The sequence below is a fragment of the Coregonus lavaretus genome, assembly GCF_964263955.1.
Source record: "Coregonus lavaretus genome assembly, chromosome: 8".
NCBI lineage: Eukaryota > Metazoa > Chordata > Actinopteri > Salmoniformes > Salmonidae > Coregonus > Coregonus lavaretus.
This window is the reverse complement of record NC_139995.1, coordinates 12,263,036-12,407,214: the sequence shown is the minus strand read 5'-3', so window position 1 is coordinate 12,407,214 and position 144,179 is coordinate 12,263,036. Positions and strand designations below refer to the sequence as shown.

Here is a 144,179-nt window from a genome sequence, read left to right as displayed (position 1 = left end):
ATAGCCGCATCATGCAGCCTTAGAAAGTTATAAAAATCAAACATATAGCCCAATGTTTGTATCACAACTAAATTAGCATAAATAGCTCTAAATTAAGCATATAGGAGGACCTGTTTCTTTGTTAACCGCTCAACACAGAATAGCCGCATGTGCAAACTCCTTCAAAAATCATTTGGAGAAAATATCCTTTCTATTTTATTCAGCTATATTCAATTGTATTCTTCATACTATAAAATACTATAAAATAATGCCACGGAATTCTAAGCAAATCTTGTCTGCTAAATGAACTAGTGTAGCCCACAACCATATGGCATAGCCAGATCAGGGCCTAACATTGTCACACTGTCACGACTTCCTCCAAAGCTGCCTCCTCTCCTGGTTCGGGCAGGCTTCGGTATTCGTCGTCACCGGCCTTCTAGCCACTGCTGCTCCTCATCTCATCATTCCATTTGTTTTGTCTTGTTTATTACACCAACCTGGTTCATATCCCCTCATCAGTACCTGTATAAGTGTTCCCTCCGCCCCCTTGTCTTTGTGTGTGATTGTTTATTGTGAGGAGAGTGAAGCTCGGTTGAGCTCCTTGTATTTTGTATTTCCGGGTTATTTTCCCCGTGTGCCTTGTTGGTTCCAGTGCGCCTGTTTTGCGCACTGGACTGTTTTGACTCATTACTGCGTAACTCTGTATTCCGGAATAAATCCTGTTATTCTGGGATTTACCCTCCTGCGCCTGACTCCTTCAAATCACCCATCACAGACCAAAAATGGAGTCAGCAAGAGAGGAGCACATGCCTGGAGTCGTGGCACGGGTCTGGGAGCATTCGACGATGCTAGCCAGCTTGGGAACTCGGGACCAGCTGGGCGACCGGATCCAGCCACCCACACCCCAGCACCCAGAGGGATCCATATATCCCGACCACGGGATTTCGACGGGACAGCTGCTCTCTGCCAGGGATTCCTCCTCCAACTGGAGCTATTCTATTCAAGCATCAGCCCGGCCCCATCGGAGCGGGAGAAGGTGTCCGCCCTCGTCTCCTGCCTCTCGGGGAAAGCCCTGTAGTGGGCCAAGGCGGTCTGGAATGAAGGAGGAGCCACGTTGGACAACTAAGGATAGTTTGCTTGCCTCTTTTGGGCTGTCTTCGATCACCCGCCCGAGGGTAGAGAGGCGGGCGAGCGGCTGGTCCACCTGAGGCAGGGGACGAGGACCACGCAGGACTTCAACCTGGAGTTCCAGACTCTAGCAGCTGGGTCCGGGTGGAAGGAGTGGGCCCTCATCGACCACTTCCGGTGTTATCTATGGAAGGACGTCCGAAGGGAGCTAGCCTGCCTGGACACCATGTTGTCCTTCACTCAACTGGTGGACATGGCCATCCGGTTGGACAACCTGCTGGCTGGCGGCCAGAGGACGCCCCCCCCCCCCCCCCCCAACCTGGATCACGAGCTGATGGAGCTGGGTGGAGCGGCGATCCGGGAGAGCGGAGGACAACAGCGCCAGTGTCACTCTGATGGCACGAGAGGACATTTCACTGCACAATGTCGTCAGCGTTCTTTTGGGTCTGGAGGCGGCAGGCAGGGCACTCTCACGTCACCCCAGGTATCGAACACCCACACTCGTTCAGAGCCCTCTGCTGCGCACTGTACCCTACCCATCCACTTTCCTGATTACATTGTAGTTCCCCAGTGTAAGGCGCTGGTCGATTCAGGCGCAGCTGGGACCTTTATGGCCAGGTCATTTTCACATTATCTAGGCATTACATTGGTTCCCCTATCCATTCCACTCCCCATCAGAGCACTTGACAGTCGACCATTAGGGTCCGGGTTCATTTGGGAGGTTACAGCACCAGTCACTATGGTTACACACAAGACACTTTTTTATTATTATTGAGTCTCCTGATTTCCCTGTTGTATTAGGTCTTCCCTGGTTAGCACTCCACAACCCCACCTTTTCATGGCCACAGAGGGTTCTCACGGGGTGGTCGCGAGAGTCAGGGTAGGTGTCTAGGTGTTTCCGTTGGTGCAACCACGGTAGAAAGTCCAGACAGTACCTCCACCGTGCGCATTCCCCCTGAATACCTAGATTTGGCGCACGTGTTTCCAAAACGCAGGCAACCAAATTACCACCTCATCGGGCGGGGGATTGCGCAATAAACCTCCGGGTAGACACTGTGCCTCCCAGGAGTCATGTGTATCCCCTGTCACAGGTTGAAACAGAGGCTATGGAGACATACATCTCTGAATCCCTGCACCAGGGGTTTATACGTCCCTCCACTTCGCCCGCCTCCTCAAGTTTCTTTTTTGTGAAGAAGAAAGACGGAGATCTGCGCCCTTGCAATGATTACCGATCACTGAACAAGGGGACGATACGATTTAGTTCTCCTCTACCCCTCATTCCATCTGTGATCGAGTCAATGCATGGGGCGCACTTCTTCACAAAATTAGATCTCCGGAGTGCGTACAACCTGGTGTGTGTCCGAGAGGGGGACGAGTGGAAGACAGCATTCAGCACAACAACGGGGCATTACGAATACCTGGTGATGCCTTACGGTTTGATGAATGCTCCATCCGTCTTCCAGTCCTTTGTGAACGAGGTGTTTCGGGACATGCTTGGTCGCGGTGTAGTGGTCTACATCGATGACATTCTGGTGTATTCTGCTACGCGCGCCAAGCATGTGTCCCTGGTTCGCAAAGTGCTGGCCCGTCACACAGAAAAGTGTCTATTTTTCCAACAGTCCATCTCCTTCCTCGGATACCGCATTACCACCTCAGGTGTGGAGATGGAGGGAGATCGCATTTCAGCCGTGCGTAATTGGCCGACTCCTACCACGGTAAAGGAGGTTAAAGCGTAACTCTGTATTCCAGAATAAATCCTGTTATTCTGTGATTTACCCTCGTGCGCCTGACTACTTCAAATCACCCATCACACACACCCTGATCTTTCACCTGTTTTGTGCTTGTCTCCACCCCCCTCCAGGTGTCACTCATTTCCCCCATTATCCCCTGTGTATTTATACCTGTATTTTCTGTTCTATCTGTTGCCAGTTCGTCTTGTCTCGTCAAGCCTACCAGCGTGTTTTTTCCCGTACTCCGTTTCTCTCTAGTCCCTGTTTTCTAGTTCTCCCAGTTCTGACCCATTCTGCCTGCCCTGACCCCGAGCCTGCCTGCCGTCCTGTACCTATCTGACTCTGACCTGGTTTACAAACTTCTGCCTGTCCTGATCCTGAGCCTGCCTGCCACCCTGTACCTATCAGACTCGGACCTGGTTACAAACCTCTGCCTGTCCTCGACCTGCCCTTTGCCTGCCTCCTGTGGTTTCAATAAACTACTCTGTATATTGAACCTCCGTCTCCTGTGTCTGCATCTGGGTCATATCCTTTGTTGTGTTAAACATAAGGACAACTCAGAGTATGCTATTCTGTTCTTCTGAATTAGACTACATTTTCTTCATATCATGTTTCTTTAGACCTGTCTAACATAAATAATGAATTTATTGTGACGGTGTAGCCTATATTAAATGGATTTATTCAACTTTTTCAAATGTAGATGTTCCAAAGGTCTGCATCAGTGGCTTGTAGGCTATGCGTGGAAGCCAGGAGATGCTAAATGTGCTCATGTTAATTAACGGTCAATTACCGTGAGACTGGCAGTTATTTGCTTTACAATCACCGGCTGACAAAATGTCATGACCGCCACAGCCCTAGTCATGCGTGGTTTAGCACATTCTGCTTTTCACTGTACCCACACACACACACACAGAGCCAGAAACAGAGAGAGAGAGAGAGCGAGAGAGAGCGAGAGAGATACTTGACGTCACTGTGTAATGTCACTGTGCACAGTACATAAAACCCTTGTGGGAGAAAGGAGAGGATACTTAACATTATGGACACTCAATACATCCAGATGAGAGTCATATGTCTTCTGTGTTTTTGGACTATGGGTTTAGCAATGGATCTTCGATGCAATGATATGTATGAGAAAGATGGCAGATGTTGTGGACTTTGTCCACCAGGTTTGTTTTTAGCCTCTAACAACAACTCAGTAGACTAGTGACCATGGGATTAAACAACTGAACATATGATATAAAATAATTATACCAATTTAAATCCTTTTTAAAATTATTATTATTATGAAAAAGTATGTATGTAAATGTTAGTTGGACCCTGCGTGACGATTACTTGATGTATAAGATGATATCTAAAGTAATATTGAATGAGTGTTTCTGTAAATGGTAGTGATTATGATATCCAATCCTGTCTTGGTTCATAGGCACATTTTTGAAGAAGCACTGCACCGCTCAGGCTGAAACCGACTGTGGTGACTGCCCAGCGGGCTCCTACTCTGAGTTCAGTGACCGCCTAGAGAACTGTCAACCATGCCTCAAATGCCAACATGGTAAGGGTTAAGATGAGAGGTGACATAAACAAAACATTATATTGTTCTAGCTCTGAAAAACATTTAGATTGTTGATGGACCCTAAATGGTCAAAACAAGTAATGATCCTATAGGAAAGAAAGAATGACAGGAAAGTGGTGGCTTCTGGGGCTCACACTGTTCATGTCATAGTTTGGAAATCCCTCTACTGATTTATTGAACTCTCATCTATTTGTTTCCTTTCTCTCTTTGCTTTTCTGGGCAGTCTATACAAGAGCATGCAACTTAACCGCTAATGCAAACTGTTCGTGTGACTCTGGTTTCCTGTGCTCAGACTATGTCTGTTCAAAATGTGAAAAAGAAAAGAAATGCCACAAGGGAGAGGAAATGAAGAGGACAGGTAAGACGGTCATATATTTTCCTTCCTCATTACTTGTCACTGACTATTTACAAATGCAGCGAAATGATCAACAGGCATGTCCATACCACTGCTAACCTGAAGTCTGTTTTCCAATGGCAGGTTCCAGGGAATACACTTGGAAATGTGTCCCATGTCCTAATAACACATACTCTGACACTGAACAGGGTCACTGCAAACCATTGACACAGTAAGAACACTGTTTTGAAAAATATCCAAATATCACTTCATCTATCGTATGAAATGTTTTTAGAGGATCCTAAATAACTTGTAATACCTTGTCACCAACAGGTGTGGTACACATGGACTTGTTGTGATCTTCGCTGGGAACAAGACCCATAACTCAAAATGTGGTATACATGGTATGTTGGCGATTACAGTCAAACAATCCATAGGTATTAGAAATGTATTTGGGTTCTAATCATTTTTACTGTTTATCAGCGCTAGGAAACAAAGAGGACGGGGCTTCCATTTGGAACATTGGCTTCTTCTTCTTTGCTATCACCTTCCTGGTGTTCAACACTCTTGCCTGCATCAGGAAAATCAGGCACAAGTCTAAAGCTAGTGAGTACCACAGAGTTGGTTAAGTCATTGATACTGTGTGCCGGTCTATTTGGAATACTTTGGAACACATAGCATAGGATACAATTTATTCTCAAATGAATTACAGTATTCAGATGTAAAGTTCAAGTTCAAGTACTGATGTGTTAAAAAACAGCCTTCAGTGAACTGCCCTGCTACAAGAATTTCCATCACTTCTCCAGATATACATGGTTGCCCGCTGTCAAAGGAGGAGAGTGGAGGCCAACTCATCCAGCAGGCTGAAACCAAGGACAATGCCAGCAAGAATCTGCTGTCCATGGCGAGCATCTCCACTGTGTGATGTCTTACATCTGCTTGCAGGAGTGCTTTTATTTCAGGGTAGCATGGCAGCTAGTCCCGAGTGAACAAATGCTACTTCTACAATTGGTTTTGCAGTTGGCCTGCTATAATCTTTCATCAATACTAAATATTATTTTCTATAGCTTTTCCTACTTTTTTGCACAATTAATATGGTTTTTACTCTTTCTAAAGAATCCCAACATTAACTTAAAATCAATGTAAAATTGCAAGTTCCATTAAAGGGATAGTTCACCCAAATTACAAAATGACACATTGGTTGGCATTTTTCGCACATCATGTTCTAAACATCTATAAATTACTTTGTTGAGTTTCACAATCAATTTTTGATATTTTCAAATTATTTGGACATGATGTGCGAAAAATGCTAATATCGGTCCCATGACTTGAATGGGATTTGTGCCACAAATGCTAAAACGTTAGCATGTGAAAACAGTGCCAGGGAAACTAAAACCAAGCATGGATTGCTGTCATACCTTGTCCATAGACTGCTTACAGGGTAAGGAAACCAATGTGTAATTTTGTAATTTGGGTGAACTATCCCTTTAACAATGTGTAGACTATTGTGTCAAATAACTGTATAAGTGACCTTTTAAAAAGGCTTATAGCCTACATGTAAAGATTATTAAAAGGCTTATACCTGTATTTTCTTTGGGTTTCAGAATTTAAAAAAAACTATATTGTAAGACTATCTGACTCTTTCTGTGATTAGTTTTGTCAAGCAGTGAACTATAGACTGCTGAATATCCTGACAGTGTTGCAAATCTATAAAAATTGGATGGGTAAAAAGAAACCATCAGAATTGAGCACAGGAAAGGGGGCAAAGGAAGGAAGGGTGGACAGACGAAAGGAAGAGAGGATGCATTTATTGAAGTGTCCATGCGGGTCATGTGTAGAAGGGATACAGCTTCAAAAGTAGATTTGTTTAGCATTTAAGCTAACCCTAACTCTTTTCCTAACTTTACCCTAATTCTCCTAACCTGCTATGTTAATTATACTAACCTGCTGCATAAAGTTATCTTAACCTGCTGCGAATAGTATATTTTTTATCCCATCTAGACAAAACCGTCACCCCCCAGTGAAGTGTGATTAGTCCTCTGTTGTTCTCCATTATGATTGATGACGTATTCTCTCAGATGAGATCAGATATTGGGAGGTCATTGTTTGCGGATGACAGGGTGCTGTGGAAGAGAGAGAGAAATATTCCTCATACAGCTGGGAGAGTTTAAGAAGCAATCAGAGAAGTTGAGCAGTGGTCCCTCAGGTGGGGCTTCAAGACAGTTTTTTATTTTGTACTTTTACCCCTTTTTTGTGATATCCAATTGGTAGTTACATTCTTGTCCCATCGCTGCAACTCCCCTACGGACTCAGAAGAGGCGAAGGTCGAGAGCCATGCGTCCTCTGAAACACGACCCTGCCAAGCCGTACTGCTTCTTGACACACTTAACCCGGAAGCCAGCCGACCGAAGTCAGCTTGCAGGCGCCCGGCACGCCACAAGGAGTCACTAGGGACAAGGAAATCCCGGCCGGCCAAACCCTCCACTAACCCGGACGACGCTGTGCCAAATGGAAGTGTTTAGGTTCCTGGGGGTCTGGTTTGACGCTCGGATGACATGGGCGGAACATATTAACAGAGTAGTTATGAAAGTAAAGAAAATATTGAATATTATGTGTTGCCTGTCAGGAATGGAGTGGGGGCGGATAGAAAGGTGTTGAAAATGTTATATATAGCGCTATCAAGGTCATCACTGGACTATGATAGTGTAGCATATGGATCAGAAGCTCCGACATAAAAAATATTTTGCTAGATATAGCAAGGCTCAAGCTCTAAGAATATGTTTTGGAGCAGTCAGGACCTCTTCAGTGGCAGCGCTGCAGGTCGATTTGGGAGAGATGCCGTTAAAGTTGACAAGACAACTAACCATGATATATTAGGTAAATCTTCAAGGACATAAGGTTAAACATCCTACAAAAAAATGTACTGCTAGAGTGCTGGGAGCATGAACGAGATCTGGATACATGTTTTGGGTTTATAGGTAATGGCATGGCGAGAGATGGGACTGTTTGGGAAGGAGTTCATCCCCTCTGTGGTTCTTCCTGCTACCCCACCTTGGTTGCTCTGTCAGCCAATGATAGACCTAGGGTTGCTTGAGAGGGTAAGAGCTCGTGAGGAAGGAGTATTTTTAATTATTTTTTAAATGTATTTATTTAACCTTTATTTAACCAGGAAGGGCTCATTGAGATTTGAAATCAATTTTTCAAGGGCGTCCTGGCCAAGATAGGCAGCACCAAGTCATTACACAATTACAGACAGACAACATGAAAAACTACAAGTAATCTAGAAACATCCATAGAAATCGCAGGAGCAGAACAAAATCATAAAACAGCTATTTAAAAACATTGACAGGTCAAGGAATCAGCCTCAAAATCCTTCACCAATGATTTAAAGACACCAATCGGGACAAGTTCTTCCAGTTTAAATGTATTTTGTAAGGCGTTCCAAGCCGATGGCGCAGAGTACATAAAAGCCCTTTTACCAAATTCAGTTTGGACATTTGGAACAGTTAGCAGGATAAATTCCTGCGAACGAAGGGAGTACCCACCATATTTCTGAAGAATAAAAATGGCCAGATAAAATGGTAGTAAACCCAAAATGGCTTTGTAAAGCCTCTCGCCAAGCAGGCTCTCAAACATCCTAATGTTGACATGGAAATGAAGCCAATGGGTTAATATGAACAGTGGTTAAAACAAATGGCAAGAGTTGTGGAACCGGGAGGGAAAGGGAAGACACCTGTATAAGATCCAGGAAAGGGTGGGGGCAGGGAGGTCCTCAGGTCGAGAGAGAAGGGAGGAAAGTGTAATCACAAGGCTCAAACTGGGACACACAAAGCTCAATCATTTATTTTATTTTAATTTTTACTAGGCAAGTCAGTTAAGAACAAATTCTTATTTACAATGACGGCCTACCAAAAGGCAAAAGGCCTCCTGTGGGGACGGGGGCTAGGATTAAAAATTAAAATAAAAATATAGGACAAAAAAACACATCACGACAAGAGAGACACCACAACACTACATAAAGAGAGACCCAAGACAACACCACATCATGGCAACAACACATGTCAACGTAGCATGGTAGCGACACATGACAACACGGTAGCAACACAACATGGCAGCAAAACAACATGGTAGCAGCACAAAACATGGTACAAACATTATTGGGCAAAGACAACAGCACAAAGGGCAAGAAGGTAGAGACAACAATACATCACGTGAAGCAGCCACAAGTGAATACAATGCAACAAACTACAACCCATATGAAAGACTGTACCACACAGGCCAGTACAATAGCCTACACATGGAGAGGAACCTAAAGGCATACACAGTACCAACCAATACGACAGACAGGGCAGGTGTGGAACAGTGCTTCCTTGGCTGCAGACTTCTGGTTCGCAGTTGCTCCCTTCTTAGCAGCCGCCACCTTGGCATCAGTCAACAAATTAAACTTCAGAGTGGAGCATGCGTTATACACTGAGTATACGAAACATTAGGAACACCCCCCCCTTTCCTTCAGAACAGCCTCAATTTGTTGGGGCATGGACTGTACAAGGTGTTGAATGCGTTCAACAGGGATGCTGGCCACAGGAGGCTGCTGAGGGGAAACGGCTCATGATAATAGCTGGAACGGCGCAAATGGAATGGCATCAAACACCTGGAGACCATGTGTTTGATGTATTTGATACCATTCCACTAATTCCGCTCCAGTCATTATCACGAGCCCATTCTCCCCAATTAAGGTGCCACCAACCTCCTGTGATGCTGGCCATGTTAACTCCAATGCGTCCCACAGTTGTCAAGTTGGCTGGATGTCCTTTGGGTGGTGGACCATTCTTGATACACAAGGGAAACTTTTGAGTGTGAAAAATCCATCAGCATTGCAGTTCTTGACACAAACTGGTGCGCCTGGCACCTACTACCATACCTCGTTCAAAGACACTTAAATATTTTGTCTTGCCCATTCACCCTCTGAATGGCACACATACACAATCCATGTCTCAATTGTCTCAAGGCTTAAAAATCCTTCTTTAACCTGTCTCCTCCCCTTCATCTACACTGATTGAAGTGGATTTAACAAGTGACATCAATAAGGGATCATGGCTTTCACCTGGATTCACCTGGTGAGTCTGTCATGGAAAGGTGTTCTTAATGTGTTGTATACTCAGTGTATATCAATACCATCTAAATGAATCCCCCCTCCCAATTGTACATATAGTACAGAATAATGACTTAAAAGGGTGGACAGCTCCAGATCTGAATGGCAGGAGTGTGTATAAGCTTTTGTTCCAGCCCAGCTCATACTTGACTACAAATCATAGCCTATCGCCGTGATTCGTTATGTTCATTATTTAAGTCAGGTGTTAGAGCTGGGCTGGGACAAAACCCTTCACACACTCCTGCTCTTCAGGACTTCACGTCTGTAGCCATGAAGTGCTTTGAAAGGCTGGTCATGGCTCACATCAACACCATCATCCCAGAAACCCTAGACCCACTCCAATTCGTATACCACCCCCACAGATCCACAGATGACGCAATCTGTATTGCACTCCACACTGCCCTTTCCCACCTGGACAAAAGGAACACCTACAATACGTGTTCATTGACTACAGCTCAGTGTTCAACACCATAGTGCCCTCAAAGCTCATCAGTAAGCTAAGGACCCTGGGACTTAACACCTCCCTCTGCAACTGAATCTTGTACTTCCTGACGGTCTGCCCCCAGGTGGTAAGGATAGGCAACAATACATCTGCCATGCTGATCCTCAACACAGGGGCCCCTCAGGGGTGCATGCTTAGTCCCCTCCTGTACTCCATGTTCACCCACGACTGCGTGGCCAAGCACGACTCCAACACCATCATTCATTTTGCAGATGACTGAACGGTGGTAGGCCTGATCACCGACAACAATGAGGCAGCCTATAGGGTGGAAGTCAGTGAGCTGGAAGTGTGGTGCCAGGACAACAACCTCTCCCTCAACATGATCAAGACAAAGGAGATGATTGTGGACTACGGGAAAAGGAAGGCCGAGCACGGCCCCATTCACATCGACAGGGCTGTAGTGGATCAGGTCGAGAGCTTCAAGTTCCTTGGTGTCCACATCACCAACAAACTATCATGGTCCAAACACACGAAGACAGTCGTGAAGAGGGCACGACAATGCCTATTCCCCCTCAGGAGACTGAAACGATTTGGCATGGGTCCTCAGATCCTCAAAAAGTTCTACAGCTGCACAATCGAGAGCATCCTGACTGGTTGTATCACTGCCTGGTATGGCAACTGCTCGGCTTCCAACAGCAAGGTGCTACAGAGGGTAGTGCGTTCGTCCCAGTACATCACTGGGGCCAAGCTTCCTGCAATCCAGGACCTCTATACCAGGCGGTGTCAGGAAGGACCTACACATTTTCAAAGACTCCAGCCACCCTAGTCATAGACTGTTCTCTCTGTTACCGCATGGCAAGTGGTACCGGAGCGCCAAGTCTAGGTCCAAAAGGCTCCTTAACAGCTTCTACTGCCAAGCCATTTGGTCCTCTGTAGCTCAGCTGGTAGAGCACGGCGCTTGTAATGCCAGGGTAGTGGGTTCGATCCCTGGGACCACCCATACACAAAAAAAAAATGTATGCATGCATGACTATAAGTCGCTTTGGATAAAAGCGTCTGCTAAATGGCATATTATATTATTATTATAAGACTGCTGAACAGTTAACCAAATGACTACCGGGACTATTTGCATTGACCCCACCTTTCTTTTACGCTGCTGCTACTCGCTGTTTATTATCTATGCATAGTCACTTTACGCCTACCTACATGTGCATATTACTTCAATTACCTAGACTAACCTGTACCCCCGCACATTGACTCGGTACCCCCTGTATATAGCCTCATTATTGTTATTTTATTGTTTTACTTTTGGTTTTACTTTAATTTATTTAGTAAATATTTAGTAAACTCTTATTTTTCTTAAAACTGCATTGTTGGTTAAGGGCTTGTAAGTAAGCATTTCACGGTAAGGTTGTATTCGGTGCATGTGACAAATGCAATTTGTGACCAACCGGCTTGATTCGGTCTTATGTAGCAAAATTTGAAATTGTGTTTTTTACATTGGATAAAAGTATAGACTCAGAGCTAGAATATGGTATATCATACACTACATTTGAGGAACAATGTGAAAGTAATTCTGCTTTGAAAGTTGATAAACTTTTGAGAAAATGGCCTTTGAATATTTTGGTACACCTACTGGAGAGCTCTTCTTTGTCTACACCCATTCAGCATCGTTCACACCCTCTTAAGCTTTAGCCCCACCCATCTCATTAAGGGTTGATCCTAGCGTTCTGTCCTAACAACAGCAGTCAAGCACCCAAGCTAACTAGCTAACGTTGGCTAGCTACTTCCAGACACAAATGAGAGAACAGCTCACTGACCATTTCACTCGCCCTAGCAGGTTATCCAGAGCGTTGGTGACTGCAACTGTGCTGCTGGCAACAATTAATGCTTTTTTGCCAACGTTTACTGACACCGGCCATATTCAACGGGTGTTGAGCGTTAGTAAATTTGTCAGTTATTCTGCGCTCTGGCACACTCAGATGAGAGTGCTCTGAAATCGGAGTAGATAGCTAGAGCGAATTTACCAGCTACATCTATCAACAGTAGTCGCAGTGACATTCTATTGAAATGGTTACTTGCATAGTGGCTAGTTAGCTAGGTAAACAATGAATCATAATCCCAACTCATGAATCTGCAGGTAGCTAACGATCCAGGTTCAATGTTAGCTAGCTAACATTAGGCTATAACTAGCAAAGCAAATGGCTCTGAGATACAAATAATATTACTACACAGATTATACACATTACATTAGCTAGCTGACCTAACAACAGCAGTCAAGCACCCAAGCTAACTGGCTAACATTGGCTAGCTTGCTAGCTACTTCCAGACACAAATGAGAGAACAGCTCACTGACCATTTTGCTCGCCCTATTGAAATGGATACTTGCATAGTGGAGTCTTTTGTTACGACATGTAGCTAGCAAGCTAAACAATTAACCATAATCCAAACTCATGACGTTACTACTCTGCATGAATCTGCAGGTAGCTAACCAACCTTGTTCAATGTTAGCTATCTAACATTAGGCTATAACTAGCAAAGCAACTGGTTCTGAGATGCGAATAATATTACTACACAGATCATATAATAAATAATAATATGCCATTTAGCAGACGCTTTTATCCAAAGCGACTTACAGTCATGCGTGCATACATTTTTGTGTATGGGTGGTCCCGGGGATCGAACCCACTACCTTGGCGTTACAAGCGCCGTGCTCTACCAGCTGAGCTACAGAGGACCACAAGTAATCATACACGTAACTGTTAGAAATTGCGTAATTCAAATCTGGTATTGGAATAAGAGAAAACATAATCAAGAGATATTCAATCCAAGCTAAATTTATTATATGCAAAATGTATGTATGATAAGTATGAAGGTTCGTATACGGGCTCACTGAAAAACCACGCAGGGCCGACAGAGAACTAGAATTATTGTTTACAGATTCTTTCTCAAATACTCTGACAGAAAGCCTCCACCTCTTCTGTTGGCCAACCAGAGCAAAGGACTGAGTGTGGTCCAGACTCCATTTCAGCCAATCCGTTGGCGCGGGGGTTGGTCTCAACTCCTTGGCACTCCATTTGTTGCCAGGCATAGTTGCTATGATAATAACCTGCGGAGTCAGCACCGAAAAGACACCATTCCACTGTACCCATGTTCAAGGACAGTTTCACAGACAACAAAGAGAGAGTGTTCTTATCTGTAAGAAATACAAGTCTTATCTGTCCTACCCCTAACGTTCCCCACATGAATAACAGCCTGTTATGTGAAACAATCCATATCAGTACAGTGCTCCTCATTAATGCATTCCTTCCAAGCTATTCATCACATACAGATCCAATTAAAAAATAAAACCCAACAATTCCCCCTTTTGACGCCCTCTAGGGTGTCACTCATTAAAATACAATACAAACAAAAATAAACACTTTTATTAATAGACAATTTGATAATAAAAGTCCTTCAGTCCTTCCATCGACACCCAACTTGCAAACTGTTACCAGTCATCAAAGAAGTTCAAACCATCACATAAGGAAAGACAAACATTCACATGGTTAACTTGATTAATAAAGCATAAAACACAGGATTAATAGAACACAAAACACAAGATTATTAAAACTCTAGGGTGTGATTAAAGATTTTTAAAGGGAAATTTTAGAATTCCCTCTTTTGACACCATTTTATGGTGTCACTCTAAACAGAGTATAATCACCCTTAAGAATAACAGGATATGGAAATTAAATCACAACATTTAATGTTAATAAAAAATAAAAAATAATAATTTAAACCCTCTATTCCTCCCCTACACCTAACATGTACTGAGTTGGCTACCAGCCACCCAGGAATCCTTTACCTTCACATCAGGAAGAATAAACAATCACAGTGGTTAGTAAAAACATAAGGTAATAAATGAGCAAGAACTGAAAATAAATGCGTGTATGTATTTTACTAGGCAAACCATGGATCATCCAGCTTGGTCTCAGAGTCAGTAGCAGAGTCACCCGCATCATCCTGGGCCGGTAACAACAGCATCATACATGATGCCTGCACCACTCCTACCACTGACCTCCTGAGACAGGGGACGATGCAAGCAGCACAACACATTAACAGCAAAAACACAATTACTAGGGTCAGAAATCCAGTAACCACCATAGAAGAGTACTCACCAAACCAGTCACTCAGCCAGGAGAACAGCCCACCACTCTCCACTCCAGCCATGCTCTCCATTTCTGCTGACAACTTCTCCAGGCCAACAAGGGCCTTTGTTATGCTCCCGTCAGGGCTAGTATTGTTAGGAATAAACGTACAGCATTGTTCCCCAAACATCTTACAAACACCCCCCTGGTTAGCAAGCAACATGTCAAGTGCTAGTCTATTTTGCCTAGCCACCCTAGAGGTGGCCTCTAGTTGTTCGGACATTCCAGTCAGGGCAGTGCGTGTGTAGTTAACAAATCGCTGCTGGTTATAATATATGTAATTTATCCAATATCGCTGTTTAGCAGCATCTATGGCAGGACCTATGATTGGCAACAGATGCCACAACCCATCGTTCCTGTTGAGTGCCTGGAACTGTAATGGTACTCCCACAGGCACCCCCAACAGGTTAGAGTGGATTTCCTCTTCTGTTGACCATGGGGCACTACGTCTCCCCCGCCTCATTCTCTCTCTGTCTGGGGTTAGCTGGGCAATCCCCAAAAGTTGGTCTCTGAACAGGGTTTGGTACCCTAGTGGGTTGAAGTTGAGCTGGTCCTGGAGCGGGGGTGTGGTCCAACTGGGTCTGTCTCTCCCCAGCTGCAGGTTTGGGTGTGACTGCGATGGTGAACATACCCATGGTGTCTGGTCCGGATCGTACTGCTGCTAAGGTGTACACACCTGCGTCTGTAAGTTTAATATCTTGAATGGTTAGTAGGATTTCATCACCTTTACATGCACCCCCTTTTGACCCCTGTACACCCCTTATCCTTGAAAACCTAGCTGCTTTAGAAGCATCTCCTAATGCATACGGATAGCCTCTACGCCATTCCCAGAAGGTGCCAACATTTGTGATCATATAGTCCCAATATGGACACCACTTTCCCTCACACAGATAAGTACCTCTCTTTAACACATGGGGATACATTTTGTTACAGTTTTCCTTCTGGTTCCAATTGCAACCAGTGTCCCCAATTCCACTAGCCCTATTCCTCCATGACCAGATCTTACATGGTTCTAGGGACATCACTTGAGATTCCCCTTCCTGTAAGGTAATGACTATGTTATGGTACTGATTGGGAGCTGAGAACACTGTTCCCCATAAGGCGAGCCCCACTCCTAACCACAACATCATCATCACTCCCCTTCTGTTGCCAAGTCCTGTTGTACCTGATCTAGAGTCCTTCCTGGAACTATGTCCTTGGCACAGTGTGTCCTGTGGTACCACACGTCTTTCTTGCTCGTGTTCACCCGCAACGAGTGGCTTGATACCTCTTTTACCCGGAAGGGCCCTTCCCACCTTGGCTCCGTCCACTTTCTGGAATGCACCTTCACTCTCACCCAATCTCCCACCAGGATGTCTCTGTTCTCGTCCGTGGTTTCAACAGCAGGAGTGCGCACTTCCACCACCTGTTTAGACAATCTTTCAACAAGTGAAATTAGCGCTTGCATGTAGTCTGTGTATCTGATTTTTGCAATATCTAGCCTAGGCATACTAAGATTGTCTGCTGGTGGCCCTGGCATTCTGCGTCCTGTCATAAGCTCATGGGGCGTTAAATGGGTGTCAGACCCAGGTGAGTTTCTCATTGACATTAGAGCTAGGGGCAGCGCATGTACCCACTTCAGTTTAGTTCCGGCCATGATTTTGGCCATTTTTCGTTTCAGCGATTGGTTAGCTCTCTCTACGAGTCCCTGCGATTGGGGGTGGTATACTGACCCGAACTTGTGGGTGATTCCTAGGGCCTGCTCTACCTCCCTCAGGTGTTTGTTCTTGAAATGGGTACCGTTGTCGGAACGGACCATTCGCGGGACCCCGAACCTTGGAATGAGGTCCCTCCTCAGCCATTTAATCACAGCCTTTGCATCTTCTCTTGCTGTGGGGATGGCTTCCACCCATCTGGTGAATCTGTCAACCATTACCAACAGGTATCTTTTTCCTTCCACTCTGTTGTCCTGTCCCATGTCCGTGAAATCTATGCAAATGTCTTGAAATGGCGCGTCAGGTATTGGGAAGCTGCCTATCACTGCTCCAAGTGACACTTTGTTGTTGTATTGTTTGCACACTTCACAGCTCTCTGATGTCTCTCTTGCCATGTCCAACATGTGTGGATGCCACCATGCTTTCTCAACTGATTTTGCGAGACTTTTCCATCCTCCATGAGCCTTCTCATGCTCTTCCCTTAAGATTGATCTGAGGAGTTTTGCAGGTCCCACTGTTTTTCCTGTGTGAGATCTCCAAATCCCATGATGGTCTTGTCTTGCTCCCTGTCTGCTCCATACATTCTGTTCGTAGGCGCCTGCTGCTTCTTGCAACTGTCTTACTGTGTCTGTCGTCAACTCCTCCTGTCCTTGAGTGGCTCGTTGCACCATCTGCTGGGCAGTGTATCCTCCTGCATCCTTTGCTGCTTGATCAGCCCGATCATTTCCTTCACGCACTCTGGTGCTTTCTCTGCTATGACCTTTGCACTTCATTATTGCCACTCGTTTGGGAAGCTGGATTGGATCAATTAACTTCTGTACTTCAACCTTGTGTTTGATGGGCTCATTTGAGCTGGTCACAAATCCTCTCCTCATCCACTGTGGTCCATCAATGTGTGCAATCCCATGTGCATAGGCAGAGTCTGTGTAGATGTCCACATTCTTTCCTTCACTTAGTTGTAGAGCTCTCCTCAATGCCCTAAGTTCAGCTAGTTGTGCTGAACTTTCATTGGGATTCAGTCTTTTTGCTTCAACAACTTCGTGTTCTCCTTCCTTGTCTTGCTTTACCACAGCATAGGCAGCAACATTCCCTTCCTTTGGGTCTTTTGACCTATAGCAGCATCCATCTGTGAACAGGGTGGTCTTGTTGCCGTCCAGAGGTGAGTTCTGTAGGTCCATTCGAACCTTGATTTGTTTGGCTGCTCTGTCTTCACATACATGTGGTTCTCCCTGACCCATGCCATCAGTCATGTTGATTGTGGTTGTCACATAGGTAATGTGTTTTGCAGTGATGGCCTTTGTTATGTTGGATTTTCTTTTGCTGGACAACGTGAAAAGTTTAGAGCCAATAAAAGCTGTCACTCCATGGTCTGTGTTGATTTCAAGTGGATGTCTCATTACAATGTGAGCTGTTTTGCCTACAGCTTTAGCAATGGCAGCCATGTGTCTGGCACAGTCAGTTTGTCCTGTCTCAATGTTGTCCAGTTTTGCACTGTAGTAGTGTAAGACTCTTCTCTCCCCCTTTTGTTTCTGATACAGGATGGAATGCACATAACCATCCCTTTCAGAAACATCCAAACAGAATGGCGTGGTGTAATCAGGTAAAGACAGTGCTTCAGCCTGCGCTAGCGTCTGTTTGAGTTGGATAAAAGATGCCTCTGCCTCTGGAGTCCACTTAAGGACAGCTGTGAGGTTTCTGTTTCCTGCTTCTCTCAAGATTGCTCGCAGTGGTTCCACCTTAAGACAGTATTCTGGCACGTGCGTTCTGCTGTATCCAGTAAGGCCAAGAAATGACAAAAGGTGTTGTACAGTAGTGGGTTTGGGATGTTCCAAGATTGATGTCCTCTGGGCCGTAGAGACAGCTTGTCCCTTTCCTGACAGTACTCTCCCCAGGAACTGTACACTTCTCCTACAGCACTGCACTTTCTCTTTCTTCACTTTGTACCCTTTCTTAGCTACCAAGAGGAGAAGGGACTTGGTGGCCTGCAAACAAGACTCAGCAGTTGGTGCTGCCAACAGGAGATCATCGACGTATTGAAGCAGTGTCACCCCTTCTGGTAATGTTAACTCCTCCAAGTGAGTTTTCAGGATAGCGTTGAAGATTCCTGGGGAATCACGATATCCTTGTGGAAGACGAGAATAGGTGAATTGCTGTCCTCTGTAGGTGAATGCAAATAGTGGTTGAGACTCTGGGTGTAACGGAATGCAGAAAAATGCATTAGCAAGGTCCACCACTGTAAACCAGTCTTGGGTAGGTGAGATGTTTTGCAGGGCCAGATATGGGTCTGGTACAGGTCTAACGTCCGGTACAGTTACTTCGTTGATTGGTCTGAAATCCTGCACCATCCTCCATTTTCCAGTGTCACCTTTCTTTACTGGTAAAATTGGAGTGTTCCAGTTGGAGCAGGTTGGATATATTACTTGCCCTTTTTGAAGTCCTGATATTGTAGGCTCAATTCCCCTTGTCTTTTCTTCACTGAGTGGGTATTGGCGCTTGCAAACTGGAATAGTAAGGCCACTGTCTTTTCTAACTGAAACCACCACTGGTTCTACATCAACTAGTCCCACATCCTCTGCAGTTAATGTCCACAGTTGTTCTGGTAACTGGTTGAAGATGTTGACCGTGTCTGGATGGTCAGTCATTTCTCTTCCATGGTAACGAGATCTTCTCACCACTTCAGGTTTTCCAATGTCATCCACGTTTAGTAAGATTCTCCAAACCTGATTTCCATCCATGACTGAGCTTTGTATCTTGTAACAGGCGCTCTTGCTCCACTGCAGGCAACTTGCCTTCTTTACTGCTGGTCCCAATGATCTTGCCTCATAGCCAAACCCTACTAGGAGAGTAACATGTGGCACAGAGTCACCAGGAAGTGCGTACCATTTGTCTGTCAGTACCACATCTCCATCCATTACCATGCAACTGGTTGCCACTCCTTCTTTGAGTATGTACATGTGATTGCTTGTCACACTTGGTCGTCTGTCCTCCATTTCTTCTTCCCATGCTTCATCATATGCTTCATCCAGGTCCCTGGTGTAGTTCATTGTGACGTGTGGAGGGTCCTCAGGAGGGTAGTATGCGTTTAAAGTCTGTATCCATGCCTTCCATAGCTGGAACTCTCTGCATACTCTAGGAGCATCAGGGTCAGTATCCATTAACTTCAGCCAATACACATATGTTTCTTCTTCTTCCTCTTCTTCTGAGTGTGTTCCCATGTACAGCATGCGTGGGGGATCAGAGAGTTCCTTCATGAGTATTGGCATGAGTTCATCAATAGGTGTGATAGAAGCATGCAGTCCCTCTTGGTTACAATAGATGCTGCATCCCAGCTTGGAGAGCAAGTCCCTTCCCATTAACCCCACCGAACACTCTGGATTGTAGAGAAACTGGTGAGTTACTTGCAGGTCATCCCATACAACTTCCAATGGAACTGTATATGGCTTTCTCATAATTGCCCCAGAAACCCCAGAGAAAGCTTGTGTCTTGGTAGTGAGTGGATATGATGCTTGTACAGAAGACCATGTGCATCCTGTATCAATCAACATATTATGTTTTCTTCCTCCAATTAAACATGACACTACCGGTTCTGACCCTGGTGGAAATGAGTAGATGTTGGTGTTGAGGTTATATTGGGTTTCTAGGCAGCTTCATTGGGGGTCCTGGTTGGGGTGTTGCATTCCCATCCATGACATACCTGGTAGCAATGCCGCATTGGGCACTGGTTGTGGCTGCCCATTGTTTCCTCCAGGGTTTTTCTGGGGTGGTGGAAATTGTTGGCCTCCTTGCCAGCTTCCTCGTCCCTGTTGGAACCTTTGCATTCCTCTTCTTTGCTGTCCACCATATCCTCTTCCTTTTTGTTGTCTTGATAGCTGGTGTGAGTGTGGGCAAAATCTTGCCATGTGTCCTTCTTTCCCACAATTAAAACATCCTCTATCTGCGTATCTGCGGGGTGCATAGCCAGGCTGTTGAGGTGGGTCTGGTTCTGTGTACATCCCGACAGTGAAATACCCATTTGGCCCCACAGGAGCCATCATCCGGGGTGCCATCATCCCAGCCATTGCCTGTACTACTGCAGCAGCCGCGGCTGCAGCTGGATCAATACCTGGCACACCCTGTGGATTCGGGGTACTGGTCACAACCATCTGTTTGCCTGGTTTGTCTTCAGCCAGTTGTTTTTTCAAAACTTTCTTCTGTAGCTGCTTCAGTTCGTCTTCCTCCTTCCTCTTGCCTTCCCTCCATCGCTCCACATGATGTTGGGCTATCTCTGTGAACTCTGGGATGGATTTTGCTGTGAGTGCCACAACCTTTTCACACTCTACCCGGGCCTGGTCTGGGAGTCCCCCCAGGCAGTTTGCCAGGAAGAGGTGACTCATTGTATTTTTGGTGGGCTCTTCATTCCATGCTTGTCTCCAGAGGCACTTTGCCCTCTTCATGTAGGCTGGTATGGTTTCATCATCATTCAGCGTCAGTGTTCTCATGAGATCTGGCCTTGCCTGAGTGGGATACTTCCTTCTAACTGCATCCCATATGACAGTTCGGTATCGATCAAAACCAGTTGCTGCTCCTACTATTCCTCTCAGGCCTGCTTGTGTGAGTATCTCTTTGCATTCCTGATCTCCCATGCACCTGTTCATCACTGCCACCATATCCCCTATGGTGAGTTCATCTGCTGCAGTAAGGCTCTCAAAAGCCTTCACCCACCTGTGTCCTGATTCTTCAGGCTGGGGTAAACTGTCAACCAGAGTTTGCACATCCCTGTGTGGCCAGGGTTTGTATACTGAAGCTCTCACTGTTGTTTCTCTCAGAGGGTACTGACCCCCACAGTTACCCCCTCTCCCTTGAGTTTTGGCCCGTGTGCGTTGTGCAGGCCCTTCCTCATCCCAAATATCTCATTGAAAAGCTCCATAGAGCATTTTTGTCTGCTTTACGTCTTCATACTCTTCCTCTTCTTCTCCCAAATCAATACAATGGCCCCCCCTTGGCTCTGGTGTTCTTTGCAGTGATGTGAGTGCCAGCTCCTTTCTGTCTTCTCTCACCTGCTTTTCCAGTACTTTCAGTTCCTTTTTTAATTCGGCATTGTTGTCATAAATGGTTGAACTGGCTGTGCTTCTACCTCCTATTTCCTCATTCTCTCTCTCACTTGCTCCGGTTCGACACAAGTCCCGGTACTCTGTACTTCTCTCTGAGTCTTCTTCCTCTTTATCCAGTCTACTCAGCTGAGAAATCTGTTCTTTCAGTTCTCGTGCAGTTTTCAACATCTGTTCGATATCACCTCTTCGTCTATTCACCTCTTCTTCACCCACCCATGTATCCTGCAGCACGCCGTCTTTCTGCTGATACTGTACCTGCCCAGTCAGTTCCAACACTGGTGCCATTGTTTTTGGAGGGTTTTCATACGGTGGTGGGGCCGATGGCAGGGCTGGATACAACCGATTTGTTATCTTGGGTGGTGCTTTGTCTTCCCACATTTTCTTTAGTTTCTCCAACATAGCCAAACCAATCCGCTCCTTTAACCTGGCTTTCTCCATCGCGTCTTTGGACTTCCCTTTGAGGGGCTCTCCTTCCTCTTTCCACTCACTTACTGCCTTCTCTGTTCTCTTCTTCAGGGCCGTCAGTATTGTCCTCGGTTCTCCTTCCCCTGGGATTCCATTCATTGCCATTATCCATCCATCTGCTATCCATTCTTTGTATAACTTTTCTCCTCTCCTCTTCCATTCCTTCCCGTCTTTTCCCCCATTTATCTCGAGGGTGGATTTCAACACTTTAATTACTTTATCTGTCATTTTTGCCAATGTTGTTGTATCTATACTTTTGTTTTAAGAACTTTATTATTTATTCTTAATTGTAATTTAAAACCTTACTGACTCCAATATTTTGTATAAAAAGTGCTTTCAATGTTAATGGTCTAATATTTTTAGTTTAAAACGCAAATGGGTAATAGTAATACCATTAGACCACTTTATTTAACTAAATAACCAAAAATGCAAATATAAATGATACAGATATCCCCAGTCCTAACCCATTAATAATTGTTTGTATCAATCTAAATCACCCCCCTTCTCTCTCTCTCCTGACTCTTCAAAAGCCACACTCTCGCTGTCTCCAGCCCCTCCCCTCGCAACTTTCTCTCCCTCTCCTCTGGTGGGAGCAGGTTCCTTCGAGGAGCTGTGTTAGTGTTTCCAATATTCTGTGGTTATTTAAAGTACTTTCATCTAGTTATTTAAATCAAATTATTATTCAAATTATTAGTTAAAGTTGGTGCATGTTTATATTTAAATGATAAACCGAATTATTTCAGTCTAATTGTTTAACCAGTATTTTGCAGGGTCAAACATTACATCAAATAATCAACAAAAAAGAAGCCTCAACCCAAGCACCTAAAACCAGTATTATGCTATGTCAAACATCAAACACTGAATCAAATAATAAACCAAATTGTTTCAACACAACTATTCAAAACCAGTTCAGTCACACAATTAATCACTTTAGCTTTATTGTTCCCAATTGTTATTGATGGGTTATATGGTTTAAACAATCACGAACCCAACAGTTATCCCCAAATTACACAGTTTGGACAGCCACAGACGTTTTAACTTCCAATTAGTTTTCTAACAAAATATACAGGCTTGTCATTCACACTCTCATTCATAAGACCACACTCGCACTGTCTAACTTTTAAAGTACCCCCTATGAGCCTTCAGTCATAGCGTCGCACTATCTAATCTATTTTAAAGTACCTCCTATGAGCCTTCAGTCATAGCGTCGCACTGTCTAATCTATTTTAAAGTGCCTCCTATGAGCCTTCAGTCATAGCGTCGCACTCCCATGGGTTTAACCATCACAATTATCAAACATTTGCATAGTATATTATGAAATCGAAATAGTATACTGTAATCGTTATTTATAGTATAATAGGGTTCACTTACATCAAACAGGTGCTTCACAAAATTAATTTGGATAAAGCCAATGTGCAAAACTTCAGTTATATTACAATAGGTGTTTTGCTTACCTTTATAGAAGCCCGGGCAATTTGTGAAACACGGTTCGATGACAGTGATGTCCAATAGGCTGGGTGAATTCCAGCGAAGTTCCGCCACCAGATCACAGTCGGAGGTCACCAATTGTTAGAAATTGCGTAATTCAAATCTGGTATTGGAATAAGAGAAAACATAATCAAGAGATATTCAATCCAAGCTAAATTTATTATATGCAAAATGTATGTATGATAAGTATGAAGGTTCGTATACGGGCTCACTGAAAAACCACGCAGGGCCGACAGAGAACTAGAATTATTGTTTACAGATTCTTTCTCAAATACTCTGACAGAAAGCCTCCACCTCTTCTGTTGGCCAACCAGAGCAAAGGACTGAGTGTGGTCCAGACTCCATTTCAGCCAATCCGTTGGCGCAGGGGTTGGTCTCAACTCCTTGGCACTCCATTTGTTGCCAGGCATAGTTGCTATGATAATAACCTGCGGAGTCAGCACCGAAAAGACACCATTCCACTGTACCCATGTTCAAGGACAGTTTCACAGACAACAAAGAGAGAGTGTTCTTATCTGTAAGAAATACAAGTCTTATCTGTCCTACCCCTAACGTTCCCCACATGAATAACAGCCTGTTATGTGAAACAATCCATATCAGTACAGTGCTCCTCATTAATGCATTCCTTCCAAGCTATTCATCACATACAGATCCAATTAAAAAATAAAACCCAACATAACGTAGCTAGCGAGCCAGCTAACGTTAGCTAGCTAGCTAACAGTACACTTTAACTTGAAATGAAAACGACTTTCTGTCAAAATATATCTGAAAATGAACAGCTTGTCCTGTCACCGATGCCATGGTTGCCCTTAGTTTGAAGATGTAATCCGGAGACAGGTATTTTCTCCATCTCCTTAGCTATCATACTCTAATTCAACTGATTTCAAAACTCGGTCCTCCAGAAAGTGGAGAGCAACACTTATGCAGTTCTACTATGCAATATATATATATATATTTTAAAGCTGTGTTAGACAGGATTACCTACACATACTGACCAGCTCAAATAGACAGAAGTGTTGCTACATGGCAGACCAATCCAAACTCATCTCTCGGCATGTCCAGCCCACTCATTATCTCAGCCAATCATGGCTAGCGGGAAGGTTGCTGTCTTTTTCTGTGGCTAAACCAACTAGGCTCGTAATTTAACAATTTTATTCATATTTACAGATGGCATACAAGTTTGTTATTAAGGCACATAAAAGTTCACATGTTCCAGAAGGCATTTCTGCCAAAAAAACGAAATTTTGATTTAAAAAAAAAGTTTATGTTCAAATGGCTCTCCTGTGAAGTAGTGACCCGCGACATATGCATAGTTTCCTGAAACGAGTCACATTTTATTTGACTTCCTGCAATGACTGAAACAGACCAAAGTAGGAGAATAGTTTTCCAGGTTGAAACAGCTTATCTAGTTGAGAGGTAGTAAGACTCAGGCACACTCATTGATTTGGAATAGAGAAGGTACAAATAAGGTTTGCAATTTGGCATCAATAACATGACAGTAATTGTACCTCAAAAACAAACGTGTGAATACCAATTAATTTAAAACCCACCATAGCAGGTAAGACTAAATAACCTTGCCTACTAGCTATACTAATAATCTGCTGTCCAGAGGGTAACAGCAAACAGATCAATGTCTTCCTGCAGTAAAGTAAGCAAACTGTTGACTCAAGAGAGGATGCCATTCAGTCCACCTCTGACACCTCTCAAAAAGCCAGACCAAAATAATACAGCTAGCTAGGGTAGCTACAAGTCACCCCTCACCCCTCACCCACAGACACAAACAAACATTATCAAGAATGCCTAGCTTCACTATCTAAGTTAGCTAGCTAGTTAATTGGAGGCTAGGCTGTTGTTTAATAAAAGCTAAACTAATTTTTATGATTTTCTCATGCTAGACAATGGTTAGACAAATAGACTGCTAATGTTGCTAACTAGTTAACCATGAGCTAGCTAGATAGATAACAGGTATTGTGTCAATTTAAAACTTGCCCAAGACAGTTCACAGAATTGTCAATATAAACAAATTTAGCCAATTTATTAATTACTAAATTTAGCTATCATAGTTCATCCAGAAATGTGTACCTTTGCCTTGATTCAGTGGTCTCATACAGATCATCATGGCCCTGGTGAGTGAAGGCCTTTGAAGCCCCCTCCATCTGTGCAGAGGTCATTACAATACAGTATCCCCTGGATTCATCTCTATTTTGAACTGATATGCAGCCAGGACACTTCAATTGTAAATGACCTCAAAAAGAAACAATATTGTTGCTTTGATCACATCAGAAGATATCCTCCTCGCAATCTCCAAAATACAACAGCCACAGGACAACTTTGTTTGGACGTCGTAAAGGACCATTCGCCGAAACTGAAGAGATAAAGCTAGCTAACGACCTCCTTTTCCACGTGAAAAAAAAACAGTGGACAGAGACTTGCTAGCTACATTAGCTAGCTAGCTGGGATTTTCTACAAGCTTCTCCCAAGTGGGCGTGACACCTACTCCCGTTGCCTGCTGCGCTGCTGCTTGGATTCCACCTGGCGATCTGTTCACCGTCTGCCCTGCCTTGTCTCCCCGTCTGGTACAGGTACCCTCGCCACACTCCCCCCTCTCTCCCGAGCTTTCACTCGCCTCCAGCACACACACACTGTTGGGGCGAGTGACTCTGAACGTACAATGGCTAGCCCCAAGTCATTATATATTTTTCTTGTGCTTTATGCTATTTGCCTCATGACTCCTGCATGCTTTGTTGAATATGAACTTGCTTGTTTACCCAACCGTGGGACAGACTGAAAAAACCTGTGAAAGATGGCGCGACAAAGAGGGCTGCCTCGCTTCTAGTCCTTTTATGTATTATTTCTTAAATTGCTAGCCCAGAAAATCATATGTGTTATTACATACAGCCGGGAAGAACTACTGGATATCAGAGCGGCGTCAACTTACCAGCACTACGACCAGGAATACAACTTTCCAGAAGCGGATCCTTTGTTCGCACCACCCAGGGCATTTGAACTAATTCCAGAGGCCGACCCAAAACAATGCCGCCGGTGCGGTCTCCCAGTCAGACTTAGGAGGCGCGCACACCACCCATCGCTTCTGAGTATATTACTTGCTAATGTCCAGTCCCTAGACAACAAAGTGGATGAGATCAGGGTAAGGGTTGCTTTCCAGAGAGACATCAGGGATTGTAACATACTCTGTTTCACAGAAACATGGCTCTCTCGGGATATACTGTCCCCGTCCATACAGCCATCTGGGTTCTCAGTACATCGCGCTGACAGGAATAAACATCTCTCCGGGAAGAAGGGTGGGGGGGGGGGGGGGGGGTATGTTTCATGACTAACGACATACAGGAACTCAAGTCATTTTGTTCACCTGGCCTAGAATTCCTCACAATCAAATGCCGACTGTATTATCTCCCAAGAGAATTCTCTTCGGTTATTGTTACAGCCGTGTATATCCCCCCTCAAGCCGATACCACGACGGCCCTCAAGGAACTTCACTGGACAACTGGTTCTGAGATGGACATCTCAGAACCAGTTGCTTTGCTAGTTATAGCCTAATGTTAGATAGCTAACATTGAACAAGGTTGGTTAGCTACCTGCAGATTCATGCAGAGTAGTAACGTCATGAGTTTGGAACTTCACTGAGGCTGCATTTATTGTAGCTGGGGATTTTAACAAAGCAAATTTGAGAAAAAGGCTACCTAAATTCTATCAGCATATTGACTGTAGCACTTGCGCTGGAAAAACGCTGGACCATTGTTATACTAATTCCCGCTATGCATACAAGACCCTCCCCCGCCCTCCTTTCGGCAAATCTGACCACGACTCCATTTTGCTCCTTCCTTCCTATAGGCAGAAACTCAAATAGGAAGAACCCGTGCTTATGACTATTCAACGCTGGTCTGACCAATCGGAATCCACGCTTAAAGATTGTTTTGATCATGCAAACTGGGATATGTTCCGGGTAGCCTCTGAGAATAATATAGAGTATAGACGTATATGTTGATTCGGTGAGTGGGTTTATAAGGAAGTGTATAGGAGATGTCGTACCCACTGTGACTACCCTAACCTACCCTACCCAGAAACCGTGGATAGATGGCAGCATTCGCGAAAAACTGAAAGCATGAACCACTGCATTTAACCATAGCAAGGTGACGGGGAATATGGCAGAATACAAACAGAGTGGTCATTCCATGTATGGTACGACGTGCTGTACGTCGTACTGTATGTTGTTATGGTTTACGACAGTGTGGCACATGTCATTAAACGAGAGAGTGATGTACAACGTGAAACTGTGCAGAGGTGCGTTCTTCTACAGCTAGGCTTGATATAACATTGGCGACGAAGATGGCTGAATTCAGCTTACCACCGCCAGCACCATTCCTCGCCGTGCCTGGTGAACCTCCAGTCCCGTGGAATAACTGGCTTGAAAGTTTTAACACTTATCTCGAAGTTATGGACTTTCTAAAATCTCTGACAAGCAGAGGACTGCACTGCTCCGTCACTGCCTCGGTACAGAGGGACAGAGGATTTTCAGAGCGCTTGGATCGGCTCCTACATTCACCGCTGCAGTCAGCCTCCTACGGAACAACTTAGCCGGGAAAGAGCGAGTGCTTCTCCGACGCTACCGGCTACGGAAAAGACACCAACGGCCAGTCCATTCAAAGCTACGTGGCTAATCTGAGGGATTTGGCTAGCTCTTGTAACTACGGGACACTTCAGGACGAGATCATCAGGGATCAGTTGATAGAAGGGACGTTAAGTGAAAGGACAAGGGAGAAAATGCTTTTGGAATCAGATAATTTACAACTTGATGGAGCTATTAAAATAGCACTCCAGGTTGAAGCGGCTTTGGAATGCTCTACTATGTTAACAGACAGCTCTGCAGCATACACTCGGCCCCCAGCCATTCTCACACAGCAGCTTCAGCCCGAGCAGGCGCACTACAACGATCACGCGCTGCGCACGCCCTCCCACTTCGATAGCTGCATGGACACAGACACCGCCATGCCAGTGCAGCAGGCACACAGACAAACAAACAGAAGTAGCTGTGGCAAATGTGGGGCTAGCTCTTACAATTCAAGGGCTTCAAACTGCCCAGCCCGTGGGAAAATATGCAAGAACTGTTCAAATTACAATCTACTTTGCGAATGTGTGTCATTCTGCCCCAGCTACTAGCTCCACCCAGAACAGGCCCTTAGTTTCATCTCACTCTCAACATGAACATACTGAACCGTCTCCACCAACCATGTGTCATTGAAGACATGCACTGTGCAGCTGGGCGAGGTGGGTTTGCCTTTGCAACTGGATACTGCCGCTGCGGTGTCGTTGCTCAACCTTGCCACTTACGACAATTTTTTCAGTCACCTACCACTCCAACAGCCCTCCACTACCCTGTGTGGGTATGGTAGATCCAAGATAGACATTGCAGGCACCCTCCAGGTCCCAGTACACTACGGCGCCAAGCATCTGCCATCATTCACATTTCACGTTGCAAAACGGGGTGCAAACCTCCTTGGCCTTGACCTCTTCACAGGCTTGGGGTTCACACTGAGAGATGTCAGTGGGTCAGCTATCCACCAAGTTACCTGCACATGGCAACAGAACTGGCCAACTCTGTTTGATGGACTGGGCTGCCTCACAGCCTTTACTCACAGGCCCCTAGGGAACCCGAACGTGACTCAAGTCATGCAGCCCCTGCGGCGCATTCCTTTTGCAGTGCGTGATGACATCACAAAAGATCTCCAGTCACAGTTGGAGGCAGGCATCATTGAGCCAGTCAACGCTGCCCCCTAGATTTCAAACTTGGTCATTGCAACCAAAAAGTCAGGTGGAATCTGGACCTGTGTGGATCTCTGTGCTGTGAACAATGTTGTTGTCCCGGATAAGTACCCCTTGCCTACAACTGAGGAGCTGGCTCCACGATCTTCACGAAGCTCGACCTGCATCAGGGTTATCTTCGGGTACCCTTACATGCAGCCAGCAGAGACCTCACGGCCTTTGTCACACATGCTGGCGTGTTCAGAAATACATGCATGCCTTTTGGACTTAGCTCCGCCCCCAGCTGCTTCCAGAAGTTGATGAGCACCATCCTCGCTGGAATACCTGGGGTGGCAGTCTATCTAGACGACAACGTGGTCCACGCCCCTGATCTCCACATCCATGATTATCGACTCCACAGAGTATTCAGCACTCATGCGGAACAACCTGACCCTGAACGGTGGAAAGTGCACCTTTGCAGCTCCAGCCGTCGAGTTTGTGGGGTTCCACCTGTCGGCCAAACGCATTGCCCCACTCATGTCAAACATTGAAGCCGTCCACCGGATCCCGGAACTGACCTCAGCCTCTCAGGTGGCCTCATTCTTGGGCATGACAGCCTACTACCTCCGGTTTCTGCCCTACTACTCTCAGACCACAGCGCCCCTTCGCCAGCTCCTCAAGAAGGACGAGCAATGGGCCTGGACGGCAGCCTGCTCAGACGCGGTCCACTCACTGAAGAGCCAGCTCACCACAGCCCCAGTCTTGGCTCACTTTGACCCCGTCTGCCACACCATTGTCACATGTGACGCCTCAGCTGGAGCACTAGGAGCTGTCCTCTCACAGCTGCAGAATGGCGTTGAGAGGCCCGTCAACTTTGCCTCAAGGGCCCTGAACCCCACTGAACAACTGTACTCTGTGGGCGAAATGAAAAGCACTGGCCTGTGTCTGGGTGTGCGAAAGGTGGTACCTCTACCTATACGGCCGGCTGTTCACGTTCCGAACCGACCACCAGTCCCTCACGATTATACTGTCGGCATCAGGAACTGGCTACAAGCCACTTCGGCTGCACAGATGGGCCGACCGCCTCAGACAGTATGGCTATCAGCTGAAGTTCACTCCGGGGAGGGATAACGTGGTGGAAGACCTCCTCTTAATAATGTTTACATATCTTGCATTACCCATCTCATATGTATGTACTGTATTCTATACTATCTATTACTTATTAGCCTATGCCACTCTGATAATGACATTGCTCATCCATATATTTATATATTTTTATTCCATTCCTTTACTTAGATTTGTGTGTATTAGGTTTTTGTTGTGTAACGGTTAGATATTACTTTCTAGATATTGCTGCACTGTCTGAACTAGAAGCACAAGCATTTCGCTACACTCGCAATAACATCTGTTAAACATGTGTATGTGACCAATACATTTGATTTGATTTGATTTGACTGTTTGTTCCCACACTCAGTACTCTGACTCTCTATTGGTTACACGGACTCTTGGCCTCCCATCCTGTTCTAACCACCTCCTGCCGGCATTGTATTCATGTTACCTGATGAAATTGCAGTACAATATGATCTTGTTGCCATCTAATGCACATTCAAATGTCATAACTCAACACTGCAGAGCTCTCACTGTCCTCTGCTGTGCCCTGATTGTATTACTGCTGATGATATCTGGAAATGTGCATGTACACCCTGGCCCATCTACTGTTTCTAGCCCCAATTCTGACTTCTGCTCTGATATCTGCTTCACTGATTTTTGCTCTCGTAAAAGCCTGGGTTTTCTGCACGTTAACACTAGAAGCTTATTACCTCAAATTTATCAATTGAAAGTGTGGGTTCACAGCTCCAATACAGATGTGTTGGTCATTACTGAGACGTGGTTAAGAAAGAGTGTTTTGAACACTGATGTTAGCCTTTCTGGTTCTAACCTTTTTCGGCAAGACAGATCTTCCGAAGGTGGTGGAGTGGCAATTTACCAAGGAACACCTTCAGTACTCGGTTGTCTCCACCAAGTCTGTCCCCAAACAATTTGATTTGCTGGTTTTAAGCATTACATTTTCAAATAACTCTTTGTTGACTGTTGCTGGGTGTTATCATCCACCATCAGCACCGGCCTGTACCCTACCTGCCCTAAGCTCTCTCCTGGCCCCTTACACTAAGTCTGAATGTGTCCTGCTAGGTGACCTAAACTGGGACAATGGGACTCCCTAAATCTTTCTCAGATTATTACCAATCCCACAAGGTATGACTCCAAACACCCAGAAAAGGCTACTCTCCTTGATGTTAGAGCGTCTGCTAAATGACGTTAATGTGCCCTTGAGCAAGGCACTTAACCCTAATTGCTCCTGTAAGTCGCTCTGGATAAGAGCGTCTGCTAAATGACTAAAATGTAAATGTAAATGTAATGTTATCCTCACAAATAATCCTGACAGGTATCAGTCTGGTGTTTTCTGTAATGACCTTAGTGATCACTGTTTTACAGCCTGTGTTCGTAATGGCTGCTCAGTGAAACAACCTGTCCTGATTTGTCATAGACGCTTGCTAAAAAACTTTAATGAGCAAGCCTTCATTCATGACCTGTCCTCTGTAAATTGGTATAGAATCAGCTTGATCCCCTCTGTCGAAGACTCTTGGACGTTCTCTTTAGAAATGATCAGTGGTATTGTTAACAAACACGCCCCCATGAAGAAAATTAGAATTAAAAACAGGTTCAGCCCCTGGTTCGACCGTGATCTGGCAGAGTTACTCCACCTCAAGAATTCCATTTGGTGAAATGCTCGGCACACGCATACTCAGGCTGACTGGCTCTCGTTCAGGCAAATGAGAAACAAGTGCACTCAGGCTATCCAGAAGGCCAAAGTTAGTTACAGTGGGGAAAAAAAGTATTTAGTCAGCCACCAATTGTGCAAGTTCTCCCACTTAAAAAGATGAGAGGCCTGTAATTTTCATCATAGGAACCCGTCAACTATGACAGACAAAATGAGAAGAAAAAAATCCATAAAATCACATTGTAGGATTTTTTATGAATTTATTTGCAAATTATGGTGGAAAATAAGTATTTGGTCAATAACAAACGTTTCTCAATACTTTGTTAAATACCCTTTGTTGGCAATGACACAGGTCAAATGTTTTCTGTAAGTTTTCATACACTGTTGCTGGTATTTTGGCCCTTTCCTCCATGCAGATCTCCTCTAGAGCAGTGATGTTTTGGGGCTGTCGCTGGGCAACACAGACTTTCAACTCCCTCCAAAGATTTTCTATGGGATTGAGATCTGGAGACTGGCTAGGCCACTCCAGGACCTTGAAATGCTTCTTACGAAGCCACTCCTTCATTGCTCGGGCGGTGTGTTTGGGATCATTGTCATGCTGAAAGACCCAGCCACGTTTCATCTTCAATGCCCTTGCTGATGGAAGGAGGTTTTCACTCAAAATCTCACGGTACATGGCCCCATTCATTCTTTCCTTTACACGGATCAGTCGTCCTGGTCCCTTTGCAGAAAAACAGCCCCAAAGCATGATGTTTCCACCCCCATGCTTCACAGTAGGTATGGCGTTCTTTGGATGCAACTCAGCATTCTTTGTCCTCCAAACACGACGAGTTGAGTTTTTACCAAAAAGTTATATTTTGGTTTCATCTGACCATATGACATTCTCCCAATCCTCTTCTGGATCATCCAAATGCACTCTAGCAAACTTCAGACGGGCCTGGACATGTACTGGCTTAAGCAGTGGGACACGCCTGGCACTGCAGGATTTGAGTCCCTGGCGGCGTAGTGTGTTACTGATGGTAGGCTTTGTTACTTTGGTCCCAGCTCTCTGCAGGTCATTCACTAGGTTCCCCCGTGTGGTTCTGGGATTTTTGCTCACCGTTCTTGAGATCATTTTGACCCCACGGGGTGAGATCTTGCGTGGAGCCCCAGACCGAGGGAGATTATCAGTGGTCTTGTAAGTCTTCCATTTCCTAATAATTGCTCCCACAGTTGATTTCTTCAAACCAAGCTGCTTACCTATTGCAGATTCAGTCTTCCCAGCCTGGTGCAGGTCTACATTTTTGTTTCTGGTGTCCTTTGACAGCTCTTTGGTCTAGGCCATAGTGGAGTTTGGAGTGTGACTGTTTGAGGTTGTGGACAGGTGTCTTTTATACTGATAACAAGTTCAAACAGGTGCCATTAATACAGGTAACGAGTGGAGGACAGAGGAGCCTCTTAAAGAAGAAGTTACAGGCCTGTGAGAGCCAGAAATCTTGCTTGTTTGTAGGTGACCAAATACTTATTTTCCACCATAATTTGCAAATAAATTCATAAAAAATCCTACAATGTGATTTTCTGGATTTTTTTTCCTCAATCTGTCTGTCATAGTTGACGTGTACATATGATGAAAATTACAGGCCTCTCTCATCTTTTTAAGTGGGAGAACTTGCACAATTGGTGGCTGACTAAATACTTTTTTTCCCCACTGTACCCTGTGTGTTAAAAAGGTCTGTTTTATTTATTTTTAACAGAAAAGTTGTTTTTGGTAGTTCCGTTTTTGGGGGGAATGCTGTTTCCATCCCGTATAGCAGGTGGTGGGAGGCACATTAAATTGTGTGATCACCAATATACTGTAACGACCCTGGATTTATTAGCGCGGATATCGACCTTGCCACGGGACCATGCTTTTGGGGAACAGTCGATGGCGCGCTGGACTTCGGGCTAGAAGGTTGAGGGTTCAAGACCTGCTCCCTGCCTGTTTCATTACAATACCATAGAAGAAGAAGTAATTAGTAGGATTCTGTGTTTTCCCACGAAAAGTGATTGCTTTCGATAAAAACGATTTAACTGCTTCCCAATTAAAATAGTTAGAAAATTCTAACATTTACTTTCTGGAAAAGAGCTGTATGTTTCTGGACAGCGCACCATGCTGCCTTGTTGACAAAATGAAATTGGCGCTCCTCTCTCCCCGCAGCTCAGCATAATCGAATCCGCCCACTGCAAGCTTTCTGTCAAAGTTGAGGGGGAACATCAAATTCAAGATGCTGGCACTCATAAACCGGCTTTTGGACTGGTTTAAGTCCCTCTTTTGGAAAGAGGAGATGGAGTTGACCCTGGTTGGACTTCAATACTCGGGGAAAACCACATTTGTTAATGTGATAGCTGTAAGTTTTTATTGTGCTTGCGCGCTAATGTTAGCTTGCTAGCTACGTTAGCACTAGCTAGCGATATCAGCAATATCGATTTAGCTACTAGTATCTTAAAGTTAGCCACCGTTAACGTACAATTAAACATAGCTAGCTAATTAGCATACCTTACTTAAAGTGTACTAGTTTGTTAGGTTAGCTAGCTATAGCCGGTAACTAGCTAGTTAGCTAACGTTATATACATGTTATGTTGATATTTGTGTGGTTTGATGGCAATTAGAAGCAGAAGACTACGTTAGTCAGCTAACCATTATATTGGAATTTGGCTACAGTACAGATCATATTTTGCTCCCTAGACTAGGTTTCTTTCTAAAACATCTGGATTAGCTAGCTAGCCACGTTAGCTGTCAACTTTCATTTTTGCAACTTGGCTAGCTAGTTGGCTAGCCGGTATCTTCCCAGATAGTAGGCCCAATTATTGGTCATCAATCAACTCGCTGGTAATCACAGACTGTCAAGTGTTATGCCGCGTTCAAAACAACTGAGAACTTGGAAAAATAGGAGGTCAAATCATAACGTCAGTGATCTTCAGGTCGGAACTCCAGAAAGTGGCCCGAGTTTCCGAGATGAATGACCGTTCAAATTTATTTTCCCCAGTCGGAGCTCTTTTTTTCCTGAGTCCCAGTTGTTTTGAACGTTCGGAAGTCGGAGATTTCCGACTTCCCAGTTGTTTTGAACTACAGTAGATTTCAGATTATGATGGTTATAGTTGTGGCATCATTGAACAGAGCTCGATTTTACATTGATGTGATGTACATCGTGGAGTTGAGAAACTCGGCTACATTGAACATGTAGTGCACACCACAGGGCTCTGGCTATATTGGTTTGATGTCACACGCCTCTGAGGCTGTATCTTTTTACTTTATCATCTGATGTAGCTATAAAAAATGTCACAGTCAGACCATTATTACTGTTCCAGCTGGCTGATATGCGTTATTAGGTAGGTCATCTTAAACGTAGCACAGATAATTTTTGTCCAACCATTACTTGGCGATAATTCCGACTTGGAATTCCACATTAGGCTTGGGCGGTATCCAGATTGTCATACCGACCTTGTGCCATCCCTGGATATATACCAGCACTGAGCCTCTGTAATCCGAAATTTAAAATCCCATAGTGAATGCTAGGTAACGAGCTCATTGCGAATTTTATAAAGTCTTTGACAAACTATTTGCAGGACAGACATGCCAGCTCATAAAGTTGTACAAGTAACAAAAAAATACTACTCCGTTTGCTGCACGCACAAAACAAACATTAGACAGCAAGGCTCTTGATCCAGGATGGGATTCTGTGCTGTTACCAAAATAAGCTTGATTTTGCAAGAAGCTAACCAGTTAGCTAGATAATTAGCTACTAAATTAGCAAACCAACTTTTTAGACGGTTAACTTAATAGTTATGATATCTAGGTGGGAAATATTTAGTTGTGAATTCCATACTGTAACTAGATCACCTGGTGCGTGCTGTCTCTCGTCGTTGTGCTTGTAAACAAACACCATGTAACTGGGGATTACCGGTAAATTTAAGAATAAAAAATTATGTGACTGGTGAAATGAAGAACGCAATCTGCTTTATATCCTAACGTATTGCACAAGTTCACTGCAGGTATTTACTTAAAAAGTAGCTTCAAATGTATAATTTTTTTATTCTCAAATAAATAGTTAACATTATTGAAAAAAACGAATGCTCTGTTATTAAATAAAACATGTTACTCTATGAAGTAGTCCAACTGTGTACGCTGCCATCTTGTCTATTTAAAATGTTCTCATTGATCGAGACAGTTGAGCGTCATCATGACATGCAGCACTTTGGGGTGGACACCAACCTGTCTCAATCAATGAGAATATTTGAAATAGAAAATTCTCTGTGCTACGCTTAACATTACCTACCTATTTTATTTATTTATAAAAGCATATTCCTTCAAGGTATTGTGTGTAGATTGATTAGGGGATTATTATTATTTTTTAAATACATTTTAGAATAAGACTGTAATGTAACAACATTTTGAAAAAGTCAAGGGGTCTGAATGCACTGTATCTTATTTATCACATGCACACCGATACCGAGCCTTAGAGCAGAAAATCTGTCAGACAGCGCTTTTATAAGACCAATCATTGAGCAACAATTCTAAATGCAATCGTGTGTTAAAAATAGTTTTTTTGGCCACGATTAAAATAGCTGATATTTTTTTTCTAAGCTTTCCCTTAGTAAATATAATTAAATTGCCAAAATTATATAGCCTAATTAGCCTACTCCTGTCTATACAGAAATAAATAAAATAATTCAAAATAGGCATAATTTAGCTTCCCCTAGCCTTAAGAAATATAAAAAATATATAAAAAATAAATGTGGAATGTTTTAAATCGCATTGCCTACAGTCAGAAGGAAAGGCAGCGTGAGCAATTTGGGAAGCACATGCTGCAAATAACAAATAGATGATTTTTGAGTTGCAACTGTCAGTGAAAAGTAGAGGCCCAGCCAGGCATATCGTAATATTTCAAAATTAAATCGCGGGAAAACAGTTTGGAAAGCAAATGGCTATTGCTGTAAAAAGAAGACAAAAAGGCAGATGAGTCTTTTCATTATCAAAATTCTCAACTTAATTGAGCGAACAACAAGTAGGCTTGTAGCCTATCAATTTTGGCACTAGCGGAGAGCATTGGCCATATCCCTGGTGAATGCGCACTGCGCATATTCACTTTTTATCATTGTTGGGCAGGGCCTAAAATGAACACCTGCCAAATGCGGGTAGATTTTGGCATTGACGGATAAAGGCATCCGCATACTTCCCAGCCGAAACAGTTCGGAAGAGGTTGTGCATATAGTATGACATCATTTTGAGACGTTTTTGTTCATTTTGGACTTCGGTAAGGGTTTTTCCGGCTGTTCCGGCACACCATTTTATTTTTCTGGAGGCAAGCTGAAGACTACGCCCCTTCAACGGTGATTGGTCAACAGTAGGGATTCTTCAATAAGTCTTTGTCATTCAATGAGAGACAACTGGTTTTCATGCAATTTTTTTCATTGAGAAATACTGCACCAAACATCATTGTTAGATGTAAGACTATGGTCTCCTCAGCAAAAACAAATGAAAGACAGATTTGTTGAGTTATCTTCGATTAATTCAGACTATTTTGAGGAAGCGTATACTGGCTACGGCGTCTCAAAATGGACAAACGGTACTATTGTTGTTTTTTCTCATTTCAAGCGAAGGTCTTTTAAGGAAGTATGCGAGCACCAGCCGAACTGAAGCATGTTGACGCCTTAAGATGTCTATTTCACTAGCCACATTGGCAGGTGGTCAGAGCTCGAAAGTGCGAGCATTTGACTTGCATTTGTCAATTAAAATAGTCAAGTATGATCACATTTATAGTAAAGTAAATGCTGCAGTAGCTGTTTTCAAAGTATTTCTGCCGCTTTGTTTCATAGCTTGTAAATTAAATCGCACAATGTCAAAGAACTACGAATCCTATATAGCCTATCCCACCTCGCGCTGCAACACTGCCTGGCTGGGGGCTGTGCGCACGTGAAGTGCTGAGTGAAATATTCATTTTTAGAAGCGCTGTGCACAGGTATAAAAGTTGGTCTAATTTACTTGATACGAAAGTCTACTGAAGTGAGACTTTGTCCTTGTGTTTCTTGGCTGTTTACATTTTGTTCACAAGCTAGGTTTTTTGGGGGTATTTTATTAGGATCCACATTAGCTGTTGCAAAAGCAGCAGCTACTCTTCCTGGGGTCCACACAAGGTTGTTTTTCTATGTTTGAGTTTCAACTGCTAGGGAAGAGAAGACAATGCTTCTACTAGTCATACTCAATCTCACAGGCAGAAACATTACAAAGGATGCTGATCTGTTCTTTTGTGTGTTGGTGTAATTGTAGCAGAAAAAATATATTGGCTGGTAAGAAATCAGAGTGATTGGTAGATTTTTAAAATCTTCCTGCCACAGGGGCTGGTGGACCAAAAAGTAAATTGTGTGCCCTGTTGTTGGGTCCGTGCCACTTAAAAGTTTGTTTTTGGGCAACTTCTTACACTATACACACTCAGCCATGCATTGAACAGTCTTTTTTGCCAACAGTGATTGAGTTTTATATTAGCCAAAATGTACAATCTACTCATCACATTATGAATAGTAGGCTATCTTACATAAGTCTGCAAATGCATGATGGATGGAATGCTTTATTATAAAGGTGCATTTTTATGGTGAAAATGTGCTTCCCCAAACATGAAACTCACGCTCCGCCTATGCATAGGCTAGTGATTTTGCTGTTCATTACTCGTCTTGTTGGCTGAGGAAAAGTAAATGTGGACAGTTATTCTAACATCTTCAAAGTGCGCGTTAAGGACAGAAGTCATTGCATCCTCGATTTACATGTTCTGTTAAGATTAATGACCATAATCTATATGTGATTTCTGTCATTCTGAGCACCGTGGGTGGACGCCCTAATCAGGTTACGTACCCAATGCATATGGGTCCGGTACATTTCTCAAATGTCTGGTAAATTAAAATGCTGCCGGTCAAATGTCTGGCGCCACATTTTCATAACGGAAACCCTGCTACACACAATACCCCATAATGACAGTGAAAACATATTTTGACATTTTTGCAAATGTATTGAACATGAAGTACAGAAATCTCTATGACACTCCAAATTGAGCTCAGGTGTATCCAATTTCCTTTGACCCTTTGTAGAACGCTTGTGGAAAGCCAGCATCGTTTTCACCAACATGTTGACCATGCAGACTGCAGCGTGAATGGCAAGAAAGTGTTTGTGACTCCATCATCGAGCAACAGCTCTCTTCTTGAGTGACGTGCAGGGCTTAGTGTGGGAAGCGGCATGCAGCAGGAGGCGAGGGAGAAAGACGACTGAAGTAGCAAACAAAGTGAACTATAAAAACGAACATTACACCCGCCTGAGTTGCGTATCACATTTAATAAACCAAACATTCAAATACCGTTATAGAAGGTAAAGTAACCGGTCCATGCATCAATACCGGTATATAGTCAAAAAACAGTATACCGCCCAGCCCTATGTGAAAGTCCTTGAGTGGCCCAGCCAAAGCCCAGACTTAAATCCCATTGAACATTTGTGGAAAGACTTGAAGATTGCTGTTCACCGCCACTCCCCATCTAACTTAACAGAGCTTGAGAAAATCTACAAGGAAGAATGGGAGAAAATCCCCAAATCCAGATGTGCAAAGCTGATACAGACATACCCAAGATGACTCAAAGCTGTAATCGCCGCCAAAGGTGCGTCTACAAAGTTTTGGCACAGGGGTGTGAAGACTTACGTAAATGAGATTTCTGATTTCTATTTAATCCATTTTTAATTCAGGCTGTAACACAACAAATGTAGAATAAGTCAAGGGGTATGAATACTTTCTGAACATGGACAGGTATAACTGGGTTCAGGAAGCAAGGCTATGGTCCAGAGTTGGAGGGCTCCCCCTACTGCCACATTGTCATTGTCTTTGCTCCCTTTGACTCAACTGTCTTTTCACCAGTTGTGTTGGTAAAACAAGCAGGCCAGGGTCTCTTACGCAATCACTAGTGTTACAACTAGGATTTCTCAAAAGCAGAAAATTGTGATCCTTTGTCCTGATTCTTTGGAAATCGTGATCCTTTCTTCTTGTCAAAGCAGAAGTTTGGATGTGCAAGATCAAAGACCGAAAGAAGCTAGCTGATCAAAAGATTGTGAAAGGCAGTTGTAGGTCCAATAGAACAGTTCCAACAGAACAGAATGAACTTGATGACCTATGCCATGCTCTGACTCCCTTCAGCAGCATGCTTGCCTCAACACCAAGGCAGTCTGCTTTTTACTGTCATAGCTAACAATAAAGATGTATGAGAAATTGATCACGATTTGATACTTAAAGCTTCCATGTAGCCTATAATTCCAGGTATTTCTTTATAGGATGTAGAAAGAGTAGGGTAAGTGTACATATTAAGCACACCAACATCAAAGTTTAGACATTTCTAACATATGCAGCCCTAATTTTCATTTAAAAAAGTGGAGATACAATGAAAGATTAATATGACTTTACTTACACCATTTCTTTAGGTGAGATAAAAATAATTGAGTTAATGGGTACCGAATGTATCCTTTAAGCCCATGGGGGTTCCAAATAAGCCCACCTCTTAAATAAGCAATTTTAATGTATTTCCACATTTTAAATGAAAAACAGACAGTTCTTATGTAAGCTTAAATTATAATTATATCCCCTAAAGTTATTAAAATCAGTTGATCATTACTATTCATCATGGAAGTAGCATTAATAACAGGGGGTGTCCAATCGTATCCGCAGAGATCAATTTGGGGCCAGGATTTTGTTCTGGCCAACCAGTACATACCTTATTAAACTAATCATAGACTTCAATAAAGAGTTGATTAGTTGAATCAGGTTTGTTACTGCTTGGTTAGAACAAAGACCTACACCCGCAACGGTCCTCTGTGGATAAGACGCCATGCACAAAGACCATAACACAAACAACTTTTAATGAATTATCTGAAAGCTGGTTCACATTTGCTGTACTCCTTTTCTTGTTAATTATACTGAACAAAAATATAAACGCAACAATTTACGATTTTACTGAGTTACAGTTCATATAAGGAAATCAGTCAATTGAAATAAATCATTAGGCCCTAATCTATTGATTTCACATGACTGGCCAGGGGCGCAGCCATGAGTGGGCCTGGGAGGGCATAGGCCCACCCACTTGGGAGCAAGGCTCAGCCGATCAGAATTTTCCCCCCAAAAAGGGCTTTATTACAGACAGAAATAATCCTTAGTTTCATCAGCTGTCCAGGTGGCTGGTCTCAGATGATCCCGCAGGAGAAGAAGCCTGATGTGGAGGTCCTGGGCTGGTGTGGTTACACAGGGCCTGCGGTTGTGAGGCCGGTTGGACATAATACCAAATTCTCAAAAATTACGTTGGAGGTGGCTTATGGTAGAGAAATGAACATTCAATTCTTTGGCAACAGCTCTGGTGGACATTCCTGCAGTCAGCATGCCAAATGCACGCTCCCTCAACTTGAGACATCTGTGGCATTGTCCTGTTTGACAAAACTGCACATTTTAGAGTGGCCTTTTATTGTCACCAGCATAAGGTGCACCTGTGTAATAACCATGCTGTTTTATCAGCTTCTTGATATGCCACACCTGTCAGGTGGATGGATTATCTTGGCAAATGAGAAATTCTCACTAATAGGGACGTAAACAAATTTCGTGCGCAAAATTTGAGAGAAATAAGCTTTTTGTGCATATGGAAAATGTCTGGGATCTTATTTCAGCTCATGAAACATGGGACCAACACTTTACATGTTGCGTTTATATTTTGGTTCAGTATAGTTCAACTTGTCTTCCTAAAGCCTGTCTGAAGACGGTTTTAAATGTCCCTTTCTACTGTTGTATTACAAAGGTACATGTGGTGGACCAAAAATGTGAAACACCTGGATGAATGAGGGACAACAATATGACAATGTCCTGGCCTTAACTGCATGATTAGTCATTTTCTTGTCTCTCATTTGTAAAAACAAAAATGGACCACTACTCGTAGGTCTTCCATCCCAGATATCCTTCAACCCTGATCATGTTCTTCTCTCTCTGCATCAACGACTACCTGTCCACTCCAAACATCTTGGAGAGAGTACAGAGGCTTTTCATTCTTAATTGTTTTTAATCTTTGTAAAGGAACCATGGATAGATGCATGATATGCATAACTGTAGTTTTTGAGTATTTTAATCAACTTAAATCTGAAGAAATGCTCAGATTGATTGAATATTACAGATATCAACACACAATCCCCATGTTTCAATGCATACTGGGCTTAATTGGAACAGCAATGATTTATGGTTAAAAAAAATGGAGTAAAAAAGTTTCCTCAATATTTGGAAACCAATGGTCTGGGGTATAAATATACACTATATAGTAATTTACAATATTATGCAAAGTTAGTGTTGATAATATTGAACAATATTAATTTATTTACATTCTGTATAGAGAGGGTGCTTTTTGTGCTACTGTTCCTTTTAAGCCCACCTGAGAGAAATGTAACATTTACAAAAAAGGCATCTATGTATAACAAAGCAAGGTTCATTTAACAGTAAAATAAGACAAATTGCATTAAATGTTAGCTGTGAGTGCTTGAGATCTATTATATTGTTGTGGTTCACCAAGTTATACTGCCACTGTATTGACTGACGTGGTGCAACTGTAGCATGAACAACCCATATTTTCAGATGGCAAGAAATAGCACACTACATGGGTATTAACTACTATCATGTGCATATCAACACATGAATCTCTTAATTTTACATTAAGTATGATCACTTATCTGAGAAGGTACTACAAATATCTGAAAAATTAGTTTCTGAGTCGCCCCCATACAAGTATTTTTTGCAGCTTTGAAATTGGCCACTAGTAGGAACTTACACAACTGTCAATAACTTAATAATAAAACATCTGATTGGCTTAGAATAAAAACTGGTATGGATACAACAACTACATGAACTGGTTAAAACATGAAATAGCAGAAAATGTTTATTTTTGTCTTTTTTCTTTGAATCCCAAAATGGAAGTAGGTTTAATGGGTACATGGGCTTAATAGGTACACCTAACTATTCTGTCAGTGCTGTAGTGAAAGAGATACTTGCCATTGATGGGGAAGTGCCCATGTGGTTGGTTGTAATCTGTTTGAGTGAGTAACAAGGAGTAGGATGTGGGTGGTGTTTCCAGCCAGGCTTCAGTCATGAGACTTCCACTTAGCCCTGGTCTAGTGACTTAGTCATGTGCTGTTACATACTGTATATCCGCCAGACAAAGCAAAGGTCTTTGTCTTGCTAAAATACTGTTTGGATTACACAAAAGGGTAAGAGAGCAGACATCAGAATGACATATTTTTTTTCTTCTGTCTGATCGCCAAGAGTGTAGCCTATTATTTAGGGTTGACTAAAAATACACTATTTTCAAAACATTTCAGTGATCTTAGAATATAGAAGATTGGGTCCTCTGAAACTTGTCTGCATGCCAAACATATTTCCTCTAGAGCCCTCAAAGTCAACTCTGGACCTTCGAAGCCAGTTCCACTGCTTTTTTTGGGTGCAATTAATGTTCAGGTAGAACAGCAGGCTCCGGACCTCGTAGGGTAGAGTTAAATACCCCTGCTGTAGAGCACCCAGGGTGGGCCCCAGGACTGAGTTAGGGAAACCCTGATCTAGTCTGTGACCTTCACACGCCTTTAGGCTTAATGACACTTATGAAACTACCATAAACCTTTTGCACATGAATATCTTTTTTAAACGGAATAACAGGAAATGTGCAAAACTAGTAAACCACAATGAGGCCTAGGTTTATGTCTGACATTATTAGTTAGTATAGTGGCAATTCCAGATGACATCACAAACAATTTGACCTTCTATGTTTGTTTATGCCAGCTCAGCTTGTACAACTCAAAATTGATCAATGGCCTGCTGTCTTCTTTTTCAGTCTGGGCAATTTAGTGAAGACATGATCCCAACAGTCGGGTTCAACATGAGGAAGGTCACAAAAGGCAACGTTACCATCAAGGTAGGTCTTCAGTCACTACAGTGTATAGGTTACTGTAATGTTCCACAGTGACAATCTATACCGACTGCATGAGAAAATGAAATGAAAATAGCTAGGCTAATTTTTGTTCCTCTGGTTTTCCAGATCTGGGATATAGGAGGGCAGCCGAGGTTCAGGAGCATGTGGGAACGCTACTGTCGTGGAGTTAACGCAATTGTGTGAGTATCTGAGTTTGGCCATTCCTGTCAGTCTGCATTGGTACAATTGAAATGCAGGAAGAGGACAGAAATGCTGAAGATTGATTGTTCTGTTAGGGTTAGTTCAGTGGATACCGGTCAGTGTTCGAACATTGTGATGGGCATGTTTTGAACACTTCCATTCCTTTACAGTATGCACACCACTTGCTCTTTTAGATTTTTGATGCGATTTGTAAACTTGTTGTGACCTGTTATTTTTTTTATTTTTTTAGATATATGGTGGACGCAGCAGACCATGAGAAGGTGGAAGCTTCCAGAAATGAGCTGCACAATTTGTTAGACAAGCCTCCGTTGCAAGGAATTCCTGTAAGTAGGTCTACACTTACGGAACTGCTAGGAACACATGTAAATGAGGGAGTTTCTTTATATAATCCGTCAGCAGACATTTCTGCCACACAATATCTAAACTGTTGTGCTTTTTAGGTTTTGGTGCTTGGCAACAAAAGAGATCTCCCCAGTGCTCTAGACGAGAAGCAGCTCATTGAAAAACTGTGAGTATGAAGAGAAGTTATTAGGCAGTGTTATAGTACTCAAGTCGAGTCCCGATTTTCATGACTTGTGACTCGACTTAGACTCTACCATTGATGACTCGGACTTGCCTTCTCGTGACTTGTATTTGCACTTGGACTGGATGGGCTACTATGTTACGCAGAATATTAGCAGCACTGGGTTACGCAGAGCAGCGAGTGTTCGGTTCTCTGGCAGTGGGAAGACGCCAAATCCGGCATACACAGCCTACATCAGCTGGTGAGTTGCTGGGGAAGCAAGGAATGATTGTGGGCAGGCAGGCTCCGCTCCACCTCCGATCAAAGGCTACACAAACGACTGTTTTGCTTCCCCGTCACCAGCCTACTGCTTTACGAAGTTGAAAACGGTAATCGTATTGAGTTTAACCATTTACATTTACATCATTTAGCAGACGCTCTTATCCAGAGCGACTTACAAATTGGTGCATTCAACTTATGATAGCCAGTGGGACAACCACTTTTTATTTTATTTTTTATGGTGGGGTGGGGGAGGGGGGGTAGAAGGATTACTTTATACTATCCCAGGTATTCCTTAAAGAGGTAGGGTTTCAAGTGTCTCCGGAAGGTGGTCAGTGACTCCGCTGCCCTGGCGTCATGGGGGAGCTTGTTCCACCATTGGGGTGCCAGAGCAGCAAATAGCTTTGACTGGGCTGAGCGGGAACTGTGCTTCCGTAGAGGTAGGGGAGCTAGCAGGCCAGAGGTGGATGAACGCAGTGCCCTTGTTTGGGTGTAGCGTCTGATCAGAGCCTGAAGGTAAGGAGGTGCCGTTCCCCTCACAGCTCCGTAGTTACATGTAACTAAATGTAATCGAAAATGTAATCTACGTCATCCCCAAAAGTTATTATTTATCATGAGAGAGCCATATACAATAACTAGTAATGCTGCATACTCAAAGAACAGTTAAACTCTCACCTTTCTGGTAAAAATAGTTATAAATTGCTGAGGTGCAGTCACTTTTGAGGACACAGCTCAAGTATACAGTACAAATACGATAAAAATGAAATATTTCATGATGTATTTCCTATTCAACAAAGCTGTTTAAGGCTCGAAATGACTTTCTAAATATAGCATAATCAAATTATAAAATGACTATATATAGGATGTCACCTTCCTTATAACTGTAAAATATGTACATATTTGTATGTTTAGTGTTCGAGAGAATTTGCATATTTTCTAAAGGTCTCTCTTGATCAAACGTCTGTCCCCATCACTGTGAACATCTCACAGAGCTCTAGCTTGGCTTCCTGAACTCGTTAGGAACTCACCTTTCATCTCATACTAATCTCACCCATCTATGACAGTGTTTTATGTTTCAAATGTATGAATTATTTTAGATTAATGGCTATACATTGATCTCAGAATGTGCTACCGTGATGAAAGAACTCTTTCCTGCTGCACTACGATGTAACGATTGCAGGCATGTGCTTTGTCCTTGGTTGTGATGTAGGGTTCAGCCAGGAGTTGATGGACAGTCGGAAGAGCGAATTAAATGGTAGGAGGGACATCCCAGCTTCAAGTGGTTTCAGATTTTACATCCTACGTCACACAGGTTCAGCAATAATATTGTGTCTGTGGGAACCAGGACTATTGCTCAATGCAAGCATTTTCGATCTACGGTATCCACAGATCGATTTATAATTGAAAATGGCAGTCGGAACTGGTACCAGAACCATGCAGGTCCCCTAAAAAGGGGACCATACATCTGAGGTTTTAATAGTAAAACAACAGTCTAGCTATTTCTCTCTCTCTCTCCCCTTGAGTATAGAAAAGTAGGCTGTCTTTGAATTTGTCGTCTCGCTCTACCCTCCCACACTTCCCCCTGCATCCCATAGCCAGGTTCGGACAAGTCTCCCTTTAGTTTTCACTCTACAATAAAAAAAACTACACAAATATCAGGGGGCGATTTTACAAAAAAGTAGCTGAGAGCCTGACTTACCATTAATTTATGTAATAAATAAGTAGTGAAACACAGGTATTGAGTGTAGAACTTGTGAGGTAGTGATGAATAGTAAATTAGTTGGGGTTTTTCATGAGGGAGTGGCGATATACTGCCAGCTAGTGGCGACTAGAAACGATTGCATAATAAGACCTATTATAAATTGATGGACTCGTGAGTCGCCCATTGGTGACTCGGACTTCAACCATAGTGACTTGACTTGGACTCGAGTACAGGTGACATGGGACTCGACTACGACACTGGTATGAGGTGTTCCCTACCATCAAACCTACAGCAGTAATCACACAACATTTGACGCATCTGAGCTGAAGTAGTTTAACAACTCTAAATCCCACTTTTAAAGTTCAATAAACTAATTCTAACTGAACGAGTCCCTCTATCATTGTGCCTTGCCATTGTGAGTTAGGGCCTGTAGTGGCTAGGTTCTAACATTTCAAAGGCCACATTAGACGCTTTTACAAGGACTGGTTCCAACGCGTTTTCCCCATTGAGAGACTTGAGAGTTTTGTTCTTGTTGCAATTAAAATGTAATTTACTACTAACAAAAAAAAAAAGTCCAGGTTTGTCACACAGATTCCAGTTGATGAATGGTAAGACAAAGCAATATATTCTGGGTGTTCTAAACCAATTCCAAGTGATATTGATGAATTAAAATGAATATGAATGATAAAGTAAATGGTTAAAACGGCTGGAAACTGTTTATTTCCACAAGAGATTATGGCAATAACTCGATTTAGGCATACATTGTGCCTCCTAACTTTTAAACAAAATAGCTTTTCAGTTTTCTTCCATGCTGTGATCTTGGATGTGCTTATTCACTTTAAGATGAATACCCTAATATGGTAGCAGGAGAAAGATGTTCATATCACACACAATTCCTTATTAAAGTCACATTTTCTATTCTTATTTTTTCTAATCTATATACTTATGACTTTAACGATCTTGGAAGATAACAGTTACCATTCTTGAACATTACATTTGCTTTTATAAAGGGCTACTTTGCTGGAGTTTGGCTATCTTAATCTCACATCAGAAAAGAGCTAATGGTTTTATTTTAGAGGAGGAGCAGTTATGATTTGATGTTTTAGGCCTTTTTTTTTTATAAGCGTCATTCTTACTGAACCATTGCCCTCGTTTTCCATTGAGAAACACAGCATTCTCTTTTCTTCTTCACTAGTACTGTACTGCTATTAGAAATGATACAGGTTTTCAAAAGGAACCAGCTCCCTCTGCTAGCCAGTTCAACAGTTTCTAGCAGGTTATATCAGTTTTCTTTACTATAATAATAATAATAATAATAATAATAATGCCATTTAGCAGACACTTTTATCCAAAGCGATTTACGGTCATGTGTGCATAAATTTTTACGTATGGGTGGTCCCGGGGATCGAACCCACTACCCTGGCATTACAAGCGCCGTGCTCTACCAATTGAGCTACAATTACTGCTTTCTTTCTGCAGGAACTTGGCAGCTATTCAAGACAGAGAGATTTGCTGCTACTCTGTTTCCTGCAAAGAGAAAGACAACATAGGTGAGTAAGATGGTGACAAAGGAGGATGGCAGGTTTTGTTTGTGTCAGAGTGGAAGGCTGGATGAGAGAGAACTATAACATAGTGCACTCAAAGTGGCTATATAAAAACCTTTGTGTCCCCTTTGTATCACCATCCATGCTGAACCACTACTGTAGGTGTCCGTTGTTTCACCCATTCATCTACTGTCTCTCACACTGACCCCCCCATGCCTCTCCTGCCTTCCAGTTATCACACTGCAGTGGCTCATCCAACACTCAAAATCTCGGAGAAGCTGAAAGTACAGGAACTGTGCCCTCCCAGCTCCATCTGCCATGTTACCCTCATGCCACATCCTGCTCACTCTGATGTATAGTTGTCCTTCCAACTCAGTTGCTGCATTGTGCCGCTTGTGCCCCCCTGTTGTTATTATCTCCCACAACCCCTCGTACTACTGCACTACTAAAAGATGGTACCCTCTGATCTATACCATATTCCACGTCCCATGAGTCACAGAATCGGCATTACACCTCCGCCACGGGGGGCTACTTCAGTCTCCTGAACAGAGAGAGATTCAGTCTGCCTTCTGCATTCTACGGGCTACATGACAGACGTTTCCCAGGTCTGTAAGCCCAATAGCCCAACCCTATAAAACTAGTGCAGGGTATGCTATTGGGTCATCCTAGACTCACAGGATGGGTTGTTCAGCAACTCACTGGGGCCTCTAATCATGATACATGTTCTCCAGACAGTCATGTATGAAGCTAGAAGAAAGTACATAGACATATGTTTATATACATCATTAGGACTTCCAGGTTCCCCTCATGTTTCTGTCATGTTCTACTGTAAGATTGTAACTGTTTTATGGCTATTGCCAAATCAAAATGTTTGTTTTGAGGACATTTCTAATATTATATATAAGATTTTTACTGACGTGAGCGTATATGATTATATTTGAAAAGTTTGAATGTACTGAAGGTAAAGCTATAGTGGGTTGGTTGTGTGGTTATCAGCCTTGTTTTGAATTTGCCTCAGTGGAACGATGTCCTCTGTGTTCTCAATGAGCTGAGAGAGAGTGGCGGAATTGAAAGTGCCTTGTGCAATATCTCTCATCTCTGAAGCAAAGCAGCATGCAAAGTGTGCCTATGTTAGCAATAAAAAAAGAACACCACTCGGATATATTGCAGAAATAAAAAGGCATGCTTATTAATTCAGACATTGTACTGTTATGTGTTCGCACTCAAATTGGGATATTTGCCGTGGCACACTTTTGAAAATGATAAATATTAATGGCGTCAATTATTATTATTTTGTAAATATGTTTAATCTGGGTGGATAAGAAGGGTGGGCTGTGCTTAAAGAGTAAGTTTGTAATAAAAATTAAGGAAAACATTTGATTTAGTCTACACTCATCATTGGACTAATAATTGTACCAAGAATCTCAATTTGAGACTACTGGTAGGCTATGATTGTAACTCAAACAGATGCACAAACAAATGTCAGATAGTAAAACTAAAAATATATTTTTATTTGATGTCATTTGTTCTGACTGTAAATAATGCAAAGTATGCTTTATGGGATTTTCTGGTCGAATGTTATTTTCTGACACCTTCTCCTGTCTGCCCCCACTACTTTTTCATGCTTGTGGCTATTTTCTATTGGCTCTAAAGTTGTATTTCTTGACACACAGCAAAACTGACATGCATGGTAGCCAATTGCTGAAACGCGTCTGCCCCCTCTTTCTTGATGACGATATGACTGGAGCTCCAATCACACCTTAGAACCGGGGAGGGGCTGGTTTTGTTGACAGGAAGAGTGTGGTGCGCTATCGACTTTGTCAGCCAGGCTGCCTTGTAAGCAATAAACAGAAGACAATTCAGCCATCTGTTCATCAAAGGATTGTCAAATTGAACTATGGTTTTTAAGACCGATCCAGGGCAAATATGCAATGGAGGTCAATAGTGGTTGCTCTCGTCGTGCTCAGACTCGCTGTAAGTTGTCTGCTATGGCTAGCGTTTGGACTGGGACCAAGCTGGGGATTCAACTTCCCCCTTAATTTCAATTTCCACAAAATAGAACTGTTTAAGCAAGATGATGGGGCATCCGCAAAGGCCAATTCCTGGTCACAACGAATACACGGCCATAGAGACGCACAAAGCAGGACATCTTGTGCCAGTAAAGAGGACTCACCTAAGAAGTCTTACCTTAGCCTCTTTGAGGGGGACAGGGACGAGTATGACAGGAGATATAGTTCCTTCCCGGACACACTCAAGTTAAAGATGAAAGGCATGGCCAAAGACATGTTCTACTTTGGATATGACAACTACATGAAATATGCCTTTCCTGAGGATTAGCTGAATCCCATTGACTGTCAAGGGAGAGTGCCTGACGTTCTCAACCCGTGAGTCATATATTGCCCGATATAGCTAGGCCTAGAACCAGTCTGGTAACACGCTCGTGCAATTGATTATTAGGCTGCGGGTATGTGTGTGCACGATAACTTGCTGGATTGAATGATTGATGTAATAGGTTGGTAGACTACCCTGTTTTACTAGCTGAAAGGTGTGTCAACTGTCAATTCAACATTTCCATTCTGACTGATGTCTGGGTGTAATTTGCATCGATCTGTCATGCAGGACTTGTTAACAGATCTGGTTAAATATCTAAATAAATACAGTTACAGTAAGGCTTCTATTTGCCTGGAGACCAGGCAAGGGTTCTATTTGCCTTTATATACCGGGTAGTTTGGATACTGTGTGCTGATTTGGCTAAAACAGCATTCAGGTGTGTGTATGTGGGACCATATACCATTGACTTTTAGCCTTTTCACCTTGACATTCTTTCAAATCTGATAACAAAAGGCACAAAGAAAAGGCTCAACTGGGCGAAACTTCATCTCTCTCTAGCTGAAACGGTCAATCCATTTAACTTGTTCAACTTGTGATCAAGTTGAATGTGTCCCATTATTAATAACTTGGTGCTTGCAATATAGCCTACATATACATGCCCTCGGTTATTGTCAAGCCTGTTATCTTTTTCATTGCTGTTTTTTCAGGTCAAACATCAACATCAATGATGTTTTGGGAAACTATTCCCTGACACTCATTGACACCCTTGACACATTACTGGTAAGCAGTCTTATTCTGTATTCCTGTTTTATTTCTGTGGGCTTTTAGCGGAATGGTAGTGCTAAAACGGTTTACTGTCAAGGGTCTTTTCAATGATCCTGATAATGTTTCTCGTTCCAGGTACTGGGGAATGTGTCAGAGTTTCACAGAGCTGTGAAGTTGGTGATAGACACAGTGTCTTTCGACAAGGACTCCACTGTGCAAGTGTTTGAGGCTAACATCAGGTATACATGTAATTCCTTTCTAATATTGAGTTGCCGCTAGCGTTTCAGTAAACCACAAAGAACATTTTGTCGTCTTTCCAAGTGCCAAAAAAAAGCTATGCAAGTGTTGTGATTGTAGATTAGGTATTGGTTAAGTGTTGTATTGTTTAAAGTAGTACAAGGGTAGCTCTTACCTAGTGGTAGGAGCAGAGTTCAATGCATTTCTCTGAACCATATCTAAATGCATAACCAAGGACTACCTTCTAACATCGCTTGATGGTTGTCTCATTCATTCATTCTTTGTCCATCAAGGATCCTGGGTAGCTTGATCTCTGCTCACATCCTCCTGACTGACCCTAAGCATCCCTTCGGCAACGTGGGTCTGGAGGACTATGACAATGAGCTACTGCACCTGGCCCACGACCTGGCGGTACGCCTGCTGCCAGCCTTCGAGAACACCAGCACAGGCATTCCCTACCCCAGGGTAAGAGGAGAGGAGAGTTGCATAGTTAATGGCCTGGGTTCTAAGCGATTTGACAGTCCTGGTTTCGTAGACGGGGGAAATACTAAACAGGGGTGGAGGGAGATCTAAGACCATTAAACAACAACAGCGGTCCACTATGTCTCATTGACATTTACTTCACCTGTTGTTTACAATATATTACGAGTACAACTAAGCCCTTTTGAAATGACTGTAATGTTCTTCAGTGACTGATCGCCCTGTCACTTAATTTCCTCAGGTGAATCTGAAGAGTGGTGTCCCTCCAGACAGCATCAATGAGACTTGCACAGCAGGCGCTGGCTCCCTGCTGGTGGAGTTTGGCATTCTCAGCCGTCTGATTGGAGACTCCACGTTTGAGTGGGTGGCCAGACGGGCTGTCCGAGCCCTGTGGAAACTGAGGAGCAATGAGACGGGCTTGCTAGGTGAGTAGATATATTTTTTGTAGTCTGTTTGTACGTAGATGTTTGCTCATGTGTAGCAGCATCCTTCCCTCTTGTTGTATATCAAATGGTTACCTCTTCTCTTTAACTCTCAGGGAACGTGGTGAACATCCAAACGGGACAGTGGGTTGGCAAGCAGAGTGGCCTGGGAGCAGGGATGGACTCCTTCTACGAGTACCTGCTCAAGTCTTACATCCTGTTTGGAGAGAAAGAGGACTACCGGATGTTCCAAGCTTCTTATGAGAGCATCCAGATCCACCTGAGAAGAGGGTTAGTCCTATGTTTGAATTGACTTGATAGTATGTATGTATGTATGTATGTATGTGTGTGTGTGTGTGTGCACACAATGTTCTATTGAGTGTGTGTTGGTATAATGGTAATGTGGTGGCATGTTGTTTAGTGTTGATCTATGCTCTGTAAAAGTAATGTGTGTGTGATGATGTCGACTGAGAACCTTCTCCCCTGTTGACCTGCAGGAGGGAGTCATGTAACGAGGGAGAAGGGGACCCTCCACTCTACGTAAATGTGAACATGTTCAACGGCCAAATCATGAACACCTGGATCGACTCCCTGCAGGCCTTCTTCCCTGGCCTCCTGGTAGACTCCTCTCTCTCTGGGAATGGGGAGCCGCACAACCCTGCATATGTCCTCAGTCAACATTGTCCCAATAAATGTTGTATGTTCATCCTGACAGTGTTATTACTGTTTGTGATGATGATGTTTTCCCTGTTTTGATCTCTGACCTTGTGTTGTACACCTCAGGTATTGAATGGTGACGTGGAGGAGGCCATTTGCCTGCATGCATTCTACTACGCCATCTGGAAGCGCTTCGGGGCCCTGCCGGAGAGGTACAACTGGCAGCTACAGGCACCTGACGTGCTCTTCTACCCCCTGAGGCCAGAACTGGTGGAGTCCACCTATCTCCTGTACCAGGTACCAGTGCTTAACATTCATTTGAGACCGTATTTGAAACACAATGCTTGTCTGTTTTATGTTATGAGCTGCTTTGAGTGAGCTATTTCATTTCCCCTCACAGGCAACCAAGAATCCTTTCTATTTGCATGTTGGAATGGATATCCTAGAGAGCCTGGAAAAAAATGCCAAAGTCAGGTATGAGTCGGATCTTGGAAAAACACAACTTTAGGGTGTTTTAGGATGTCTGGTTCTACTGATGTTACGCCACACCTGGGTTCCCTAAACTGATGTGTGTATTTGACAGGTGTGGGTATGCCACTCTCCACCACGTGGTGGAGAAGTCCAAAGAGGATCGCATGGAGAGCTTCTTCCTCAGCGAGACCTGCAAATACCTTTACCTGGTATGTACATGTACTGTCTGAAAGTACCTTTACCTGGTATGTTCATGTACTGTCTGAAAATACCTTTACCTGGTATGTACTTGTACTGTCTGAAAATACCTTTACCTGGTATGTTCATGTACTGTCTGAAAATACCTTTACCTGGTATGTACCTGTACTGTCTGAAAATACCTTTACCTGGTATGTACCTGTACTGTCTGAAAATACCTTTACCTGGTATGTACCTGTACTGTCTGAAAATACCTTTACCTGGTATGTACATGTACTGTCTGAAAATACCTTTACCTGGTATGTACCTGTACTGTCTGAAAATACCTTTACCTGGTATGTACCTGTACTGTCTGAAAATACCTTTACCTGGTATGTACCTGTACTGCCTGAAAATACCTTTACCTGGTATGTACATGTACTGTCTGAAAATACCTTTACCTGGTATGTACATGTACTGTACTGCCTGGAAAATACCTTTACCTGGTACAGTGCCTTGCAAAAGTATTCATCCCCTTTGGCGTTTTTCCTATTTTGTTGCATTACAACCTGTAATTTAAATGGATTTTTATTTGGATTTCATGTAATGGACATACACAAAATAGTCCAAATTGGTGAAGTGAAAAAAATTACTTTTTTCAAAAAATTATAAAAAATAAATAACAGAAAAGTGGTGCGTGCATATGTATTCACCCCCTTTGCTATGAAGTCCCTAAATAAGATCTGGTGCAACCAATTACCTTCAGAAGTCACATAATTAGTTAGATTGCACACAGGTGGACTTTATTTAAGTGTCACATGATCTCAGTATATATACACCTGTTCTGAAAGGCCCCAGATCTGCAACATCACTAAGCAAGCGGCACCATGAAGACCAAGGAGCTCTCCAAACAGGTCAGGGACAAAGTTGTGGAGAAGTACAGATCAGGGTTGGGTTATAAAAACATATCTGAAACTTTGAACATCCCACAGAGCACCATTTTAAATCCGTTATTAAAAAATGGAATGAATATGGCACCACAACAAACCTGCCAAGAGAGGGCCGCCCACCAAAACTCACGGACCAGGCAAGGAGGGCATTAATCAGAGCGGCAACAAAGAGACTAATGATAACCCTGAAGGAGTTGCAAAGCTCCACAGCAGAGATTGGAGTATCTGTCTATAGGACCACTTTAAGCCATACACTCCACAGAGCTGGGCTTTATGGAAGAGTGGCCAGAAAAAAGCCATTGCTTAACACCATCCCCACAGTGAAGCGTGGTGGCAGCATGATGCTGTGGGGATGTTTTTCATCGGCAGGGACTGGGAAACAGGTCAGAATTGAAGGAATGATGGATGGCGCTAAATACAGGGAAATTCTTGAGGGAAACCTGTTTCAGTTTTCCAGAGGACAATGACCCTAAGCATACTGCTAAAGCAACACTCGAGTGGTTTAAGGGGAAACATTTAAATGTCTTAGAATGGCCTAGTCTAAGCCCAGACCTCAATCCAATTGAGAATCTGTGGTATGTCTTAAAGATTGCTGTACACCAGCGGAACCAATCCAACTTGAAGGAGCTGGAGCAGTTTTGCCTTGAAGAATGGGCAAAAAATTGTTATGCATGCTCAAGTTTTCAGTTTTTTTGTTTTATTTCTTCTTTGTTTCACAATAAAAACTATTTTGCATCTTCAAAGTGGTAGGCATGTTGTGTAAATCAAATGATACAAACACCCCAAAAATCAATTTTAATTCCAGGTTGAAGGCAACAAAATAGGAAAAATGCCAAGGGGGGTGAATACTTTCGCAAGCCACTGTACTGCCTGGAAAATACCTGTACTGTATGCCTGCAAATACCTTTACCTGGAATGTACTGTACTGTCTGAAAATACCTTTACCTGGTATGTACCTGTACTGTACTGTACTGTACTGTCTGAAAATACCTTTACCTGGTATGTACCTCTACTACCTCTTGTCCTGTTGGTCAGAAACCAGAATGGGCTTTTCTGAGCTAATAGAACCTGATTTTCTTCTAGTTAATCCTATGACCCTCTCCTTCCAGCTGTTTGATGACGACAACCCCTTGCACAAATCCGAGAACAAGTACATCTTCACCACGGAGGGCCATGTAGTGCCTATCGACGAGCGTTTTCGGGAGAAGCAGTGTAACGACCTGTCCCCCTGTGAGAAGGTGGTGACAGACCAGGAAACTTCCAATGGGCCTTTCTCTAACACTAGCAATGTAATGACCTCTGATATATAAATACATATTACAACGACACTGCCTGCATTATCAAATAGAGCAGCTTAAAATATACAGTAATGAATTACGTACATTTCTTAATGCTAAATAAGCTAAAATATGTGAAATATGTGGTTAGATTGCTGATAGATGACTTGTGTATTATTCTCTGTACAAATGTTCCACTCTCTGCTTCCTCTCTTCAGTGTGACCGGATCTCTGAGGAGCGGAGGTATTCTCTGCCTCTGAAGAGTGTGTACATGAGACAGATCGATCACATGGTGGGACTGTTTTGAGCTCTCGGAGGAGAGGAGGACACTGGTGTGAACGGGTCTTCAGTCAGTGGACTCACTCAGGCACAGCTTGTTGTGTGAAGAGGAGAGAGGGGAATAGACCCTTACCGTCTCACCTCACCCCCACTCCCAACTGCTCAGGACCAAGGTGGACAATACCAACTCTCTAGGACACCTTTTGAAATATCATTTAAAAAAATGGCAGTATTGTTTTATAAGATGCATCACTTAGCGTTCAGAGGGAGATGTACATTTTTTAAAGGATACTTAATTTTAATTTTTTGGCAGGTTTGGTGGAAACCTGCTCCACCACATTTTGAGTGTGACTCGTTGGGGTTGGTGCCAGTACGACCGGGATTTTTGGGTTCAGGAATAAATGAGGGATTTAGTGTTCAGGCGTTGGTTTGGGTGTGTAGCTAGGTGTTCTGAACATACAGCTGATCTGTCAACTATTTTTTGGTTGGGGGAACAGTGCCATCCAGATACAGGTTTGTAGTCCACAGCATAATTCAAGTGCATTACACAAAAATAGATCTCACTACACAGGGTGACTAGTGCCTCACTGCTTGGGATTTCCAGAGCCCTCTTGGAATGTCACAGTTCTTATGTTTTCAACTGAGAATTCTTCAGAGGCCTCAGCTTCTGAGTCATCCACCTTTTTTATCTTTTTTCATTCAATAATATTAAGGTTCTGAGGTGAATGTGTGATATGTATCTCTGACTATCATGCAATGGCCTTGTAATAGGCAGATGTATGTATGTTATTTTATGTGCCAATGACAGTGAGATAGATTTACACAATCACATGGAAAATAGTGCCTTAGGCTTTTTGGTTCTTTATTAATACAGACTTGATATAAAAGCCAAGATGGCTGTGATGAAGTGAAATAGGTTATCGCATTCTGAGATCGTTCTGTAAGGTGGAAATCATTCCTCTTCAGTACAGTATTATTGACACAGATCACGGCACGTAGCCAGGTCAGTCTGTCATACCTGTATGTTTGAACAAAGCCATAAAAGTGTAATGTTTTTAAGGTTGATGTGTAAGAGTGTCATGTCTCTATTGAAGAATAATGATTAATTTCTATTCATAGTATTCATATTCAAGAAAGGGCTATACCATGTCAGACATTCATGTGGATATATGTTGTGTTGAGTATGCAGATTGTACTGCTTTGTTTGTTCACATTCCTGTTAATTTAGCTGTATATCCAACGTTTTAGTACACCGTACAGTATGTGGAGGCAAATGGTCCTCCCCATAGGTAACCATCCCTTAATGCTGCTAGCAGAATATTTCAAGTAAAGGTATGTGGAGAGGAAACTCAGGGATTGACAAATGTCATGTTTCTTTTCTGGGAGTGAACTCTTGATGGTTTTTGTTAAAGATGGTCTTCTAGACATCTTGTTTTTCCTCCCATTGTCTTGGGACCTTCTCAGTTATTTTGGTTTGAGATAATCTAATCAGGACGTAACCATTTTTCTCTTAGGTCATCTTGAGTTTTAGCTAAAGATGTTCTCCTCTACAATAGTGTTCAGAGAATGTTGTAAGAATGGTTCTCTTCATGTCAGAAATCGCTTAAAAAAATAGTCTGAAATAAATGCAGAAGTACAGAACATGACAATATCGAGGTGAATTTATTTAGTAATTAATTCAGAGGTTAGTTTTCTACAGAAGCTTTAACTTAATTTCTGAGTTAACATTTCATGTTTTATTTCTGTACAGAATGTGGCCCAAAGACCTACAAGGTATTCAAATTAGTTTGTGACCAAGCTACATCCATAAAAATACTGCATCTTTACTACAGTCGCTCATTAGATAAATAGTTATAGATACAAGTTACCCTCACCTTTACAATTCTGTGATGTTTGACATATAAGAATGAACTGGTCTGATTTAATGTCATTGATCCTCCAGTAGCTGGAGGTCTTTCATATTGTGCCCGCTATACGTACAGCTCAATATCTGTTCTACACATACAAAACCCATTCATCAGCAAAAATGGGTTGTAACTTATTGTAACACAAGTTGAAGTGCGTCTGCAGGTGTTGAGGTCATCTCGTTGCCATCTCTTATGGCTTTATATGCCAGTTACTGGAGCATAGAGATGATACATTGCCTTACACCTATTCAAATGTACTGTCTGGGGGAAGAAGAAGCACTTTATGCTGACAAGCGTCAATGTTTCAACTACAGTTTGCATAGCACTGCAATGAAAAGGAGTTCCTATTCCAGACTTTTAACAAAGGTTGATAGACTGACTATGATCAACTTATAACATAAATCTGTACAGTATAGATCCTCCTACTTTGACAGTACACCTATTTTAGGTCTCTTCCAGGTCTCAAATGAACTGAATTGTCTTTGGTTATGATGCTGCGTTGGACTGTATGAATTAATATCAGTGTGTGTGTAGTATCATATTTGTGAATGGCAGCTCGCAGAGACGGTTGCTGTGTTGGTCCCCTTCTTCCGGTCTTCTTGAGGAGATTGTTGTCCGCAGTTTGAAAGGGGGAGGGGATAGGAGTTAGGGGGTAAATCAACACCCTGAAACAGAGGAGTGGAAATGACAGACGGTGTGTGTGCCATTGGGTGAGTGACAGAGAAATGATGTGCTAATTCATAGTGAGTTATCTTCCAGGTAAACTATAGTTAACTATGGAGCTATGTGATTCAATGGGCAGAGTACCATCCCAGAGGCAGACAATCTCTCAGTATCATAGTCTAGGCCAGAAGAGTTCCACTCACCTATATGGCGTGGCTCTTAGAAGAGACCACAACTCTTTAGGTTTTCTTTGATGATGATGTCAGTTACAGCGTCAAACACAAACTTGACGTTCTCTGTGTCTGTGGCACAGGTCATGTGTGAGTAGACCTCCTTGATATCTCGCCGCAAGTTCAGGTCCAGGAACTGGAGTTTGATGTAGTTACCAGCATCTTCATAGGTGTTGGGGCCTACAGGGAATCAAACAACATTTAGGGAAATAATACTTACAATATTGTTAAAAGACTCAACAGAACTGAAATCAAAGCTGTCTTAGGCTATGGATGACAAACACAGTATGCAATAGTTAAGCTCTGACATTGCTCTAACATCAAAAGAACATTGAGAAGAATGTGCACTTTTGTTGCACTTTTGGAGTGTTCCAAAGAGAACAGGCCAGGGTGACAGATCTGCTGTTGTGAGCCCACCGTCGTAGTCGGGGAAGCACATGCTGAGATGAGCCTTCTTGATCTTCTCGGTGAAGACGTCTTTCTTGTTGAGGAAGAGTACGATGGAGGTCGCAATAAAGTAACGGTGGTTACAGATACTGTTGAACAAGTGGAGACTCTCATGCATTCGGTTCTTCATGTGGAGAGAATCATATTAAAAAAGAGGGACAAATGGATTACATGCATAAAAGAATCTAATGAAACACATTTCTCTACAATTCATCTCTCCATGAGCTCACAAAGCTAATTTCACCTCTGTCCATACTACAGTGCCACAGTGACTACCTCAATCTACCGTCTTTGATCGTGATATCTCATCACTTTGTCCAACAGTGACTCCTTCAATCTAGTGTCTATAATGTGATGATAATGTATCTTACCACTTCGTCATCCTCCACCAGCACCATGTCGTAGGCGCTCAGAGCAGCAATGAAGATAATACAGGTCACACCCTCAAAGCAGTGGATCCATTTCTTCCTCTCTGAGCGCTGGCCACCCACGTCAAACATCCTGCAGGAGAGCGAGAGGGAGTGCTTGCAGATGTCATTGTGTTGATCGCCAATGTTATACTATGTTATTACAATGTTATTGTCATCTGAGCTCATTGGATTACTTAAAGAGAGATAGTGTTTTTGTGATTCTGATCAATGGCACACTTTGTTGTATTTTTAGCCTCACCTGAAGTTGAGGTCTTTTAAGCCGAACTGGGACTCTATGATACCAGTGGTCTTTACTCTGGATCGCAACATGTCCTGCTCGGTGGGGATGTATCCAGGCTGGACCAGCCTCTCCAAGTCATTCAGATAGCTAGGTGGGACACAGAGAGATGAACAACCTCCTTCCTTCGTCTGGTTCGTCAACACACTAATATAGGATTAACAATTTCTCTATATAAATGTCTACCAAGAGGTCCAAAGCGCTTAGGGCTAGTTTCCCAGATACAGAGCCTGGCCCTGGACTAAAAAGCATTCTCAATGGAGATTCTCAATTTTAAAGCGCTGTTTAGTCCAGGACTAGGCCTAATATGTGTCTGGGAAACCAGCCCTTTGTTTACTATGTGGATATGATGATGGTGGTTTCATAGGGATGGGGATGGTCCAGTCCAGGAGAGTAAACCTACTATCCAGCGGAGTCGTTAAGCTGGTACTCAGAGGCCCTGTCGTAGCATGCCTGGATACCAGTGTCCTTCCACAGCCGCATGATGATGTCGGCCAGCTCCTTGGGCATGGAGCCCTCCTCAATGGTGTCTGCCAGGTGCATGAGCTTCCTGGAATCGTCCTACAGACACACACACAAGCACAAAAGTACACATCCACACATCATGCTTACTATACTCAGTTTGTCCAAGGATTTTATATCATATCCCAAATAATATGATGCCTGGCTTGGGTATGTTGTATAATCCACCTGTCTGAATAGTGTACTGTAGAGAGTCAGTGTACAGTATCTACCTGCTGAGCGGTGTCACCATAGCCAATGTTGAGTTGAGTCATGCCCTTTACAATAGCCATGATGGACTGAACGGTGTTGCTGTAAATGATGGTAACAAACTCCATAGACTCTTCAAGAGAGTAACCATCTTGATGGATAATTCTGTTGCGAGAACACAAGCAGCCACAAATAAAGTTGACATTTGATCTTTGAGACACATATGTTTTATAATATTGCTCTTGGTACAATAGTGTTGCCAGACTCACTTCATCTGTTTGACAATTGTGCTCTTTCCTGATTCTCCAGCACCTATACACAAGTGGGGAAAAAAGGTTTAGTGACACGCAGTACAATTATTTAGCTCTCAGGTGCTGTATATACAAATGACGGCCTGTGGTAGGAGACCGTGATGTACTGCATGGTGAGAGGTTTGGGGAGCGTGTAGCTCTGTCTCTATGTAGGAAGCAGGATTCACATTTACAGTACCAAAAATGACCACTGGGCTGCAGTGTTAAACTATTTTAGACCTGGATTCCAGACCTGGAGTGACAGATCCCAAAGTGTACTCCCTTCTTCCATTTCACTTGACCCCTTAATTTTCCTCTCCTACTATTCCCTCTATTTTCTTTCCTGCCCTGTTATGGTCCTCCCCGTTGAATCGGTGTGTGGCCTGACCCACAGATGATCCACACAAGGGCACCAAGCTCATTACTCCTCTCCTAAACCCCTCCAAATCTGATGCCAGGAAGAACTTTATTGTCACTGAGATACAGTATGACTCACTCTCCTGCTGCGCCCTCTATAGCCATCATGGTTATTATTTGTCCCTGCCGGTCATCTATGAACGTTTGAACGTCTTGAAAAATGATCAGGCCTATATGGCCACACACTTAAATCTCCGCTCGGTACAGCCAGAAGAGGAGTGGCCACCCCTCATGGCCTGATTCCTCTCTAGTTTTCTTCCTATGTTCCTGCCTTCTAGGGAGTTTTTCCTAGCCACTGTGCTTCTGCATCTGCATTGCTTGCTCTTTTGGGTTTAAGGCCGGGTCTCTGTAAAGCACGTTATGACAACTGCTTCCATAAAAAGGAATTGATAAAATATATTTGATTGATTGCAGGGCCAGTGAGAAACACACACTACTTTACTTTCTAGTAGAGTTTCTATGAGGTGTGGAGGCCCCTCAGGGACAGTGTCAATGTGATAACTGGGTGCAGAGTGCTATACATGCTGAATGTTCTTATGTCAGCAGCACCACCTGAATCTGCATGTGTTCCACTTGCTCATTACATGGCTACTACACCGCAGGGATTTACAATCCATGTTGTGGTCCTAATCAAGTTTCTGATGACATGAAAGTGCTCCCTCCCACTGCCTCGCTCATCCTTTAGGTCCTTCAATAGAAATCCTCATTATTTCGTTGAACGATTTTTCAAGTTGAGCATCATTATTTCTATATAGTCTACACTTTCTCCTTCTGAACTTCTAACGAGAGTGGGGCTGGTGTGGCTTCGTGTCAATGATCGCAAGAGCAGCTGCTCACCGATTTGACGGCTCCAATGCAGTTCCACCTCCGACACTGCCAAAATATCCACTACGAGGGTGTCTGCTATTGCAGGTTAACGCTTGATCTGATTGAATCTAGGCCTTAGTTCATGAAGAATTGATGCAGGGTGTTAGGTTGAGGGTGGATGTTGGGGTCAGTAGAGCTATAATAGGTTTGCCTTGGGGTAATTAGGCTGTAGGACGTGTGTATGTGTGTGCAGTAGTGTGAGGATAAGCCTACTGTAATGCAACAGTTGTTGTTTTAGGATTACCAGGAGATTGATGTGATTAATTACCAAAGTGTTCAGAACAATAGTGTGACAGCCAGGGGTGGATAAGCTACAGCCTCGGGCCTTTACATAGTGGCTTAGTCTCACCAATGTTGCTGATGCAAAATGTAGTGCCTCTGAATATCATCAGTTTCAGTCAATTCTTTTAGCAAATGTCGACAAGAGGGTGATGTATTTGGCATAGTAATCCCATTGTCTTTGACATTTCCCTTGTTTCATCCCCAATAAAGACAAAATAATGAAAAATAATTAGTGTAATGATCTCTTCAATGAAAATAGTGTTTGCAAGGCTGGTAAAGTCTCAATTATAATCCAACTTGGTTTAAGGCTCAGACCATTCTTAGAACCAACCTGGTCTCAGAGCATTTCTTATTATTCTGTGTGTAAATCCGAGACATTCCATTTCATATGATATGTTACGTTTCATATTGTATTTATTAATTTGTGGATGTCCATCACCCATTTAGTATGATATATTAAGAATTACAATTCATATTATATGTTACGAATTTGGAAAACATACAATATTGTATACATTTGCAAAACGTATAATATGTTACAAATTTGCTAAACATATGATATGTTACGAATTCTAGCTAGGTGGCTAATGTTAGCTAGCTTGCTAACGTTAGCTAGGCTAGGGGTTAGGGTTAAGGTTAGGGTTAAGTTTAGGAGTTAGGTTAAAGGGTTAGGGTTAGGGGAAGATTTAGCTAAAAGGGTTAAGGTTAGGGCAATGGTTAGCTAAAAGGGTTAAGTTTAGGGCAATGGTTAGCTAAAAGGGTTAAGGTTAGGGTTAAGTTTAGGAGTTAGGTTAAAGGGTTAGGGGAAGATTTAGCTAAAATGGTTAAGGTTAGGGCAATGGTTAGCTAAAAGGGTTAAGGTTAGGGTTACGTTTAGGAGTTAGGTTAAAGGGTTAGGGTTAGGGGAAGAGTTAGCTAAAAGGGTGAAGGTTAGGGGAATGTTAGCTAAAAGGGTTAAGGTTAGGGTTAAGGTTAGGGGAAGAGTTAGCTAACAGTTGCAAAGTAACTAAAACGTAGTAAGTAGTTGAAAGGTTGCTAAATAGCTAAAGTTGTATGTGATTAGATTGCTAGACGTTCGCATTATACGCCCACCCATCCATCCCGACCAACCAGCTCACTTTTGTTTTTGCCTTAAGTAACCATCTGTCTTATGTAATCATACCAAACGTAGCATATCATTCTCATTTGAGTGTTCCGGATTTACATTTACTATTTTATGTCTAGTCTATGAGACCAGGCTGTTAGAACTGTAAATGGGTGATTAACGATTAATTATATAATACCAAGAGCCAAGATAACATTGTCTCTGTCTACACATCTGCATTATTCAACACCACAGGAGATTACTATGGACATTATCTTCACATCTCTGTCAAAGCTAAACGACAGAGGAAAAAACTCTCTCTACCCCCATCCATAGTATAGTCTACTCCTCAATATAAACATGGGATTATACACTTAGGGTCAAATGGTTGCTTTTCACAAAATGTTCACATTTCTATTACATACGCTATGGAAGCAATAGACTTTTGACCACATAAAATACAAGCCAATCACTGGACAGTCATATAGGGCCTTAGAGTCTATATGTCATTTTGTATGTGGTCTGGAGGATACCAGGTTATGATGAGACACCCCATAGAACACCCTCAACCCAGGCCATTCCCCAGATCAGCGGGCCAGATGACCAGACATGCAGACGTTACCCAGCAGAAGAAGCTTGACTGTCCTGGCGTCCTTCTCTGCATCCTCCTTGAGTTTCTTCTCCAGCTCTTTGGAGTGCTTGTCCTCTGCACTCGCTCCGGCCCCCATCCTCACACCCTGGCTTCTGCCCTGTAGTGCTCAAAACCAAATGATGGGGTAAAAAACGTGAATAAGGTCCTAGCTGATTGCCTAGAGGGCCGACTGGTGTCAACCACGCAGCTGGCTCGTCAACTGCTTCTAAGGAACACCGGAGAGGTGAATGATGGAGTGTTTTCGGGTCTTAGGGAAGATTTTGGGCATCCTCTGTCCACCTGATCAGGGGCGGCCAATGGGGCACAAGGACAGGAGACTCCTGGGGCAGGGGGAAAGGGAGAGGGAGGCCGGGTGTACATGGGCATATGAGTGACCTAACCTTTTTTAGGTTGAGGTTTAGGGGGACTTTGCTGTGCTCAGCGGAAGATGCACATCGGCTCAAGTGCTTATCTGTCTACACTGTCCTCAGCTGCCTTGATAAGAGTGAGGGAGATAAAAAGACATATATTTATCCACTGGCCTATGTTCCAGGAGGAGTAAAAGGCCTTAGTAAGTAGTAAATTAGGTAGAAAGAGGAAACCATGTGTACAGTTGATCAGTGTGGCTCATGAAGCATGTTCAATGATGCATGTTATCTCTTGTTTATGAGAAGCTCACCTATAGCTCCTATCGTTCTACAGAAACACCAGTCTGGTCTATAGCAGGGCAGGGGTAGTTACTGCTGTGGAGTTCACTCTCCTACGCTTAGAGGCTCACATTATTTGAGATGTGCCTTTCATGACAGGGCTGACATCACCTTATAGTAAAAGACTACACGGACTACAACATAAAGTAGTCAGCTCACACGTGTGGAACACATTGAGGATACTGTATCTTCTACATTGAGGGGTGTGATCTCTAAGGTACTTACAGGGCTTTACAGTCTCACCTGACAGATCTCATTGACCTCAATCTGAAGACGGCAACAGATCCTAATCCACACTGTGTCCTCTGAGAGACGGAGGGAGGGAGAGCGAGCGACAGAGAGAGGGAGAGAGAGAAAGAGGGACACTACTCATCCATTCTCACTCAACTCCACCACTCAGTTTTCGTAATTGTAAGAACCACTACTGTCAAAGCACAAACAAATTGGGATCAGTTGACGCACTAAAGGGTTGAGGCCAGTGCACGAGACACAAAACCTGTCTATGTTATCTTACTGTATATAGGTATCCATGCACCACATGAATATAAAAAAGGATCTGTTTATATAAAATATAGAGCTTTAATTTATTAGTCAGCAACATCAATGAGAAAGGAGAAAGGATAGAGTAATTTACACAAGTCATTACAATAACATCAAGTGTGCTTTATGTTATACTAACTGATTTTTCCTCATTAACACATCCCAAAAAATAACCAAAGATGCAAATAATTTGTACCTTTTGGAGAGAGAGATAAAGAGAGAGCAAAGGAGAGAGGGAAAGAGAGCGAGAAAGAGAGAAAAGGAGAGAGGGAGCGAGGAAGAGAGAAAAGGAGAGAGGGAGCGAGAAAGAGAGAAGGAGAGCGAAAGAGACATAGGGGCCTACATTGAATTTACAAAACATTAAGAACACCTGCTCTTTCCATGACATAGACTGACCAGGTAAATCCAGGTGAAAGCTATGATCCCTTATTGATGTCAACTTCAAATCAGTGTAGATGAAGGGGAGGAGACAGGTTAAAGAAGGATTTTTAAGCCTTGATACAATTGACATGGATTGTGAATGTGTGCCATTCAGAGGGTGAATGGGCAAGACAAAAGTACCTTTGAACGGGGTATGGTAGTAGGTGCCAGGCGCACAGGTTTGTGTCAAGAACTGCAACACTGCTGGGTTTTTCCACGCTCAACAGTTTCCTGTGTGTATCACAAATAGTCCACCACCCAAAGGACATCCAGCCAACTTGACACAACTGGGGGACGCATTGGAGTCAACATGGGCCAGCATCCCTGTGGAACGCCTTCTACACCTTGTAGAGTCCATGCCCCGACGAATTGAAGCTGTTCTGAGGGCAAAAGGGGGTGGGGTGCAACTCAATATTAGGAAGGTGTTCTTAATGATTTGTACACTCAGTGTATATCTCCTGTGTTTTGAGTATTCCACCACTATGGCATGAGTCCATCTACCTTTCCTTGCACTGACATTATTCCCACGTTCCCGCAACAAGAGAGACATCCACTGACATTATTCCCACGTTCCCGCAACAAGAGAGACATCCACTGACATCCACAGCAACATACTGTAGCTTTTTGGACTAGTTTCATATACAGTACATAATACATTTCATGCACACAATGAAAAGCCACCGTCCCAAAGAGTTTGGTATGTATTTTCAAGAGCTGATCATTCTAGTGGCTGTAGCTATATACATGGAGTTGCACATGGAGACTTTCTGCTATACACATATGTGGCATGTGACACCTTTCCAGGCAGAATGCCATCAACACCGGCTGATCAGAGAAGTTGCTTAAATTCTTTAGTGAGAGTTATGTAACATTCACCTTCTGTAGGAGCTGGATAACAGCTCAGAGAAACCTACGGCATCCCTCTCCAACCTGTGAAACTAGAACTCTGAAAACAGTCTTTATGCACTTTCGCTTTAGTGACTTCCATGGACTAACCATCGTCTTACATCAGGGGGCGTCACTCCTACGCAATGCTAGTCCCTCAACTGACAATCAGTGCAGGCGGAATTGTTGCGCAAGTTTACTTAAGACAATGTGGACTAACGGTATATTACTAGGAGATCTGTGATATTGAAAACTACATGGGAGGATTGGAGGAGTTGAAAAATGTTAAGTACATTTCATTTGAAACAACTGAACCCATAAGGATAATGGGAATTGGCTGGAATGCAAACCAGTATATTTATGGCTTAGTTTGGAAACTAAGAGAATGGGACCAACTTCAACAATAAGTGAAAGAGTTCTCTGTCTCTTGTCATAATTGTGCATAATCAAATTGGTACAAATGATTTAGCTGCCTGCTTGATAATTTAATCTCAATTGAACAACGGTGTACAAAGAGAAGGCAATGTTATTTAAATCCCATGACAACAAACAAAGTCCCCCCCCAAAACAGCTTATTCTAACCATCACGGCCTCAAGGGTACAACATTGAGTGTTATAGTTACACATATTCTACACAAACAGCCCACATCAACTAGTTCTGGAAGAGACTGGGAATATGAATGTAAATGTAACACATGGGGTTGAATGAAAGCCAGATTGGACCACATGGCCCAAGAAGAGTGGAACACAGGGGATTTGGGGTTAAGTCTTGTTTCACCCTAGTGTCAGTTCAGCGGGCGAAGGAAGAGGAGGATGTTATTTCCCACAAGACCTTTCACTCTAGTGTCTCTCTGTGGCCGTGGGACAAACTTAAAGCTGCAGTCTCCTATGGGCATTTCCTCTGCGTGTCCAATGAAATGCTATGAAGTGCCATCCTTATAGTCCATTGGCTGTGGGAATTAACTGTCCATCATGGCTTTGGGGGAGGTTCTGAGTCATCACTCCATCCGTGATCTGACTCCTCCCACCTCAAAGACTACATACTGCCAGCAGTCAAATGACCCAACATGGAGCCAACATACTAAAACCTTTCTGAAGGCATTCTTATCAGTCCATACAGCTCGAGATATTTACACTTTCAAATGTCCTTTCAATGTTTTGCTGCGCTTCCTCCAAAAGACAGAACATAAAGATCTTTGCAATATAATAACACAATTTGTAATAAACAATGACACTAACAACAATAATAGCATTATAATAACAATAATATTTGCACAGATCTACCTATTCACAAAAAAAGCCTTGTTTTCTATTTAAGTACAAAGAAATCCACAGAATCTTACTATGTACAACCTACAATAAATACTGTGTATCTTTTTTTAACAGTTAAGAATAATCTGTTTGTTGCTTGCTATTGTTGCTTTTTGTAGTGGTTTCTCTTTCTTGTTGCTTTTGATCATTCAGTTTTTGAATCCTTTAAATTGAAGTCTTTCCCATTTTTGGAGGGGTGTGCAGAGAGGGAGAGAGCGGAGGGGACAAGGGGTTGTGTGTTGGGGTGCAGGGGGTAGTGTGTGGCCTGTGGTGTAAGTCCAGGGATTCATGTCTCGGCTGGGTTGGTGTGCTCATCTTCGTCATCCTCATCGTTGTGATGCCGGCGGTTGCGGGGCTTCTTCTGCTCTTTCAGCTCCTTGAGTCCCCTGGCCTTGCTGATGGCCAGTATGGGGTCCCCCGGACTGCCCTCTCCCAGCTGCCAGTAGTCCTGACAGTATTGGTTGATCAGGCCCATCTCCGGCTGGCTCAGGATGGTCAGCAGGTCCTTGTACTGACCCGCGCTGGGGGTCCATGCGCTGGACTGGAGGGGTGGTTGGGCCGGGCTGCCCGTCTCCACCAGGACGTTGTTGACCGTGCGGCTGGACAGGACCACCAGCTGCAGCTTGACCAGCGTGTGTTTGAAGTTCTTCTCTGTGGACGTGCACTGGTAGACGCCGCTGTCTGACAACTGGAGGGAACGCAGCAGGAGACCTTTCTCTGTCTTCACTGTCCGGCCCTCAGAGCGGATCTAAGAGCAGGGAGAGAGTGAGACGCCATTCATTTATCATTGCACTCATTTAGCAACCATTTTTCACAAACAGCAGGCCATATTGTTCAATGACTAATTAGTCATCCCTCTGATTGTCAGCCTATCCTTTAGATGTCAGGCAGTAGAAGACCCAATACAGTACATAGCTGCAGTGGGATGAGAGTTCCTGACTCACCTCTTTCCTCCTGTCGCTGTTCTCCCTCTGCAGGTGCCATTTTAGAGACACATGAGGGGACCTGGCCTGACATTCCAGGAACGTAGTGCTGCCCTCCACCCCATACTGCACCATCTCCAGCGTGTTCTTATTGGCTGCAGGAAAGCATCATCACAAACATATTCAAACACGTTTGAGGCATAATTTCTCAATTTCTCTTACTGTAACTGACCACATCAGTCAATTATTCCTCAGCAGAAATGTCAACCACATTCACATTCCATGATTCACATATGACACTATTGGGCACTACTTCTGTCACGGTGAACAATTCAGCACTTTTTGAGTGTCTATTTGGGGTACATTAGAGTGTTCTTGTCAGCTCACCGTTAGAGTTATAGCCTCTGCACTGGTGGATTGGGTTACCATACTTTACATCCTGTCGACGGCTGCGCCTAAAGGGGTCAGATCAACATTCCCAAATAAAAAGAGGTTAACTACACCACGTTCTACAAACTGAAAATGAGCAGTAAATAAAAAAGGGTTGTCATTCCCACAGATTTGCAACACAAACACAAAGACACACACACACTCTCTTGGTACTCACCTCTTTTGCGAGGCAGAGTAGCGGGTACAGGACTTGCCGTCCCAGGCGCAGTAAGGGTCCCGGGCCAGGCAGCAGTCAGCACACACCTGCCCGTACACGTCACAGCGATGGAGGGCAAGGTGGGTCACACCCAACACTGAACCCACGTACAGCTGTTGCTGTAGGGAGAAAGAGATGGAGACAGAATGAGAGAGGAATAGAGACTGTTGGCATCATCCAGACTTTGGCATTCACTTTTTACACTCTGCATTGATTTATGTGATATTTTATGGGAAGACACAATTCTGAAATTGTGTGCACTGAACCATCAGACTGTGGACATGTTCAGCTTACCCTTTTGGATGAAATCTTCATGGTGGTTATGGGAGTTGGCACCTGAAACGTAAGGGATAGCAGCAGATCTTTATAAGAGAAGAATGGAAGTTGGAAAGATGTTCTGCACAATAAATGTTTCTCACCCGAGGAATACACCAGGGACTACAGATGAAAATAGCTAAATCTGGTGCAATGGCATGTCAAATATACAAATAAATAGACAAAAATAGAAAGATACTACTGAGAGAAAAGGAGAGGGAGAGAGAAATAAAGAGAATGAGAAAGACAACAGAGAAGAAAGAAAGAGACTAACCCTGAACACCTCCACCTCCTCCAGAACCAGCTCCTCAGTCTGCAGGTCAGCTCTGGGCAGGACAATCACCTTCTGAACCGTCCCCCTGTCTGCAGACCCAGAGGCAGGGATGGGCAAAATACAGATACAAAATACCATAAAGATCAATGTTTCAACATAAACAACAAAATACTTGTATTTTGTAATGTATTTGCAAGTTGCTGGCCCGAGCAACAACATTCTCAGTAACGGTTACAAAACAGTTTTACTTGCTATAACTGTGATATGTTGTTGTTTATCTACCTTAGTTGAGCAACTTACCCTGGATAAGAGTGTCTGCTAAATCAGGGTCTGCTAAACTCGGTTCTGCCCCCCCAGGTGCATGTTTTGGTTTTTGCCCTAGCACTACACAGCTAATTCAAATAATCTAAGCTGGGGGGCCTTGAACTGAGTTTGGGAAACCCTTTGCTAAATGACCAAAAAGTAAATGTATATGTGAAAATTAACATACCAAAATTAACTGCAAAGAACACTGGGTATTATTATTGGCCTTGTTTCAGGGCGGAACTCATTAGAATAATACTCAGCATGCTTTTGAATTGTTCATTTTTACATATACATTTATATTTAGTTAATTTAGCAGACGCTCTTATCACACCATAGTCCTATCATATTTCTAATACCAATGCAGGGTGAAAGGGAGGCCACCAAAATGTAAACCCCTATAAAAATGGTGTATAAAAGTATTTTATATTTTGAAAATACAAATTCCAGTATTTTGAAAATACCAAATACCAAAATACACTGGAGTGTAGTTCAGCCCAATGTAATTCAAATGACAAAGTAATTAAAATACATATTTCAAATACATGTAACAGAAATACTGCCCATCTCTGCCAAGAGGAGTGATCAGGTTAACCTCTAATCTAGTCCTCTCTGGCCTGCTCCCTCCCTCACACATCCTCCACTCATATTCACATCCCTCCAAAACATTTGTCCATATAAGGTCAAATGCCCTGAGGAAAATAGGAGGACAGGAGGATCCCCCCTCGTCTTTTACAGTGTTCTACTACAGGAGCCATTCATCACCAGGCTGAGCACTTTAAAGTCAGCAGCCCCAGCAGCCCTAGCCCTTTTTAAATCTCTGAATCTATCACAGATGTGAAAACACACATACAATAACAAGTCTATCAAATCAACCAACAGGCGGGCACTCAGAGCACTGACCTGTCCCCAGGAATAGGACCTCGTAGCTCCCATCGGCAGCGGCCACCTGGTCCACAGTGATGGTGGTGAACTCATAGTCCACATTGTTCCGGACCACCAGGGGGCGCTTGTGTATTGGGTACACAGCGTTGTACATGGTGGGGTGGTTCCGCATGAAGTTAATCACCTCGTCTGGGTAATCCTTAGTGGACTTCATGTTGGGGGTGAACGTACCTCCGGGACACTGGGTTTAGAAAGAGGGTAGAACCAGCCATGTTTAATGTATTAATTAACAAATATATATATATACAAAATAAATAAATATATGTGTGTGTGTGTGTGTGTGTGTGTGTGTGTGTGTGTGTGTGTGTGTGTGTGTGTGTGTGTGTGTGTGTGTGTGTGCGTCACCCTCTGCATGTCACTCACCGTCCCAGGCCGAGGATAGGGGATCTTCCCAGTGTAGGCCACCCACTGGTAGTTGGGCCCCTCCTTGTGAGCATAGGGTCCATTGAAGACCTGACGGATGTCAGCCATGGAGTAGACACACACTGCTGAGCCCTTGAACACTGACCTGGTGGGTAAAGGGACAAGGAGGGTCAGAAACACTAAAGGGGACAGCTTTAGGAGACATGGGATTACTACTCACTCTGCGAGCAATTAGCTACATTCTCCCGCTCATAGAATCAACTCACATCACAACTCATAGACATGAAGCAGGCGTACTCCAACATTAAGAAGCCGCACAAACACTCTCCACCACAGACAAGCTGTCTGACACACTGACATACAAACACCCACACATAGCCAAGCTAATCATCAGAGGGAGCCCAACATCTCTGCCATGCTGTGCTGTGGTGGGTGAACAGTACAGTATTATATGAGTATCTTCTGTTGAGGTGCCTATCATTAGCACTACAGTAGTTCTTATCAACTGGGCTTTAAGGGGGGTGGTGATTGTAGCGAGTTAGTATGGAGGCCTTGGGTGAGACAGGGAAACATATACAGTACAGTATCTCACAGACGCCAACACACACACACATACAGCCGTGTGTATTATGACTGGGCGTGAGTGTGAGAGTGAACTCTCCATGTGTGCATCCTCCACTCAAAATCTCCCGCTGCATATGCTGGGGCAGGAGCCGCGAGCCATTTCTTTGACTCTTAATGTTGTGCTGCTGACTGATGACTTGTTATCAAAGCCCAGCCATGTGGGAACACAGGTCAAGTCTCTCACTGGAGACCCCTTCCTCTCCGTGCTACAGACTGACTCCCTCCTCTGCCTTTGTAGTGTGCAGAGCAGACTGTGTGGAATAGGTTTTTTCAATAACAGAGCGTGTTACAGAGGTACCTTTGGGCACAATGAATATGGATGGGAGACGGGAAACCACGGGAGGAAACTAAATATCAGCACTGACTACATCTATTCTACAGGTCTGCTGAGGAGATCTGATTGAGTGAAAGCTGAAAAAGGATGTACAGTACTGTCCTTTAATGAGACAGATACTTGTGGAAATACTGTGATTGAATTAAGGGGAGACACAGAGGAACACAGTCAGTGACTCACCCTGAAACTGAGAACACGCCATAGATGACAGGATTCTTGATGTCCTGAGTTGGCTGGATGAACACGTCTCCTGTTAGACAAAGCGAGAATTACACATTACCAAAAGTGGTACTGCAAAATGTCTTACACAATCACTATACAATAACAGTATGGACTATGCTAAAACAGGGTAATCGGAGATAAACATTGAAGGATGGAGTCTATTTTCTCTCTCTCTTAGCTAACCGGAGCCGCTATTATTCCACCTGGGATTCCTGAGCAGCCAGAGCTAATTCAAAGCGTGACATATGGACAGTTTCTACTTGCTGGATTGACACGGGACAGGAGGCGGGTACAAGGGAAGCCCTTTTGGATTGGGCAGCACAGCAGTGGTTAGTTTAGTTAGCAGGGTTTCCGGCCACAGTGGGGTCCTGAATCAGAACACTTCCAGAGCAGACCCCAATTCCTGGGTCTCAGAGGGGGAAGGTATGAAATGGAGATCTGTGGGGTAACAAGGCTTTAATGGAAGCCATATGCTTCCCATGATCCTTGGAGCTATGGTAATTGGACCCTGTATCCTCCAATGAGTGAGAAGTGAAAGGAAAAACAATTAAGGGGAAGATTTCAATCCATTTAGAGTCGACTACCTCAGCTGAGAAGTGTAACACTCCAGCCACTTGTTGGAAACACAATTCCAGGGTAAATGTTTTTCATCAAGAGGAAAAGAGTGAGTGGAGGAGGGGGGCATCGGCTGACTCTTTCAAGGACAGGGAGAGTAGATAGGACAAGTGTTAACCCACAGCCACAAGTCATTGGAAATGCCAATCACTAAGAATATCTAATGATTAGATGAAGCATGAAACATTATACCCTCCATTTATAACTCTGGACCTCTGTCGTGGGCATTTATGAAGCCAAACATTACTAAGATATTGAGCCTCGTTGATATCAAGCAGCTCCACACTCTGAACCTTTCAAATAAATCTCTCGGCAAAGATCAAGTTGAAATGGAAAATACTCAAAGAACAAAACAGCAGCTCTCTCCAAGCACACACTCTTCAAACACTTTTGGATTAAAGTTTAAGAACAAAACGTTCCTTGGAGTTTCTACCCAAGGCCTTATCAAGCCTTAAGAGTGTCTCCCAAAGAATACACTTTATGAGCTTTAAACCACCAAGAGAGATTGTTGGCCTCTTATAAAGCTGTAGCTACGACTGAGTTTCATTAACATTCAGGAGTATGTAATCATCATGAAAAAAAGAATCCCTTTTTATTGCCAAGGTAGGAGAATGACAGCTAAGGGCCGTAAACAAGAACGGGAATTAACTTTTGACAAACGGGAGAGAAATTCCTAACACATCTGACGCCAGTTTGACAACCCTCCTGGCTACAGACAGAGGGAGGGGTGAGAGAACTTCAAGAACATTTGGAACAAGTTTGCGCCATTGACTTTTATGCTGGATCTTTTTTGATGTGTCATAGCAGACAAAGACTCCTTGAGGCTCATTGAGTATCTAAAGTCAGCACAGTGTGCCTGCAGAAATACCATATCTATGAGAGAAACGGCATTTGCAATGTGTATGTACGGTGTTATTAAAGATAACCAATAAACATACTGCACCTTTAATTTTCCCTCTGTATGCCCAAAATACAATTCCCATTCATATCAGGAGGAAATCTAGTGCAGTATAATTTACAGGTAACTGCCAAAATAAAGGAAACACAAGTGTTTTAATAGGGCGTTGGACCGCCAGAACAGCTTCAATATGCCTTGGCATAGATTCTACAAGTGTCTGGAACTCTATTGGAGGGATGCGACACCATTCTTCAAAGAGAAATTCCATCAATTGGTGTTTTGTTGATGGTGGTGGAAAACTCTGTCTCAGGCGCCACTCAAGAATCTCCCATAAGTTTTCACACACACACACACACACACACACACACACACACACACACACACACACACACACACACACACACACACACACACACACACACACACACACAGTCTGTCTGTCTGTCTGATGGTACTGTATATGGTCTCTACCCTAGGGACCTGTCTGACCGCACAGCGTTACAAAAGCAAACACAAATAAAAACCACATGGCTCCCTTGGTGACACAGAAAAAGATGTAGTCAAAATGTCCACACATTGCTCAAGAATGATGACTATGAGAAAAGTAACGGCAGATGATAAAAACTTTGACTGGCGAGGGAAGGAAAAGAGGTGGCTTCTGAGGTTTGGTGCTTGTAATATTATAAGGAACTATGAAATGAACCAGAAACCAAATGTTCCTTTCCCCCGTCACACTTTTGAAAAGGCAATAAAAATCCAAATACCCACACATCCATGTTCATGTTCACTGACAGAGACACGTTATTCTGTCTGGAATCCTGCCAAATCTCTTTCCTCCTCTCTCCCTCTCTACCCCCCTCCCCCAGTCCCTCTTTCTTTTCAGACTCTACTGTACATAGCTCCGATGCTGGCCTGGGAAGACAAGAAGACTTCCTCAACATCTGACTTTACTCCCATCTCTGCCCTGACCCCTCACCACCCCCTCTCAGCCCCCCTCTCACCACCCCCTCAGCCCCCTCTCACCACCCCCTCTCAACCACCCTCTCAGCCCCCCTCTCACCACCCCTTTCAGCCCCACTCTCAACCCCCTGCTATAGGCTGCCTGATGGTAGTGGTTGTGGGAAACCAGACAGACGTGTGGTGGGTAACTTTACGTTCAGGGGTGACAAGCCTAGTATGACCCTCATTGAGAGTGACCTGAACTGCTATTGACCTGCAGAGGGGACATTTACATTGACAAAGAAATGAGTAAGAATTGCTCAATATAAGTGTGTGGTTTGAGTAGACATGTGGTTTCAAAACTGGTCATTCACAGCCCTCAGGCTAAGGCTGAAATGAGCTTCCCCTGGGCTATAGGCCTAATATAAAACAAACAGAATCTAGTCATGATTGATGGCAGCAGTAAAAACAAATGACCTGCAATAAAACAAAATCACATCAGTTATTGTGATTGCGTTTGACTGCTAATGAAACATGTCCTACTAATAACTAATTTCAAGGAGAGCGCTCAAGCCTCCTCAGAGTCAGACCTCCACAGCACGGTGCATCACACTGATGTTTTCCTGAGACAGTGAGCCATCAGTCATGTGAGAGGAGAGATGTGATTGACAGGCAGGGATGATCCCTGTAACCCTGCAGGGCGCCCCCCTGGCTGATCCAGAGACAGACCCTAAAGCCCTGCGCCTCATTACCAGTCCTCCCCAGACACCCACACACACACATCTACCCTCAGCACTTCCACTGCTGTCTTATTGAGCCATCCTGAACCCAGACATGCTTATCATACAGGAGTGATGCTGATGTCTAAAGCAAAACAGGCTGTAAGCTGGGTGGGATATCTTCATCACTGCAGTACCTTCTTCAGAATTCCCCTTTCCTTTGATTTTCAAGGGCAGAGAAGAACAGTACAATACTTTTACAGACCCATTGGTACAACATAGGAGAAGTCATAAACTCTTTGTCGATTTCCTTTTTGCCCTAAACCAAACTATACCAGAGAGCAGAGCTGAAGACATGGTATATATTAAAACAAAATGGAAGAGTTACTGTCTGCGAGAAATCCCTGTTTGGCTATGGTAAAGGTGGTGCATATGGAATCTGTCAGCAGTAACCCTACATACAGATTCTTGTTTTTGACTAGCCCGTTCATGGAGTCACATAGGAGCTTTCACTCTCCAGCTAGTCTCTCATGTAAGACCTGCTCCCTTGGTCACAATGATGAAATATCGGACAGCAGAACCCCAGACACCACAATGTTACAGAACTCTAGAATCTAGATACATGATTCCTGTTTGTCTGATGTTTGTCCAACCAGAACAGTCACTTTAACGAAGCACAAACGAAACAGGAGTGCAATCTGGAACGGTTGAAAATAACTCAGATGTTACAGAGATATTACAGAAAGACTACAGAGAGTGGGGTCTGAATGGATGGTTGGTCATTTTACATGCTGTGGCTTTTAGATGGGGCTGACTATTTTTAGTGTCTACCAGATGAGGGAACAGAGGAGTATTGGGAAGTTAGTGCAAGAGCTCAGACACAGCAATAGTGTTTGCTGGCCCGAGAGTACTTAGCACCTCTGAACAGAGTGCCGGTTGTAATTTGCTAACCAAGTGCGCACTGATTTTACATGTAGAATTGCGTGAAAATGTCAGCAGTCAGCAGGTGGTCCCTAAAACACAGCCTGTTGAATGATCGGCAGATGAACGCTAGATCCACATTCGGTGCAAGCCTTAAGAACATAAGTTAACAACTGGGCTATACCACTGTTGGAAAATTCTGCCTACTTACGGAGCTCATCAAAGTGGGTCTCTATGCCGTCCACTCCAGGTACAGAGCAGATGAGTCTGGCCTTCAGGAAAGTGCTCCACTTGTTGACCAGACAGCAGTGTCCACCATCATCATTCTGCAGGGGGGGACAAAAGGCAGTGTCACTCACACCTGACCCCTACACAAACACCACAAGTGGACCGGTCCAAATATCCAAACCAACAGCTGTTTTAGACACCTAGCAGCCAACACTAGCTTAGAGAGAAGATGAGAGTAAAACCATCAGCTATGTGTCAGTCTGTCTGCCCCATCTGATGTGGACAGATGCACGCCAACCCCTACAGAGAATAGAGGGAGTGAGGTGAAGCGCGGTGACAATTATTCACAATCCAGAACTCCTTGCACATTACAAAACTTCTTCTAGACTTGTTGAACAGAGAAAATAGGAGTTTGAGAGACAAATGCAACATGGAATGTTCAAGTGGAAAAATCATAGAATGGTATTTGTGCCACAATTTACATTGGAGTAATATAACGAACATCATCCAAATCCAAAGTTATATTCCATTGTTTTGTAGCTCTTACACTAAAATTAGATGTACTCAAAATGGTATCAACATGTGTGCTTTTTCTACCATGTACTTGTATGTGTATCTATGCCAGTAGTACTATTTCCAGAGGGAGTCATCGAAGGACAGTGGCTTTGGATCCAGACACAGGCAGGACCAGCGTCCCTAGGGTCCAATACGAGGCATGCAGCGAGAGGGGGAAGGCTTGCACACAGCCCAGGGTCCCCCTCTAAGGATAAACAACATTCTGAGTCATGGCAGCCACTGGGACATACATACATCATTAGAACAACATTACCCTGAGTGTGTATGTGTATGTTTGCTTATGTGTAAATACTGGAGGCCAAAGGCAAACTCTCCCACTCCAAAAGTTTATCACAGGGGACAACAGCATTCCCTTTAGTTTGTGTTTCTTAGACTCCTCATTGGCTGTTGAGGAAGTGGGGGGCAGGGCTGTGTTGTTTTATGTCTGACTGTGTTGAATGGTGAGATACATTGATGGTTTATGCTGAGTTTCCAAGGAGACCCCCCTCTCTTCTGGGGATGTCTCAGTATCATTAGTGGCAGGGTACTTGAGTTCGCAGGGTCAAAGGTCACAATATGAGGCAAGGGTCAAAATATGACCTCTTTCACATTCTTATTGACTGCATTTTTGCAGATAATGAGTTACAGTATGTGGTTATGATGGCCAATTACCAGACAGATCCTGCCTATCCTGGACTGGGCCATGGGACTCTGGCCCATCTCTGAAGCCTTCTCCCGGAAGAAGAAGTAGAGCTTGTCATCGTTCTTCTCAGCACTGTCTGGGATGAGGTGCGCCTTGATGAATGTGGGATCTGAAAGACAGAGATAGTGAGAGAGAGAGAGAGAGAGAGAGAGAGAGAGAGAGAGAGAGAGAGAGAGAGAGAGAGAGAGAGAGAGAGAGAGAGAGAGAGAGAGAGAGAGAGAGAGAGAGAGAGAGAGAGAGAGAGAGAGAGAGAGAGATGTTGATAATGAGACAGATGCTAGTGAGAGTCAGTTGAGGCCTACATTTGAGCTCATGTCACTACTGTACATTCCAAATATCCCTCATTATTCTCACTCAATGAGCACAATATGGCGTAGCCCTCTCTTCTCATGCTGGCTCACTGATTGGGGCACTGCTGGACACATTAAATCAACCCGGACCTCCCTGCTGCTACAGAGACACTACCCAAATGGGGGCAGACCCTGTGGGGGGTAGAGAGCATTAAGCCACATTGGGAGAGCAGGATGTCCTAGTGTAGCCCTGGGGCTGATGAACAGGACTCAGGTGGGGATGGGGGATGCCTACTGATGGGAGAAGGTTGGGGGGCAACCGGGTCACTGTGGAGAGCTGCCTGGGACCCAGCCCTACTCTGAAATAATCAATGGTGGCAACACTGACCTCCCAAACCCACCCAGCCAGCAGAACTTACGTGTACAATCTCGTGACTTTAGACTATGGAGAATAAGAGACCAGGGTCCAACAAAGGGCAGCCCCCATACATTGTGAAATGCTAGCATTAGAACACACCATAGAAGACTTGGCTACAGCACATACAGTATGTCCCGAGGCTAATGCATGACAGTGAGAAGAAACGTTTCCTTAACATTTCCTAGAAAGGCACTCGGTGAGTTGAGTACAGGCATTACTGTATTGATGTGATAGGCATTGTTTACTTTCTAATGGCTGGAACAGCTAGAGGCTTGGACCAGAGCCATATATACAGTATGACATGTGAAGATGCAGTAAGACAGCACAGGCATGTAGAGACTGAGGAATAAATTGATACACGATGGAAATATAAAGACAAGTGCCATAGAGAGCTGATGTTTGTAAGGATGAGGCGTTAGACATTACCATTTAACCATATGGAGTTGTATTGGTCCGTCCTCATGGCTGTCTGTTTCCCCAGAGTACGGAAGATGGACGCGTCTGTCCCCATGAAGTCAATGTAGACCCCTGCGTAGAGCTCCCCATCTGTCAATCACAGAGGAAGAGAGAGAGAGAGAGAGAGAGAGAGAGAGAGAGAGAGAGAGAGAGAGAGAGAGAGAGAGAGAGAGAGAGAGAGAGAGGAGAGAGAGAGAGAGAGAGAGAGAGAGAGAGAGAGAGAGAGAGAGAGAGAGAGAGAGAGAGAGAGAGAGAGAGAGAGAGAGAGAGAGAGAGAGAGAGAGAGAGAGAGAGAGAGAGAGAGAGAGAGAGAGAGAGAGAGAGAGAGAGAGAGAGAAATCAATGGAAGATCATAGAAAGACAATAACAAAGAGGTTGACAGGAAGGAAACCATGGGTGATTAGTGACTACAGTCCTTTGTTATGGAGATATACTGTATCCCCCCGTTCCAAGTAACCAACAGTAGGCCCCAGCTGGTGGCCAGGATCAGACTGGACAGAGAAGAGGGTGATCCCAGGGCAGACACTGGGGACCTGGGGCAGGATGTGAGGATGTGGTCATTGGGCCTAGTCATGCTAACAGTGTGGGGTGGAGGCCTGGGAAATGGCCATCCCCAATTGCTTGTGGCTGAGTGTGTGTGAGCAGGTGCTGCCCCAGTATAGGACCTGTTTAGAGAGTTGACAGATCTCCCTAAAGACAAGACAGCCTTTTCCTTCTACAATCACATCAGATTGAACCCCTTCACCATGGGGTGGGTTGGCAAGGTGTCCAAACACCACAGAAACACTGGGATCAAGAGAGGTACATAGAAATCCCCCCTATAACAGAGGAAGTCCTTGTTTTTGTGTTGTACAGTATGACTCTGGCCGTATTGTAGGTCGGTTATGTAGCAGCTGAGTTGCTACAGTAAGTGGATGCTTTGTAGTTTCACCCAGGTCAGCTCTAGGTGTGACTGACTAGTGGTGTAAATTACTTAAGTAAAAACACTTTAAAGTACTACTTAAGTGGGTTTTTTGGGTATCTGTACTTTACTTTACTATTTATATTTTTAATAACTGTTACTTTTACTTCACTACATTCCAAAATAAAATATTGTACTTTTTACTCCATACATTTTCCCTGACACCCAAAAGTGCTCGTTACATTTTAGCAGGATAGGATTCCGCACTTACAGTATCAAGAGAACATCCCTGGTCATCCCTACTGCCTCTGATTTGGTAGACTCACTAAACACAAATGCTTCGTTTGTAAATCATGTCTGAGTATTTGAGTATGCCCCTGGCTAGCCATAAATAAAATCAAAACTAGAAGATTGTGCTTTTACTCAAGTATGACAAATGGGTACTTTTTCCACCACTGGGGCTGACATAAGAAGTCACAGAGGGGGGTAATGGGTAGTGTCAAACAACCCTGGGTGGCTGGGAGGTCAGTGGAGTCAAGCCAGAGAGGAAGAGGTCAACTGCCAAGTCTGACCACCTGCCTTTAAGCTGCTGACAACACCAGACCACCTACTGATATGAGAACTTACATACCAATTCCTGCTTTTCCCATTAAGAATTTTCAATACAGCAAATAACTTTTCAGTATACTCTTTTTGATTATGAGAATAATGTGACAATGGGACAGTTAACGTCACCACAGGGTGGCTACAAATGAAGAGGAAACAGTTTTAAAAGAGGCAGAAGTATTTGAATTAACCAGATCTAGAGTGTGACTAGCCAATGGTGCAGTATTAGCTTCCACAAGGGTTGGACTGACCACAAACACTCCTTGGGGAAGATAGGAATAAAGCTTGACGGGAAACAACCCTTTTGTTTCCATAGAGAGACACTCAATTATTTCAATAATGGAAGAAGTGACCTGAGAGAAAGGAGGTAAACGGGTACTTACTGATCAAAGCTGAGACGCTGTTGAGTTTAGGGTCGTAAGGACATTTGCCTTTCCCCGAATCCACTTTGCCTGGCTCCAAACGGAAGATATATTCCTGTAATAGGACAGTGCAGAAACAATTAAATATGTAAACTAACATCAATTATTCTGTTGTTTCCATTGAGGACACAGAGCAGAGTGGATTCCGGCCTTATAGTATTTATGTATTACAAGTTTTCACATACTGTAGTCCTGTAGAGGGAGATAATGACAGAGGGAGGAGGATACATAGGGAGATCAGTTGGGGCAACACCATGAGGTGATGGGCAGTCTAGAGGTTGGTACTTGGTACACAAATGGTTTCTGAGCACGTCTCTCAAATCCTATGTTAGTGTACTGAACCAGACATTCTCTCTGCTTCTGCACGACAATCGGTACCGGAGCAACAAGTCTGACACCAACAGGCTCCTGAAGAGCTTCTATCCCCAAGCAATAAGACACAGACTATCTGCATTGACCCTTTTATTTCCTTTATATTTTTGCACTGAATCTATGCACACTCACACTCACTCACACTCACTCACACACACTCACACACACTCACACTCACTCTCACTCACACACACTCACACACACTCACTCACTCACACACACTCACTCACTCACATTCACTCACACACACTCACACTCACTCACACACACTCACACTCACTCTCACTCACACACACTCACACACACTCACTCACTCACACACACTCACTCACTCACATTCACTCACACACACTCACACTCACTCACACACACTCACACTGACACTCCAACACACACTTCATTGGCTGACACACATAACACCCACACACATTCATACTGACTCCACACACACACACACACACACACACACACACAATCAGCATATACTGTATGCTGCTGCTACTCTGTTTATCATATATCCTGATGCCTAGTCACCTTACCCCTATACATACAGTGGGGGAAAAAAGTATTTAGTCAGCCACCAATTGTGCAAGTTCTCCCACTTAAAAAGATGAGAGAGGCCTATAATTTTCATCATAGGTACACGTCAACTATGACAGACAAATTGAGAAAAAGATATCCAGAAAATCACATTGTAGGATTTTTAATGAATTTATTTGCAAATTATGGCGGAAAATAAGTATTTGGTCACCTACAAACAAGCAAGATTTCTGGCTCTCACAGACCTGTAACTTCTTCTTTACGAGGCTCCTCTGTCCTCCGCTCGTTACCTGTATTAATGGCACCTGTTTGAACTTGTTATCAGTATAAAAGACACCTGTCCACAACCTCAAACAGTCACACTCCAAACTCCACTATGGCCAAGACCAAAGAGCTGTCAAAGGACACCAGAAACAAAATTGTAGACCTGCACCAGGCTAGGAAGACTGAATCTGCAATAGGTAAGCAGCTTGGTTTGAAGAAATCAACTGTGGGAGCAATTATTAGGAAATGGAAGACATACAAGACCACTGATAATCTCCCTCGATCTGGGGCTCCACGCAAGATCTCACCCCGTGGGGTCAAAATGATCACAAGAACGGTGAGCAAAAATCCCAGAACCACACGGGGGGACCTAGTGAATGACCTGCAGAGAGCTGGGACCAAAGTAACAAAGCCTACCATCAGTAACACACTACGCCGCCAGGGACTCAAATCCAGCAGTGCCAGACGTGTCCCCCTGCTTAAGCCAGTACATGTCCAGGCCCGTCTGAAGTTTGCTAGAGTGCATTTGGATGATCCAGAAGAGGATTGGGAGAATGTCATATGGTCAGATGAAACCAAAATATAACTTTTTGGTAAAAACTCAACTCGTCGTGTTTGGAGGACAAAGAATGCTGAGTTACATCCAAAGAACACCATACCTACTGTGAAGCATGGGGGTGGAAACATCATGCTTTGGGGCTGTTTTTCTGCAAAGGGACCAGGACGACTGATCCGTGTAAAGGAAATAATGAATGGGGCCATGTATCGTGAGATTTTGAGTGAAAGCCTCCTTCCATCAGCAAGGGCATTGAAGATGAAACGTGGCTGGGTCTTTCAGCATGACAATGATCCCAAACACACCGCCCGGGCAACGAATGAGTGGCTTCGTAAGAAGCATTTCAAGGTCCTGGAGTGGCCTAGCCAGTCTCCAGATCTCAACCCCATAGAAAATCTTTGGAGGGAGATGAAAGTCTGTGTTGCCCAGCGACAGCCCCAAAACATCACTGCTCTAGAGGAGATCTGCATGGAGGAATGGGCCAAAATACCAGCAACAGTGTGTGAAAACCTTGTGAAGACTTACAGAAAACATTTGACCTGTGTCATTGCCAACAAAGGGTATATAACAAAGTATTGAGAAACTTTTGTTATTGACCAAATACTTATTTTTTGCAAATAAATTCATTAAAAATCCTACAATGTGATTTTCTGGAATTCTTTTTCTCATTTTGTCTGTCATAGTTGACGTGTACCTATGATGAAAATTACAGGCCTCTCTCATCATTTTAAGTGGGAGAACTTGCACAATTGGTGGCTGACTAAATACTTTTTTCCCCCACTGTATCTACCCCTACCACTCCAGTATTGTCAATATGGTATTGGCACTAACCCTGGAACTGACCCTGCATATAGATTACTTACTTTCTCGTGTTCTTCTTATTTTTTTTGTTCTACTTTACTTTATTTTATAGTACTACTGATAGTGATTACTGCATTGTTGGGAAAGAGCTTGCAAGAAAGGCATTTCACTGTACTTGTGACAATAAAAACGTGAATCTATGCAAAACACACACTCACACACCTGTATTAGGTCTGAGCAAGAGAGTATGACGCGTACAAGGCCACTTATCAGCATGATGGAGTGCTTGAGCTAAAATGCAGAGAGCGATCCAAAATTCATCCACCATGCTCCTAGTGTTAGTGATGTGGAGGATAGCTCAGGTCCACGAGCCAGGAGGACATTTTTAGCATCTGTCTCAACATTTTGTCAAGTAGCTTACTGTACTACTGAGGGTTGGTAGGAATATTAATGTTGGATTAGTTAAACTTTTGTGATAGAGTATGTGATTTAGGCACAGTAATGGAACATCTAAACAGATTGCCTTTCTAAGAAACATAAAACATATTGTATTCTGCTTGTGCCTAAGAAAAAACTATCCTTTCACTTAGTTGACAATTAATTATTACATGCCAAAAAATTATTATTATACACGTCAGGAATACATATTTGACTAAAAGGCGAGTTGGACAAACTTCCCCCTGCCAAAAAAAAGAAAGTTTGGCAGACTGTTTCAATCTGAAGCTAGGCTGCTATAGTTGGACTGCGTTCTTATATCCTGGTGTCTATGGCTCCACTCATTGAAGCTAGGCACCATCCCAGAATGGCTCCCAAGACACATGAAGGCAGTACATTTACAAAGCATTCGTTTGTTATCCAAGCTACTGGGGTCTCTACATTTGTAAGGAATGCATTTATTGCAAACTTATTTTATAGCGAGGGGGGGGGGGGGGGGGGGCGTTGTAGTTCAGAAGTAGTGTATTTTTTATGACTTTTTGTGGTACTCATTGGAATGGATCTTGCCATTGTCCTCCACCACACATGTTTTTCTTGCATGACTTTGAATTATTTGGCTGATATTAATATGTAGCCTAATTTTCAACATTCTAGTAGCCAAGAAGAATTATAGACCAAGTACAGTGAAATCCCTTTTTTAAAGTAGGCCTTTGAGGTCACAAAAATCAAGCCATATTGGATGCTAGTGATTGTAAAGGACAGGACTCTGTTTTACTAACAAACTTAACTTATGAATAAAACCATTCTATTATTTAACTGTGACCATAAACACATTAATCAAAATCTCTATCTCTAACACCTCATTTCCTCCACACCCTAGTCAGCTGCGTCCATTTTAAATCTCAGCAGGAGGTACATGATAAGACAGGGCCTCTCAGACCCCAGATGGGCACCTGACCCAGGACCAGGTCCCAGACCCAAGCCTCTTTCTACAGTAGCCTCCCCTCGGCCCACGGCCCACCTTTGGCTCCACAGGCCCTGCTGTAGTGCTGAAATCTGCCGCCCGGTTGGTCCTCCCTCCGGACTGGGCCACCTGCAGGTAGTGGGCCTAAAAAAGAGGACACGTGCCACGCGATTACCACGAGGGTCCCATCGGCTGCACCCAAATTCAACCGATGAGTTGACCAGGAGGAGAACAGAAAAAGCTAAAAGAAAGACCCATGACCGTAAAACAACCGTGACCACAACAGAATAAATTAGTGTGGACTCCATGAGAAATGTAAAGACTGACAGAGATGAGAATAGAACCCCAAAAGTAACAAATCATAACTCTGTCAAGTAAACCACGCTAGAGAGTTCTACAGAGAGTTCAGTGATGTTACAGTGAGGGAAAAAAGTATTTGATCCCCTGCTGATTTTGTACGTTTGCCCACTGACAAAGAAATGATCAGTCTATAATTTTAATGGTAGGTTTATTTGAACAGTGAGAGACAGAATACAGAAAAATACATGTCAAAAATGTTATAAATTGATTTGCATTTTAATGAGGGAAATAAGTATTTGACCCCTCTGCAAAACATGACTTAGTACTTGGTGGCAAAACCCTTGTTGGCAATCACAGAGGTCAGACGTTTCTTGTAGTTGGCCACCAGGTTTGCACACATCTCAGGAGGGATTTTGTCCCACTCCTCTTTGCAGATCTTCTCCAAGTAATTAAGGTTTCGAGGCTGACGTTTGGCAACTCGAACCTTTAGCTCCCTCGGAGCCAGAAATCTTTCTGATTGAGAGGGGGTCGAATACTTATTTCCCTCATTAAAATGCAAATCACTTTATAACATTTTTTACATGCGTTTTTCTGGATATTTTTGATGTTATTCTGTCTCTCACTGTTCAAATAAATGTACCATTAAAATTATAGATGGATAATTTCTTTGTCAGTGGGCAAACGTACAAAATCAGCAGGGGATCAAATACTTTTTTCCCTCACTGTATGTGCATAAATCAATCTGGATGAGTTGCAGTATCAGCCTCTATCTAGGTTGCCAAATACATGCAGAAAACATGCTATGCCATGCAAGTGCACACATAGCCATGGTTCAGCGACATAAAAACGGCAAATGAGACAAAAGGGGACCCATTTAGGTGAAAAGGAGCTCAGAGAAACAGTGGTGGGAGTGAACTCAGTGAAGGCGATGTCAGGTAATATCGGGAAAACCTTGGGAGCTGTCTAAGGACTCAACACGTGTGAGGCCTTTGGAATGACAACTGGGAGTACTTCCAAACAAATGGTTTCTGTTTACGCCTCTAATTTTACCCAACGAAAACCTTTACAGTTGAAGTGATGTAGCTAGCAGGGCCATGGGGGAGAGGATGAATGATAAGAGGATGACTGGCCTGTATATTGAAACCCAAGCCCTCCAATTAAACGTTGAGACTAAACAGGCGGGATAGTAACAGTAAGTGTGCACTGGGGACGGCAGCTGCTGAAGCTCTGATGTCTGCTGGTCTATGAGGGAGAGGGGGAGGAATGGAGGGAGGAATGGAGGGATGGGGTGAGTTACAAGGCTGGTGATGGATGAGAGGCTCCATCAGTAATGACAGGCCAGAACACTACACATAAACAGGTGAGAGGGGAGAGGAGACAGCCGATAGGGAGGAAATAGTAGCAGTTGTTTTAGACACACTTTCAACATGCTCTTCCCAGCGGTACTATAGCTGTCAGTTAGCTGCCTCACCAACAGGAGCCACTATAACAGTGTGACACAAACTGCCAGGATAAAGGAGAGTTATCCATCTGTGGAGAGCTCACTATAAGCCTTTCTCTGGGTTCACATGACCATGGATAGAGCAAATCAATGTGAACAGGGGAGCAGAAAATTAGTGGAGAAAAGGAACAGACCGTGACAATGACAGACAAGGTGGGTTGATTGACAGATCTGAAAGAGGGGAGTTCAGGGGTCAGTGTCATCTTGTCTCTGGTTACCTGGGACCTGCGTCCGCGGTCCACATAGGTGCAGATGGGGTTGTAGGCCCCTGTTCCACACACGTATAGGTGGGTCCGGTTCCACGGCTCGATCAGACGGATGAAGTTCCCACATTCCCCCTGAAAGAGAAAAGAAAGAATGCTGTCAATAGGAGACAAGGATAATCATGACATTTTCAAAAAGAAAAGCACATTCCGCTCTCGACAACTAACATCTCCTTTAAGCCTTCTGAGAAAAACTAAATGTCAAATTGATAATGAATAACCTTCAGCTAACCCCCTCAAACACCCTCAGCTACCATTTCTGATTGATCTGAGTCTGGTGTTTGGCTGCAGTACTACTCCCTGCTGGCTTTCTTTATTGGACACACACATGCACACACTCGTACACGCACGCTGAAAACAAACACACACAGAGTTCGGCTTTAGAATAGGATAGGTCAGCGGCCCAGTCTTGGAGGTGCTGGTAATGAGAACAGATCTGTGCCTCTACGATCTGAGGCCCCTAATCTCTCCTACCAGCTGTCTGGAAACCCAGGCCCCTTGCCTTAACCCCAGCCAATCCCCCTGCCTTAACCCCAGCCAATCCCCCTGCCTTAACCCCAGCCAGTCCCCCTGCCTTAACCCCAGCCAGTCCCCCTGCCTTAACCCCAGCCAGTCCCCCTGCCTTAACCCCAGCCAGTCCCCCTGCCTTAACCTCAGCCTGGCCTCCTTGCTGGCCACAGTAATACAGGGTTATACAGCTAGCGCCAGGCAGGGCATACTGCATGCTGTCCATCGTTTTGCAGTAGAAAAGGATGTACCAACCAACCACAACGAGGTGTGTGTAGAATAGGGGATAAGCCATTTTAGCATAGCTAACCCAAACAACATGACAGATGCAGTCAATTAATTTCATTGTGTGTGTGTGTTTGTGTGTGCGCACATGTGTGTGTGTGCACAGGTGTGTGCATTATTCATTGCACAGTTGTGCTCCCCCCCAAGAGTGCGGTGTGCATGATTGCCTTTGACCTCCTGCCTGAACTGACATCCCCTTTGAATTGCTTTTGAATTGTCATCATCTGTCATTCCCTAAAGAGGGGCCAGTTTTGCCAAGATGTCTATAGCCAATTGAATATTTTATTATTACAGTGTTGGATTTCCACCCCTCTCTCACATATGCCTGCACAACACACACACACACACACACACACACGCACACAAGCTCATACATGCACACGCACACACAGGGGCCCATACTATGTAGCCAGAGGCGGTGAGATGTGCGGGTTAGCGAGCGAGTCTAAATTAATATTCCAGTAGGATAAAAAGAGGCCTGCTCTCTCAATACCAGCAGGGGAGCACAGTTATTATCCATACCCCCGTCACCTCTCCACCATACCCCATCCTGCATGCCACTGCCCAAATAGACCCCTTAGGGCTTTGTGTGGGGGTGTGTGAACAAATCAAAAGATAAATCAGAGGAGGATTAGACCTTGATATGGATTTAAATGGTGCTCTTAGGTCTACGGGGGGCTTGTGTGTGTGTGTGTGTAAAGGATCCTTTGAAACAGATGTGGTAAAACAGGAGCTCTAGCCTCCAGCTACAGTCCTTCTCACCCTAACGGATCATGATTCAAAGGGGTAATGGGAGGGTATGTTGGATAATGACTGAATGATGTCAACAGCACAACTAACCCAAATCTCAAGATGGTTGAGAGAGTATGGTACTTACGTTGGTATCCTTCCCCGACAAAACACACTCTGTCTTCCTCTGAGGAGCCACAGGCCAGTGAATCTGAGAGAGAAAGGAAAGAGCTGGTTAGTTTTAATGCCTCACTATACAGCAGGTCTAGGATCAGTGGTGGCTTTGGGCGTCTCTTACTATGAGCGGCTCCTTGTTGATGTCATGCAGGTCCAGGGACAGGATGTAGTCCTTGCTGCCGACGTACATGCGGTCGTGGTCCTCGTCCATACGCAGGATACGGTAGTCAGTTGAGTTGAGCAGGAAGGAGAAGTGGTGGGCAGTGCCAGTAGACCTCAGCTCTAGAGAGAGAGAGAGAGAGAGAGAGAGGGAGGGAGGGAGAGGGAGAGAGAGAGAGAGAGAGAGAGAGAGAGAGAGAGAGAGAGAGAGAGAGAGAGAGAGAGAGAGAGAGAGAGAGAGAGAGATTTAATCACTGTAGTCATGAACACTGTGGCCGTAAAGTGCAGCATATTTACACATTACACATTGAGAAACACATGCAACCCACAGAGTGATTCACCCACAGAGTGATCCACCCACAGAGTGATCCACCCACAGACTGATCCACCCACAGAGTGATCCACCCACAGAGTGATTCACCCACAGAGTGATTAGCCTTTATTGGGAGTCAGTTCAGGGCAACACGATCCTAGAACTGGCACAGGAACTTTACAGTAACAGTCTTTTGCTTGCCAAAACTATGAAAATACTCTGTTTTCTTTCTGGAAATGATGTTTCCTTCACATAAAAGTCATGACAACCACATCCAAGCACACACACAAAAACTAATCTTGTGACGCTTAGAGTAACTTTAACCACTCATAAAAACATGCTCCAAATCTAGACCTCCGACACCCCCACTTCCCAGTAACATCTATAGTAGCCTGCTACTTCAATCTGTTGTTTGGATTCAGTTGTTCTGTATGCAATACGAACCTTCACAGCCTGTTATTATGATTTTGGTTTGACTTATGGTATAGAAATGTAATATACACATCCTAAACGTGACACACAAAGAGTATTTCCATAGACGTTTTCATTCTGTGTAAAAGTCTAATTTAAAGGTGCCCGTCAGACTGTGGGTGATGCAAGACTAGCAGGGAATGGACGCTATCTGTTCTGCTGTAATGTGGGAGCTAAGGGAACGCACACTCAGAAAGAAAACGCAACCTGAGTTTACAAGAAGAGTGTTTCGATGTAAATTGTCATGCTGCACAATATCATCATCATAAAACCCTGTAGCCTGTCTGAGAGGTGGGGGCGGGGAGGGGAGAGAGACAGAGGAGGCCAAAACATGGGAGTGTGCCAGATATCTGCGTGCCAGATACTGGCTATCATCTCTGATCTGGCCCTGGTAATGGAAGACTTCTAACGTGACTCCACTCGTTGTGTTCTAGCGTTGTAGGGCCACCTGTAGAGAACAGCCCAGCTGGATCAGGCTACCAACACACAGACAAACTAACCATACTGGTCATACCACAGTCCAATATTATACGTAGCTTTAAATTTCATGTGAACTCATCGTAGTTTGGAAATAAAACCTGTCGCAAATTACTAATCTCTGTCATTAATGGTAGATTGCTGCCGTGGATTAGCGTGTGTCCGCTTCTGTGTGAGTTCAAATGGATGGGAGTTCTGGGACACAGAGTAGAGCTTTGTCCCTCTCCTCTTACCATTAGTTTCAACTAATCTGGTGTGAAAATGGCTCCATTAGAGGTTGAGCGAGAACACTTTAGCTGGGCGGGAATCTGACAGACAATCTATCTCTCTCCCTCAAGGTGGGCCTTCTCTCTCTGTGCAGCTTGGGAAAGTTAATCCAGCATTTTGATCCCAATTGTCCCAGAGGACACCACGATGGAGGTCCTGTTCATTTTCTACTCCAATGGGTGCAGACAAATGACTCCCTGTCTTCTGTAACTTCTACTACTTTTCCAGAGCCCTCTCCATTACCCTGCACCTAATGGTACGCTGCATTGAATCGAAATGAGAAATCTGGAGACAGATTACTCTCAATAAAAAAGTCCTCCCCACAACAGCTTTAGTGAACATCTGTCCATGTGGAAATAAAAGTGTATAATATTGTGTTTACCCAGAGGAAGAAGTGATTGAGTGAGCTGGGGAGCTCTCCACTGCACACAGAGACACAGGAGATGGTGTAACTGTAATCCTGACATGGATCCGCTGGCAGAAGGCTCCTCAGCTGTTAATGTGGTGGGCGCTAGCTTCTGTCTTTCGGAAACTGTGTAACGGTATTGTCATGGTTTAGCAGGTGTGATCTAGCCACACACAGAGGAAATGGTGATATATAGTGCAAGATGTCTTCCCTTTCTCCTTCTGTTAACGTGAACGCACTTCCAAACACATGCACTTACCCTCACTAACCCTAACTCAGACAGACAGACAAGAGCACCCCTTCTATACAGCCCACCCAGAACAGATACAGAACAGCTACAGTAGTACACACACACACACACACACACACACACACACACACACACACAAACAAACAAACAAACACACACACTAAAAGGTCATCTCCCTTCATAAACACCCCAGTCTGAGCAGCCCTGTGTTGTTGTCAGCTCTGGTCATCAGCAGGCTGGACGCCAGCCCTTCCTTGCCGTGCCCAGACATCACTCCCGTCCCATCCCGTGGTGCTGCTGGCTGGAGCACCGGGCCGAGGGGATACTGGAGACGCTGGGTTCAGAGGACACGGCGTCACCAGCTGACATGTGGCATTCATCACCTCTGCGCTGAGATTAGCACTCAGGGTCATTTGAATGGAACCGCTGCCGCCTGCTTGCTCAGTTTCTAACGCTTGGCTGCATGGGGGGAAGTTAGGCAGTGCCAAAGTCCCTAGCAAGTCCAAGGTCATAGGAGAGACACATACACAGACAGACACAGACAGAGACAGACAGACACAGGAATATTACATGTGACAGGCAGACATCCATCAAAAACCTTATCAGTCACACCAGCCTCTAGTGTCAGTCTGTCAAGACATCTCTCAACTGCCTCTCTATACTCCAATAACCTCAAAATCTTTTTATCAATTTCTATCATTTCTGATGTAGAGCATAGAAATCGTTTAACCCTTAGTGAAATAGCTCGAGTGTAGCGCCCAGACAGAGATAACTTAAGACCAACAACCTACAGATCTAGAATTCTGAATTTGGCTGATAAGAACACTTGTATTCTCCAGCTGGCAACAAATAAGAAAATAAATGACAGTAATTGTAACAGATATTGAGAAACCTACAGAGAATGTTGAAATAGCATGACACTTAATATCTGCTTCAGACTATCCCCTACATAGTGCACTACCTTCATAGCTCTCTGGTCAAAAGTAGTGAACTATTTAGAGAATAGGGTACCATTTGGGATACAGTGTAGCTACTCAGTGGAGCCTCTAATTCAAATCACTAATCAGGGCAAGGATAGTTAAAAAAATATACAGCTGAGGTGCATGCTCCCTGCCTGGAAATGATATCAAAACATTAAATTAAATGAATCACTTTTAAAATAGAAAAATTATAGTCTTAAGTTACATTAAATATTGCTTGTGCGCTGTGGTTTGTTTTGCAAGATGGACATTTCATGTAATTGTGTTTTGGAACGATCACTGCATCCAACAATCATCTTAAAAATACATCACCCCTTTCTGCATTTTCTTTCTCAGAGCAAATTCCCATTGTAAGTAAAGAGCATTATGGGATAATGGAAACATTCTCTGACTATGTTTAACATAAAACAAAACAGAGAAAAAATTATTGGCTTGGGACTCCGCGATGCACATTCCTTGTGGCTAAACTGACTGTACTGTTAAACATGGGTGGTGTCTCTAGTTTCAAATTGGCTGAATGAGAAGCATCAGGAGTGCCAAACATACAGTAAAGCATGCCCTTGCATGAAATATGACTGGAGATCTGGAGACTGGGAGGGAGGGGGGAGGGGGGAGAGGGACTCTAAGGGAGTGACTGAACAGGATCCACACTGAGGCGAGATGTCTGCTACTCTACCGCCTGCCTGTCCTCTTCCGCTGTATCTGTCCAGGATTACTGAGCACAACAGGTATACTGTAGGACATGACATGGACGAAGGAATGAACACAGGATTGAACCCAAGCCAAAGCCTGGACGGAGCTACTGGCTATCTGGCTACTTAGCGCTCTCAACCCCGAATCAGATTAGCAATCCTTTTGTGACACCTACAGCACATTGGACTGAAAGACTGACTGGCACCCAGTACTCCTGGTGAACGGCCTATCTTTCTCATTCAGCATATCCTTTCTCGTCACCATGCATGCTCTCCTCAATCAGGGCACATTGAAGTGCAATCTGGCATAGCTGAGAAGTATGTATTTCCCTTGCCATAAGCAGGTTACAGCATGTCTCCACTGTAACTAAGCTACTGGTAGATGTATGGTGAAATCCCAGTTATGGTATGAGGATGGCTCTCAACCCCACATCATCCTACAAAGATGGGATGGGAAAGCTATCATCTACACTGAATAGTGAATTGAAGTCATTCGGTAATAATTTAATACTATATGCCTTTAAGCACACGTTTTTATCCAAAGCAACTTAAATTACAGTGAGTACACATTTAGTCATATGTGATCCTTGTGAGATAAATGCTCTTCTCAGTTGCGACTCAGATCGTTTTATCTACATATCGACATATTGAAAGTGAGAGGAAGCATATAGAGGAAAAACGTTCCCTTCACATAAATTGTACATTCAGTGCCAACTGGTGATACAAATCCACCAGTGATAGGATACAAGTGTTCCACCCAGAGCAGAAGGATCTGGTATATACCACTGGAGCTCTCCCAAAGCCTCTACAACCAAAACCACTCACAGCCAGACAGGGCTCAACTCCACTGGTGTGTGTGTGTGTGTGTACATGTTTCCCAGGACCTTATGGTTATGATGAGATAAGGTTAAGGAGGAAAGAGGCCTTTGAATTTAAGCACCTGTCCCATTTACTGCAGTTTAGGGGAGATTGACAGGCGAGTTGAGGGAGAACGAAAAAAGGTATTGCAAGCGATTATGGCATGACTTCGGCCTTGGTGAAGAAGACCTTATGGAACATCCCATCATAATGTAAATGTAATAGGTAGGCCTGAGAATGTAACTAGTGAAGAGCTCTGTCTACCACAGACCCAGGCCAGCATGTCAGTAACATCTGGTGGTAAAATGATATGGTCTGTCTGTCCACCTGTTGATTTGATCCCTCTGCTCCCTCACTGCTCTGTTCTACCGGGTGGGTGGAAGGGCGGCTTGGCTGGGGCTGGGGGCTGGGACTGGGGGCTGGGGGCTGGGACTGGGGGCTGGGGGCTGGGACTGGGGGCTGGGGGCTGGGACTGGGGGCTGGGGGCTGGGACTGGAGCTGGGGTTGGGGATGAGGGTTGGGCTGGGGCTTGGCCTGGGTGCAGCTGGGCAGGGTCACACTGTGGACAGAGAGAGAGCCCATTGTGTACCTGTGCTCTGTGTGAGGATCTGCTGGGGAGTGAACTGCGCTGTGAGAGTCTGTGGAGCGGAAAGAAAGGTACAGCCCTTGCCCCTCAGCCCGACATGAATCCACCTGTGTGAAGAGCCGCTATCAGACCTGGAGATCTCCCCCTGACCTGCCTGCAGCACTAAGGTGGGGAGGGGAGGAGGAAGGAAGGTGGGGGAGGTAGAAGGTGCAGACAGCAGAAAATCCCACATACCTGCCCAGGCTTCCCCGGCATGTTGTCTGAATTCCCCGTCTCCACTCAGAGTCCCATAATGGGAAGGTGTGGCTCACCTTGCTTTGGCTTGTCTCCAGTCATGCGTATGTGTGTGGGTGGTGTGTGTGTGCATGTGTGTGTGGTGTGTGTGTCGTCTTGCATGTATGATACAGAGCATGCAATGCCTTTTGAGCATACTGACGAGCTGCTACATATAAGAAAATAATGCTTTCACAATAGTCAATACTGTTATTTTTTCTTCCAGTCTGTTACATATTCCCACTCATCTATCTCCACCTTTCAGACACCAAGGGACACAAAGATGGCTTCACTTATCTTGTGCGTACATGAATCCTTATCAGAAGGCTTGCATCATTGGGTGTGAGTGTATAAGGGCAATTCCATGGTGACAGAGTAATGCTGGGACTTTTCACTTTAAAATGCATGTCAAACAAAAAGCAATGCTTGCAAAGTTAAACAAACTCTATGCACAAAGACTACTTTTAACATTAACATTTTCTTCTTTTTTTTGGCAAAAACAAATTTACTTGAAGAACATTGCAGATGCAAAGTTTGGTAAAAGAATGAGGGCACCAACTGCACAACCCCTCGTACTACTGCACTACTAAAAGATATAATATAATAATAATATAATATGCCATTTAGCAGACGCTTTTATCCAAAGCGACTTATAGTCATGTGTGCATACATTTTTACGTATGGGTGGTCCCAGGGATCGAACCCACTACCCTGGCGTTACAAGCGCCATGCTCTACCAATTGAGCTACAGAGGACCACAAACTTTGCATCTGCACTGTTTTTCACGTAAAATGTTTTGTGGTAATTGTTAGAAGTCATCCTTGTGTATAGAGTTGTATTGTTTGTTTAACTTTGCGATCACTGGTTTTTGTTTGGCACACATTTTAAAGTGAAAAATCTCAACATCACTCTGTTACCATAGAATTGCCCATAATTATGTGTTACAAAGCAAGCGTGAGAAAAAGAGGCCATTCATTGAGCCTCACAGAGGCAGGGACACAGAGAGGACCAGGGCTTGGAACTGGTTCAGGGAACAGAACTGAAAATTGGAAAAGGTCATTTTTCGAGGAACAGAACCAGAACCAGAACTGAGAACGGAAGTGACCTATACTGTTCCGGAAGAGAACTGTGATTTTAAAAGCATGGGAACCGGTTAATAACGTTATTTTACATTCTGGGCATTTTTTTCCCAGTCCCACAAAAAAGCAACATACGCAAAGCCCTCACTGTCACTCAGAAACGTATTCCAGTGTCTGCCTGCCTGCCAGCTGAACATCTCTGCCAGTGTGTGTGTAGGCTACCTGCCCCTCCCCCCCCCCCTCCCTCCGAAGCATGCATAGTCTACTGAAGCTACTGATGTTACAGGCGTGATTCAGAAATTAGGGAGAGAGAGTTTTAATTAGAGAACAATGGATTCACTTTTTTAATGCTAGTTAAGGAGACTATAGCTATCACCTTTCACATTCGATTTATTAACTACAAAATGGTAAGACGTATTTTTATTTAAATTCTGGTGCTACTCTGCAAACTAGCTAGCTAGCTCTGGTCTAGTGCTTGAAAACTCTAGGCAGCATTATGTGTAATGTAATGGAACTGAGAGTCATGATCAAGGGCTAGCTTTGGTTCAACGTTAGTTAAACCAACTCTGAAGTTCAAAGACATTCAAAGTTCTTTCCTAGAAGCCGCTCCTCCGTAGGTATAATTCTGTGGGCCTAATTCAGATAATGTCATAACAACAAGATGACCAGCGCTTCATGCCCAGCGCTCTCCTCACCCGCAAAATTTCAGTCGTATGTCGCACTGTACACTATACTTGTCTGTCCAATGCATGTACATAGCTTGCTTTCTCCATAGCAAGCTGCTCTATCCATTGCTGAAGTAATTTAACGTCAAGCTTAATGTACAAAAACATTTGATTTCAGAGGTTTAAAAAGGAACAGAAAGGAACGATATCATCTATTACTTTCTTTTGGTTAGAACTGGTTCAGAACTTTATTTTGCTGGTCGGAACAGTGGAACGTAACGGAAAAAATAATGGTTCTGTTCAGAACTAAACGATTTGAAAATATTTCTGTTCCAACCCCTGGAGATGACATCCAGGACATCAGAGTAACCGGAGAGCCAGGTTGATCAGAAAGAAAGGCCTTATCACAGGGAACTGTGATCTGACAGCTTGGTGTTTGTCTCCCATTGACACCTCATAATCAGCCCCCTACCACCACCACCCACTGGGCTGGGACTATTGACTCAGAACACAAGTCACAAGAGCTGATTGGTGTTTACCTTCACCTGTCAAGGAGAAATAATTGCCACCAGATTAAGTCTTATCTCCAAGCTTCTGGAGGTTGTCACTCCGATGCTCTCATGCTCCTCCACAGCTGTGACTGACAGTGTGTGTATTGGAGTGTCAGTGTTTGCGTGTGTGTTTGCGTGTGTGTGTGTGTGTGTGTGTGTGTGTGTGTGTGTGTGTGTGTGTGTGTGTGTGTGCACACACGTCTGTGTGTGACAGTGCAGCAACGAGCAAAGATCTCTGATCCCTACATCAAATCAGGGACATCTGTCTCCCAGTGCAGAGATCAGGAAGTGGAAACATTGATTTGAGCAGCGCTGCTCCTTCAGCTGAGCTCTTGGATGGAAACAGGAGATTATACAAATCTATCTGGGCTTGTTTCAGATGACAGGACTTTTCTCTCTCTCTGTCCCTCTAGTCAGTGCACCTGATCTTGACTTCTCTTCGTTAAAGGAGAACGACTGAGAGAAAAGAGATGTGCATCAACTGCAGATGTGAGTGGAAGAAGGAGAGGAGTTGTCATTGCCTCAGGAGTTGCCTCAGATGAGTGAATACATACGGCATCAGTCAATTTAAAAGGCAGTTGCAAAGGTGCTATCCCATTATCAACCTTTGTCCTTGCCAGGACCCAGCCAGGGATGTTACAGACTGAGAAAACAAAAAGTGACATGTTTTCCAGAGTGATGCCAATGGCTTTTTTAAGCATAATTCAACCAAACAGTCCAAGCAAGCTCAACTCATGAATCATCACTCAGAAAATACCTGTAATCTCTCAGTTTTGCAAGCACAAAAATCAAGTTGCCTAACCAAATTAGCAGAAAGATGCTTTGAGTTGTTGCACACAGCACTTGGGGAAAAGTAGTAGAGGAGAATAACTGAGTTTAGATTACACTAATACACAGCGAGCTCTGAGAGGTTGTTTGGCTGGGACAGTATTATTCTGAGGTAAATAGTTGAGACTGTCACACACACCCTTCGCTCTCCCTCGCCACACAAGGCCATGGACAGATGCCCAACCCACAGCAGCCCAGGGTCAGGGGTTAAAGGTGAAAGGTCACCAGGGGGCTGGTGAGAGGGCTCATCCTGGTCCCGTACACGCTTCAGCATAATCTGGGATTATCTCAGGGGTCAGGGTGGCTCGCCCCTCGCCTCTGCCTAATCACAATCAGGGGCCAGGGAGAGGCACTTCTTTCAGCCTCCATCAGAATAATCTTGTTCCCAGAAACTTCCGCCCAAAAGCGAAAAGAGTTTGGCTGGACCAACGTGTCAAACTTGGCCTTCGTTATCAAATAGAAAGACTGGGAGAAACTTCCCGCGCATAGGCATTGGCGTAATCATCTCAATCTACCAACTAATTATGTGTCTTGTGCACCTCAAGTTCTTGCCTGGGTCCTGCCTCCATTTGGAGCCATGCCTCACAGTCGTGTGATTCGCTAAAATTAAATGATGACAAATACTTTACTCAGTATGGTTACTCCCATATAACTCTATGGTCACTCCCACTAAGGCCAATTTTGAATCGTTGATATCCCAGGCTTATACAGTATGCGCAATAGCCTAGGGGCGGGGTTACCATCAGAAAAACTATACTGGAGGAGGGTAAGATGGTCAGACACTGGAAAGGTGTTGTTGACAGTCAAGGGAGGAGGGGTTCAGTTGTCCCTGAATTGAATATTGACAGTGAACTGAACCTTGACATAATACAGTCATTTTCATATAATTTGTTATTGTCTCTCTCAAAAATGCATTCAATGGCATCCTTCCAACAAAACAATAGGCTGTAAAAAAACAGAATATTGCACCAAATTATTCTAACATGTCTCCAAGAATCTTCAAGAATAGTTTCCATATTCAACAGCAAAAACTAGCCTTGGAGATGCCAAAAATATGATAAATTTATGCAGAGCTGCTAATACCGTAAACCCTGTTGCCCTGCAGCGCGTCAGTCTATTGGCTCCCCCGTTTCTCAGAACACTAATCCCTGGGTTCTGGTGAACGTGGAGAATGATGCTTCCTCTCATTGTTTGTTTACCATGGGGCCTGTATCCCAGCGGCGCTGTCTGGGCTCCTGGCTAGTGAGCTAGCGTGTGGGTGTGGGGGGGTTCAGAGTAGACTAGAGGCTGCAGTGGGGTATACGTAGCAGCTAAGCTAGCCTCTGTAATGATGATGAAGCTGTGTTTATTGTTGTAACTGTGCTGTAGGCTAGCCGGTGGTGTGGTGGGGTAGGGTGGTTGTGTCTGTGTATAGCTGTCCCGGTGCTGAGACTAGAGGGCAGAGGTCAGAGGGAGCAGGAAGGGGCTGAATAACGAGACAGAGACGTTGTGGTGGTGTGGATGAATAGAGCACCCATCTATCTCTCCATCTCTATTCCTCTTAAAGAAGTGGAGGCCTCGCTAAGCCTCCAAATCCTCATCATAGCCTTATGTGGAAAAAGACAGGAGAGTCCTATTTTTTCTCACTTTCTCTTTCTCTGTCTCTCTCCATCTCCACCAGACCTCTGACCTGGCACTTAGAGCAAACACTCTCACCATCAGCTGCACTAACACAACCATGATGGATTCACACTGGAGAATCACTTTATGCTCAGTTAAGGATAAAAAATATCTCCCCACTCTACATCAACTATCTGTTTTTCCTCATAGGATCATATAAAAAAAACACACATAGCCCCACAGGTTAAGTAAAGGGGGTGCATTAGGTTGATTACTTAGCCTGATCTCTGCTCCTCCCACATATCTTTACACATACAATGGAGTGCTGGGCTTGATTTGAGGAGTAGTGTCTCCGTCTCCCCCTTCCCCTCTCCTGTAACAGGGTCATGGCCAGCATGGTGAGAGGAAGGTAGGGGTAGTTAGGGGTAGGTGAGGAGAGGTAGATGGGGAAATGAATGGGGGTAATTAGGAGGTATATTTAGAGAGACAACTAGGACTGAGTGTTGACTCAGGGTCTACTGCTCTCTCTCTCCCCACTCAGGGTGTTCCACTCCAGGGCAGCGAGTAGAGCCTAGGATGCCGGGTCATTTTTCAACAGGACAGGAGTGATGGTGGTGGGGTAGAGGGGTGAGAATGGAGGGAGGAGTCCCCAGGGTGGAGGAGTCTGACAGCATGGCCTAAGAGCTGTCATTTATCAACGCTAGCCTGGCAGGAGGAGTGCCTTGGCAACTCAGCGTTTGCTCTCTCTGACACTGAGCCTGAATGACTGTACAGAAGCTATAGAGAGAGATGCTACAGGCTGACTGAGGGGGCAGAAAACACTCCATTCTGTTTTTATTTTCATTTCAAAGCAGCTCACTCACAGTCACAGGCGTAGCTTTGGGAGGCGTTCCGTGGTCTAACCATGACAATCACTTGGGGACAAAAACCTTGAGTGGCTTGACACTCAGAGAAACGCTGACAGACATGGGTGGGGAAAAAAGAGAACTGGTCTGAGCTGAGTGAACGTTTTCTTGAGGACCACACCGGTTTAGGAAGTACTGGACCTGTAGGGTCCCTCCCAGGTGGCCAAAGTTGTCTGGCCTTAAATAGAAATACAAGGCCAGCAGCACAGAACCAAGGAGATAAGAGGCTGCATCATCATTCACACTGACTTACATTAACACTCTGTACAACCTGGCAACTATTTTCTTTCCTTCTAACGCTTTCCCCTTGATCTATGTCTAAATCCTCCATTCTCTCTTAATTTTCTTGTCTTTCTATGCTTTCATCTCTTTACGTCAGTAACAAACAGAAGAAATGTCACTCTACCTCCCTCTATGTACCTCAACATGTCCAGACTGCAGCCTCAGCTGTCCAATTATGTCGTGGGGAGGGAAAGGGCTGCTAAATAGAGAGAGAGAGGGGCTTATACAGTACTGTAGTAGAGCATTTAAACAAGCTATAATTATAGTCATATTCACTGTTCATTCTCTAGTCACTCTGGCTCAGGGTTGAACAGTGAAAAATTACATTTTACTGCAAGGTTGTAAAATGAGTGTACAATCATTCTTCAGCTACCTGTATAATTTAGGTTTGGTTTACAGAAAGTCAGCTGGAAGTTTACAAATGAATCCTATGATGTATGGGAGGCTGGCAGTACTATGGGCTTGGTTGCATTACTTCGCTGTCTGCCCAACCCTTATTTTCAGTACAAAAAGAGAAACACTGTGACTGAAAGGTGAACGTAAGAAGTCACTTTTAGGACAGAGAAATTAATAAGGTTTGCCAGACGTTGTTTTCACAGGATCAGGTACGATTACATTCATAGGTGAGGTATGTTTGGATTCTGCTGAGTTCCTTCACTTCTCCTTCTCTGCCATGTTTTCTTGGTTAACCTTTCTACTCTGTCTGAGATGGATTTAGCATTACGATTCACCTGACCTCATTACTCAGAGCTAATTGTAAAGAAGCAGGCAAACACTGTATTGTTTAGAATAAGCTGGAGGAATAACAACAGTCAAACTATTAATTATATCAGATGTAGAAGCAAATTGTCTTGCCATGCTGCAGTACGGCTATCCATTCTGATACACAGAAAATGTGCAGCATGCAGTCTTTTTCTGAGGCATCTGTAAATATGGTCCTTTGAACTTTAATGATCACCTGATTTTCTAGGAGAACATTGAAGGCTGAAAATGTGTAGAAAAATAATGAGAAAATGTCTTAAAAAGATACTCTGCATCCCACAGCGTGCCCCTTTACAGTCATTTTAAGCTAGAACACAGGTTATCCCGAAGCTCAGACTCTGGACCAGCTAGCCAAGGATACAATAGTTTGGCCAAGACTCAACATGACATTTTCCCACTGTTAAGGCCCAGGTACTAATTTGGTCACTATAATAAACCCTGCCAGAGACACACTTGAATGAAATGCATAGAACCACCACCTTAACAACGCAGTTTACAGTGTCACAAAACATTCTGCAGTGTGATTATACTGTAGATCTGAACTCATTTCCAAACCACGGATCTCATGTATTACTTGAGTGAAAGTGTTTTCGCTAAATCGTTGCAATCAACCCATTAATCAGTATCAGGATGCTCCATTGAAATAAAGGTGACGAGCAGTGGAAGATAACCAAAACGTTTCCTATTTCACAATCAAACTCACCCATCTCTCAGTGGCAAGGAATGATGGGGAAACTGGGCCAAAATCTCTCAGACACTATTTCCATGTTTGTTCTTATCAACCTCCTCAGTTTGTTTTAATATTCCCCTCCTCCTCCATTCTCCATCCATAACACTGGGGATTCTTTGAAGGTGTTGTCATGCCAGTTCTGGAGAGGAATCTGCCACCACCATCTCTCAGGCTGTGCGTGGTGCGTTAATGTTGCGTTCAGATTCATCCCCTAGCTACCTTGGACACCTTCACTCCCCACCACCACCACCGCCTTGTCTGATCCTGCCAGCAGCCTCTAGACTAACCCCCTGCCTACACTCTGCATACCAGCTCATTGAGATAACACAAGCCTACATTTTGTTGATTCCTCCTCTCCTTTCTCTGGCAGCCAGCGTGTCGCAGGTAGAGAGAGCGGGGTGATGAAGGCAGTGCATGCGTGATGCGTGCAATAAGGGCCTGCTAGTTCACTCTGACTCATGAGGCTTATGGTTCACTCCTAAATAGTATTCCACTGTATCATAATAAATGGTCCCTTAAATGGTTCCTTAAATGGTTCCTTATATGGTCCCTTAAATGGTCCATTAAATGGTCTGTTAAATGATCACTTAAATGGTCCTTTGTAGCTCAGCTGGTAGAGCATGGGACCACCCATATGTAAAATGTATGCACACGACTGTAAGTCGCTTTGGATAAAAGCACCTGCTAAATGGCATATATTAATTATTCTATTATAATAATTCTTTATTATATATTTATATTATATTATAAATTATGGATGATAATAGATGGGTGAAATAAGACTCAAACTGTTCGCATGGGGCCTTAGCAAATGTGATGCGCTCATAGAGAATGTGTTAACTCTTCTTGTTGCATGATGTGGTACCTCATAAAAGCCCCTATCTCTGTTGGGAATGAAGAGAGCCAGTGGGGGGAGGGGACAGGTCTATATTATGAAAACAAATGATACAATGTGACTGGGTGGAAGTGACTACAACCCTCAACCCTACAGATCCCCCTCTCAGAGTCATCAGCATGTTGGGGCTAGCTGCCCTACAGAACAGGGGTCAGGGGGGTTATCACACTACAAGCCATTAGTAACACGGCCGGCGCCTCAGACCCCTCTACCTCCTCCAGGCCAGGGGGCGTCCAGGGCTTTGCCTGCCCTGCATACACCCACTTGACCCCTCCGTCTGTGGGACACAAAGGCCAGGGTCACCCCCGACCAGGTAGGTGTCAACAGAGACCCCACGCCCAACCTTCTGCAGCTAATGCCATGTGACAGGCAGAAGACACTGGGATAAAGAGGGCGAGGTGGCTGGTTGTTGTGCTGTGTGGCGTGGAGTCGTGGAGGCGTGGGTCTGTGACGGGGTGTCAGTGTTGGGCCCTTCCTGCAGAGAGGCTGGCTCATTCAGCTGACAGGCTTTGTGCTCACTGAGCAGCAGATGGAGGCCCTGCCACTGAGATGATGTGACAGGCATGGAGACCATGATGGGGGAGACATCAACCCCCCACCGAAATGAAACACTCCCCCAATTCAGCTCCACCATGAGAAATATGAAATCACCTCTTAAAACAACATCAATCATCTTGAACTGTGTTTGTACAGTATAGTATCTGAAGTCCTATTCTTTTTTTTCATATCCCTCCTCCACGCTTACTGTATGGCCTCCCTTTCAACCAGTGGGTGGAATGGTCGGAGAAATAAATAGCTATTAAGATACTAAAATACATAGTAGCAAAGAATAAAATAAGCCATCAAATAAAATATAAAACATTTTGTTTGTGTCTGTATTTGCTTGATTGACTAGTTCAGTCAAATGATTGATTGACAAAGTGCTACTACACTATTCCAATCAATTCCATTGATGCTGCTGAAGGTCAAATTCCCTTAAGAGAAGTATTGAGAAAAAGGATTAAACATACCATTCCTTGACTAATCTATTCCATTACTGGCAGCCAGGCTGCACACAGGTAAGGTATAACAAATCAATACTGCTTTGACCCAGCGCAAGGATTCTGTGGATAATTACACTCAAAAAGCAAACTCTTTCCCTTGGGTTTGTTAAACACTCTAACAACGACCTTGGCTTTAAAATAACATATTAACCGACAGGTTACTCAGAGAATTCCAGAGTAAATTCTTAAACAATCCGAAACCTCTGACAAGTTATCCCAGTTAACTCCTGTGCTGTTTTTGTTACAGGGAAGAGCCAGGCTCAACATTGTGCTTCAATTCAACTGCCCAAGATGGTGCCGCTCTAGAGAGGGAGAGATTGGGAAAAGGATCCTCAGAAATGTGAACTCTGTTTGCCCATCTCTCTCCTGTGCCTCGGCTTTTGGGTTCTCTATGTCTCTGAACCAGGTCTTTGAGGGCTAAACACCCCACTGGAATCTGGTTCCCACAAGAACAAACCACCGTCATTTAAAGGCCATTGATACAGCCAGCCTACTCCCTGGCGGCGTGACCGCTCTGATCGGAGCGGCCCAGAGGATCTCAAGCTCCACACAAAGTGCACTTTGGAATCAGTGGCGGAGACGCAGAGGAGCAATAGAGTAACTAGTGTGCATGGATCACATCCCACCACCATCTCTGTCTCCCAACCAGGAGCATCTTTTCATTCTCTCACTTTCTCTCTCTTTTACATCATCACAATGGAACCATTCTGAATATGACCGGACTGTGTGAATACAGCAGACTTGGTTTGACCTCGTTCATGGGAAGCATAAAAGACTACATACACACACTCACCCTCTGGTACGCTCACACGCATCATAAATGCGATCCAGGCTTTGAGTAGGTCGCAGCAGGAGTGGTGGGTGGGGGTTAGGGGGAGCGAAGAAAGAGGAGCTCCTCATGGCTGACTCCTCCCCTCTGTCCCGTTCTTTTGCCTGTTAATTAATGAAGGACGAGCGAAATCCCGTGTGTCTCAGTTGGTAGAGCACGGCACTTGCAACGCCAGGGTTGTGGGTTCGATTCCCACGGGGGACCAGTACTAACAAATATGAAAATGTATGCACTCACTACTGTAACTCGCTCTGGATAAGAGCATCTGCTAAATGACAAAACTTTGAATAAAATTGAGGTGGATGATGAGGTGAAGAGCTGTCAGTCAAGGCCATTCCTCTGGCTCTGCTCTGGGATGGAGGTAATGATAGTTGGAACGGAGGGAGTGGAGGCTGGGGGAGGGGGTGTCGTAGGGAGAGGGGAGTGTTATAGAAGTTTATTTTGATGTAAATAGTGGGGAGGGGCTGATGGAAGTGATTGTTAAGGCAGTAAACGGTTGACAAAACATCTCATAGTCTAACCTATTTTTCTGCCCAACCCGTTTCCCAATTGAAACCTCAGTCAGTACAAACACTCCCGTCTTAGCAGCATCTGTCTCTTTAGGTTGTTGTGATATGAACAGGGTCTCAATGGAGGCCAGTTTGACAGGGTGAGAACTGAGAACGTATCCTATCAGAGGTGTGAAGAGAGATCTACCCCACACTGGCCTACCTCTGCTGTCCAACATTAAGTATTGAATGAACTTGAATTATATATCTCGCATAGGAGAGGTAACCTGGGGTCCAAACTAATACACACCCTGTCCCTTGTCCTATCGGACATGTGGACGTCTGTTTGTCTGGTCTGTCTGGGTCTCTACAGCCAAACAGGAGAGTGAATAGTAAAGGAAAAATGAAAGCCAACACTCTTCAAACCTAATGGGCCGAATACCTTTCAAACAAGGAACGTTCAATTGCAGGCTAAAACTACCATTTTACATTCCAATAGTGCAAATTCATGTGCTGTGAAAGAAAGATTTGTCATTCAAGATTAAACATGTCGGCAGCCATTACATCCACGATGGGTAATGTGAATAGTCTGGAATGGGCAGGCCCTTCTTGCTCATCCTCCTCTGTAATTTAGTGAGATGCTGCCCAAGGCTGGTCTGACGGACAGGCTGACAGGCCTATAGATTACTGTCTGTCTGGGTAATCCAGAGCCTTTTAACTCCCCATGCTGACTGACACACTAACCCAGCCCATTAAAACACCATCGCCCAGCCAGTCGCTTCAGCCCTTTCATGTTTGACAGACAGATGGGACATCCTACCCTGTGACCCTGCAACCTTTTCCTCACCCGTGACGACTAGGGTCAGTGTGCAGTGTAGGGTTATGTGGGGGAGTTGGAGGAGACTTTGCATTGCTTCAGTTACTCCCCAAAATAGTAAAAAGTCCTGTGACTGTCCGTATCGCTATGGATCACGTCACAGATCTATACAGAGCCATCTATAGATCAAGATAAAGCCTAGAGACTAGAGAGATGGAGATAGAAAGAGAGAGAGGGAGACACTCAGGTTGCTTCATTCTACAAAACTTTCAGAGGAAAAATTAAGTGAGAAAAAGGCGAGAGGGAGGGAATAGTTCCTCTTGTCTTTCACACTCTCTAACCAAGAGCCCCAGCAGAGCCCCAGCAGAGCCCTACCAGAACCCCAGCAGAGCCCCAGCAGAGCCCCACCAGAGACCCAGCAGAGACCCAGCAGAGCCCCAGCAGAGCCCCAGCAGAGCCCCACCAGAGCCCCACCAGAGCCCCAGCTTCAGTGCTGCTCCCTCTACGAACCTTCCATCTCAATAGTGGTCTACATTCTCTTCTATTTTTTTTCCATTGTTACAGTAATTAACCATAAACCAGCCATGAAATCGACTAATAAGATTGCCCATTGTTCAAATTAAGAGATTAATTCAATGTATGCACTAGATGGAACAAAACTCTTAACAACAAATGGCTATGAAACCGCAGATCATAAAATGTTGCCAATTTCTATGGCATGTTACATTTTTTAATTTTTTTTAGTAATTTAGCAGACACTCTTATCCAGAGCGACTTACAGTTAGTGAGTGCATACATTTTCATACTGGCCCCCCGTGGGAAATGAACCCACAACCCTGGCGTTGCAAGCGCCATGCTCTACCAACTGAGCTACAGGGGACTATTGTTGGCTACTGCATAGTGTGAGATGTGAAAAGCAAATACATACAAGAACCATTATAGTGACCTTTTCAACCCCAACCACAGCCAAGAAAGAGCTCTCTACAGTTAGAAAACAGCACCGCAACAGCTTTTTCTCTGCGGGCACTGATGTCCTCGATCGATCTCCTTCGTCAGGATAGATTGCAGGACGAGACACTTTCTGACTGCGTATTAGCTCCTCGTATAGGCCAATTGGTTTCTCCCTCCAAAATTTCGATAACATTCCTAGCATTTTCACTTGGGCTCAAAAACACCAACACACTCCAATGGGAGATGCTCAGACAGGTTTGAGGAGAGGAAATATTGGTTGGAAGCACCTGTTTTTCTGTGGCCTGTAAATGTAGGAAAATAGAGAGAGTTTTATCTGCTGGGAGAAGCAGCGTGCGTGACAGTGGGAAGTGGTGGTCCTGGTTCCTGCTCCACCCTCTCATTCTCTCTGTGGAGCGAGTGTTTGGGGAAGGCCAGGGATTCCAGTCAGGGACACATGGAGGGGCTTACAACTCTTATCACACACTGTCATACCTGCTCATAAATCAATGCTCACGCCATCCGCTCTGGACTGATAAGAAACCCAAACATAGACCATTCCACACTCTCTTCCTTTACCTCATATCTCTGCTATCTGTTTTTCACCAATCTCATTCCAACAGTAGATGTGTTATTTTTCCGCTTAAGGTTTTGTTTGTTTGCAGCCTGCCAGGTTTTTTCTCAAAGCCTCTCGCTCCTGAATTTGGTTTAACATCGGCAAATGACTGCTCTGACCGTTCACACAGGATAAAGCTGGATGATTTTTCAAAAATAATGGTATATCGGGGCTTGTGATCTTGGGCAAAATATTAAGGGACAAAACATTTTCATTTAAATATAATTTCCTGGGTAACTGTAGCCGCAACAGTATCGCTATGATAACATGAGCATGTCAGTCAAGGTTTAGCATGGAAACTTCCTCTGAGAGTTCAGAAACTCAACCTGCATGGACGTTTGGACACCTCTTAAAGCATTTCATCAGACCATGTAGGATTAATGATGATAAAAAAAAAAGATGTCTCTTGACTATCTTGTTGAATTATAACAGTGATGCGTATGTTGTAAATAAAATAATTTAGGCTACTTAAAATAAATGGAGATATTTGTCCTGGGCAGTGTTATTACAGACCATCTATATTATTCCATCACTTAGCAGAGGCAGACTTCCCAAATCCTTCCCTGGCCCAGGTCAAAAGCACAACGCCAATTCTTCATCTCTGAAGCTTTTACTACTGTTGCAAAACACAAGGATTTAACACTACATTTAAACAGTTTCATGTTAGCTTGGTGATTTCTCACAGCATTGAGAAACCCAGTCCTTAAACTTAATTAATCAAAATGTTCTCTACCACGATCTTCTTGGAACATTGCCCTGGGTATCCAGTACTGCACAGCACAATGATAAAAGCCAGATTTTTTTACATTTTTTACAACAGTTTAACCTTTCCACTTCTACCAGAAGCAAGGAGAGAACAAGATTCATAGAGATCATCTTTCCTATGCCAACAGTAGGGCGGTTGTAAATTGTCAAGCTATCAAGTAAGCCTTGCCATCATTGGGATGTGTTCTGGTCTAAATGAATGTCTTAATTTCAGTGTTCATTATGAATTAACCATGCAATGACGGTTTAATTAAGCACAAACATTCTCAATAATTGGAACAACATAATCTGGTCATGGGGTGTTAGTATTTAAATCTTGCTGTGCGTAACCATTCCCTAGTGACGTTGGATTAATCAACAGTCAGGCTAATATATTCCAGGCTAGCTGAGAGTCAATAGAGGAGGTGATGTTTGGTGTAAACTGCCTGTTTCCTCCCCATCGTCTTCATGCCAAAAGAGGTTGGTTTTGTTTCCTCTCTCTGTGTAGCTCAACTGTGTAGACACCATTAAAAATGACTCAGTCAGAATGAGGCTATACAGAGAAGGTATGTCATGAGAAGAAATGCCATGCACGCAATGCCCCCCAATTCACATGTGCCCAATGTACATTACCCCATTTGAAACCGTAGAGAGCCACTTTATCTTAATGTGTGTCATGGAGGCCAAAGCCAGCATAAGGGATACCAGTGAAGCTGTTAGGTGTATTGTGGGTTGGTTCCAATAGAACAATAGCATTGGAATGGGTAGAACTATTACCTGCTCTAACTGTTCCTGGGATTCTTAGAAATACTGTGTCTCTGCAGTAGAATGTCATTGCCTAACTGATCATGACATTAATGTTCACCATAAGGTTCTTAGAGGACAGTAGATTCACTGTTTGGAAGGTTTAACACAGGGTACAGCAGAAAACCAGTTCATGTAACGTGAAATTCTCAAGAACATGAAAGCTTTGGATCATTTCCAAGTTCTGAGTTAAGATCATCCGAGCATGGGCGCCAAGAGGGGGGAGTAAGAGAGAAAGAATGGAGAAAGAGAGAGCAAGAAAGAGAGAGAGAGATTAATTTAACATGAAATCATTGCCAATGTTGTCTGCCACTACTCCTGGCTTCCATTGAGACATGAATGAAGTAAGTGAATGATGGACCCAGCCCACACAAATGCCCCTCTGCTATTGAGACGTAGCATTCCTTTCACTGGGATGAGTGAGGAGGCGACACCACCACCAACAACAGCAACACATTGGGAACGGAGCTGTTCTTCTTTCTCATTCTCTCTCTCTCACACGCACACACACACACACACACACACACACACACACACACACACACACACACACACACACACACACACACACACACACACACACACACACACACACACACGACTGTATATGAATGGACAAAGCCATCGATCATCACGTGACACCATTCATTCCTATGTGAAGACTCAATAGCGCATTGAAGCCAAATTAAGGTAGTTAAGATGGCGTTTCATGGAGACATAACATGCACAGTTTGAGCTACTCCAGGAAGTGACGTTGCAGGCTAGCTCAGTGCTGCCCCCTCTCAATGAGTAACTCAAGTTGGAGGCTGACCGAGGTACTGCAGGCTGCCATTAGCAACTAAATTATCCTTATAACTTCTCTGTGTCGATATTACAATAATCAGTTCAAGGACATATATCTGGTGTAATAGAAGCAATTATTGTTACCATGACTGTCTTCAAAAAGCATTTTTTATTTACACGAAGATTGCAGTTTTTCATTTACTATAATGGGGGATCATGTTCTCTGCAAACAATGCCTGTAGGTCGGCCTTGCACTTCTGTGGTTTCAAGGAGAGGGGGCAGTCATTCTCCCCTGACACACACACATACAGAGACTTTTCCACGCAGGCCCACATTGCCAACATACCATTTGAGACACCGACAGAGTGTGCCTGAGAACAGGGGCATCTGACAAAGCAGGAGGGTTAGAGGGGGGTGAAGGGGGGTGAACGAGGCAGGACATGGGGAGAATCTTGGCATCATGTCAATGCAACCGCCACAATGACTGGGGATGAGAGGCCATCTCCTCCTCCAACAATCAGCACATTATCCATGCAACAGAAACCCCATCAGTGCATGAACCCAGAAAACAAGGTCCGGAACCTCATGTCCCACCACACAGAGCCTACACTCCCCCAGTTCCTTCATTCTAAAATCAGGGCATTTTCCCTCTCTGTTCATCTTCCAGGAAGAGGTCCGTTGGAGGGATCCAAGCCTCCAAGCCTTAGCCCACCCAAGGATGCCCTGAGGAGGTGTCACTGCTCCTCAATGTTCTGACACGCACACTGACTGACTCTCACATGCACTCTGCCTTCCCTAGACTGAAAGCCACAATGACTATAGAAAAGAGGTGTGAAAATAAATCCAGTTGGATGGAGTCTTGGCCATGTACATTATACTATGCCTGAAGGTGGGCCTGTAAAGAGTTCAGCATTCGACTCAGCGACACTACATCTGTGAAACCACACTTGTTGAATTAATGTTCAGTTTCGTACATTATGCATGCTGTATGAAAGGTGAGAGCGAGAGATAACACTGGTTACAGGATGTGAGTGGTCTCAAATATAGTAGCCTACACATTTCTATGGTGTGTGACTAAACCATTGTGTATTTTAAACGCACAGCGTGCCAGACAAAACACTTGCTCTCTTTTTTTGTATTTAATAAGGGTGAACTTTGATACCCTCCAAGTGCACCTGATGGGTTAGTGGAGGGGGGTGCGGTGGGGTCTGTAGGCTATGACCTCATTGTTGGTTAGCGAAGGGAACTGGGGTGAAATAGTGCTGTCACTGAGGGAGGAGGAGGAATGTTGCTGAAGCTGTTTTAAATCCAGCAGTGAAGCACAGCTACAAGCCTCCCTCCCAGGAGATCAGCGGTCTCTCCCAACCACACGCTCCATCCCTGATCCCTCTCATACTGCCATAGACAGACAGCTCGTTGGTCCCTATCCCACCACATGCATTGAGCAAATGGGTTTCAGTGTGTTCCAATGGGCAAGTCCTTTCTCTCTGGTGAGAGCTTTGCAGCTGGGAGTGCTCCTGGGTAATATATTTAAGCAATAAGGCATGAGAACCCGGGGATTATCAGTCCCAGGGTTCGAGGGCCTTATTGCTTTTATAAAACTATTGACAACATAAAACAATTTTTTAATTACATGTTTTCATTAAAAACGTAATTTTTTAATGAGTACAATTGTTTTGTTTCATCCTTCCACCAGACGATATAGTCTGGAAAAAAGCCAGTTGTTAGTTCCTGAGGTTCAGAAATTGTTAACCAAACAGGCTGGTTGTTATGTCTTTTGGGATGTTATGACCCAGTCGGACATTCTATTTCTTCTGGGTTGCTAAGCTAAACAAATCATTGACATATAGCTAGCTGGAAAGCTAGCAGAGGTTCAATGATGACGAGAGATGAACTTCAATAAATAATGACTTAATAAATCATTTATAAATAGGCAAATATCTGCTGATTGTCAAGTCAATAATATAGTTATGGGGGATTGGACAGGGCTCTCTAACCCTGTTCCTGGAGAGCTACACGTCCTGTAGGTTTTCACTCCAACCCTAATCTAGCGCAACTGATTCTAATAATTAGCTGGTTGATAAGCTGAATCAGGTTAGTTATATCTGGGGTTGGAGCGAAAACCTACAGGAGGATAGCTAGCCAACTAAAGGCAATCACATTAAGCAGCTGAAATGACAGCATACTATGTGCATTTTTGTTAGTTTTACCTTTGTTTCTATATTGTCATTTCTTTGATATACAGTGTCCATGATAATTGTCACGTTCGTCGTTCAGAAAGGAGGACCAAGGCGCAGCGTTGAATGGGAACATTTTATTATATCAAGATGATCACACGATCAAAACAACAAAAACGAAACGTGACGTCCCTGGTTACATAAACCAACCAACACGGAACAAGAAACCACAAACACAAAGTGAAAAGACAGACAGTTAAATATGTCTCCCAATCAGAGACAACCAGCTGACACTCGTTGCCTCTGATTGGGAGTCACTCAGGCCAACAAAGAAATACAAACATAGAATTACACACCCTGGCTCAACATAACAGTGTCCCCAGAGCCAGGGCGTGACAGTACCCCCCCCTAAAGGCGCGGACTCCGACCGCGCCAACTAAATACCACAGGGGAGGGACCGGGTGGGCACTCCGCCTTGGCGGCGGATCCGGCTCCGGGCCTGATCCCCACTCCCTCTCCAACCCCCCAAAGTACCCCTGGTCCGGTCTGGCCCCGCTGGCCGGAGCTGGACTGCACACTGATGGAGCGGATTGCTCTAGCTCCGGCGTAACGCATCTGACCGGTGCCGGACCAGGCACCAGTGGAACAGGCACGGGCCGTGCCGGACCGATGACGCACACCACTGGCTTGGTGTGGGGAACAGGCACGGGCCGTGCTGGACTGACGACGCACACCACTGGCTTGGTGTGGGGAGCAGGAGCGGGCCGGACAGGGCTGACGAAACGCACCACAGACTTGGTGCGGGGAGCAGGAATGGGCCGGACTGGGCTGGCGACGCGCACCACTTACTTGGTGCGGGGAGCAGGAACGGGCCGAGCCGGGCTGACGAAACGCACCACAGACTTGGTGCGGGGAGCAGGAATGGGCCGGACTGGGATGGCGACGCGCACCACTGACTTGGTGCGGGGAGCAGGAGCGGGCCGGACCGGGCTGACGAAGCGCACCACTGACTTGGGGCGGGGAGCAGGAACGGGCCGGGCCGAGCTGGCGATGCGCACCGTAGACTTGGTGCGAGTGGCAGGAACAGGCCGGACCGTACTGGGAACACACACCACTGGCCCTACGTGGGGATCAGGAACAGGCCGGACCGGACTGGCAACACACGCCAGTACCTCTCGCCGTGCCTCTACATCTTCCACCCCCTCTTCGACCAGTGGCCCTCGTAACCTGGCGGCCTCCTCTGCCAATCCGCTGGGCCGCTCTGCCGCGGTCTCCTGCTGGCCCGTCGTCCACGGCGTTAGCCCCCCCCTAAAAATTCTCTGGGCGTCTCCCCTACCCGTGGACCAGGTCTCCATGTCCCTCGCCAGCCTTTCGCCCTTCTGCCATAATGTCAAGCCCTTCTCTTGCTCACTCGGCTTGACCCAGTCGAGGAGGCGAAGGAGATCTGTTAGGGATCTCCCTGGCGATGGCTCCTGGACACGCTGCTTGGTCACATCTTGGTGGTTTCTTCTGTCACGTTCGTCGTTCAGAAAGGAGGACCAAGGCGCAGCGTTGAATGCGAACATTTTATTATATCAAGATGATCACACGATCAAAACAACAAAAACGAAACGTGACGTCCCTGGTTACATAAACCAACCAACACGGAACAAGAAACCACAAACACAAAGTGAAAAGACACAGTTAAATATGGCTCCCAATCAGAGACAACCAGCTGACACTCGTTGCCTCTGATTGGGAGTCACTCAGGCCAACAAAGAAATACAAACATAGAATTACACACCCTGGCTCAACATAACAGTGTCCCCAGAGCCAGGGCGTGACAATAATGATCCTGATAAATGAATTCTCCTGGCTAAGAGAAGCTGTCAGTCTCTTCACAGTCATACGCATGGCACGGTGGAGATCGCAAAAATAAAATATGTTTTTTTCCATAGGTCACATAGGCTTATATTAAGCCCCACTGTACAAAACCAAATGCTAGGCACACACACACACACACACACACACACACACACACACACACACACACACACACATCTTCACCCCATCACCTCCTCTCTCCCTGCCCCTCCATCCATTAGCAGTAGCTCAGCACTCTCTATCTCACCCTCCAGGTTTTCCCATCTTCAACCCATCACCTCCTCTCTCCCTCACTCCTCTTTTTAGTCTCCCATGCCAAAGCCCTCTTTCGCTCCATCTTTTTCCCATCCATGTCACTCTCTCTCTCTCACTCCCTCTATCCACCACCATCTCCCCTCCTCCCCTCTCTCTCTCCCAGATCAATTATCTCTCTCTCCCAGACAAGTCTCTCAGTTCATCATGTCCCTCTAACTGTCACCTCTAACTGTCACCACAGGAGGAAAGCCAGGCCAGCCCAGTCTGGTGATTCGTCGCTCCACATCTCTAACACATCACTGGGATGGGATGAGACAAGCTCTCCCTCCTCACCACCAACAATAGCTCCATAGCTAACTATCTTTGTACCTTTCATCAGCCTCCTCCCACTACTCCCCAGAGATAACCAGTAGCTCTAATAAGATAGCCCGTCAGCTGTCCTCCCTATGTCAGGTACACTATATCTACCATGCACCCTAGAGGCTTCTGCCCTATGTACTGTACATAGTCACAGAATGCTGGTCACTTTAATAATGCAATATTTGTCACTTCAAATAATGTTTACTTACTGTTTTACCCACTTCATACACTATATGACCAAAAGTATGTGGTCACCTGATTGTCGAACATCTCATTCCAAAATCATGGGAATTAATATGGAGTTGGTCCCCCCTTTGCTGCTATAACAGCCTCCACTCTTCTGGGAATGCTTTCCACTAGATGTTGAAACATTGCTGCGGGGACTTGCTTCCATTCAGCCACAAGATCATTAGTGAGGTTGGGCACTGATGTTGGGCGATTAGGGCTGCTCGGCCATGGAAACCCATTTCATGAAGCCCCCGACGAACAGTTATTGGGCTGACGTTCCTTCCAGAGGCAGTTTGGAACTCGGTATTGAGTGTTGCAACCGAGGACAGACGATTTTTACTCGCTATGCACTTCAGCACTCTGCGGTCCCGTTCTGTGAGCTGGAGTGGCCTACCACTTCGCGGCTGAGCCGTTGTTGCTCCTAAATGTTTCCACTTCACAATAACAACACTTACAGTTGACCAGAGCAGCTTTAGCTGGGCAGAAATTCGACAAATTGACTTGTTGGAAAGCTCTTCAGTACGGGCCATTCTACTGCCAATGTTTGTCTATGGAGACTGCATGGCTGTGTGCTAAAATTTATACACCTGTCAGCAACGGGTGTGGCTGAAATAGCCAAATCCACTAATACTTTTGGCCATGTAGTGTATATACACTACTGTTCAAAAGTTTGGGGTCCCTTAAACATTTCCTTGTTTTCCATGAAAACATACATGAAATAAGTTTGAATAGGAAATATAGCAAAATGCATAGGAAATGTAATCATTGACAAGGTTAGAAATAATGATTTTTAATAGAAATCATAATTGTGTCCTTCAAACTTTGCTTTCATCAAAGAATCCTCCATTTGCAGCAATTACAGCCTTGCAGACCTTTGGCATTCTAATTGTCAATTTGTTGAGGTAATTTGAAGAGATTTCACCCCATGCTTCCTGAAGCACCTCCCAGAAGTTGGATTGGCTTGATGGGCACTTCTTACGTACTATACGGTCAAGCTGCTCCCACAACAGCTCAATAGGGTTGAGATCCGGTGACTGTGCTGGCCTATGCCAACTTTGATAAATCATTTCTCAATTATGTTTTTTTTAGTGTTACCAACTTTTTATTATTTCTTTTTTTTGTGTGAGGGGTTCGGATCAAAGACAGGGAATAATATTCAAAAAGTATATAGATAAAGTAACAAAAAACAGCAGAGAAATACATAAATAAACATTATTTGTCCTGTCTGTCCCATCTCCCCCTCCCCCTTCTCAATAGGTGCGACACATTCCTATTTCCCCCTCCCTCCCTCCCTCCCTCCCTCCCTCCCTCCCTCCCATCTCTCTTCCTCCTCCCCATCTCTCTTCCTCCTCCCCATCTCTCTTCCTCCTCCCCACCTCACTCCCTCCCTCCCCCCATCTCTCTTCCTCCTCCCCACCTCACTCCCTCCCTCCCCCCAGGGGCTCATGTTGCATAAAACAAAACATCATGTGTAACCCATCTTATGTTTGTAAAATTGTGGGACCAAGGCACACATGAATAGAATCATACAGATATTCAAAATACAATTGATAAATTCAAACATGATTACATTACATTCTCATAATAAGCTTTTGACCTTTTCGACTGCACTATTGAATGTTTCTAATGTTGTTTCCTTGGTGCTGTTCACATGAGCTATGGAGCGCTCTAGTGAAATAATGTCAAGGAAGTTTTGAATCCATTGAGTTATGCTGAGTTTATGTGGAGGCTTCCATCTGGTCACTAACATTATTTTTGCCGCAGTCAGTCCAGAGAACCATACTAGTTTCTGGGCTACTTTGAGAGTTAGTGAAGAGTCATCGTTCAACAATAATATATCAGGGAGATAGGGAATGGCAGTCCCAACTATGCTCGACACAGACCTGGCAAACTATGACCAAAAGGTCTTCACACTGGGGCAGTCCCACATCATATGCATGTAGTTCCAATATTTATTTGAGAATACAACAGACAATTTGAAATATGAGCAAGTTTTAATTGGCAGCATTTCCACGGAGAAAAAATAAAATCTGTGAATGAATTTGTAGTGTATTAGTTGATGATTTTAATTTCGGGAGGACATTGGGATATTGTTCCAGACTCTTTTCCAGTCTGTATTTTGTTGGTAGTCTTTAAGATCTGTGTTCCATACCGTAACTATTCCCATTGGTTTATGGAGGGCTTCTAGTATTTTTTTATTAATATAGATTGGATACAAAACTTCCACTTGTGTTCTGGCTACCTAACAACACCGTGAGTGGATGGAATGGGAGTGGTTGACTCCATGCGATTCCATAAGTGCACATAGCAGTTCTTAACTGCAAATAAAATAAAATGATGAACAAGGTAAATTATAGATATTTTTAGGTCATGAAAGGATAATAAACCATCATTCATTATGTCCGAAAGTTTATGAATTAATTGTTCAGACCATTGTTTAAAAATAATAGGTTGTCTGGGTTTCTTGAGGATTCATTCATGTTTGGCTGGATAAACAGGGCCAGCAGGGCGAGAGTGAGGTGCCCTTGACCCCCCATCACCCCCCGTCCCCTTAATTTTAGCCCTGGGGTCAGGGCCTGACCGCTAACCCCCAGAGAACTCCCACACACACAGGGGCCACATCTGGAGGCCCCACAGGGTGTATGTGACCTTGATGAATCGACTTTTCCACTTTCTCCTTCTCTCTGTCTCTCTCTCTTTCTCTTTCTCATTCGCTTTCTCTCACACACACAGACACACAAAGCCTACACACACACCAACCTCAACCTCAATCGCATTCCTAATAGTGAATTTGTATGAATCCGTATGAGGGTTAAATTGTCTCTGTAAATCCACACTTATCTTAAGTAGCAGACCTCTATCCTTGTTTATTTCAGACTCCATCTGTGTGCAGACACGACAACAAAAACCAGGGGAAATTAGACAAATCCAGAGATTGCATTCCTTTTCCCTCTGAAGAGAGAGTCATTTGAACACAGTTTGGTTTGTTTGAGAGGAGAAGTGACAGGTAGTAACAGCAACGCTGCTATGGCAACCAAACCAAAGTACTGTCACACTCCACCTCCAAACATGGGCTCTGTTCCTGTTTCCAGACACATGTGGCTCCATTTTTCTTTGGCCTCCTGAAAACAAGAGCTGAGTGAAGACACACACACACACACACACACACACACACACACACACAGTACACACAGTACACACAGCACACACAGCACACACACACAAACACACACACACACACACACAGTACACACACATGCTTGAGGAGATGAATATTCAAACACTCATCCTCCTCCATCTCCTCCTCCTTCTCTGTCACTTTGAATCTTAAGAGAAACACTTCTTGAAATATCCATTATCATCTATGTCTTTCAACTGCAAGTGCTCCCCTTATCCTCCATCTCTCGCCTTCCCCGCTCCGCTGCTGTCAAACAGCATCTTAATATCAGGGGCTGTGGTTTACTCTATAGCCTCTGCCTCCATACTCTTTCATTAGAAGCAAAGGATTTGCAAGGGTTCACCAAGGAGTTTGTTATATTCATGAGGAACAATGGCCAGAAGACCATTGACGCCTATAGTCAATGGTCAACCACATGTGAAAACAAAACAAAAATCTAAACTAGGCCTAACACATTGCTCATGGGCAGTGTGGATGTCTGAATGTTCAGCACTCTGTGATTCTGTTTTGAAGGGGCTAGAAAAATGAAATTAGACGACAACATCGTTGCATCTACTACTGCGCCTATTTTTATCCTGTCTGTCACATTTCAATTGGGATAAAAAAGGCCGCAGCAGACACCAAGAGACATGAACACACACACATTTAGACAAATCCATCAGAATGTGGCAGTCTCTCACCCCTGCTGAGTGTTGCCCCCCTTTGCACAGCAGAGGGAGCGAAACAGAAGGACCATTTATCAAGCATGCCAAAGTGGCCCCCATGTGAAGAAAATTATGATCTACATGTGATTTTGCATTCTGAAAAAGCATTTCACGTGTTGGGAAAACTGAAACCCACACTATAGGAAAACCATAAAAGCTGTATCTGATCTGGTTGGTCAGAATTCGAATCAAAACATAATTCCACAGACGCACACATGCATAGATAAACATGACGTTTTAAAACATCAGGCTACATTGTAGAATAATAGTGAAGACATCAAAACTATGAAATAACACATATGGAATCAAGTAGTAACCAAAAAAGTGTTAAACAAATTACAATATATTTTATATTTGAGATTCTTCAAAGTAGCCACCCTTTGCCTTGATGACAGCTTTGCACACTCTTGGCATTCTCTCAACCAGCTTCATGAGGTACTCACCTGTAATGCATTTCAATTAACAGGTGTACCTTCTTAAAAAGTTAATTTGTGGAATTTCTTTCCTCAATGTGTTTAATCCAATCAGTTGTGTTGTGACAAGGTAGGGTTGGTATACAGAAGATAGCCCTATTTGGTAAAAGACCAAGTCCATATTATGGCAAGAACAGCTCAAATAAGCAAAGAGAAACGACAGTCCATTATTACTTTAAGACATAAAGGTCAGTCAATCAGGAAAATGTCAAGAACATTGAAAGTTTCTTCAAGTGCAGTCGCAAAAACCATCAAGCGCTATGATGAAACTGGCTCTCATGAGAACTGCCACAGGAAAGGAAGACCCAGAGTTACCTCAGCTGCAGAGGATAAGTTCAGTAGAGTTACCAGCCTCAGAAATTGCAGCCCAAATAAATGCTTCACGGAGTTCAAGTAACAGACACATCTCAACATCAACTGTTCAGAGGAGACTGCACAAATCAGGCCTTCATGGTCGAATTACTGCAAAGAAACCACTACTAAAGGACACCAATAAGAAGAAGATACTTGCTTGGGCCAAGAAACACAAGCAATGGACATTAGACCGGTGGAAATCTGTCCTTTGGTCTGATGAGTCCAAATTTGAGATTTTTGGTTCCAACCGCCGTGTCTTTGTGAGACGCAGAGTAGGTGAACGGATGATCTCCGCATGTGTAGTTCCCACAATGAAGCATGGAGGAGGAGGTGTGATGATGTGGGGGTGCTTTGCTGGTGACACTGTCTGTGATTTATTTAGAATTCAAGGCACACTTAACCAGCATGGCTACTACAGCATTCTGCAGCGATACACCATCCCATCTGGTTAGGGCTTAGTGAGACTATCATTTGTTTTTCAACAGGACAATGACCCAACACACCTCCAGGCTGTGTAAGGGCTATTTGACCAAGAAGGAGAGTGATGGAGTGCTGCATCAGATGGCCTGGCCTCCACAATCACCCGACCTCAACCCAATTGAGATGGTTTGGGATGAGTTGGACCACAGAGTGAATGAAAAGCAGCCAACAAGTGCTCAGCATATGTAGGAACTCCTTCAGGACTGTTGGAAAAGCATTCCTCATGAAGCTGGTTGAGAGAATGCCAAGAGTGTGCAAAGCTGTCATGAAGTCAAAGGGTGGATACTTTGAAAAATCTAAAATCTAAAATATATTTAGATTTGTTTAACACCTTTTTGGTTACTACATGATTCCATATGTGTTATTTCATAGTTTTGATGTCTTCACTATTATTCTACAATGTAGAAAATAGTAAAAATAAAGAAAAACCCTTGAATGAGTAGGTATGTCCAAACTTTTGACTGGTACTGTATATGAGTGAAATAAAGAGAAACAGAGTAAACAAAGATGAAGTGTGAGAACGAGGAGAATATGTACGAGTATAGTGTGTGTATGTGAGTACTGTAAGTGACTGGCAAGCAGACTCTGGTCCTGACGACTCTTGCATCTTCTCAACCTCACTCCACACCCCATTGTCTGTCTGTCTGTCTGTCTGTCTGTCTGTCTGTCTGTCTGTCTGTCTGTCTGTCTGTCTGTCTGTCTGTCTGTCTGTCTGTCTGTCTGTCTGTCTGTCTGTCTGTCTGTCTGTCTGTCTGTCTGTCTGTCTGTCTGTCTGTCTGTCTGTCTGTCTGTCTGTCTGTCTGTCTGTCTGTCTGTCTGTCTGTCTGTCTGTCTGTCTGTCTGTCTGTCTGTCTGTCTGTCTGTCTGTGTGTCTGTCTGTGTCTGTCTGTCTGTCTGTCTGTCTGTCTGTGTCTGTGTCTGTGTCTGTGTCTGTGTCTGTCTGTCTGTCTGTCTGTCTGTCTGTCTGTCTGTCTGAGTCCCGTCTGTCCGGCTGTATGAACAGTGCCCTCTCCATATCTTGCCACCTCAGTGCCCATTCCTCTCTGCAGCCTTTCCATAGACCGGCCAACGTTAGACAGGCTGCCTACGTTAGACAGGCTGACAAGCAGATCCTGGAGATGAGGGAATCCGTCCTTTCCCTGTTCAGATGATGATTTCATTTGGATGGTGTGCCTTTATAACTCCATGTGATTAAGTACTTGGTTATGGGCTCTGTCTCGTCACTGTTGCCTGTTAACATGAAATACTCTGCTCACACTGGTATAAACTGCATCAGCCTGCTTGCTTTCATTTGCTGTCCCTTCCTGTTGATTGAAGAATAGTCTTGAAGTGCTTCAAGTCTTTATTTTAAATCCATGACATCATTTGGAGGGGGGAGAGTCAGGGATTAATAGCTTTATGGTTGGAATGTGCCAGCCATTTTACAACAGGGCTGACATAAGACGACACAGAAAAGAACAGAGGAGATTAGTTGGAAACAAACATCATTATGTTGTCAACCAGAATCACATTTATTTATTTTCCGAGCTATAGCACACAATATTGTGCGTACAGCAGGTCTTTAAAGTAGAGTTTGGTCTGCTTCGTGTTAAAGATTTTGGCATGAAAAAAAGATACTACCCTCCCCCAGTGAAAGTCTGGTCACTTCAGAGACCTTGCGGCAGTCTCCCCTTTCCCCTTTGGAGCGTGCTAAAACAGGGTGCCCCCGCTGTGGGAAGCATGCTAGTTACCCCCCTCCCTCCCTCCCTCCGCGTCCCCTGCCAACCCCTTATCAACAAGCAACAAGAGAGAAGGGAGGAAAGGAGGAGGAGGAGGAGGAGGAGGAGGATACATACAGAGAAACAGAGACAGGAAGGACACTATATTTAGAGCTTGAGTTGTCACCTTCTGTTTTTCTTCCTTGAATAATCACAGTTTGACAGCACGAATCCTGCAGAGCAGAGGTTGCTGGGATGCAGTATACCACCCCATCATCTCTGGAGAGAAACACAGCCAGCGAGATAATAATATTTTCTTCCGGCTTGCGTGCCACAGCCAAATCATATAATTCTGTTGAAGCAATTTTTCAAAGACCTGAGCGATAAAAAGGCAGACAAGGAGTGAAGTGGAGCTATTAGTCTGCTGACCATGAAATGCTGGTACACATTTCATGCATGGAAGTAGAAAAAAGACAACCTAGAGAACTCCATTCACCACCCCCAATCTATAGATCAGTGGACAAGCACCGACCCACTAGACCTAAACTATCAGACCACCCAAGTGACACATGGGAACTGCACTGACTTGGCTTCTCAGAGCCCATTCAGTAAACATGTAGCAAAGGCATGAATGCAGGTGCTTACATGTATTAAAAATCTTGTATCCTCGACAGTGCTGTGCATCTTTTATAAAAGTTGTATACATGCACAGCTGGCAGAGAGGAGCGAGGGAGAGGGAGGGAGGGAGGGGGCGGGATGCAGATTAAACATGACATGGCAGACGGCAGATGTGCAGAGTACGGGGGTGGAATAGCTCATTCACAGTAGCGAGAGGTGAGGAGAGCAGGCAGGCAGGGGCTTTGACATGTGTGGACTGATGACTGAAGATCTCGTACAACACTGTGTACTACTCCCTTCACAGAACAGCGCAAACTGGCTCTAACCAGAATAGAAAGAGGATCTTTATTAAATAGTACCCGCAAAACACCAGTCTCAACGTCAACAGTGAAGAGGCGACTCCGGGATGCTGACCTTCTAGGCAGAGTTGCAAAGAAAAAGCCATATCTCAGACTGGCCAATAAAAAGAAAGGATTAAGATGGGCAGTCTGAGATATGGCTTTTTCTTTGCAACTCTGCCTAGAAGGTCAGCATCCCGGAGTCGCCTCTTCACTGTTTATGTTGAGACTGGTGTTTTGCGGGTACTATTTAATGAAGCTGCCAGTTGAGGACCTGTGAGGCGTCTGTTTCTCAAACTAGTCACTCTAATGTATTTGTCCTCTTGCTCAGTTGTGCACCGGGGCCTCCCACTCCTCTTTCTATTCTGGTTAGAGCCAGTTTGCGCTGTTCTGTGAAGGGAGTAGTACACAGCATTGCACGAGATCTTCAGTTTCTTGGCAATTTCTCGCATGGAATAGCCTTCATTTCTCAGAACAAGAATAGACTGACGAGGTTCAGAAGAAAGTTATTTGTTTCTGGCCATTTTGAGCCTGTAAGAGAACCCACAATTGCTGATGCTCCAGATACTCAACTAGTCTCAAGACGGCCAGTTGTATTGCTTCTTTAATCAGCACAACAGTTTTCAGCTGTGCTAACATAATTGCAAAAGGGTTTTCTAATGATCAATTAGCCTTTTAAAATGATAAACTTGGATTAGCAAACACAACGTGCCATTGGAACACAGGACTGATGGTTGCTGATAATGGGCCTCTGTACGCCAATGTAGATATTCCATAAAAAATCAGCCGTTTCCAGCTACAATAGCCATTTACAATATTAACAATGTCTACACTGTATTTCTGATCAATTTTATGTTATTTTAATGGACAAAAAATGTGCTTTTCTTTCGAAAACAAGGACATTTCTAAGTGACCCCAAACTTTTGAAAGGTAGTGTATATTTATAGCCTGGACTCCGACATTGCTCCTCATAATATTTCTATAATTCTTAATTCCATTCTTGTACTTTTTAGCTTTGTGTGTATTGTTATGTAGCGTTAGATATTTAAATTTTTTAAATTTTAGTCATTTAGCAGACACTCTTATCCAGAGCGACTTACAGTTAGTGAGTGCATACATTATTTTTTATTGATTTTTATTTTTCATACTGGCACTGTTGGAGCTAGGAACACAAGCATTTTGCTACACCCGCAATAACATCTGCTAAGTATGTGTGACCCCAAACTTTTGAACGGTAGTGTAAATAGTCAGGAAATTAAGCAAATCATCAAGATATTTGCAGTCTCTTTTGATCTATTCTACTGGGTCTATGTGATGACATTCTGTCAGGTGTTGCCTGTACCTGTTCATGTGGTCTGATGTCATGGAACCTTAATCAACTTTAAGATAAGTTAATCAATGACCTCTTAGGCAAAAAGCAGCCACCTCTACCTGCTTGCTATGAAAATGAAACGTGAGTAAATCGCAAGTAGCAGACATAACTGGAGACCCAGACACTGTTTCCCCAGTGATCATTATACCTTTACAAAGCTTAATGACTTCTAAGTGAACCTTTGTTTAAAAATGGAGAGGTAACGGTTATTGAAGCAGTCAGTGGATAAATCATAACGGATTGGCAGTGGCAAGCAAGAAGCCTGGTACTGTACTGGTGGTTTTGGTTCTGCTCTTATTGGCAGTGTTGCACCCTGAAACCGTGTCCGCGTCAGTATGTCTGTCTGGAGCCCAGGGCAGGTTTTGTTCTGCCTGGAAATACTTGGGAAGGCTTGGCAAAGTCACCTTGGGTCTGTGCACTTGCTGTCTCTTGGCAGGTTAGCTGTGGATAAGCTTTCAGCGGCTCATTGATTGCTGAGGGCCTCTGTTCTGGTAAGGCCTGCTGGGGCACTTAGCTCTGGCTCCAGTGTCACACTTACAATTGACCCAAATAAATAGGAACCTTGGAGCATGGGAGAGAGATGGAGGGAGATAAACTCTGCCAGTATGTGCATGGGCATCTAACTCTCTCTGTTTCACTCTCACACACACAGACACCCACCTACCCACCGACCAACTTACCCACACAAACACACACACACTCCCACCTCGTGTCCATTACATGGAGACCTGACTGCAGCCTTTTCTCCTCTCACTCTCTTGCCTTTCTTTCTTGGCTGGCCGTCTGTCTCTCTTATAGACACTGACTGTGGGGTGGAAAGCTCAGCCCAAGGCTCTCAGACAGACAGAGCACAAATGCCATAATGCTCTCCCTTTCAGCAGACACGTCAGCAAGGGTATCAGACAACCCATACAGTGGAGAAACTAAACACAGGCAGGCGGAAAGCTTAGGAAGCACCTCCAGCAGGGCATTTAATCATGAATAGGCTTTACTCTCTTACCAGCCACAGTAGGCATGACTCTATGTCCGCCCACGGTTCTTTTTTCTAATCTAAGAAATCTGGGCTATTGTAATCGCAGAGCCAGAGAGAGACACTGAATTTATTTTATTTTATTTTATTTCACCTTTATTTAACCAGGTAAGCCAGTTGAGAACAAGTTCTCATTTACAACTGCGACCTGGCCAAGATAAAGCAAAGCAGTGCGATAAAAACAACAACAACACAGAGTTACATATGGAATAAACAAAACGTACAGTCAATAACACAATAGAAAATCTATTGTGTCATTCGCAGGAGAAAGAGACGGAGATATCGTGGACGTAGGTCAGGGTGCCTCGTAAGGATCCGACGGCGAGCGAGTAAACTGCCTCTTCCATCAATCCTATTAGCCAATCTTCAATCATTGGAAAATAAACTAGACGACCTAAGAGTACGGTTATCCTACCAACGGGACATTAAAAACTGTAATATCTTATGTTTCACCAAGTCGTGGCTGAACGACGACATGGACAACATACAGCTAGCGGGCTATACGCTACATCGGCAGGATAGAATGGCTGACTCCGGTAAGACAAGGGGTGGCGGTCTGTGTATATTTGTAAACAACAGCTGGTGCACAAAATCAAATACTAAGGAAGTCTTGAGGTTTTGCTCGCCTGAGGTAGAGTATCTTATGATAAGCTGTAGACCACACTATTTACCAAGAGAGTTTTCATCTATATTTTTAATAGCTGTCTATTTACCACCACAAACCAATGCTGGAATTAAGATTGCACTCAATGAGCTGTATAAGGCCATAACTAAACAGGAAAATGCTCATCCAGAGGCAGCGCTCCTAGTGGCCGGGGACTTTAATGCAGGGAAACTCAAATCCGTTCTACCTAATTTCTACTAGCATGTTAAATGTGCAACCAGAGGAAAAAAAACTCTATACGACCTTTACTCCACACACAGAGACGCATACAAAGCTCTCCCTCATCCTCCATTTGGCAAATCTGACCATAACTCTATCCTCCTGATTCCTGCTTATAAGCAAAAACTAAAGCAGGAAGCACCAGTGACTCGGTTAATAAAAAAGTGGTCAGATGACACAGATGCTAAGCTACAGGACTGTTTTGCTAGCACAGACTGGAACATGTTCCGGGATTCTTCAGATTGAATTGAGGAGTACACCACATCAGTCACTGGCTTCATCAATAAGTATACCGACGACGTCGTCCCCACAGTGACCGTACGTACATACCCCAACCAGAAGCCATGGATTACAGGCAACATCCACACTGAGCTAAAGGGTAGAGCTGCCGCTTTCAAGGAGCGGGACTCTAACCCGGACGCTTATAAGAAATCTCGCTATGCACTCCGATGAACCATCAAACAGGCAAAGTATCAATACAGGACTAAGATTGAATCGTACTACACCGGCTCTGACGCTCGTCGGATGTGGCAGGGCTTGAAAACTATTACAGACTACAAAGGGAAGCACAGCCGCGAGCTGCCCAGTGACACAAGCCTACCAGACGAGCTAAACCACTTCTATGCTCGCTTCGAGGCAAGCAACACTGAAGCATGCATGAGAGCACCAGCTGTTCCAGATGACTATGTGATCACACTCTCCGTAGCCGATGTGAGTAAGACTTTTAAGCAGGTTAACATTCACAAGGCCGCAGGGCCAGACGGATTACCAGGACGTGTACTCCGAGCATGTGCTGACCAACTGGCAAGTGTCTTCACTGACATTTTCAACATGTCCCTGACTGAGTCTGTAATACCAACATGTTTCAAACAGACCATCATAATCCCCGTGCCCAAGGACACTAAGATAACCTGCCTAAATGACTACCGACCCGTAGCACTGACGTCTGTAGCCATGAAGTGCTTTGAAAGGCTGGTCATGGCTCACATCAACACCATTATCCCAGAAACCCTAGACCCACTCCAATTTGCATACCGCCCCAACAGATCCACAGATGATGCAATCTCTATTGCACACCACACTGCCCTTTCCCACCTGGACAAGAGGAACACCTACGTGAGAATGCTATTCATTGACTACAGCTCAGCATTCAACACCATAGTGCCCTCAAAGCTCATCACTAAGCTAAGGATCCTGGGACTAAACACCTCCCTATGCAACTGGATCCTGGACTTCCTGACGGGCCGCTCCCAGGTGGTAAGGGTAGGTAACAACACATCTGCACGCTGATACGCAACACGGGGGACCCTCAGGGCTGCGTGCTCAGTCCCATCCTGTACTCCCTGTTCACCCATGACTGCATGGCCAGGCACGACTCCAACACCATCATTAAGTTTGCCTATGACACAACAGTTGTAGGCCTGATCACCGACAACGATGAGACAGCCTATAGGGAGGAGGTCAGAGACTTGGCCGTGTGGTGCCAGGATAACAACCTCCCACTCAACGTGACCAAGACAAAGGAGATGATTGTGGACTACAGGAAAAAAAAAGAGGACTGAGCACGCCCCCATTCTCATCGACGTGGCTGTAATGGAACAGGTTGAGAGCTTCATGTTCCTTGGTGTCCACATCACCAACTAACTATCATGGTCCAAACACACCAAGACAGTCGTGAAGAGGGCACGACAAAGCCTATTCCCCCTCAGGAGACTGAAAAGATTTGGCATGGGTCCTCAGATCCTCAAAAAGTTCTACAGCTGCACCATCGAGAGCATCCTGACTGGTTGCATCACCGCCTGGTATGGCAACTGCTCGGCCTCCGACCGCAAGGCACTACAGAGGGTAGGGCGTACGGCCCAGTACATCACTGGGGCCAAGCTTCCTGCCATCCAGGACCTCTATACCAGGCAGTGTCAGAGGAAGGCCCTCAAAATTGTCAAAGACTCCAGCCACCCTAGTCATAGACTGTTCTCTCTGCTACCGCACGGCAAGCGGTACCGGAGTGCCAAGTCTAGGTCCAAAAGGCTTCTCAACAGCTTCTACCCCCAAGCCATAAGACTCCTGAAAAGCTAATCATGGCTACCTGGACTATTTGCACTGCCCCCCCCCACCCCCCCACCCCCACCCCATCTTTTTACGCTGCTGCTACTCTGTTAATGATTTATGCATAGTCACTTTAACTCTACCCCCATGTACATATTACCTCAACTAGCCGGTGCCCCCACACATTTACTCTGCACCGGTACCCCCCTGTATATAGCCTCCCTACTGTTATTTTAATTCTGCTCTTTTTTTCTCAACACTTTTTTGTTGTTGTTGTTTTATTTTAGATTTTTTTTAAATAAATGCATTGTTGGTTAAGGGCTGTAAGTAAGCATTACACGGTAATGTATACACCTGTTGTATTCGGCGCATGTGGCAAATACGATTTGATTTGATTTGATTTGATACAGTGTGTGCAAATGTAGTAAGTTATGGAGGTAAGGCAATAAATAGGCCATAGTGCAAAATAATTACAATTTAGTATTAACACTGGATTGATAGATGTGCAGAAGATGATGTGCAAATAGAGATACTGGGGTGCAAATGAGCAAAATAAATAACAATGTAAATAACAATATGGGGATGGGTCGGCTAATTACAGATGGGCTGTGTACAGGTGCAGTGATCGGTAAGCTGCTCTGACAACTGATGCTTAAAGTTAGTGAGCGAGATAAGTGTCTCCAGCTTCAGAGATTTTTGCAGTTCGTTCCAGTCATTTGCAGCAGAGAACTGGAAGGAATGGCGGCCAAAGGAGGTGTTGGCTTTGGGGATGACCTGGCGGCCAAAGGAGGTGTTGGCTTTGGGGATGACCAGTGAGATATACCTGCTGGAACGCATACTACGGGTGGGTGCTATGGTGACCAATTATCTAAGATAAGGCGGGGATTTGCCTAGAAGGGATTTATAGATAACCTGGAGCCAGTGGGTTTGGCGACGAATATGTAGTGAGGGCCAGCCAACGAGAGCATACAGGTCACAATGGTGGGTAGTATATGGGGCTTTGGTGACAAAACGGATGGCACTGTGATAGACTACATCCAATTTGCTGAGTAGAGTGTTGGAAGCTATTTTGTAAATGACATCGGCGAAGTCAAGGATTGGTAGGATAGTCAGTTTTACGAGGGCATGTTTGGCAGCATGAGTGAAGGAGGCTTTGTTGCAAAATAGGAAGCTGATTCTAGATTTAACTTTGGATTGGAGATGCTTAATGTGAGTCTGGAAGGAAAGTTTACGGTCTAACCAGACACCTAGGTATTTGTAGTTATTCTAAGTCAGACCCCAGACTAGTGATTCTAGTCGGGCGGGCGGGTGCAAGCAGCGTTCGATTGAAGAGCATGCATTTAGTTTTACTAGCATTTAAGAGCAGTTGGGGGCCACGGAAGGAGTGTTGTATGGCATTGAAGCTTGTTTGGAGGTTTGTTAACACAGTGTCCAATGAAGGGCCAGATGTATACAAAATGGTGTCGTCTGCGTAGAGGTGGATATGAGAATCACCAGCAGCAAGAGCGACATCATTGATATACACAGAGAATAGAGTCGGCCCAATAATTGAACCCTGTGGCACCCCCATAGAGACTGCCAGAGGTCCAGACAACAGGCCCTCCGATTTGACACATTGAAATCTATCTGAGAAGTAGTTGGTGAACCAGGCGAGGCAGTCATTTGAAAAACCAAGGCTATTTAATCTGCCAATAAGAATGCAGTGAATGACAGAGTCAAAAGCCTTGGCCAGGTCGATGAAGACGGCTGCACAGTACTGTCTTTTATCGATCGCGGTTATTATATATTTTAGGACCTTGAGCGTGGCTGAGGTGCACCCATGACCAGCTCGGAAACCAGATTGCATAGCGGAGAAGGTACGGTGGGATTCGAAATGGTCGGTGATCTGTTTGTTAACTTTGCTTTCAATTACTTTCGAAAGGCAGGGCAGGATGGATATAGGTCTGTAACAGTTTGGATCTAGAGTGTCACCCCCTTTGAAGAGGGGGATGACCGCGGCAGCTTTCCAATCTCTGGGGATCTCAGACGATACGAAAGAGAGGTTGAACAGGCTAGTAATAGGGGTTGCGACAATTTTGGCGGCTAATTTTAGAAAGAAAGGGTCCAGATTGTCTCGCCCAGCTGATTTGTAGGGGTCCAGTTTTAGCAGCTCTTTCAGGACATCAGCTATCTGAATTTGGGTGAAGAAGAAGCGGGGGGGCATGGGCAAGTTGCAGCGGATGGTGCAGAGCTGGTGGCCGGGGTAGGGGTATACAGGTGGAAAGCATGGCCAGCTGTAGCAAAATGCTTATTGAAATTCTCGATTGTTGTAGATTTATCAGTGGTGACAGTGTTTCCTAGCCTCAGTGCAGTGGGTAGCTGGGAGGAGGTGCTCTTATTCTCCATGGACTTTACAATGTCCCAAAACCTTTTGGAGTTAGTGCTACAGGATGCACATTTCTGTTTGAAAAAGCTAGCCTTTGCTTTCCTAACTGATTGTGTAAATTGGTTCCTGACTTCCCTGAAAAGTTGCATATCACAGGGGCTGTTTGATGCTAATGCAGTACGCCACAGGATGCTTTTGTGCTGGACAAGGACAGTCAAGTCTGGGGTGAACCAGGGGCTATATCTGTTCTTAGTTCTGATTTTTTTGAATGGGGCATGCTTACAGTGGGGTAAAAAAGTATTTAGTCAGCCACCAATTGTGCAAGTTCTCCCACTTAAAAAGATGAGAGAGGCCTGTAAGTTTCATCATAGGTACACGTCAACTATGACAGACAAATTGAGATTTTTTTTTCCAGAAAATCACATTGTAGGATTTTTAATGAATTTATTTGCAAATTATGGTGGAAAATAAGTATTTGGTCACCTACAAACAAGCAAGATTTCTGGCTCTCACAGACCTGTAACTTCTTCTTTAAGAGGCTCCTCTGTCCTCCACTCGTTACCTGTATTAATGGCACCTGTTTGAACTTGTTATCAGTATAAAAGACACCTGTCCACAACCTCAAACAGTCACACTCCAAACTCCACTATGGCCAAGACCAAAGAGCTGTCAAAGGACACCAGAAACAAAATTGTAGACCTGCACCAGGCTGGGAAGACTGAATCTGCAATAGGTAAGCAGCTTGATTTGAAGAAATCAACTGTGGGAGCAATTATTAGGAAATGGAAGACATACAAGACCACTGATAATCTCCCGCGATTTGGGGCTCCACGCAAGATCTCACCCCGTGGGGTCAAAATGATCCCAAGAACGGTGAGAAAAAATCCCAGAACCACACGGGGGGACCTAGTGAATGACCTGCAGAGAGCTGGGACCAAAGTAACAAAGCCTACCATCAGTAACACACTACGCCGCCAGGGACTCAAATCATGCAGTGCCAGACGTGTCCAGGCCCGTCTGAAGTTGCTAGAGTGCATTTGGATGATCCAGAAGAGGATTGGGAGAATGTCATATGGTCAGATGAAACCAAAATATAACTTTTTGGTAAAAACTCAACTCGTCGTGTTTGGAGGACAAAGAATGCTGAGTTACATCCAAAGAACACCATACCTACTGTGAAGCATGGGGGTGGAAACATCATGCTTTGGGGCTGTTTTTCTGCAAAGGGACCAGGACGACTGATCCGTGTAAAGGAAATAATGAATGGGGCCATGTATCGTGAGATTTTGAGTGAAAACCTCCTTCCATCAGCAAGGGCATTGAAGATGAAACGTGGCTGGGTCTTTCAGCATGACAATGATCCCAAACACACCGCCCGGGCAATGAAGGAGTGGCTTCGTAAGAAGCATTTCAAGGTCCTGGAGTGGCCTAGCCAGTCTCCAGATCTCAACCCCATAGAAAATCTTTGGAGGGAGTTGAAAGTCTGTGTTGCCCAGCGACAGCCCCAAAACATCACTGCTCTAGAGGAGATCTGCATGGAGGAATGGGCCAAAATACCAGCAACAGTGTGTGAAAACCTTGTGAAGACTTACAGAAAACGTTTGACCTGTGTCATTGCCAACAAAGGGTATATAACAAAGTATTGAGAAACTTTTGTTATTGACCAAATACTTATTTTCCACCATAATTTGCAAATAAATTCATTAAAAATCCTACAATGTAATTTTCTGGATATTATTTTCTCATTTTGTCTGTCATAGTTGACATGTACCTATGATGAAAATTACAGGCCTCTCTCATCTTTTTAAGTGGGAGAACTTGCACAATTGGTGGCTGACTAAATACTTTTTTCCCCCACTATATTTATGATGGAGAGGAAAGCACTTTTGAAGAACACTTTTGAATGAAGTCTAAGTGAAGGTCACTGTGAGTAGCAGCCTAATTCACAGAATAGGGAAGCAGACATATAGTCAGAGATGACATCTGTGTTAATATAGTCCACCCCGAGAGCACAGACAGGAGAGGTGCCTAACACTGAGCTCTTTGTGGTACCGTTACGTTATGTGATAGAAAAAGATAAAGAGAGGGGGGAAAGAGAAAAGCCAGGGGAAGTTGAAATAACCTTGATATTCTGTATGAGAAATAGTCAAATTACATGACTGTCTGTGTCACGACTTCCGCCGAGGCTGCCTCCCCTCCTTGTTCGGGCAGGCTTCGGCGTTCGTCGTCACCGGCTTACTAACCACTCCCGCCCCAATTATCATCATCACATTTGTCTTGTCTTGTCAATCACACACACCTGGTTCTAATCCCCTCATTAGTCCGTGTATAAGTGTTCTCTCTGCCCCCTTGTCCTTGTGGGTGATTGTTTGAATGTGAGAGTAGTGTAGCTCGGTGGAGCTACTCGTACCATTTTGTTGCCAGGGTAGATATTTCCCCTGGGCCTATGTATTGTATGGAGATACCGTTACAGTGTATTGCCAGGGTAGATAGTTTCCCCTGTGCCTGTTTAGTTTGTCGCTATTCCAGCGTATTTTGTGTAACGAAGGAATAAACTCTGTATTCAGTGATTACCCTCCTGCGCCTGACTCCTTCCATCACACTCATCACAGTCTGGCCATGCGTTTTCTCTCCAATTTCAAGTGTTCTTTTTCTCTCCCTCGCTCACTGGCAACTCTGTTTCCAGGTGTTTCACCCTGAACCAAAGGCAAAAGGAAAACAACGTTAAACACTTTAGAATGTAACTGAAGATTAGCGTAACAAGCTATTACTAGCTAATACGCTCCCATTCTCCCAGGGTGTGGGGGCAGTTAGTTAAGCTCAAGTGTGACTGGATCCTGTTTTGGGGGTCATGACCCCTGAGGAGCCCCACACCCAAAATAGCATGTGATTACAGAGCTTGTTTGAGCATAAATATAGGAGTTCTTCCCTCAGAAGCTAAAACCAGTCAGTCCTATTCACTCTTTACAAATAAAGATGGCAGAAGGTACACTTAATAAGGAACACAATGGTGGTGCTTTGTTTGTGTTGTAACATTGTATTACAACCTCCACCATCCACTTTGCCAGCAATTTCCACTGACCCCAAAAGAAAACACCCAACCAAAAGCCGGAAGAAAGTGAGGTAACATTTATATATCTACTATAGGTCTCAGCAATGTCTGTAAACACACTCTCTGTTCTTTGAAGACCTAAGTGCCCTCTTTATCTCATAACATTAAAATCTGTTGGCTAACCAGCCTGTGATAAGCACCTCGAAAAGATGTTTAACGTGTATGTGAGCATGTATGTGTGTTTTTGTGTGTGTGACTGTATGAGGGAGCACTTCTATACTACGGTGCCGTAGTATATACAATAGTTGTAAAACGGTGTGCATGCCTGCCTGTTTGTACATGTGCCAATGTTTTTTCCTTCCCCATTCAGCTTATTATACTGCTAAAGCAGTATGGGAGATGATCGATGCTTACGAGTCCTGAGTGGACATGCCTTTACTCTGAGCCGCTGTTTACCCTTCCCTTATCACAGGTGATAACTCCGAGCCCTGCACTGACTCTGACCCCCTCACTGGTTGCTTTTATAGACCTCACTATACTACAGACAACTGATAGGAACTTATATAGAAAGCTCAGGCCTGATGGGGACTTAAGCTATTTGAATTCAAGCATAGATTAGAAAATAAAGTAGACAGACTGATATTATTCAACAGAAACTATAGACGGATGTGGGATCTTTTCATCAAAAATTATTTCTGAATCAAGAAAACTGAAAATGAACTCAATACTCAGATGAGAATGTCAGTTGAATAAATATATTCAGCTCAGAATGACAGAAAACTACATTCTAAACAACATGTGCAACAATTACCTAGAGCATTTAGCTTTTCCTAACCACTGTGCTGGGAATGAATCAAAGTGAATCTGCTGTCATGTCACAATGGCGTTATGTGATGGCTAGCGTGTGACGTGTCTCTCCCCTCTCCCCTCCGGGCCATCGTTTAGCATGTAAATCCTTAAAGCTTTCACTCATTCAGCAGAAAGCTTTTCTCTCTCTCTCTCCGTTGAGGAAAAAACGTCAGAAGATAAAATAGATCTATAACATTTCTATGAAAATTGAACCTCAATTTTGAACTGTGACAAAGGTACATTAAATGGCAACATGAACAAACATGACTTGAATGTGGATTCAACCAGGGTAGTAGCATTAACTGAAAAAATGCCTCTTATATCTTAGATGCATCAGTATGGCAGACCAAGGTCTCTGTGAGATTGTCTGTAGCGCAGGTTCCCTGAGTGAGTTGACTGATGATGAACATGTTCTCCATGTAGCGGGAGCCTACAAGCCCTCGAGTCCTCATCCAAAGAAGGAAGTGCTTGTATTTTTATATATACACAAAGTTAATGGAAATCAGAAAGTGTCTTTGTGTTGCAAGGCACCAACTTGCAGCCTCAAAGCAATCAATAATGCCAGACATACCAAACGAACTCCCCAACTTGTTTTAGTTACTCTGTCTGACGGTCTGAGTTCTCCTCAGCAGATAGGACTGGCCAAAGTCTAACCACTCTAATGACCAGCACAAGGTCAACAGCAACTCAAACTCATCCAAGATTATGACATGACAACAACACAGAATTACATAAAAAAAACTGGTTTACAGAACTGTCCAAAACTGTCTACAAGTATGACATTGAAACTTGAGTTGAAGGTTTTAACCTTAGCGTTTGGCAACAGACCAACCAGATTAAATAAGACATTTGGACCATCAGACCACACTAATGGTATTAGCTGGATGCCACACTAATGCCACAGGTTAGCATCTACATTTTGGCAACACAGTCCACAATGTATAACTGCTTCAATAGACAGAGATTGCCAGCATGAACCAGTGGGTGCAATAGGTTGTGTAAAGCTTGGAGCGTTGAAAACAAAAAGCTTGTTAAAAACAGTTGGATGGCTATAAGGAGATTAGAGTTGCATTTTCAAGAGGTTGTTAAAATTCAGCCAAGCCCCCCTGGAAAGCTCCAAGGAATCTTGCCCCCCATGTATATCCTTTGTAAAATGTGTAGCTAATTATTTGGCTCACCAAGGTCCATAAAGGAATCAATATGGGCACATTTAAAAACAATTCCCCTTAGTGTGAGCCAAAACAACACAATTAGAAAATGTGCAGCTCATGCTCAATTCTAGTCGACAACAAAGTGAAGTTGCTCTGTCAAGCATATAGGGTAGTTTCATTTGATTTCAAATATTTTTCTTTTGATTTGAACAAAACTTTCCATTCATATTTGCCCATGGTAGAAGAGGTCAGAAAGTGACTTTTTGGACCTAAATGACAAAACATTCAGGAGACATCGGCGCTCAAGGTTTACCTCATTTTGCATACCCAATGATACGATGAAACATCCAAGTATTCATTACTGGAAAGGATTAACGGTTGAGTTTGATATCATTTAAAATCTTACAAACAGGGTTATCAAATTATCTGATAATTTCTTGAATTTCTATTCATCTATATGTTTTGACATTCAGGTCCAAAAAGTCACTTTCTGACCACTTCTACAATGGGCAAATATGTATGGAAAGTTTTGTTCAAATCAAAAGGGAAGCAGTCAAAAAGTGATTGAATTCAAATGGAACGACCCTATAGGAAACCAATAAAAAAAATACAAAAGGAACTAATTTAAAGGAAATTGGAAAGAAATCCCCATTTTGGAGCAGTGCGATTGTAAACTTGAAACCAGTGGGTTGTGAAAACCAACTTAATTAGAGTGAAAACCGACAGGTAAGCAAAAAGAAAGAGAGAGAGAGAGAGAGAGCAAGAGAGAGAGAGAGAGAGAGCAAGAGAGAGAGAGACACTCGGGTTGCCTAATTCCACATAACTTGCAGACAAAAACAAAAGAAAGTGCAGAATCTATTCTCATTCCCCACGTGAGGTGATGAGGATTTAAAGACATCTGGAGGCTTAGCGAGGCCTCCTCTCCTTTGAGCTCCACACCAGGGTTCACATCACAATTAGCCTTACAAGCACACAGTGATTAGGTCAACAAGAGGATTGATAAAGGATCAGAGATTATGGTCCACCATAAAGGTCCACTTTCAAGGTACAGTTCACTACACAGACAGGGCCTCATGTGGCAATGAAAAGTATTCATAATACGCTCGGCTCTCTGGATGTGTGCCCAGCCAAGTGTTAAATCCAACTTGATTTCAGAGGGGAGCCGAGGGCAGACAAAGCGCTGTTGGAGGACTGTGGTAGTCAGTCAGACAGTCTGTTTAATGAACAGTAGGCACAAACAGCACTTCTTCTCTCCTCTGCTCATCTCTCTCATTACCCTCCTCTCTCAGCAGATAATCAAGAGAGAGGGGGATGGGCTCCCACTGACACCACGGTGTGCCAAGCCAGGCACGTAGCTGGCTGTAACGCATTCCTAGCCAGAGAGAGGGGACTGGGCTCCCACTGACACCACGGTGTGCCAAGCCAGGCACGTAGCTGGCTGTAACGCCTTCCTAGCCAGAGAGAGGAGACTGGGTTCCCACTGACACCACGGTGTGCCAAGCCAGGCACGTAGCTGGCTATAACGCCTTCCTAGCCAGAGAGAGGGGACTGGGTTCCCACTGACACCACGGTGTGCCAAGCCAGGCACGTAGCTGGCTGTAATGCCTTCCTAGCCAGAGAGAGGGGACTGGGCTTCCACTGACACCACGGTGTGCCAAGCCAGGCACGTAGCTGGCTGTAACGCCTTCCTAGCCAGAGAGAGGAGACTGGGCTTCCACTGACACCACGGTGTGCCAAGCCAGGCACGTAGCTGGCTGTAACGCCTTCCTAGTCCCCCTAAACTGTACACAAAGCTAGGATGAGCTGTGAAAATAAAAGCAACCACTAGAGCTCACATACAGGGAAATACTATCCACCTGTTTTCAGGCACAGAGAACCACACCAACAAGGCAAGATAACTAAATGTGTGATTGTGTCTTACCTTTGAAGGAGAGGAAAACCCGAGGGGCAGAGAGGGGCTCAATGGGCAGTGTGGGTAGTGCCTGGGCAGACAGGGCCAGCAAGGTGGACAGCCACCACAGTTTGTCCCACAGCATGGTCCCTCCGCTTCCAGACACAGAGGAGGAGAGAGAGTCCAGGTACCTGAGGAAAGAGAGGGAGAGGATGATCAGCTCTGTACCACACCCCCATACAAAAACCTGCAACACACACACCTGCCACCAGTTTTGGGGGTAATACGTTACAAAGTAACGTGTTACAGTAATAATATTACTCTTTGCGGTAATGAGTAATATAACGGAGTACTGTTCCAATGTAAGTCATATATTACAGTTACTGATCAAAGATAGGTCATCGTTACTTCGTTAATTTTGTTATCATTCCCATCCTATTACAGTTATTGATCCAAATAAATATTTGTGATAATTATTTTGATTCCCTCTCTGTTGGCACAATATTTAAAAGCCCCCCGCCCCAGATTCTAATTGTTTTCGTCCTGAGTTTGAGGTCCTCTCACCAAGTTCCTGTTTACGCATGCTTTAGTGAGGGAGATAAAAAATGCCAGAAGCGTCTAAAACATTGATTTTCCCCATTGCAGAGTTGGCACTCTCTGCACTCAACTGGGGGTAGAAAGCATCACTGACCGGGAGTATCAATTCCTGAGGCAATATTGTACAGTCATGAAGCAACTCACTGTGGCATTGGACATCTTGCAAGGGGAGGATAACTGTTCCTATGGCACTTTACTACCAACCCTGGAAATGCTGCCTTGCACACTCTTGCCTGTCTAGCTGATCTAGGGTGTAATCAATAATCCAACAGTTGCAAACGAGAGTTTCTATTGGACAAATTCAAGTATGTTTATCCCTGTTTCAGAAAAGGTTTTCAATAGAATCGGCGGACTGAATACACCCCTGATCACACGCAAATACAGTTCACTTTCATAGCAGCCATATTCAAACAGCATGATGATTTTGTTCGCTGTAGAATTCCTTCTTGTATTTACGCACTCTCCTTCTCGCACCTTTTCCCAATGCTTGTGGACTTCAGTGCACTCGTTACCTGTATAAAAGACACCTGTCCACACACTCAATCAAACAGACTCCAACCTCTCCACAATGGCCAAGACCAGAGAGCTGTGTAAGGACATCAGGGATAAAATTGTAGACCTGCACAAGGCTGGGATGGGCTACAGGACAATAGGCAAGCAGCTTGGTGAGAAGGCAACAACTGTTGGCACAATTATTAGAAAATGGAAGAAGTTCAGATGACGGTCAATCACCCTCGGTCTGGGGCTCCATGCAAGATCTCACCTCGTGGGGCATCAATGATCATGAGGAAGGTGAGAGATCAGCCCAGAACTACACGACAGGACCTGGTCAATGACCTGAAGAGAGCTGGGACCACAGTCTCAAAGAAAACCATTAGTAACACACTACGCCGTCATGGATTAAAATCCTGCAGCGCACGCAAGGTCCCCCTGCTCAAGCCAGTGCATGTCCAGGCCCGTCTGAAGTTTGCCAATGACCATCTGGATGATCCAGAGGAGGAATGGGAGAAGGTCATGTGGTCTGATGAGACAAAAATAGAGCTTTTGGTCTAAACTCCACTCGCCGTGTTTGGAGGAAGAAGAAGGATGAGTACAACCCCAAGAACACCATCCCAACCGTGAAGCATGGAGATGGAAACATCATTCTTTGGGGATGCTTTTCTGCAAAGGGGACAGGACGACTGCACCGTATTGAGGGGAGGATGAATGGGGCCATGTATCGCGAGATCTTGGCCAACAACCTCCTTCCCTCAGTAAGAGTATTGAAGATGGGTCGTGGCTGGGTCTTCCAGCATGACAACGACCCGAAACACATAGCCAGGGCAACTAAGGAGTTGCTCCGTAAGAAGCATCTCAAGGTCCTGGAGTGGCCTAGCCAGTCTCCAGACCTGAACCCAATAGAAAATCTTTGGAGGGAGCTGAAAGTCCGTATTGCCCAGCGACAGCCCCGAAACCTGAAGGATCTGGAGAAGGTCTGTATGGAGGAGTGGGCCAAAATCCCTGCTGCAGTGTGTGCAAACCTGGTCAAGACCTACAGGAAACATATGATCTCTGTAATTGCAAACAAAGGTTTCTGTAGCAAATATTAAGTTCTGCTTTTCTGATGTATCAAATACTTATGTCATGCAATAAAATGCAAATTAATTACTTAAAAATCATACAATGTGATTTTCTGGATTTTTGGATTCCGTCTCTCACAGTTGAAGTGTACCTATGATAAAAAGTACAGACCTCTACATGCTTTGTAAGTAGGAAAACCTGCAAAATCGGCAGTGTATCAAATACTTGTTCTCCCCACTGTATATTATATATATATATATATATATATATATATATATATATATATATATATATATATATATATATATATATATATATATATATATATATATATATATATATATATATGATGCTTTAGCTATTCCCCCTTCATAATGACCAACCGTCCTCCCCACCAGCACAAGTTGAAATGAAATTGTATTTAACTTCTGGCATTGCAAGGACAGTTTTTGTGCAACCCAATACAATTGAAAGCACTGCTAGTGTATGCAAATACATCCGCAACGCTAAAAGCACCTAGGATAGGCCTATTTAACAAAGCACCTCATTAGTAAAGACCATTTAAATATTGTGCTTGATTTATGGGGTTTGGAGCCCATAAAGGCTATTGAAATACTTTATTTAGCCATCTATCACTGTTCTGTTCGTAAACGTGGGTCAACAGGGTATGGGGTCAAAGGCTGCCTCCGGATCAAGTTCCGAATGAGAGCGACTTTCCATTTAAAAGCGCGTGTCTCGGCATATATATATATATATATATATATATATATATATATATATATATATATATATATATATATATATATATATATATATATATATATATATATATATTATTTTGCTTTCTGTTTTTACGCAGAGGCTTTTTGCAGCGATGACAACAGCGATGGGCCACCGCTGCTTAATGAATATAAAGAAAACACTACACATTCCTTATTTATTCGGGAATGGGATTTAGGCTATAATGAACTAGAATAACATTAAAAGTCTGTGCAATAGAAAATGAATTAGGCTACTCTTAAAAGACATAGACTGGATATAAGTTGGATAAAGCTCCTGTTATAAGCGAACAACGAACAGTCTATTGACTGTTTGAAACCACACACACAGGAGCGCAGAGCGCAGGCTTCTACAGCCTGTTGTTGGATAAAGAAACTTGAACGCTATAAAATGCTGGCTTCTTCACTCTCGTGAGAAGTAGCTGAAAAGACCATGCAAGAACTCCCACAGCAGTTTGAAATGCAGAGGAATTATGGCTAATATCAAGCCATAGCCTACAGGATCTGAACGCTTATATTGTTCCTCATGCAGCCATACAGAAAAAAGTGTAGGCCTAATAAAAATAAAAATAAAAATAAACAGAGACCTAACAAAAATGGATTGGTTTACAGAAAGCATCATTACCTTCTTATCTGGCTAAGTGGACTGAAACACAATAGACAATAGGCCTAAATCACCAATTGTAGTTCGACTCAATTACTGGAGGCATTGTTTTGATAATAATCTCTTAGGAGAATAAATAATTCAACACGGACATATGAGTCATGATTTGAATGAAAAACCTTATGCATGAAAACATTAGATCAATAAAGTAGCCTACAGTTGTGCCTACCTGGTTATTATTGCCCGTTGGAAATTATGTCGATTCCAGTCATAACAGTCATTTAGAAGGCAGTTAACAAAATCCTACTAAATTCGCCTTCTCCGTCCCCAATGTACGAATGAAGCCGCGGAGATCCTGCACGATTTCCCGGCAACAAAGCTATGGCTCCAAATGAACTTGGCAATCTCCTAAACTTGCAATATTTGTCTCCTATTCTCTACTCTTGTCTCGAGCATACACACAATCCCACTTTGTTGTTCTCGTTAATATCTGTTATTCCTTGAAATTGAGCAGTTGCTAAAGTTGAAACGCGGCATACAAACCACAGCTCTGTAGGCTACTGGAGGCGAGACGCAATGGCAGGTGGATACAGTGCGCTCGCCCGTAGCCTACATAGACACACACCCATGGGGCGGGAACTTACCTTAGCCGCAGACGCATCTGTACCGCCCCCTTGAAAATGATGTGCCTGTAACACAATGGCAAGATTGCACATCAGCATCCATAGTCCACAGGTAGAGTAGGTCTAACTTCAAAACTGGACATTTCAGAATACACATTTTACTTATACATATCCCTAAGCTTAGGCTATTTGTGTTGGTGATTTACATCAGATCACATAAGACATTAATCCATCCAGAGTATTTCAGTGATGTCTAGAGATACCTATTTCCACTGCACTCGCAGCTTCCATGTGTTTGAAAATGTCTGCAACTGCCAGAGTCGGTCCTTGTGTCATTTTATTGGCACTCGAAATATGCAAACATCTGTGAAGTTGAGGAAGCATGCAGCTAAAGTGTACTGAGATGGGTGATGCAGAAAATGTAAGTCACATCCTGGAAAAAAAACTAAGCTGGGGAGAGCAGGAAAAAACCTCCATTCTGTTTCAGAGGAAAGGGTTGCTGAGTTAATACACAGCACAAAGGATTATCTAAGATTTGCTTAGGCTTTTGAGTAAAACCTCTTGAAATCCCAACTAGAGCATAGATTTTTCATAGATTTTGAGTTGTTTTCATGGTGTCCTGCACACTGTTCTTTTGCATCAGTGAAGCAGATCCCACAATGTGTGTGTGTGTGTGTGTGTGTGTTAGTGAGAGCAAGAGAGAGCATGCATGTGTGTGAAGGGGGAAGGGTTCTGATGACAGCAGTGGGATGCTTGGCCAAATTTGAGTAAACACGCCTGATGCCAGATTAGCCCATTGTATACTTCCACCAGTCCAGCTGCCTAAGCAGAAAATGGAGTGAGTTTGTGAACCCTAACCTGACTGAGGATGGACTGTTCTTATGTAGAACGCAATGCGGAGTGCCTGGACACAGCCCTTAGCAGTGGTATTGGCAATATATCACAAACCCCTGAGGTGCCTCATTGCTATTATATACTGATTACCAATGTAATCAGAGCAGTGAAAATAAATGTTTTGTCATACCCGTGGTATACGGTCTGATATACCATGTCTGTCAGCCAATCAGCATTCAGGGCTCGAACAACCCAGTTTATAATGAGTGTTTGGTGGGAGCAGACAGCAGAGCCATATACAGTGCATTCGGAAAGTTTTCAGACCCCTTGACTTTTTCCACATTTTGTTACGTTACAGCCTTATTCTAAAATTGATTAAATAAAACATGTTCCTCATCAATCCTTCATGACAAAGCAAAAACAGGTTATTAGAAATGTTTGCAAATGTATAAAAAATAAAAAACAGAAATACCTTATTTACATAGTATTCAGACCCTTTGCTATGAGACTCGAAATTGAGCTCAGGTGCATCCTGTTTCCGTTGATCAACCTTGAGATGTTTCTACAACTTGATTGGAGTCCACCTGTGGTAAATTCAATTGATTGGACATGATTTGGAAAAGAACACACCTGTCTATATAAGGTCCCACAGTTGACAGTGCATGTCAGAGCAGAAACAACACCATGAGGTTGAAGGAATTGTCCCTAGGCACAGATCTGGGGAAGGGTACCAAAAAATGTCTGTACCATTGAAGGTCCCCAAAAACACAGTGGCCTCCATCATTCTTAAATGGAAGAAGTTTGGAAACACCAAGACTCTTCCTAGAGCTGGCCACCAGGCCAACCTGAGCCATCGGGGGAGAAGGGCATTGGAGGTGACCAAGAACCCGATGGTCGCTCTGACAGAGCTCCAGAGTTTCTCTGTGGAGATGGGAGAACCTTCCAGAAGGACAACCATCTCTGCAGCACTCCACCAATCAGGCCTTTATTGTAGAGTGGCCAGACGGAAGCCACATGACAGCCCGCTTGGAGTTTGCCAAAAGACACCTAAAGGTCTCTCAGACCATGAGAAACAAGATTCTCTTGTCTGATGAAACCAAGATTGAACTCTTTGGCCTGAATGCCATGCATCATGTCTGGAGGAAACCTAGTGGTGGCAGCATCATGCTGTGGGGATATTTTTCAGTGGCAGGAACTGGGAGACTAGTCAGGATCGAGGGAAAGATGAATGGAGCAA

The 144,179-nt window shown here is 44.0% G+C and overlaps 5 protein-coding genes across 7 annotated transcripts; 3 read left to right on the top strand and 2 right to left on the bottom strand.

The window, feature by feature from the left end:
• The first annotated feature begins 3,870 nt into the window (after window positions 1-3,870).
• On the top strand, window positions 3,871-6,328 carry LOC311133108 (tumor necrosis factor receptor superfamily member 3-like). Of its 2 annotated transcripts, none has more exons than XM_084166544.1 (7): window positions 3,871-4,003; window positions 4,261-4,386; window positions 4,700-4,765; window positions 4,886-4,973; window positions 5,075-5,145; window positions 5,225-5,347; window positions 5,548-6,328. In XM_084166544.1, the coding sequence occupies exons 1-7, from the start codon at window positions 3,874-3,876 to the stop codon at window positions 5,664-5,666; spliced, it is 723 nt and encodes a 240-aa protein (XP_084022670.1). In that variant the 5' UTR covers window positions 3,871-3,873; the 3' UTR covers window positions 5,667-6,328. The 2 variants fall into 2 exon arrangements, with proteins under 2 accessions (XP_084022670.1, XP_084022669.1); XM_084166543.1 differs by having other exon boundaries at window positions 4,631-4,765.
• Window positions 6,329-33,970: 27,642 nt separating this feature from the next.
• Window positions 33,971-49,400, top strand: LOC311134196 (ADP-ribosylation factor-like protein 8B-A). Of its 2 annotated transcripts, XM_084167807.1 has the most exons (8): window positions 33,971-34,167; window positions 43,694-43,774; window positions 43,898-43,971; window positions 44,223-44,316; window positions 44,434-44,501; window positions 45,985-46,029; window positions 47,956-48,026; window positions 48,253-49,400. In XM_084167807.1, exons 1-8 carry the CDS (start codon window positions 34,045-34,047, stop codon window positions 48,300-48,302), a joined length of 606 nt encoding a protein of 201 aa, XP_084023933.1. In that variant the 5' UTR covers window positions 33,971-34,044; the 3' UTR covers window positions 48,303-49,400. The 2 variants fall into 2 exon arrangements, with proteins under 2 accessions (XP_084023933.1, XP_084023934.1); XM_084167808.1 differs by lacking the exon at window positions 45,985-46,029 and having other exon boundaries at window positions 34,001-34,167.
• Window positions 49,401-49,782: 382 nt separating this feature from the next.
• Window positions 49,783-57,710, top strand: LOC311134129 (ER degradation-enhancing alpha-mannosidase-like protein 1). Its single transcript, XM_084167716.1, has 12 exons — window positions 49,783-50,404; window positions 51,059-51,131; window positions 51,252-51,355; window positions 51,647-51,818; window positions 52,075-52,258; window positions 52,372-52,546; window positions 52,753-52,873; window positions 53,039-53,209; window positions 53,313-53,386; window positions 53,496-53,592; window positions 55,620-55,799; window positions 56,006-57,710. The coding sequence occupies exons 6-12, from the start codon at window positions 52,434-52,436 to the stop codon at window positions 56,093-56,095; spliced, it is 846 nt and encodes a 281-aa protein (XP_084023842.1). The 5' UTR covers window positions 49,783-50,404; window positions 51,059-51,131; window positions 51,252-51,355; window positions 51,647-51,818; window positions 52,075-52,258; window positions 52,372-52,433; the 3' UTR covers window positions 56,096-57,710.
• Window positions 57,711-58,589: 879 nt separating this feature from the next.
• On the bottom strand, window positions 58,590-64,401 carry gnat1 (guanine nucleotide binding protein (G protein), alpha transducing activity polypeptide 1; the record flags this gene model as incomplete). Its single annotated transcript, XM_084167427.1, has 9 exons — window positions 58,590-58,639; window positions 58,841-59,047; window positions 59,285-59,438; window positions 59,686-59,815; window positions 59,984-60,112; window positions 60,426-60,583; window positions 60,757-60,898; window positions 61,003-61,045; window positions 64,296-64,401. 8 exons carry the CDS (start codon window positions 64,399-64,401, stop codon window positions 58,857-58,859), a joined length of 1,053 nt encoding a protein of 350 aa, XP_084023553.1. The 3' UTR covers window positions 58,590-58,639; window positions 58,841-58,856.
• Window positions 64,402-67,328: 2,927 nt separating this feature from the next.
• On the bottom strand, window positions 67,329-138,130 carry LOC311133828 (semaphorin-3F-like). Its single transcript, XM_084167422.1, has 18 exons — window positions 137,976-138,130; window positions 89,603-89,763; window positions 89,453-89,515; window positions 87,739-87,858; window positions 85,777-85,863; window positions 81,749-81,842; window positions 79,829-79,948; window positions 78,664-78,803; window positions 77,420-77,534; window positions 73,075-73,144; window positions 71,937-72,081; window positions 71,532-71,754; window positions 70,326-70,414; window positions 70,031-70,072; window positions 69,698-69,855; window positions 69,478-69,545; window positions 69,112-69,245; window positions 67,329-68,915 (listed from the first exon to the last, which is right to left on the bottom strand). The coding sequence occupies exons 1-18, from the start codon at window positions 138,088-138,090 to the stop codon at window positions 68,454-68,456; spliced, it is 2,406 nt and encodes an 801-aa protein (XP_084023548.1). The 5' UTR covers window positions 138,091-138,130; the 3' UTR covers window positions 67,329-68,453.
• Window positions 138,131-144,179: the final 6,049 nt, after the last annotated feature.

Bases quoted from the DNA above. Each gene is read 5' to 3' on its own strand.
- LOC311133828 (XM_084167422.1), bottom strand. From the start codon at position 138,090: ATGCTGTGGGACAAACTGTGGTGGCTGTCCACCTTGCTGGCCCTGTCT. The intron at 78,804-79,828 runs GTAATGTCTAAC...TCTGTCTTTCAG, and splicing joins CAACTCCATATGGTTAAATG to ATCCCACATTCATCAAGGCG. The intron at 71,755-71,936 runs GTGAGTGACATG...TTCTAAACCCAG, and splicing joins CCTATCCTCGGCCTGGGACG to TGTCCCGGAGGTACGTTCAC.
- LOC311134129 (XM_084167716.1), top strand. From the start codon at position 52,434: ATGGACTCCTTCTACGAGTACCTGCTCAAGTCTTACATCCTGTTTGGA. The intron at 52,547-52,752 runs GTTAGTCCTATG...GTTGACCTGCAG, and splicing joins CAGATCCACCTGAGAAGAGG to GAGGGAGTCATGTAACGAGG. The intron at 53,387-53,495 runs GTATGAGTCGGA...TGTATTTGACAG, and splicing joins GAAAAAAATGCCAAAGTCAG to GTGTGGGTATGCCACTCTCC.
- LOC311133108 (XM_084166543.1), top strand. From the start codon at position 3,874: ATGGACACTCAATACATCCAGATGAGAGTCATATGTCTTCTGTGTTTT. The intron at 4,387-4,630 runs GTAAGGGTTAAG...TTTTCTGGGCAG, and splicing joins ATGCCTCAAATGCCAACATG to TCTATACAAGAGCATGCAAC. The intron at 4,766-4,885 runs GTAAGACGGTCA...TTCCAATGGCAG, and splicing joins AGAGGAAATGAAGAGGACAG to GTTCCAGGGAATACACTTGG.
- LOC311134196 (XM_084167807.1), top strand. From the start codon at position 34,045: ATGCTGGCACTCATAAACCGGCTTTTGGACTGGTTTAAGTCCCTCTTT. The intron at 34,168-43,693 runs GTAAGTTTTTAT...CTTCTTTTTCAG, and splicing joins CATTTGTTAATGTGATAGCT to TCTGGGCAATTTAGTGAAGA. The intron at 48,027-48,252 runs GTGAGTAAGATG...CCTGCCTTCCAG, and splicing joins CAAAGAGAAAGACAACATAG to TTATCACACTGCAGTGGCTC.